At 39.0% G+C, this 106,508-nt stretch overlaps 1 protein-coding gene across 9 annotated transcripts; it reads left to right on the top strand.

The window, feature by feature from the left end:
• Positions 1–48,018: 48,018 nt before the first annotated feature.
• On the top strand, positions 48,019–104,314 carry SPOPL (speckle type BTB/POZ protein like). 9 transcript variants are annotated; one of them, XM_088829163.1, is made up of 13 exons: positions 48,037–48,156; positions 76,830–76,989; positions 80,412–80,548; positions 80,730–80,851; positions 81,126–81,277; positions 83,441–83,568; positions 88,903–89,080; positions 89,161–89,216; positions 90,194–90,316; positions 96,429–96,571; positions 96,661–96,714; positions 97,544–97,597; positions 100,057–100,193. In XM_088829163.1, exons 2-12 carry the CDS (start codon positions 76,986–76,988, stop codon positions 97,557–97,559), a joined length of 1,113 nt encoding a protein of 370 aa, XP_088685289.1. In that variant the 5' UTR covers positions 48,037–48,156; positions 76,830–76,985; the 3' UTR covers positions 97,560–97,597; positions 100,057–100,193. The 9 variants fall into 9 exon arrangements, with proteins under 9 accessions (XP_055253258.1, XP_055253262.1, XP_088685289.1 ...); XM_055397283.2 differs by lacking the exons at positions 76,830–76,989; positions 97,544–97,597 and adding an exon at positions 57,521–57,644 and having other exon boundaries at positions 48,019–48,156; positions 100,057–104,314; XM_055397281.2 differs by lacking the exon at positions 97,544–97,597 and having other exon boundaries at positions 100,057–104,314.
• The last annotated feature ends 2,194 nt before the right edge of the window (positions 104,315–106,508 follow it).

Consider the following 106,508-nt stretch of genomic DNA (forward strand, 5'->3'; position numbering starts at 1 on the left):
GCAACCCACTCCAGTGTTCTTGCCTGGAGAATTCCCGGGACAGCGGAGCCTGGTGGGCTGCCATCTATGGGGTCGCACAGAGTCAGACACGACTGAAGCAACTTAGCAGCAGCAGCAGCAGCTTTCTATGGGGGAAAAATTTGCCTCAGGACAAGAGGATAAATTAGGGCTTCCCAGTGGCTCAGTGGCCTGGGTCAGGAAGATCCCCTGGAGACAGAAAGGCAACTCAATCCAGTATTCTTGCCTGAGAAATCCCATGAACAGAGGGGCCTGGCAGGCTACAGTCCATGGGGTCGCAAAGAGTCGGACACGACTTAGCAACTAAACAAAACAACAAAAGACAATAAATTAAGCTGATTTAAGATTATCCTATTTAATCATTACAGAGACTTATTCTAGAAGTCCTCAGTACCTCCAGTTAGATGTAGTTGTATATTATTCTCTTAGTATGTTATTTATAGTTACCTATTTTACTGTATTGTTATTATACTGTCATTTAAAAACATAAGCAGCACAATATAGTTCATTCTAAACTCCACTTTCTCTCATCACATAATTACATTAGAAAACACTAAGCCTTCTGCTACAATGAGATAATACAATCCCTAGATGTTCAAAGACACATGGCAAACAATGCCTAAAAGGGGAATGTTATCTTACAGTAAAATATGCCTACCTCTGAGGGCTTTGTTTTACCACTGCTAATGTGCTTTTGGAATTCTGACAGAGATGTACCTATAGGAATGCCATTGACTGACAAATCATTACATACAGAAGAGGCAGAGGGGGAAAAATGACACGAAGAATTCAAAACAAGACAGTGAGAGCATTTTGAAATGAATTTTGAAAGGCATATTACATGCAAATTAAAACCTTCTTTTTTGAAAACTGCCATAACTGTTCTCCTTGATTGTAATGAGGCATTTGGTAGAATTAAGTATTTGCTATCTGTAAATCACTTAAAAGATGGAAAAAAGAGATAGGGTTATTGCTGTGTGACATGTTGACCCTGAGGTATAAAGATGTGATTCTGTGAGTTCTCCCAGAACAGGACACAGTTTTACACAAGGGTAGATATGATTATATGTGAACTCAGGGTTTTAGAACTCAGAGATAGAGAGTTCAGAAATTATCCAATACAGATCCTTCTTGTAATACGTTCTCCTGTCATTCATGTGGTTTATACATCTTGTTCAAAGTTAGTAGCAATCCCTGTCATTTCAACTCTGATTCACTCTTGTATTACCACGGTAAGAAGGAAACTTTCACCAGAATATCTGGAAAGGGTTTCAAATTGCTTTGTGCCATCAGGAAGTCCCTGGGGTGAAGAAAGTAGGGGAAAATAATGATGAAAATGTGGGCGGTCCTCTGTCCTTCAAGTACATTGAAAACATTCAAAGAATCTGCGAGTTGTTAGGGACCTAAGAAGTTACCTCTGTATATATTTTCTGCTTTGTTTTTTAAAATAAATGTATGATCAGTGGTAGGACTCCATGCTTCCACTGCATGGGGCCCAGGTTTGATCCCTGGTCAGCAAACTAGGATCCCACAAGCCACAGGGCCTAAATAATAATAATTATGTATGATGACTTTAGACAGCAACTAGTAGAATCTTATTTCCCACAGAAAAAGTCTGTATCATCTCAAACTGATGCCTTGTTTTTATTTCAATAAGTCCCACATTTATCCACATGCTGCTTTCCTATGACTTAATAAAGCTAGTTATTAGAAAAACCTCCCTTGTGTGTATTCACATTCTCTTTTCTGTAACATACAGTTTGTTTGGCTTAACAAAATGCACTCTGAGGATTTCTTTCAAGATCACAATAGGTCCATAAACTTCCCACAAACACTACTAACTTTTCTTCCTGAATCAAAGACACTGTGTAGCAGACTCATTCATCCATGTCAAAAGTAAGTGTCTCTCCTCATCCTGAATCAGCGTCATAATCACCTGCTGTGCAAATTCACAGGCTCCATTCCAAAGTGAATGAATCTAAATCTCTGAAGACCAGAGAATCTACATTTTTAAATAACTCCTACTGATTCTTGCTGTTGTTGCTGTTGTTGAGTCCCTAAATCGTGGCCGACTCTTTGCAACCCCATGGACTGCAGCATGCCAGGCTTCCCTGTCCTTCAGGCCCCCAGAGTTTGCTTAAATACATGTTATTCTGATTCTTAAATACTCTTTAAATCTGAGATCCAATGCCTAAAGGATAGGGATCAAATGCTGATGTGTATTCAACTACCTTTAAACTTACTCTCAGAAAATCTTTTCATTCCACAAGAAAAATAAATAAATAAAGTTATCTGAAAGCTCTTCAGCCCCACAGAGCACTAGATTTACACAGGTGTAGGAATCCAATACTTAGTACTTACCCAGTTTGTTGGGGGTTAATCCTTCAAAGGATCATGGCCTGTATGGAGAATGCACTGAAATAACAAGAGGCAGCTAGCATCAAATCCCAGAAGTCAGGGGTGGGGGCAGCCCTGTGAAATGTTGCCCTCATCTTTTCCCACAAATATGAAAAAGACCCCATATACCTGAAGTTTAATAAGGCAAGCTTGTTTTATAATAAATTTGGATCCTTGAGACTATACAGTCCATGGAATTCTCCAGGCCAGAATACTGGAGTGGGTAGCCTTTCCCTTCTCCAGGGGATCTTCCCAACCCAGGGATTGAACCCAGGTCTCCTGCATTGCAGGCGGATTCTTAACCATCTGAGCCACCAGGGAAGTCCGAATGGTATTGGTGCTGTTAATTAAAAAAAAAACCCACAGAGTTCTCCTAACTCCTTCTATGAGGACACAATGAGAACATGTTGACTGTTGACTATGAACCAGAAAGAGGGCCTCACTGCATGCATGCTCAGTCATGCCAACGGTTTGCGACCCCATGGACTGTAGTCCACCAGGCTCCTCTGTCTATGGGATTTCCCAGGAAAGAATACTGGAGAGGGTTGCCATTTCCTTCTCCAGGGGATCTTCCCAACCCAGGAACAGAACCCTCCTCTCTTGCAACTTCTCCACTGGCAGGCAGATTCTGTACCACTAGGCCACCTGGGAATCCCAAGAGTGACTTCACCAGAATGTAACTATGCTGTAGCTTTGAACTTAGACTTCCAGCCTCTAGAACTATAATAAATAAATATCTGTTATTTTTAAGCTACCCAGTCTGTGGTATTTTATTGTAGCAACCCAAACAAAGACATCTTTTTTTTTTCTGTGTTGCCGTATTTAATATACTCTATAATTTAATTTTTTATTTATTATTTTCCTTCCTCCACTAGGATATAAACTTTATTGAAGCGGTGATTTTGGACTTTTTTTTTTTTCCCCACAGCTGTATTTCCAGTACCTAGAGTAATTCCTGGAACAAAATAGGGTTTCAAATAAATGTTTTCTAAGTGAATCAGTTAATGAATAAAGAAGCCTGCCCGGTTCCACTGCCCTGATAGACCAGGTCACTTAAGTTCACATCCTCTTTCCTCATTTGTAAAGTGTGACTCATGCTCCTTATTAATATTCCTTCCATGTTCTAAAATTAACACCATGATCATAGATCCATAGATATGGCAGGAAGCCCAACGATGCTCTGGGACAGAGTCTCACTATTTGAACACTGTTGTAAAACCAAGCTGTAATGTCTGTTAGAAAGGCACCCAGGGGTCCCCATGACAGACACAGTTTTCAACACAACGTAGTGTCAAGGTGGATCTGATATTGCACTATCCCGTCTCAAAGTCTTCAAAAAAATCTTCTTACTGACTTTGTCCTTGTATCTTTTAGTTACTTTTGGCAACCCTGCCTCCGACCAGCATGATTTTGTAAACACTAGACACTCTATAGAGTTTCAAGAGACAAAATATCTAATTAAAATGAGATTTCTGGTGGGAATAGTTTTCAGAGAACAATGATGTGATGAGACAATATTTAACCAAAAATGTCTGAGACTAGAAGTCAAGAGAACTTAATCCTAAATCTAGTACTGTCACCATCACTGTGACTTCAGCCTTTTATGCCTCAGTTTCCTCATTTGTCAAAGAGGGATTTGCCATTCCTCACAGGGTAATTGTGGAAATTGCAGAAGATAATAAATGTAGAAGTACTTTTTAAGTTTATAAACACTCTATACCTACTTAGTCAAGGCATTGTGCCATCCTTTTAAAGCACTAACAATGTGTTAAGTGCTAAAAATGATGGAGAATTAAATGAGATCTTTGCTCATAAAACTATGAGAAGGAGTCCTACAGGATTAAAATCTACCTAACAGGATATGACATGCACACTGGGGGATACTCCAGGGAGGAGGCTGTTGACAAAGTGGAAAAGTCAGGCATATGCAATTACAATGCTGAATCCAATCATCGTCATGAGTTCAGGGTAGATATTTATGGATCATCATGGGGATTGGGAGGAACCTGACATTCTGGGTGCGTAGTAGGAGAAAATGTTCTTCAGGAAGGAGAAGTTATCAAAGTCACTTCCAAGTCAAGAACTGGATACTTTAGAAATTGTACAACTCATCTATTTAACAGGCCCTCACATTTGCTGCATGCGGAAACTGAGTTCAGTTGCCATGTGACCACAGTAGCTATTCTGAGTGACACACTCAGTAGCAGCACAGCTGTAATCAGGACAGAATGCAATCAGGACCCTTTTCTCGGGCTTCATAAAGACTAACAAAATCTATGTTTTCTTCTTCCAGGGCCCAGCTCAGAAATCAGTGCTGATCAAACAGCGCACACAGCCCCTTTGGCACTGAATTTGACTCAGTAGAGTTTGCATGGAGATGCTGGCAAGCAAGAGATTCATTTTTCTAAGCCATGGACAGTCCCTGGAAGCAAATCTAATCCTAGTACAGTGTTCCAAGAAAAGTGAAATTTCTAGAGATGGGCAGAAGGGAAGATATAAGAATTAATCATAACAAGATCCTTAGAGGGAGAGTCGTATTGGGTTAAACTTTATATGCCCTTGGAGAAGGAAATGGCAACCTACTCCAGTACTCTTGCCTGGAAAATCCCATGGATTGAGAATCCTGATGTAGGCTACAGTCCATGAGGAAGCAAAGAGTCGGACACAACTGAGCAACTTCACTTACACTTTATAGGCCCTATAACAGCTATATAGTTGCCCAAGTAAGTGCCTATAAAAAATTAACTCCATATGTTAATTAATGAGAAGATGAAAGCCTAGTCAGGACAGTCTAAGTATGCATGATTGCATTCATTTGGTTGCAGAATCAAAAAACATTCAGACTTTAAAATCACCGCGACTGGCTCATTACTCTACAGATATACAACTGTTATTTCTGAATGCCATCCATGTGGCACAGCCACCAAATTGAGGCACCAGTCAGAAGAAGCAGCAAATGGGTGCTCTGTGTTCTGCCCAGTCAGATTTGGCCAAGGCCACACAGATAGGTTCTACAAAGGAAGCATTATTGCCATTGTGATTGAAACATAAATCTACTTTTAGGAGACAAATGCCTTACAAACAAAATAATTAAAAACAAAGTGAATTTAAGCCTAGATAAGCAAGAGAAGATTCTTCTTTTTTTAATTTAATTTTTGCTTTTTCCGAGATTTATTGAGATACAATTGACAAATAACTTTATGTAAATTCAAGGTGTGCAATGTGGTGATTTGATATACAGATATATTTTGGGACACAATGTAAACAGTGACAGATTTTATTTTTCTGGGCTCCAAAATCACTGCAGATGGTGACTGCAGCCATGAAATTAAAAGACCCTTGCTCCTTGGAAGAAAAGCTATGACCAACCTAGACAGCATATTAAAAAAAGGAGACATTACTTTGCCAACAAATGTCGCCTGGTTAAAGCTATGGTTTTCCAGTAGTCATGTATGGATTGAGAGTTGGACCATAAAGAAAGCTGAGCACCAAAGAATTGATGCTTTTGAACCATGATGTTGGAGAAGATGCTTGAGAGTCCCTTGGACTTCAAGGAGATCCTATCAGTCAATCCTAAAGGAAATCAGTCCTGAATATTCTTTGGAAGGACTGATGCTGAAGCTGAAGCTCCAATACTTTGGCCACCTGATGCGCAGAACTAACTCATTGGAAAAGACCCTGCTGCTGGGAAAGACTGAAGGCAGGAGGAGAAGGTGACGACAAAGGATGAGATGGTTGGATGGCATCACCAACTCGATAGACATGAGACTGAGCATGTTCCAGGAGTTGATGATGAACAAGGAGGCCTGGTGTGCTGCAGTCCGTGGGATTGCAAAGAGTTGGACACAACTAAGCAACTGAACTAAACTGATATCGTGAAAAGATTATCACAAAAAGTTAGACACATCACATACTTCATATCACATAGTTACCATTTTGTGAGTATATGGGGTGAGAACATATAAGATATATTCTTTTAGCAAATGTCAAGTATATAATTAGTTTTACTTTGTTTTCTGGATCAAATAAGATCAGGTGTACTCTATTTAATATGTTCTAAAATACTTGCTTATGATTATATTAATTTGTGCTCCAAGTGCTTTTCCTTCTGCTTTTTTTTTTTTTATCAGATTCTCCCCAAGCTCAAATATTTTATTTTCCATGGCAATTTCTTCCCCTGGATGTTTGTTTTAAGACTATGTACAATGAGTCCTTCAAAAAGTTGACTCACTGACTGGTGCTTACTGGCTACATCTTATATAGAAAAAATAAGTAATAGATTATCCAGCAAATAACCAAAATATTCTGGGAAATAATACAGACTTAAGGTTTTCCTAGCATGACCTGCAGAGCTTTGGACTTCTACAGATGTGCCTTCCTGGCCATTATGCTATGAAGAGAAAGCTAACCTCACTTTTCTGTGTGCATCTCATATTCTTCAACCTGAGTTATTCTTTCTTTATCTGTTTTATATATTGGAATTCGACATAAGGTTGTTTGTAAAATGGGTTTTATTACATGAAAATAGTTTGATAGTAAGCAATATTTCCCCAGCTACTGATTGACTGTGAATATTTCATTTTGGTTGATCTCGTTGCTTGTTGACAAAGCTACTATTGGAAAGTAGCAGTGATAGAAGTCCTTTGGGTGTAGAAATATTTTTAAATCCTTATCAAAGGTTCACTACAATGAGGCTGCATATTGTTACCCTGCTTATTTAACTTATACCCAGCGTACATCATATGAAATGCCAGGCTAGATGAAGCATAAGCTGGAATCAAGGCTGCCACGAAAAATATCAACAACGTTAGAAATGCAGATGATATTACTCTAACAGCAGAAAGTGAGGAGGAACTGAAGAGCCTCTTGATGAAGGTGAAAGAGGAAAGTGAAAAAACTGGCTTTAAACTCAACATTGAAAAACCTAAGATTATAGAATCCGGTCCCATCACTTCATGGCAAACAGAAGCAGGAAAAGTAGAAACAGTGACAGATTTCATTTTCTTGGAATCCCAAATCACTGCGGACAGTGACTGTAGCCATGAAATTAAAAGACACATGCTTCTTGGAAGGAAAGCCAAGACAAACCTCAGTTCAGTTCAGCTCAGTCATTCAGTCATGTCCAATTTTTGTGACCCCATGGACTGCAGCACGCCAGACCTCCCTGTCCATCACCAACTCCCGGAGCCTACTCAAACTCATGTCCATTGAGTCGGCGATGCCATCCAATTATCTCATCCTCTGTCATCCCCTTCTCCTCCTGCCTTCAGTCTTTCCCAGCAGCAGGGTCTTTTCCAATGAGTCGGTTCTTCCCATCAGGTGCCCAAAGTATTGGAGTTTCAACTTCAGCATCAGTCCTTCCAAAGAACATTCAGGACTGATTTCCTTTAGGATGGACTGTTTTGATCTCCTTGTAGTCCAAGAGACTCTAAAGAGTCCTCTCCAACACCACAGTTCAAAAGCATCAGTTCTTTGGTGCTCAGCTTTTTTATAGTCCAACTTTCACATCCATACATGACTACTGGAAAAACCATAGCTGTGACCAGACAGACCTTTGTTGGTAAAGTAATGTCTCTGCTTTTTAATATGCTATCTAGGTTGGTCATAACTTTTCTTCCAAGGATCAAGGGTCTTTTAATTTCATGGCTGCAGTCATCATCTGCAGTGATTTTGGAGCCCCCAAAAATAAAGTCTCTCACTGTTTCCATTGTTTCCCCATCTATTTACCATGAAGTGGTGGGATGCTATGATCTTAGTTTTTTGAATGTAGTGTTTTAAGCCAACTTTTTCACTCTCCTCTTTCACTTTCATCAAGAGACTCTTTAGTTTTTCTTTGGTTTCTGTCATAAGGGTGGTGTCATCTACATATATAAGGTTATTGATATTTCTCCCGGTGATCTTGATTCCAGCTTGTGCTTCATCCAGCCTGGCATTTCACATGATGTACTCTGCATATAAGTTGAATAAGCACGATGACAAAATATAGCCTTGATGTATTCCTTTCTCGATTTGGAACCAGTCTGTTTTTCCATGTCCAGTTTTAAGTCTTGCTTCTTGACCTACATATAGATTTCTCAGGAGGCAGGTAAGGTGGTCTGGTATTCCCATCTCTTTAAGAATTTTCCACCATTTGTTGTGATCCACATGGCCAAAGTCTTTGGCATAGTCAATAAAGCAAAAGTATATGTTTTTCAGGAACTCTCTTGCTTTTTCAGTGGATGATTCAGTGGATGCTGGCGATTTGATCTCTGATTCCTCTGCCTTTTCTAAATCCAGCTTGAACATCTGGAAGTTCACACTTCACATACTATTGAAGCCTGGCTTGGAAAATTTTGAGCATGACTTTACTAGGGTGTGAGATGAGTGCCACTGTGCAGTAGTTTGAACATTCTTTGGCATTTTCTTTCTTTGGGATTGGACTTTTCCAGTCCTGTGGCCACTGCTGAGTTTTCCAAATTTGCTGGCATATTGAGTGCAGCACTTTCACAGCATCATCTTTTAGGATTTGAAATAGCTCAGCTGGAATTCCATCACCTCTTCTAGCTTTGTTCGCAGTGATGCTTCCTAAAGGCCCCCTTAACTTCACATTCAAGGATGTCTGGCTCTAGGTGAGTGATCACACCATCATGGTTATCTAGGTCATGAAAATATTTTTTGTATAGTTCTGTGTATTCTTACCCCCTCTTCTTAATATCTTCTGCTTCTGTTAGATCCATACCATTTCTGTCCTTTATTGTGCTCATCTTTGCATGAAGTGTTCCCTTGGTATCTGTAATTTTCTTGAAGAGATCTCTAGTCTTTCCCATTCTGTTGTTTTCCTCTCTTCCTTTGCACTGATCACTGGGGAAGGCTTTCTTATCTCTCCTTGCTATTCTTTGGAACTCTGAATTCAAATGGGTATAGCTTTCCTTTTCTCCTAAATCTAAGAAGCATATTAAAAATCAGAGACATCACTTTGCTGAAGAAGTTCCATATAGTCAAAGCTAAGGCTTTTTCAGCAGTCATGTACAGATGTGAGATTCAGACCATAAGGAAGGCTGAACACCAAAGAATTGATGTTTTTGAATGGTGGTGCTGGAGAAGACTCTTGAGAATCTCTTGGACTGCAAGGAAATCAAACCATTCAAACCCATAGGAAATCAATCCTGAATATTCATTGGAAGGACTGATGCTGAAGCTGAAGCTCCAATACTTTAACCACCTGATGCTAAGAGCCGATTTGTTGGAAAAGACCCTGATGCTGGGAAACATTGAGGGTAGCAGAAGGGGGCAACAGAGGACAAGATCGTGAGTGGCATCACCAACACAATGGACATGAGTCTGAGCAAACTCGAGGAGACGGTGAAGGACAGAGAAGCCTGGTGTGCTGCAGTCCATGGGGTAACAAAGAGTCTGACACAACTTATCAACTCAACAACAACAAATGTTCACTGCTGAATAAAACCCATGTACTCCCCATACTTACTGTCCAAAGTATCATTATGCCCAACACTCAATTGAGCTTCAACCTTACCGTTCTAAAATCTAAATAAACATGAGTTTGTTGCTTTGAATATATGAATTAGAAATTATTAGAGAAGTACATTCTCATGTAGTTTGACTCTTTGTATTGGAGTAATTACACACTGCAGCTGGACTCAAGGAATTTTGAATGTAGTAATGAACTGCTGCAAACCTTCCAAGAAATACAAAACCATATGTCTCAGGGACTTGGTTGTAGGCTGAAGCTATAGATAAGGATGTGGAAAGGGAATGGTAATACTTCTAAAGCCAACTGGTTATGAATTGAAATTCACTGCTAATGTAAATGAAGCTGGAATGCATTTTTCCCATGCTATTCAGGGTGGAATTTGTCACAGTAGCAGGAATTTGGATGCTAAACTTTATAATTTGCTTTCTAAAGAAGAGACTGTCCATATTCTTAGAATTTTCATACTAGAAGTTCAAATTTATATATAGCTTATAATATATGGATAGCTACAATCAGAAACCCTTAGAAGCTTAGGTAAGATGAGAAAAAGGTCAAAATATGAGACTGAAAACAATGAAAATTAAAACACAGTAGATGAAGGTAGTAATCTGGAGAAGTTCCATATTTAAGACATCTTTTCTTTTTCCGGAGGAAATCCAAATCCAGGCAAGAAATAAAATGTAAATAAGAAAAGCAGTAACAATTAATCATATCCATTTACCATCTCTAGAAAGGGTGGGACATGTTTATGGAAGCACAGTATTTTTAAACTGAGGCTGGGAAAAGAAGAACCAAAAATAAAGATTCATAAGACTTTCTAAGAAGAGGTGCTATAACTAAGTCACCTGAGGTAGACTCTCACTGAATGAGGATGGTTTGGCAAGTTTTCCTTATAGCCTTTAAGCTACTTTTAGGATTTCAAAAAAGAATAGGGAAAATACACATATATAATCAGTTGATTTTAAATAAAAGAGATTATTCTCAATATACTTAGTGGGCCTGATTCAATCTATCCAAGGGCTTTAGAGCAAATCTGAGGTCTTCTAGAAGGAGAAAAAAATTCTTCCTGAAGACTGCAGCTCCAGCCTGTGTCTGAGACTTCAGGCCTGCCTTTCCTGACAGCCTGCCCTACGGATTCTGGACTTGTCTAACCAGCTTCCATAGTCATTTAAGCTAGTTTCTCTAAATAAATCCCTTAGTGTATTTTTCCTATTGGTTCTGTCTTTCCTGGTTGAACCCTGACTGACATCCTCTCACACACCCTTTCTCAGGCAACTAACAGAGAACATAACGTTGTCGAAAAGAAAGACTCAGTAAAGAAAGAGGAAGACAAGGATCAAGCAAACAGAGAATTTAATTTAAAACAGAGATAAAGGGAATCCCAGAATGATGGTGACTGAACATTTCCAGGGTAACAGCTGTGGATCAGGTTGGATAGGATGTCTAACAACCCTCAGAAAAGCAGAAAAGGATACAGTAGTTGCCCCTTATCCACAGTTTCACTTTCCATGGTTTCAGTACCCGGGATCAACTGAAAATATTAAATGAAAGATTTCAGAAATAAAGTTTTAATCGAGCATCTTTCTGAGTAGTGTAATGAAATCTCAGCCATCCCTTCCAGGACTCAAATCATCCCAATGTCCAGTGCATCCTGCCCATTAATCACTTAGCAGCCATCTCAGTTATCAGAATGACTGTCATGGCATCACAGTGCTTATGTTCAAGTCACCCTTATTTTACATGATGAAGGCCCCAAAGCACAAGAGTGGTGATCCGGATCTACCATAAGAGTGCTTCCTTTAAGAGAAAAAGTAAAAGTTCTCAATAAAGAAAGGAAAAGAAAAATGTATGCTGAGGTTGCTAAGATTTATGGTTAGAATGAGTCTTCTATCCATGAAATTGAGAAGAAGGAAAAAGAAATTTGAGTTAGTTTTGCAAACCCCAAAGTGACAGCCAGTGTGTGATATGTGCTGAGAGAGAGGCTATATTCACAAGCTTTTTACTACTATATAATGTAACAATTGTTTTATTTATTATTGTTGTCAACCTCATTGTGCCTAATTTATAAATTAAACTTTATCATAGGTACATAAGTATAGGAAAAAACATAAAGTATAGTTCACTCCTTCACAACACAGATTTGAACTGCATGATCCATTTACACATGAATATTTTTCCGTAGTAAATCGTACAGAACTACACAATACGAGGTTGATTCAATCTACAGGTTCAGAACCTCTGATACAGAAGAACCAGAGATACCGGGAAACTTCAGAAACAGAGATACCAGTGGATATGGAGGGCAGAGTACAATACTCAGATTATTTACAGCAGCTCTAACCCCTGTGGTTCAAGGGTCAACTGGAAACAGGATTCAATACTATTCAAAGTTCCAGGCATCCACTGAGGGTCTTGGAATGTATCCCCTCAGATAATAGGGGACTACTTGCTATACACATAAGGTGAAAATCAGTAATACATATCAGATTAACAGATTAGTACCTGAGGGGAGGACAAAAGCCGACCTATTTTAAAACAATACCCACAGGAGTTCTGAGTGACAAGACAAAAATGTACACGTTGCCCTGTCTGGCCATTTATCAGTGGAACCACAGAAGTCTGCTGCTCACTGTGAGCATAGGACACAGGAACATCATGAAACTCTTCCAGTGACCTAGATGTGCCTTAATTGTGCTTTTGACTGAAATTATTATCAATTTGGTGTTCTGAAGAAAAATCTAATCTATATTACAAAGGACAAGGTTGAGGGGATAAAAAGATCTGAGCAATGAACGCTTAAAATGAAGGTTTCTGAACCGGATTGAAGAAATGATCTGGGAAGATATCAGGAAGGAAAAGATCTCTAGGAGGAAAAGAAGAACTAAAAGTTGTGTTGATTAAAAAAAAATGTTTTTAGCAGATGGGAAGAAACTAAGTACTACTAAAGTTGTACTGTGGGAAATAAAACTCCAGTGCCAGAGTCACAACTTTGATATCATTCAGCTGTCACAGACTATAAAATAAAATTACATTATTTAGATATCAGCATCATGTTTTCTGCTAAATGGGGTCAAAAGCCGAATTTAAAGCAACTTTAGGTATAAACTGGATTGTTAGGAGAAGGAATGCCTTCTGAAGTTCAGAGGAGTTCCGTAATCTTAAGTAATGGAATTATAAGCAGTGATTTCTATTAGGCTCAGGTAGATACATGAAGTGTCATTCATGTAGCTCATAAGATCCGAAAGTGGATGGACAGGTTATAAATAGTAAGTGCAATGATCTGGGTCAATTAAGTAGTGGCTTCAAGGGCTGCAAAGAGCTTTAAGAGGCCTTTCTTCCACATCAGGATCTGAGGATTCTAGAGAAAGTTGGAGATACAGTGCCTTAATCTTCATAGCGTTTATCTTAAAATAATGAAAATAAACGCACTCACATGTGCATATAGGGATAAATGCCACAGTGTCATAAATTAGGCAGACTGACTCTTCAGCAAGTCAGGTTGTGAAAGCTGGACAGCTACATGTAAATCAGTGAAGTCAGATCACACCCTTACAACCAATAAACTCAAAATGGCTTAAAGACTTGAACATAAGACATGACACTATAAAACTAGAGAACATAGGCAAAATGTTCTCAGACATAAATTATACCAATGGTTTCTTAGGTCAGTCTACCTAGGAAATAGAAACAAAAGCAAAAATAAACAAATGGGATCTAATCAAACTTACAAGTTTTTGCACAGCAAAGGAAGCCATAAACAAAATGAAACAACATACAGACTGGGAGAAAGTATATGCAAACAGTGTTACCAACAGCATTAATTTTGGTGATATTTGATGGTGTTTGTTAATTTCCAAAATATTAAGCAGCTGCTGCTACTGCTGCTAAGTCTTTTCAGTCATGGCCAACCCTGTGCAACCCCATAGACGGCAGCCCCCCAGGCTCCTCCGACCCTGGGATTCTCCAGGCAAGAACACTGGAGTGGGGTGCCATTGCCTTCTCCAATTAAGTAGCTAATACAGGTCAATAACAACAACAACAAAAAAAAAAAACCCAATCAAAAAATGAGCAGAAGACCTAAATAGATAGTTCTCCAAATAAGACATACAGATGGTCAATAGGCACATGAAAAGATGCTCAACATCACTAATTATTAGAGAAATGAAATTTTAAACTATAATGAGGTACTATCTCACACTGGTCAATGTCCATCATTAAAAATTCTACAAATGCTGGAAAGGATGTGGAAAAAAAGGAACCCTGCTATACTGTTGGTGGGAATGTGAACTGATAGAGCCATTATGGCAAACAGTATGGAGGTTCCTCAAAAAACTAAAAATAGAGTTGCCATATGAATCAGCCATCCCACACATGTGCATCGATTCAGTTCAGTCACTCAGTCATGTCCGACTCTTTGTGACCCCATGGACTGCAGCACGCCAGGCTTCCCTGTCCATCGCCAACTCCAGGAGCTCATTCAAACTGTCCATCGAGTCAGTAATGCCATCCAACCATCTCACCCTCTGCTACCCCCTTCTCCTTTTGCCTTCAATCTTTCCCAGCATTAGGGTCTTTTCAAATGAGTCAGTTCTTCACATCAGGTGGTCAAAGTATTGGAGCTTCAGCTTCAGCATCAGTCCTTCCAAAGAATATTCAGGACTGATTTCCTTTAGGGTGGACTAGTTTGATCTCCCTACAGTTCAAGGGACCCTCAAGAGTCTTCTCCAACACCACAGTTCAAAAGCATCAACTCTTCAGTACTCAGTTTTTTTATAGTCCAACTTTCATATCCATACATGACTACTGGAAAAATCATAGCTTTGACTAGACAGTTCTGTGTTGGCAAGGTAATGTCTCTGCTTTTTAATAAACTGCCTAGGTTGGTCATAGCTTTTCTTCCAAGGATCAAGGGTCTTTTAATTTTATGGCTGAAGTCACCATCTGTAGTGATTTTGGAACCCCAAAATACAAAGTCTCTCACTTTCCCCATCTATTTTCCTGGGCAGATATCCAGACAAAACTATAATTTGAAAAGATACATGCACCCCTGTGTTCACAGCATCACTATTTACAATAGCCAAGACATGGAAGCACCCTTAATGAATCGGTAAAGATCATGTGGCAAATATATACAATGGAATATTACTCAACCATAAAAAAGAATGAAATAATGCCATCTGCAGCAACATGGATGCAATTAGAGGTTATCATACTAAGTAAAGTAACTTAGTAGAGAAAGACAAATGCGGTATGATATCACTTACAAGTGGAATCTAAAATATGACAAGAATGAACTTATCTGTGAAACAGAAACAGACTCACAGACAGAGAACAGACTTGTGGTTGTCAAGGGTTTAGTGGGTAGGGGAGTGTTGGATTGGGAGTTTGGGATAAGCAGATGCATACTTTATATATAGAGTGGATAAACAAGGTCCTATTGTATATCACAGGGAACTATATTCAATATCCTGTAATAAACCATAATGAAAAATCACACACACACACACACATATATATATATACGCTCAGTCACTTCAGTTGTGTCTAACTCTTTGTGATCCTATAGACTGTAGTCCACCAGGCACCTCTGTCCATGGGATTTTCCAGTCAGGAATACTAGAATGGATTGCCATGCCCTCCTCCAGGCGATCTTCCTGACCCACGGATCGAACCCAAGTCTCCCGCATCTCCTTCATTGCAGGTAAATTATTTGCCACTGAACCACCAGGTAAGCATATATATAACTGAATCGTTTTGCTGTACACCAGAGACACAACGTTGTAAATCAACTATAATTCAATAAAAAAAACCGGCAGACTGAGACTTAAGGTACATTGGTACCTTAGCAACATACATAACCAGGAAAGGCAGAAATGCTGAGACTGAAAAACAGGGCATAAGGATACCAACTAGTCTTGAGTAGCTAGCTTCTAGAATAGCCAGGAAGTCAAACGCCAAAGGACATGGCAGCCTCAAAGCTGATAATTAAGGGTCCCCATCAGTCAGGCAAAGAATAGCATCCAGAATCCATCTGATGTTGATTATAACTCTCTTCACAGCAAGGCTCTTGCCAGGAGCCAGAGTCCACAGGAAAGAGACTTGGTGCAAGCCAAATAGGGAGTCGGAGTCACAGCCAAGTGAGCTCCAACTCAGGGAGTATATCCAGTCCAGCAAGGAAAGCAGAGCATATTCGTGATCTGAATTAATATAGGGGGGGTAACAGTGGCAAAACAATCCTGCAACAAAATGTATTCCAATCCAAGAGCTTCCTACAGCCATGCCAGTTACAAACTAGCAAGAGTAATTCAAGGTTCTATCTACAGGTGGTGCTAACAAAACTGCTTTAACCTCCTTTCCTGGTTAGGATCTTCTAGGGAACTGGGGTCAGACTAGTCCAGCAAGTGAAGGACATTATTGTCTCCAGCTGAGAAGAACTGGAGAAAATAAAAGTAGAAAAAATGAGATCATTAAGGATAACAGGAACATATCTGTAGCTACATAAAATGAAATGACACTTGAGTCTCATTTCAAAGCTGTTATCTCGGCTGAGAGTCCAAGGAACCCTTGTCAGTAACAAATCAGAGTTTTTAATGAATAGGGCTATAGGAGTTCTATGCTGTATATTTCTAAGAATTCTGCTCTGAGCAGGCCAATGAAAAGAAACTTCTGCACATTTACTCAGACAGATATCTGTTCAGAGTGATAACAGGAATTGTTGTTTTGATCTCAGTAATAGTTTATGAAGCCAACTGGAGAGTCATGGAAAGAATGATCAAAGCAAGGACAAAAATAATCTATACTTTCTTTTTCCCATAGAGCCTGAAAAATCTTTTTTAACCACCTTTCATTATCTTTTGAAACAACTTGTAGGGAAATAAAAGCAGATGTCTGGAGAAGTCATCAAGAAAAAGCCACAAATCAAAGAGATTTCAAGCAGGTATGTTTTAAATGAACTCACTGAAGTTTGGGGGGTTTTTTGTCCATTCCATTCCAGCTGAACCCAGAGTGTTGGTGCCTGAGTGTTCTAGCAATTAGCACTTTTCCAAACCTAAATATCTGTTGTTTTACTTCTCTTTGGTAAGAAAAGACTTAAGAAAGTGGATGAAAGTATGACTTAAGAAACTTTAAAGAGCTTTCTTCTGTAATCCAATTCTTTAGTCCACAGGTAAAGCCACCTGGACCTGTGAAACTTGGAATAATTCCTTGTCTGTCTTTCTGTTATACTTGCAAGGGAAAAGTAAGATATCACTTCTTATGAGAGCTGACTTGATTTACAGCACATTCATGCATTCATTGGCCTTTTTTCTGTTTTCCCTTCTTTCCCAGAGTCATACGGTTTAATAACAAAATTAAAAAGATCTTTTGGTAGTTTGGGTACTTTTTTGTGTTTTCTGTTTAAAAGAACAGATAATTGTTTTCTACATAGCTAGAGGTTTTGGATAAACAGACACTATTTCTGGATCAATAGAACTCCACCCAAAAGAGGTAATTTCTACAACTTTTGATCCTTAATATGGCATTAATACTAAGTCAGCCAATGGTTTTAGGATCAGAAGAGGCCTGAAAAGATCATCTTGCCTTATCCCCTGTGCTCTAATCATCAAGATATAATTATGTCCCTGTCTTCATTTTATGGAGTAAAGTTCAATATCATGCTAGAATTTCTCTGCAACTCAGAAAGCACAAGAATCCAGGCCAACTGCCTCTTGTGGAGGGCCTTGATCTACCACTACCCCATGCTGTTTCTCTCCTGGAACAATGGCTGATTTAAATTATATTATTATAAACCAGGCCATAGACACTAACTTAGTAATTGAGTTCTGTGAAATTTCCAAGCTAGATGATGATGATTCAAGAGTATTTTCACAATAATGACTTTATAATTAAAACAAAAGGTATTGTAGAATACTATAGGCAATAAAATACATTTTTTCTTTTTAATACAGTGGTAAATAACAATAGGAGGCATTATTGGTAATTATTCTGATCCTCATATGAACACATAATTATAGAATTTTTACATATCATAGAGAATATATTCTGGTCTGGAATAAGATTCTAAAGTCAAAAATTGTAACCACTGAAAGAAACAAAAAGACTCCTATACAGAAAGATGTGGTAGAACATGGTGGTACAATATGGTAAAAAATTTGCTGGGATCCCATGTGTCGTTTCATAGATGGCTCTAGAAGGGGATGATTTGAGAGAATAGCACTGAAACATGTATATTATCATATGTGAAACAGATGACCAGTCCAAGTTCAATGCATGAAACAGGGCACTGAAAGCCGGTACACTGGGACAACCCAGAGGGATGGAATGGGGAGGGAGGTGGGAGGGGGGTTTGGGATGGGACACACATGTACACCCGTGGCTGATTCATGTCAACGTATGGCAAAAACCACCGCAATATTGTAAAGTAATTAGCCTCCAATTAATGGCAACCCACTCCAGTGTTCTTGCCTGGAGAATCCTGGGGATGGGGGAGCCTGGTGGGCTTCCGTCTATGGGGTCACACAGAGTCGGACACGACTGAAGTGACTTAGCAGCAGCAGCAGCATAATAAATAAATATTTTTTAAAAGGATATGGGAAACCTAGGATTAAACATTTCCAAATGGGAATGATGAGTTGACACTCTTCTACCCTTGCCCCAAAGAATGCCATCACACACCACCAAGCATAGCTCACTCAAAATCCTGGTTTTCCAAGGAAGAAGAGTACCACACAACAGATACCAAAATGAGGAAGGTGGAGTTTCCAGATAGTCTCAAGCTTGGGGACTTCCTTGGTGGCTCAGATGGTAAAGAATCCGCCTACCGATGCAGGAAACCCGGGTTCTATTCCTGGGTCAGGAAGATCTCCTGGTGATGGCTGACCCCTCCAGTATCTTTGCCTGGAGAATTCCAGGGACAGAGGAGCCTGACAGGCTACAGTCCATGGGGTCATAAAGAGTCAGACATGACTGAGCGACTAACACTTTCACTTTCAAGAAGCTTGTGTGGTGTCTCAAGCCAGTCTTTGGGAAATTCTCATGTCCAGTGAAAAACGAGGATATAGAAAATACAGTTTACTGTTAAAAATGCATCGTGTTTTAAAATGTTTTTAAAGTAAACAGGTATTTCTATGATACAGTTTTAACATGTTTTATAAAACTGAAGATTTGATTCTTGACATTAACAGTGTGAATTAAGACTTCTATCTGGTAAATTCACACTCTTAACTCCATTCTAAAGGAGATCAATCCTCAATCCTGGGTGTTCATTGGAGGGACTGATGCTAAAGCTGAAACTCCAATACTTTGGCCACCTCATGCGACGAGTTGACTCACTGGAAAAGACTCTGATGCTGGGAAAGGTTGGGGGCGGGAGGAGAAGGGGACGACGGAGAATGAGATGGCTGGATGGCATCACCGACTCTCTGGACATGAGTTTGAGTGTACTCCGGGAGTTGGTGATGGACAGGGAGGCCTGGCATGCTGTGATTCATGGGGTCGCGGAGAGTCGGACACGACTGAGCGACTGAACTGAACTGAACTGAACTCCAAGTGCATGTGGCCATGTATATTCTTTTCTTGTTTTAAAATAAAATCTTTTAGTATTTATATTTCTTATAAAAATTATGACAAGACCCACAAATTTATTTTTCAAACACTGTGGTTATGATACTTTTTTAAAAGTTAGGCTAAACTGGTATAAATTCTATATAATTGATGAATTTTTTTATTTTTTAAAAGTAGTATTTTTAAAATTTCATACTTATAGGTATTTCTAGACAAGATGTCCAGATTTACTTGTTTATATAAGTATCATTTTATACATTGCTCTGTCCCTAAAAGAATACAGGGGAGACTAACAACATATAAACTATTTGAATCTACCTTCAGATGATTAGATTAATTCAGGATTATATTGTAGAGAGATTCACTGGTGGTTCAGATGGTAAAGTGTCTGCCCACAATGTGGGAGACCTGGGTTCGATCCCTGTGTCGGGAAGATCCCCTGGAAAAGGAAATAGCAACCCACTCCACTACTCTTGCCTAAAATATTCCATGGATGGAGGAACCTGGTGGGATACAGTCCATGGGGTTACAAAGAATCGGACACAACTGAGCGACTTCACTCAGTCTTAGATGATTAGATTAATTCAGGGTTATATTGTAGAGTAAACAGCTGTATTTGTCAGCATAGGCTAGATTGTACTTTGGTAAAAACAAAAACAAAGACACACACACACAACCCCAAGTCCTAGCAGCTTAAAATCAAAAATTTGTTTTCTTGTTTGATTTAAGTCTGTTTTGAGTCAGGGTAGCTCTTCAAGCAAATATCCTTCACAAGGAGACTCAAGAGATTGAGGTTGCTTCACCATCTTCTAATAGTAATATCATTTTTACTTTTATCAAAATTATCTGAGTGAGGGAATTCTTTAAGTATAACATGATGCTATCATCTGTAACTTTTATTCTAAGCTGTATCTATCTATAAATTCTTTGTTAGGATGGGTTTTTTGTTTTTGTTTTTCATCTATCTTCACAATACATACACTTGCTACATTGCTTTTTAAGTGATACTTAAAAGCGTGCTTACATGATTGTCTTTGTAAAGGCATACATACCCTCATCACTCATCACCCCTGCCAAAAAAAACTAAAGCTGTTTGCATTATTGTGCCTCCTTTTATTTCTCTCCCTTTGGAACAATTCAGTCAAGTGACTTATATAAGCATTTTAAATTAGCATTGATTTTGGCCATCTCAGTTTGATTGTTTTCCCCAAACAATACTATTTGTTTAAAATTATTTCAAAAATGCCCTAAAATGTGAAAGATTTAAAAGAATATGAATGTAAGACGGTATCCTTTTATTCTGAGGCATACTTTTGCATAAAATATTAAGAGTTTATTAAATTCCAGGCATTATGCTAAATCCTAAAACAAAGATAACACACAGAGTCAGGGACAGACCCAAGAACTAGGGGTGTGGATATTCCTGCATGTGCCATTTGACTCTGGTAGGGAGGGTAGGATACTTACAGAGGTGATACGCTTGATGAAGGCCAAGTGAGGTAGAGAGTGAACCATGAGAGATTTAAGGGAAGGACATTCCTGCCAGAGGAGTATTAAGCACAAAGCACAAAAGCCATAAGGTATGAAAAAGTTCAGTTTGTTCAAGAGTCTGAAAGAAGGTCATTCTCCAGATGGAGAGCTGTAGAAGATTAGTTGAGAGGAGCAGGTAAGATGTGACTCATGCAGTCATACTACCCACGGAGTGGAGCTTAGATTTAAATGCGCTGAGAAGTAGCCCGGTGGGGGGGGTGTTTTTAGGGGTGAGTATGATCTCATTCCTATTTGACAAAGCCCACTCTGTCTTGTACAGAGACTAGGGTCCAGGAGAGAGCAGTGGAAGCAGAGACTTGGTAGGAGATTAGGTCTCCAGTCCAGGTGGGAGCTGATGGAGGCTTAGACCATCAATGGAGAAGGAGAGGCACAGACAGAATTCCATAAGTCAATTTCCAAGACACACAATGAATAGGAGAAATATCTGTACTCATATCAAAAAGGGCTGTTTTTCTACAGATCAGTAAGGTGATGGGTAACCTGAAAAATGAACAAAGAATATTAACATGCAGTTTGCATGTTAAAAAAAGAAATAAGGAATTCTAAATACATGCTAAGTTGCTCAACTTCACTCCCAATAAGATAAATGAAAATTAAAATTACACTGAAATACTTGTTTAACTAGAAGACTGGCAAAAAGCAGAGTTTAATAGAACACAAATTTGGGGAAAATATGAAGAAACAGACACATACATTTCTGGTATGAATGTAAGTTAGTATACTTTGTCTAATGGACAATTTGGAGATGTCTGTCAAAATTACAAAGGAACTTGTTTGTAATGCCTAACAATTCTGCTTATTGTAATTTATCCTACAGATAAACCTCTATTCTACACCCTGGTAACAGATGTGGTCAGTGTTTTGTCCATATTTCTCAGAGCTGCAGCCCTTAGTTAATGCTTCTTAGATGTTGGTGTGTATTTACCTTTCTCTCCCCACATCAGGATGGAGTTAATTGGAAGGGATATGTTTTGCTCCTTTCTCAGATTTCCCCATTTTTAACTTCCTATTAGGTTAATCTCCACTTACCAGCTGTGGCACCAACTTAACAGTATACCACAGTTCAGTTCAGTTCAGTCGCTCAGTCGTGTCCGACTCTTTGCGACACCATGAATCACAGCACACCAGGCCTCCCTGTCCACCTGTCCATCACCAACTCCCGGAGTTCACTCAAACTCATGTCCATCGAGTCGGTGATGCCATCCAGCCATCTCATTCTCTGTCATCCCCTTCTCCTCCTGACCCCAATCCCTCCCAGCATCAGAGTCTTTTCCAGTGAGTCAACTCGTCGCATGAGGTGGGCAAAGTATAGAAGTTTCAGCTTTAGCATCAGTCCTTCCAATGAACACCCAGGATTGATCTCCTTTAGAATGGACTCGTTGGATCTCCTTGCAGTTCAAGGGACTCTCAAGAGTCTTCTCCAGCACCACAGTTCAAAAGCATCAATTCTTCGGCACTCAGCTTTCTTCACATTCCAACTCTCACATCCATACGTGACCACGGGAAAAACCATAGACTTGACTAGACGGACCTTGGTTGGCAAAGTAATGTCTCTGCTTTTTAATATGTTATCTGGTTAGTCATAACTTTCCTTCCAAGGAGTAAGCGTCTTTTAATTTCATGGCTGCAATCAGCATCCACAGTGATTTTGGAGCCCCCCAAAATAAAGTCTGACACTGCTTCCACTGTTTCCCCATCTATTTCCCATGAAGTGATGGGACCAGATGCCATGATCTTTGTTTTCTGAATGTTGAGCTTCAAGCCAACCTTTTCACTCTCCTCTTTCACTTTCATCAAGAGGCTTTTGAGTTCCTCTTCACTTTCTGCCATAAGGGTGGTGTCATCTGCATATCTGAGGTTATTGATATTTCTCCTGGCAATCTTGATTCCAGCTTGTGCTTCTTCCAGACCAGCGTTCCTCATGATGTACTCTGCATATAAGTTAAATAAGCAAGGTGACAATATACAGCCTTGACGTACTCCTTTTCCTATTTGGAACCAGTCTGTTGTTCCATGTCCAGTTCTAACTGTTGCTTCCTGACCTGCATACAGGTTTCTCAAGAGGCAGGTCAGGTGGTCTGGTGTTCCCATCTCTTTCAGAATTTTCCACAGTTTATTGTGATCCACACAGTCAAAGGCTTTGCCATAGTCAATGAAGCAGAAATAGATGTTTTTCTGGTACTCTCATGCTTTCTCCATGATCCAGCAGATGTTTGCAATTTGATCTCTGGTTCCTCTTCCTTTTCTAAAACCTGCTTGAACATCTGGGAGTTCACGGTTCACGTATTGCTGAAGCCTGGCTTGGAGAATTTAACAGTATACCACAGGTTGCCTTATTTTCACTGCATCACCTTCCTCTTCCTTTCTGGTCTTCCTAGAACCTCTAAACAAACAACTTACAATCAATGTTGCTTTCTGGAGGAACCCAACTAAGAGTATCCTCAACCTCTTCTCTTGTTAGATTCCTAATGGGGGTATTCCTAGCATTTGGGCAGGGTAAGTCTATGTTACATAGGCCAACCCCTACGTTTGGGGACCTTTAGTATCCCTCTTCCCTAGAAACTAAACATCAATCAATAATGCTCTAGTTACTTAATCAAAAACTTAATCCATGAATTTTTACATTTCCACGTATCTCTTTCTCTTCCTGGGAACAAAGCTTTCCCGGAGCCCTCACAAGCAGTACCAACATCTCTCATGTGCCTCTCACCATTGGACCTAGAGGTGGGCTAGGCATCCTGCTTACTGTTTTATTTACTGCTTCTAGATCATTTATCTTACTCTTCCCCCAAACTCCAGCTTTGAATCTCATTTCTTCCTACCATAACATGTATCCTTTATCATAAGGGTACCCACTGAAGATTTCTTCTCACTCCTTGAAGATTTTATTCCCTGGTTCGTTGTCATTCTATCCAACACTACTCCAACAATGACTGTTGGTGACCATAATATTTACCATGGCCTCTCAGTTTCCTGACCTTCTCTCTTCTCTTTTTCCAGTGTCCTTATCTCTTTCAAAAGAGAACTTCTCACTGCAACATTTATCTACCTCTTTGCATCTGTGCCCCATACAGCCTTCCTTCCTGTTACTACAAATGAACTGCCCCTGCCCCTATCTAGACCAACACATTCTAGTATCCTAACCCCATACTTTTTTACCTACTCAAGGACATCACTCCAGGAAATCTCATCTCTCTGCCTGCATCACCAATTTTTCCCTTTCCACTGTGTTACTACTTTTGGCATTCATGTACACTGCAATTCTGCCCATCAGAAAATGTTAATACACTCACCTCGTGTTTGTCCTACTTTACTGGGTGCTATGTCATAGCTTTCCTTGTGGGTTCTGCCTTATTCACCTGATTTCTAACCAAGAGGGCCCCAGGGTTCAATTTATGGTTTTTTCTCTACACTGCCTATATTAGTGATTTCATCCAGTTTCATGGCTTTTAAATTCCAGTGGAGCTATTTCAAATCTTGAAAGATGATGCTGTGAAAGTACTGAACTCAATATGCCAGCAAATTTGGAAAACTTAGCAGTGGCCACAGGACTGGAAAAGGTCAGTCTTCATTCCAATCCGAAAGAAAGGCAATGCCAAAGAATGCTCAAACTACCGCACAATTGCACTCATCTCACACGCTAGTAAAGTCATGCTCAAAATTCTCCAAGCCAGGCTTCAGCAATATGTGAACCGTGAACTCCCAGATGTTCAAGCAGGTTTTAGAAAAGGCAGAGGCACCAGAGATCAAATTGCCAACATCCGCTGGATCATGGAGAAAGCAAGAGAGTTCCAGAAAAACATCTATTTCTGCTCCATTGACTATGCCAAAGCCTCTGACTGTGTGGATCACAGTAAACTGTGGAACATTCTGAAAGAGATGGGAATCCCAGACCACCTGACCTGCCTCTTGAGAAACCTGTATGCAGGTCAGGAAGCAACAGTCAGAACTGTACATGGAACAACAGACTGGTTCCAAATAGGAAAAGGAGTGCGTCAAGGCTGTATATTGTCACCTTGCTTATTTAACTTATATGCAGAGTACATCATGAGGAACGCTGGGCTGGAAGAAGCACAAGCTGGAATCAAGATTGCTGGGAGAAATATCAATAATCTCAGGTATGCAGATGACACTACCCTTATGGCAGAAAGTGAAGAGGAACTCAAAAGCCTCTTGATGAAAGTGAAAGAGGAGAGTGAAAAGGTTGGCTTGAAGCTCAACATTCAGAAAACAAAGATCATGGCATCTGGTCCCATCGCTTCATGGGAAATAGATGGAAAAACAGTGGAAACAGTGTCAGACTTTATTTTTTTGGGCTCCAAAATCACTGCAGATGCTGATTGCAGCCATGAAATTAAAAGACGCTTGCTCCTTGGAAGGAAAGTTATGATCAACCTTGATAATATATTAAAAAGCAGAGACATTTACTTTGCCAACAAAGGTCCGTCTAGTCAAGGCTATGGTTTTTCCCGTGGTCATGTATGGATGTGAGAGTTGGACTGTGAAGAAAGCTGATCGCCGAAGAATTGATGCTTTTGAACTGTGGTGTTGGAGAAGACTCTTCAGAGTCCCTTGTACCGCAAGGAGATCCAACCAGTCCATTCTAAGGGAGATCGATCCTGGGTGTTCATTGGAAGGACTGATGCTAAAGCTGAAACTGCAATACTTTGGCCACCTCATGCGACGAGTTGACTCACTGGAAAAGACTCTGATGCTGGGAAAGCTTGGGGGCGGGAGGAGAAGGGGACGACCCAGAATGAGATGGCTGCATGGCATCACTGACTCTGTGGACATGAGTTTGAGTGAACTCCGGGAGTTGGTGATGGACAGGAAGGCCTGGCGTGCTGTGATTCATGGGGTCGCGGAGAGTTGGACGCGACTGAGCGACTGAACTGAACTGAACTGAATATCACATACACATGAACAACTCCAGAATTTATTTCTCCAGCCTTCTCCTCTGAATTCCAGACTCACATATCTAAAATTCTACTTGATCTGGATACCTGGATAAATGGTTTTAAATGGAAATGTTCAAACTTCCTCTCTCTTCTTATAGAAACTTTCTCCTTCAGTGGTCTTCACCCACTTGGGAAACACTATACCCATCCTTCCATTTGTTCAGACCATACTCCTGGTATCATTATTTGATTTTTATTTTTCTCTCATGAGCTACATCTACTTTATTAGAATAGATTTCAACCACCACTTTCTCCTCCATTACCAGTGAAGGTGTCTATCAAAATTATAAACATACTTGTCCTTTGACCCAACAATTCTGCTTATTGTAATTTATCCTACATATAAACCTTTATTTAATATCCTGCTATCAGATGTTGTCAGCGTTTTATCCCATTCCTCAGATCTGTAGGACTCAGACAATGCCTGCCAGATGTTGGTGTGTATTTACTTTCTCTCTCTCCCCCTGAAGAGGGACTAATTTGAAGGGATGTGTTTTTCTTCTTTCTCAGATTTCCCCATTTTTAACTGAGGAGGTTAAGCTTCAGTCACCCACTGAGGTACCAGCTTAACAGTGTATCACTGATAGTCCAAACTATCCATTTTTAGAAACTGCAATAGCCTTGTGAGTTTCCTATGTTTATTTCTGCCCCCTTCCCCAGTCTAATTTCAACTAAGAAATCAGAGTGATCTTTAAAGACTTAAGTTAGATCATGTTAGTACTTCAATCAAAATTCTGCAACTCACTGCAGTAAAGGCAAAAGTCCTTACAAAGGCCCATAAGACCACATAGAATCTAATCCCCAGCATTACTCCACATGTTCCCTCTTTGATTAACTTGAATAAAAAACTGGAGAGTGAGGCAAATGCAGATACATTTGGGGGTTGGAACTATTAAGACCTGCTAGCGGGTTGAATGTGGTAAGATTATGGAAAGAGTAATCAAAAATGGTAAATGAATCTTTAGTTTTTGGCCTGAACATATGAACAAATAATTGTGTTACCAACTTTCATAAGAAAGATATGGGAAGAGTAGAATGGGTCTGATATGTGTTTAGGGGTGGGGTTACAATGAATAGATGAGAATCTTGTCATGTGCGTGTTAGGTTTTGGGACCTATTAGACATCAAAATGAAAATTACGCATATGCAGCTGGTTACACAAATTTGCTAAAAGAAAACTAGGTTTGCTTTCATGGAACAAGAGAAAATAAAGTGCTGTGTTGAAAAGGATGCAGTGGTAATCTATTTCTGATATTGCTAAGAGTGAATAAAATTGGGACAAAGGTTGACAATGAGTTAGACACCCAGGTCACTGGTGCCCTTGAAAGACTGTGTCAGTGGAGTTGTGGGATGAATGAAGGAGAGACGTTAAATGGAGGCCAGTTTATACAACTGTTTTGAGAGTGGGAAGGTAAGTTGGTTACCTCATTATAATCATTCTTGAAACATCCTTACTATGATATGTGCTGTGCTTAGTCGCTCAGGAGTGTCCAACTCTTTGTGACCCCACAGACTGTTGTCTACCAGGATCCTTTGTCCATGGGGATTCTCCAGGCAAGAATACTAGAGCGGGTTGCATGCCCTTCTCCAGGGGATCGTCCCAAGCCAGAGATCAAACCCAGGTCTCCCATATTGCAGGCAGATTCTTTACAGTCTGAGTCACCAGGATATAATTAACCATAATTTTCATTCTTGGCCATGCCACTTGTGGGATCTTAATTCCCCAACCAGGGAGTAAACCTGGACCTTCAGCAGTGAAAGCACCAAGTCCTAACTACTGGACTGCCAGGGAATTCCCTAAATTGAATTATTCATATTATTTTTATAAATAAATCAGTGATTTTATTTATATATTCTTGGATGTGCTGGGTCTTCGTTGAGGTGAGCAGGCTTCATTAGTTGTGGCTCACAGGCTTAGTTGCTCTGTGGCATGTGGGATCTCAGTTCCTCGACCAGGGATCAAATCCACGTCCGCTACATTGGAAGTTGGATTCTTAACCACTGGACCACCAGGGAAGTCCCTATTCATCTTATTTTTGAGTTGTAAAACTTCTTTATACAATCTGTATTCAAGTCCCTTACCAGGTATATAATTTGACAATATTTTCTGCCTTTATTTTGGTTGTCTTTTCACTTTATAGATAGCATCCTCTAATAAATGAGTTTTTAATTTTAACAAAGTCAAATGTATTTAGATTTTCTTTGGTTGTTTTGTGTCATCATATCTAAAAATTGCTGCCTAATAAAGCATTAATTAATTAGGTCATTAAGATTCATAATCATGTTTTCTTTCAACAATTTTATTATTATGGCTCTTACATTTTTGTTTTTGATCTATTTTGAGTTAATTTTTGTATATGTTACATGACTATCAATTTTATACTGTTGTGCATACAATTCTTTCCTTAATTTCATTCTGTCTGAGGAATGGCTTGTAACTTTTCTTAGTGTCTGCTACTAATGAATTATTTTAGCTTTTGTATGTCTGAAGTTATCTTTACTTCACCACTTTTGTTGAAAGACATTTTATCAGGACATGTAAGTCCAAACTGACAAGTTTTTTCCTTTCATTACTTTAAAGATGTTCCTCCACTGTGTTTTCAGCTGAAGAATTGATACTTTTGAACTGTGGTGTTGGAGAAGACTCTTGAGAGTCCCTTGGACTGCAAGGAGATCCAACCAGTGCATTCTAGAGGAGATCAATCCTGGGTGTTCACTGGAAGGACTGATGCTGAAACTGAAACCCAATACTTTGGCCACCTCACGCGACGAGTTGACTGAACTGAACTGAATTAAATAAAAACAAACTCATGTCACTCTCACCTTTATTGCTCTGTACATAACATATCTTTTATCTCTGGATACTGTGAGGTTCTTCTTCTTTATCATTTTTTTTTTACAATTTTGTGATGATAGACCTATGTGTATTTACTTCATGCTTCTTGTGATGGAGTTTCATTAAGGCTCTTGAATTTGTGGGATTACAGGTTTTACTGTTTGGAAAGTTTGGGGACATATTTTCCCAGATATTTTTTATCCTTACCTTCTTTTCTCCTATGGGGACTCTAACTACTCATTTATTAGCCTGCTTGAAGTTGCCCCACAACTCACTGATGCTCTTTAATTATTCTGGATTCTTTTTGTGTGTGTGGGTTTCTTTTTGGATTGTTTCCATTGCTATGCCATCAAACTCATTAATCCTGTTGATGTTATTCAGTCACTCAGTCATGTCTGACTCTGCCACCCCATGGACTGCAGCATACCAGGCTCCCCTGTCCTTCACTATCTCCCTGAGTTTGCTCAGATTCATGTCCATTGAGTAGGTGATGCTATCTAACCTTCTCATCCTCTGCCACTCCCTTCTCCTTTTGCCTTCGACCTTTCCCAGCATCAGGGTCTTTTCCAATGAGTCAGCTCTTCTCATCACGTGTCCAAAGTACTGGAGCTTCGACTTCAGCATCAGTCCTTCCAATGAATATTCAGGGTTGATTTCCTCTAGTATTGACTGGTGGTTTGACCTTCATGCTGTCCAAGGGACTCTCAAGAGTCTTCTCCAGCACCACAATTCGAAAGCATTAATTCCTTGGTGCTTGGCCTTCTTTATGGTTCAACTCTTACATCCATACATGACTACTGGGAAAATGGAGTTCTCATTGCTAGAATACTGGAGTGGATTGCCATTCCCTCCTCCAGTGGACCAAGTTGTGTCAGAACTCTTCACTATGACCTGTCCATCTTGGGTTACCCTGCATGGTATGGCTCATAGCTTCATTGAGTTATGCAAGCCCCTTCTCCACGACAAGGCTGTGATCCATGAAAGGGTCACTAATCTTATCTCCTAATATATGTAATTTCCTGTTAATCCCATCTAGTGTATTTTTCATCTTGGATATTGTACTTTTCATCTCTAGAAATACAATTGAGATCTTTTTTTAAATCTCTGCATAACTTTTTGAACATGTATGGTTACATTAATCGTATTAATGTTCTCTGCTAATAATATCATTTGTATCAATTTGTGTCACTTTTGACTTACTGATTATTCTCCTCATTATGGTTGTATTTTCATATCTCTCTGCATGCCTGGTAGTCTTTGGCTGCATGCATACTTTGTGGGGGCTTTCCAGGTGGCACTAGTGTAAAGAACCCACCTGCCAATGCAGAGGATGTAAGAGACACAGGTTCAATCCCTTGGTCAGGAAGATTCCCTGGAGGAGGGCATGGAAACCCACTTCTTGCCTGGAGAATCCCACAGAAGAGGAGCCTGGCGGGGTACGGTCCATAGGGTCACAAAGAGTCAGACACAACTAGGGCAACTCAGCATACATGCACATATTTTCTGGACTTCATTTTGTTGGGTACTGGATGCTTTTGAATTCTCATAGATTTTCTTGAGCTTTGTTCGGGAATGATGATAAGTTACTTGGAAACAGTTTGATCCCTTCAGTTTTTGCTTTTATAGCTTGACCAGTTGGGAGCAGTTCTCAGTATAAGGCTAATTATTTCCCACTAATGAGGCAGGACCTTCTTAAATAATCTACCCAGTGCCTTATGAATTATGAGTTTTTCCATCCTGCTCCTAAGAACTGACAATGGCATAGACTCTCATGCTTCCAGATGATTCTTTGCTGGGTCTCATGTAGTTTCCTCATTGGCATATGCTGATCAGGACTTTGCTGAATATCTGATGAGGGTCCCTCTGCAGACTGCCAGTGTTCCTCTGGTAGCTCTGTCCTCTTAAGTCACTCATCCCATCAACTCTGTCTTCATCTCTCTAGACTCCAGCCTCCATCTCTTCAGTTCAGGGTCCTAATTGCGCTTTACCTCAGTTCTTCCAAATGCCATGGCCTGAAAACTTTCCCAAGTGAATACACTGGGGCAACAGTTGGTCTCCTCTCTCATGTTTCTTTCTTTCAAGAATCTCTGTCATTCATTGCCTGATAGCCAGTGTCATGAAAACCACTGTTTCATGTATTTCATCTGCTTTGGTTTTGTTTTCATTTTTTTGTGTGTGTTTTGTTTTGGTTGTTACAGGTGGGAGGGTAAATTTAGTCCCTATAATTCCATCTTGGCCATACAACTTTTCTTAAGCAGAGGTAGCAAGGAGGAATCTGAAATAATCCATCATCAACATTTTTCCTCCAATATTTATGATGAGAATGGGAAATCTGGCTAGGCCATTTCTATATATTTCTATAGTTTTTGCTTCTCAGATCTCAAAAAATGGATGGGGCAGACACTGATACTTCAAATGATTCCTTCTCCAGAAAGAAGAGATTTCCACTGGGGAATATATTGATTTATAGTATGGTGTGCTAGCCAAAGTTTTGTTCTGGCAGAGTTTGCAGATCCAAATGTGTACACAGGGTAGATAGAAGATGTGAAGCTGTAAGCCAGAAGTAATATGTGATAATCTGGGGCAATGACAGTGAATGTAGAGGTAGGCCTGGTCCAAAGTCATTCAAATTCAATAGTATGATAGCAAATAAGAGGACCCAAACTTTCTGGCCCAGCTTAATGGCACTTTCTAGATCATAACAATTATAAGACAGTTCTTATTAAAATACTTTGTGAAAAAAATCTGTAAGAGCAATATATAATATTTTTAGCAAATGCAAGTCTGTGTGCCTGATGTACAGTAAGGCCAAACGATACCAAAATGTCTGACTTTGGATCAGAGAAAGGTTTATTGCAGGGCCATAGCAAGGAGACTGGTGGCTCATGCCTTGCTGTTGCTTAGACGACTCTCTGCGACCCATTGACTATAACCCACCAGGTTCCTCTGTCCATGGGATTTCCCAGGCAAGAATAGTGGAGTGGGTTACCATTTCTTTCTCCAAGGAATCTTCCAGACCCAGGGATCTCTTGTGTCTCCTTCATTAGCAGGTGGATTCTTTACCACTATGCCATCTGGGAAGCCAGCTGGAAAGTTCCTGCCTTAAAAACCCCAAACTCCCTGAAAGCACTTAGCAAAGCCCTTTTTATAGGAAAGGTGAGGGAGGGATGTGGTTAGTTGTTGCACATTTCTTGGTGTCAGACCCTTTGCCCTTGAGGTCAGGTCATGGCCAGGTAATGAATGATGTTCCTATAAACCTCCACCAAACAAAATATTATTACCTGGTCTGACAAGAGAGTGCAAGTTCCCATGGCTCAACTTCACCCTTTGAGGTCCAAATCCTGGCTACGAGGAGGCAGATCTCAGCTGGAGGCATTTTCAGTACCAGAACCTGCCCAGGTGTCATCACTGAGAGAACCAAGCATCCAGGACTAAGGTTTTTCATTTAAACTGGAGAGGACTATATGTACAGGATCAATAGGAATGCATGTTGCAGCAAATGCCATTCATGTTAATTTCCAGCTCACAACAACTGTTCTTGTTTGAGAATAGCCCCAGCCGCAGAGGGGTACCTGAAGTAATGATGTGCAGCATCCTTGCAGCTTAACCCTGACCTCTGGCCATCTCCCAGGGGTAGACAATAGATCTACACTGTACCAATTTTTGAAACTTGAACAGAGAGATTGAAGCTACCTAAAGCTGTTACCTTAATGGAGTGCATGTGTGCAAAGTCACTTCAGTCGTATTTGACTCTGCACAACCCTATGGACTGTAGCCCACCAGGCTTCTCTGTCCATTGGGTTCTCCAGGCAAGAATACTGGAGTGGGTTGCCATGCCCTCCTCCAGGGGATCTTCCCAACCCAGGGATCGAACCAGAGTCTCTTCACGTCTCCTGCATTGGCAGGTGCTTTGGCACTAGTGCCACCTTAATAGCATTGTCCATATATTCCAGTCACTGAGGCCTCCGTGGACTGGGACCCATGGAGACTGCTGCCATCATTTGGCTGCAGAAGTGAGGATGAGGGAGAGGTTTGTTGTTGCCTCAAGGCCTGGGCCCAGCCAGTGGGACGCCATGGGGAGGGGTCTGGAGCTCTGTGGGACATAGCCCTCAGCCTGACCCTGGGCCCTTAGCTCACTTGCCAGGCCCAGGCCTTAGGGCCTAGAGGACCCAGAGGACCCTAGCGAGAAGGTCCTTTCACTGCAACATATGCTGGGAGGCTGACTATTGGCAGAGTAGGACCTCTAACCTCCCACTAAGGGTCTCGCAATAACAGGCACGAACAACTGTGTGCCCACTCCACCCCATTACAATATTAATTATAGTGATATTATTATTCATGTTGATAAGTCTTTTGAAGAGGGTCCGTAGGTTCCCAGAGAAGATTAACCAGAATGGCGGGGTGGAGAACAAACATAGGTGAGGAAATGAACTTAACTTTGCTGACGCAGCAACCTTTTTCCCAATCTTGGAAACATAAAGCTTAGCAATATATTTATGTTAAGGATCATACATCTCTTCTATCTTCCCAGCAAAACTAGCTCTATTGCTACAACCTGTTTCTCCTGTTTTACAACCTGCTTTGAACAACATTTTCTTAAGCTAATAAGAAAGCTAACTCTCAGAGTTGAGACGGGAAACTGGCTTTAGAAACTTCTTGACAACATAAGCTAGGAGACATAGTTTCAGACACCTGGCATCAATATTTTTAAAATAGTAATTTCTGGGTTTTTATTTTTTGGCTGTTCCTGGTAGCTTGGGAAGCTTATACAATCTTAGTTCCCCAACCAGGAATTGAACCCTGGGCCATGGCTGTGACAATACCAAGTCCTAATGACTGGACTATCAGGGAACTCCCAATAATTTCTGGATTTTAAACAGCTACAGTTTGTTTCCAGTGTCCTAGAAATCCAACGGTGAAGAAGAATATCACATTAGGAACCAATAATATGAAAAATTCTATTGATTATGATCTAGCAGTCACGCTCATAAAATTCTAACTTTGCTGCCACTCAAGGTATATATAAGTATAGACCCAGAATATCTGAGTTATGAGAGAAATATAGGTTCCTACTAATAATAGAGGTCCCTTGCCTTAAAGGACATCAAAAGATATCAGCATATGATAGTCAATAAAGTATTAGTGTGGTTTTTTAATATCTAATAAAAATGACAAAAAGGTATTAATTGTATGTTCTCAAGGCAAGAATACTGAGTGGTTTGCCATTCCCTTCTCCAGTGGACCACATTCTGTCAGACCTCTCCACCATGACCTGCCCGTCTTGGGTGGCCCCACACGGCATGGCTTAGTTTCATTGAGTTAGACAGGGCTGTGGTCCATGTGATCAGATCGACTGGTTTTCTGTGATTATGATTTCAGTGTGTCTGCCCTCTGATGCCCTCTCGAAATACCTACCGTCTTATTTGGGTTTTTCTTACCTTGGTCGCGGGGTATCTCTTCACAGCTGCTCCAGTAAAGCGCAGCCTCTGCACCTTACCTTGAACGAGGGGTATCTCCTCACTGCCGCCCCTCCTGATGTTGAACATGAAGGAGCTCCTCTAGGCCCTCCTGCGCCCGCGCAGCCACCGCCACTTGGATGTGGGGTTGCTCCTCTCGGCTGCCGCCCCTGGCCTCGGGAAGAAGGGAATGGCAAACCACTTCAGTATACTTGCCTTGAGAACCCCGTGAACAGTGTCAAAAGGCAAAATGATAGGATACTGAATGAGGAATTCCCCAGGTCGGTAGGTGCCCAGTATGCTACTGGAGATCAGTGGAGAAATAACTCTAGAAGGAATGAAGGGATGGAGCAAAAGCAAAAACAATACCCAGTTGTGGATGTGACCGATGATAGAAGCAAGGTCCGGTGCTGTAAAGAGCAATATTGCATAGGAACCTGGAATGTTAGGTCCACGACTCAAGGCAAATTGGAAGTGATCAAACAGGAGATGGCAAGAGTGAACGTCGACATTCTAGGAATCAGTGAATTAAAATGGACTGGAATGGGTGAATTTAACTCAGATGACCATTATATCTACTACTGTGGGCAGGAATCCCTTAGAAGAAATGGAGTAGCCATCATGGTCAACAAAAGAGTCTGAAATGCAGTACTTGGATGCAATCTCAAAAACGACAGAATGATCTCCGTTCGTTTCCAAGGCAAACCATTCAATATTACAGTAATCCAAGCCTATGCCCCAACCAGTAACGTTGAAGAAGCCGAAGTTGACGGTTCTATGAAGACCTACAAGACCTTTTAGAACTAACACCCAAAAAAGATGTCCTTTTCATTCTAGGGGACTGGAATGCAAAAGTAGGAAGTCAAGAAACACCTGGAGTAACAGGCAAATTTGGCCTTGGAGCACGGAATGAAGCAGGGCAAAGGCTAATAGAGTGTTGCCAAGAGAATGCACTGGTCAAAGCAAACACCCTCTTCCAACAACACAAGAGAAGACTCTACACATGGACATCACCAGATGGTCAACACCGAAATCAGATTGATTATATTCTTTGCAGCCAAAGATGGAGAAGCTCTATACAGTCAGCAAAAACAAGACCAGGAGCGGACTGTGGCTCAGATCATGAACTCCTTATTGCCAAATGCAGACTTAAATTGAAGAAAGTAGGGAAAACCACTAGGCCATTCAGGTATGACCCGAATCAAATCCCTTATGACTATACAGTGGAAGTGAGAAATAGATTTAAGGGACTAGATCTGATAGATAGAGTGCCTGATGAACTCTGGACGGAGGTTCGTGACATTGTACAGGAGACAGGGACCAAGACCATCCCCATGGGAAAGAAATGCAAAAAAGCAAAATGGCTGTCTGAGGAGGCCTTACAAATAGCTGTGAAAAGAAGAGAAGCAAAAAGCAAAGGAGAAAAGGAAAGATATAAGCATCTGAATGCAGAGTTCCAAAGAATAGCAAGGAGAGATAAGAAAGCCTTCCTCAGCAATCAATGCAAAGAAATAGAGGAAAACAACAGAATAGGAAAGACTAGAGATCTCTTCAAGAAAGTGAGAGATACAAAAGGAACATTTCTTGCAAAGATGGGCTCGATAAAGGACAGAAATGGTATGGACCTAACACAAGCAGAAGATATTAAGAAGAGGTGGCAAGAATACACAGAAGAACTGTACAAAAAAGATCTTCATGACCAAGATAATCACGATGGTGTGATCACTGACCTAGAGCCAGACATCTTGGAATGTGAAGTCAAGTGGGCCTTAGAGAGCATCACTACGAACAAAGCTAGTGGAGGTGATGGAATTCCAGTTATTTCAAATCCTGAAAGATGATGCTGTGAAAGTGCTGCACTCAATATGCCAGCAAATTTGGAAAACTTGGCAGTGGCCACAGGACTGGGAAGAGTCAGTCTTCATTCCAATCCCAAAGAAAGGCAATGCCAAAGAATGCTCAAACTACTGCACAATTGCACTCATCTCACATGCTAGTAAAGTCATACTCAAAATTCTCCAAGCCAGGCTTCAGCAATATGTGAACCATGAACTTCCAGATGTTCAAGCTGGTTTTAGAAAAGGCAGAGGCACCAGAGATCAAATTGCCAACATCTGCTGGATCATGGAGAAAGCAAGAGAGTTCCAGAAAGACATCTATTTCTGCTTCATTGACTATGCCAAAGCCTTTGACTGTGTGGATCTCAACAAACTGTGGAGGATTCTGAAAGAGATGGGAATACCAGACCACCTGACCTGCCTCTTGAGAAACTTGTATACAGGTCAGGAAGCAACAGTTAGAACTGGACATGGAACAATGGACTGGTTCCAAATAGGAAAAGGAGTACGTCAAGGTTGTATATTGTCACCCTGCTTATTTAACTTAGATGCAGAGTACATCATGAGGAATGCTGGGCTGGACGAAGCACAGGCTGGAATCAAGATTGCCGGGAGAAATATCAACAACCTCAGATATGCAGATGACACCACCCTCATGGCAGAAAGTGAAGAGGAACTCAAAAGCCTCTTGATGAAAGTGAAAGAGGAGAGTGAAAAGGTTGTCTTGAAGCTCAACATTCAGAAAATGAAGATCATGGCATCTGGTCCCATCACTTCATGGGAAATAGATGGGGAAACAGTGGAACAGTGTCAGACTTTATTTTGGGGGGCTCCAAAATCACTGTGGATGCTGATTGCAGCCATGAAATTAAAAGACGCTTACTCCTTGGAAGGAAAGTTATGACCAACCCAGATGGCATATTGAAAAGCAGAGACCTTACTTTATCAACCAAGGTTTGTCTAGTCAAGGCTATGATTTTTCCAGTGGTCATGTATGGATGTGAGAGTTGGACTGTGAAGAAAGCTGATAACCAAAGAATTGATGCTTTTGAACTGTGGTGCTGGAGAAGACTCTTGAGAGTCCCTTGGACTGCAAGGAGATCCAACGAGTCCATTCTAAAGGAGATCAGTCTGGGTGTTCATTGGAAGGACTAATGCTAAAGCTGAAGCTCCAATACTTTGGCCACCTCATGCGAAGAGTTGACTCACTGGAAAAGGCTCTGATGCTGGGAGGGATTGGGGGCTGGAGGAGAAGGGGACGACCGAGAATGAGATGGCTGGATGGCATCACCGACTCGATGGACATGAGTTTACGTGAACTCTGGGAGTTGGTGATGGACAGGGAGGCCTGGCGTGCTGTGATTCATGGGGTCGCAAAGAGTCGGACACAACTGAGCGACTGAACTAACTAACTGAACTATTAATTGTATGAAGTAAGTCCACTTAGTGAGGCAGTCCAACTACAGTATTTAGCAGGAAGATGAGTCTCTCCAACATACTTAGTAAGAGACAAATGACTGCTATGACAGTGATCAGTGACAGGGTTCATGGATCTCTAAAATGTTAGAGAGGGTACGTTCCATGACTGAACTGCATTTTTAAAGTCCTTTTCCAAAATCTCTTTGAAAGTCAAAATCTCTTTTTTTTAACAGCCTAAATTAAGTGGTGACTTTATAAAAAGAATAGCAAAATTAAAATTTTCCTAAAATAAAAGAGTAGAAAAACCTACTTTTCCAAGTAGTTTGGGTTAGATTAGTGGTTCTCAACCTAAGGTTTTATGCTTTTTGCTCCACCTTTTCTCCCAGTTCAGTTTGGCAATGTTTAGAAATGTTATGGTTGGCAAAATGGAGGAGGAAGGTGTTACTGGCATCTAGCAGCTAGAGGCAGGAATTCCAACAAACCTTTTACAATGCACAGAGCAGCCTCCTACAACAAGAATTATCCAGTCCCAACCATCAACTGAACCAAGGTTGAGAAATCCAGTGTTACAAGAAGGCTGTGTGATGCTATTAAACTTCAATACAATTTCCAACTAAGAAATACCTTTGTGCTAACTTTCAAAATTACATTTGTTTTGAGGGAAAAAAAGTCTTATTCACCACTTTTAAGTAACTTCTTACATTTATCATTCATAAAATCCTTTCATTAGTCTCATTTGCTCTTCACAGCTCTGATGAAGAAGTCATCTTTTTTCTCTGTTTTACTACCCAGAATCCTGTTGCACAGAAAGAGGCTAAGGTCCTGGAGTGAGGTCACACATGTTCAGCTTCTGGGTGGATAATCTAGTGCCCTTTCTGCTATCCTACAGCTGTCACACTCTTGTTCAGAACAGTATATAAAAAGGAATTTAAAATATTTTAAAGCAGACTGTTGTGCATCTATATGGATATGACTCCAGAAGACAGATGTCATGTGTTTTAAGGATAGAGAATGGGAGAAGGACTGGGCTTGGGCTGGGTATTACCAGCCCAATACCATACATACTGGAAAGCAAGTATGGGAGGTAAGAAGCTAAAAGAACAATGACATCAGGCAAACCAAGTGGAGGAACACAAACAGATCCTTAAGTTAGACCCTGATGCTGGGAAAGAGGGAAGGCAGAAGGAGAAGAGGCGAAAGAGGATGAGATGGTTGGATGGCATCCAATTCAATGGACATGAACTTGGACCAACACCAAGAGAGGGTGAGGGACAGGGAAGCCTGGTGTGCTGCAGTTCATGGGGTTGCAAAGAGTCGGACATGACTTAGTCACGTAACAATAATCTCGCAAGTCTTCCCTGGTGGTCTAATGGTTAAGATTGCACACTTCCACTGCAGGGGGCACGAGTTCAATCTCTGGTGGGAGAACAAGAGTCCTGAAAGGCGCAAGGTACAGCAAAAAATAAGGTAAAATAAAATGACTACTTCTCTGTGAACATCATTCCTTCCCCTCTAAACAAGATAAGACCCTTACAAAAACATAAAATGGACAAATGTGCTGAGTCTAACCAGAAAAAAATAAACCACACTCATTACTTTCAACAGAGGATTTGGTATATCCATTGCACAAATGATGGAAAAACTGAGAAGAATTCAGGGATTAGCAACCACAAGAAACCATTACACTTTTAAACAGGCCAGAGGGAGGAGACAGTATTGCCAGGGCTGATTCAGTGGTAGGCTTGTCCAGCAGAGTTGGAGCCGGAGAGATATCACAGTTGCTGCAGGGGAGGGTGTCTAAGGCAGAAAAAGAGGGGAATAATACACCAGCTTCTCCACTCCTCCTTCCTTCCAGGATCCTGACAATGTCTCCTGTTGAATTTCCAGCAGGAAACCAGTTGACATAGGAGCCTGGGAAATAGTCTGCAAGAGCTGGTTAAGATGTGGAGCAGAGAGGGGAAAGGGCACTGGGTGGATGGGAAGGCAAACAGGTTCAGAATCAGCATATGCCAAAAGAGGGACACCATGAATTAGTGCGCAGCATCACGTGAATATTCCAGGACCTAAATCATGTTTTCCTTCAAGTAAAGGAAAATATATCTTAAGCCTATCCTGGCTCAAACAAATAAATCAGCAAAATAAAAATCAAACTCAGAAAGTCAACTTGACAAATGAAGCGCAATAACATTTTATATAAATATCCAGACTTTTTATGGTTAAGTGATTACAACTGAGAAAAATAAAAAGAAAAGAAAGAAAACAGCTTTAATAGGTGTTCAGAAAGGAAGCTGGGCTTTTTCACACCTGTTTTGCACACAGTAGGCTCCACATTCAAAATAGAAGCAAATTCTTGCTGAGCTCTTGACAACATGAAAATAAAAACATGCATCACCTCTCCTCTCAAAATTGTAGACTGCAGCAGAACACGATTTTTAAAAGGCTAGCCTAATTTTCTTTCTGGGGGAAAAAAATATTAAGAAAAGGAGACTGAAGAAGCAATACTGGTTCACTCTATGCACTGAATATTCATAATTCTATTTTAATAAATATATTGAAATGATAGAGTCACTAGAGTAAAATCCAGAAATCCTGGAAAGTAAAAGTCAAACTTCTAATGTCTATTTCAGCTAAGTAACAGTTAATACTTAGAAGAGATATAATCTGGGGTAATTGCTGGGGACATTTTGGTTTCCTGTATATAAGCTCAATCTGCAATAATGAATAATCAGGAAAACCTGCAGAGAAGTGTAGCAGTAAGGCCATGTGTCACAGAGGCATAAATAGCGCCTCTATAGGAGATGCTCAAAACAAAACACAGAGAAATGTGAGCAGGTACTTGAGCAGAAAAATGCAAAGTGTGATTTCTGGTAGTTATTCTGCTTTGGACACAAGTGGGCTTTGCTGGTCAGTCCTAGCAGACAGGGTAAGACTGAAGCATCTAAACTGTAGTAGGAGCCCTGTCTCATACAGCAGGGTGGGTGATGGGGGTGGGGGAAGGCAGAGAGATGGATGGAGCTGCAGACTTCAAAAAGTCCAGTGCAAAAATATCGTCACTGTCATACCTACAGGGTCAAGCAAACATATGCCATAGTTGAAAGCTGCAGTCTCAGAGGGTGAGGGGGCTTCAAGACAATATCCCAAGGCCCTCAGTGGTGGAAGGAGTGCTGTGAAAGGGAATCTACAGGATGGTGATGCTATGCAATCCAGACCAGCCAGCTATCACTGGGAACAGGGCTTCCCTGGTGGCTCAGCAGTAAAGAATCCGCCTGCCAATGCAGGAGAGGCAGGTTGAGTCCCTGGGTCAGGAAGATCCTCTGGAGAAGGAAAGGGCAACCCACTCCAGTATTCTTGCTGGGAAATCCCACGGACAGAGGAGCCTGGTGGGCTACAGTCCACAGGGTCCCAAAGAGTCAGACACGACTAAACAACAACAACACATGTGAGAAGTATGGGTAAAAAATGAGTGAGCAAGGCAGGGATCAAACAGAGAAACCCAGTTAATAAAAACTGGGGAAGAGAAAGACTTCAGTGATGATGTGATTGGGGGAAAGAGCCCTGAGACGGAGTCAAGTGTGGAAGGGCTTGCCTCCCCATCCTGGTGCCATTTTTTAATCCTTTTAAGGGTTCAGCTTCTCACTACAGGCACAGCGCCCAGGACTCATAAGTTTTTCCAGGTTTTATCAAATTGTTTTGAGAGCTGGAAAAGAAAATGTCTTGGCTCTAAAATACATAGAGAATTGCAAAATGAAATTATTAAATATTTCAAAAGGAAAATTAGATGAATCTCTTTCATTTTGCATAACAAAACATTGTATTTTTCATGTAAGATGTGGCTACATCTTTTCATGTTTGGAGAGAGGCCTCCATATCCAGGATTTATATAGCCCTGAGATGGCTGGATGGCATCACCGACTCGATGGACGTGAGTTTGAGTGAACTCTGGGAGTTGGTGATGGACAGAGAGGCCTGGCGTGCTGTGATTCATGGGGCCGCAAAGAGTCGGACACGACTGAGCGACTGAAGTGAACTGAACTGAACTGAACTGAACTGAAAGTTGGCCCTCTCCAGCCTGGCATAGTTCAGACAGAGAAGGTCAAGGGTGCTAAAACTTCAGCAGGGATGGACAGGCAGGGAAGGGAAGGCAAAAAAACCAAATCACCTAGGCTAGAAATGCAGGGAAGGGGAGGGAGGCTTGCAGGGAGGGTGTCTGGCAGGTACCTTCACAAAGGCTGGGCTTGACTGGGTGCTGGGATGTGCAGGCACAGTGTCCCCAGATATGGATGTCACTGTCTGGTTTCTAATTTTGGAAATGACCATACCAGGATTTCCAATCTGGCAAGCACGCTGGCAGCAAAGGGCTCTGAATAGCAGAGAAAACCATCTGGAGGCAGGCGGTCACTCAGTGTGGTGTAGGGGTATGAATGCAGATTTGGCAACAGCTAGACAGCAGGGCCGGAGAAGGCAATGGCAAGCCACTCCAGTACTATTGCCTAGAAAATCCCATGGATGGAGGAGCCTGGTAGGCTGCAGTCTGTGGGGTCGCTAAGGGTCGGACACGATTGAGCGACTTCACTTTCACTTTTCACTTTCACACATTGGAGAAGGAAATGGCAACCCACTCCAGTGTTCTTGCCTGGAGAATCCCAGGGACAGGGGAGCCTGGTGGGCTGCCGTCTGTGGGGTCACACAGAGTCGGACATGACTGAAGTGACTTAGCAGCAGCAGCAGCAGCAGACAGTAGGGCATAGTTTCTAAAGCAGGGAGGCAGCAGAAGGTAAGACAGAATGGGAGAACTCAATCCATCTGAGGCTGTAGGGCAGGAGGAAGCAGCAAGTCAAGGAACACTGAGGCCCAGAGATTCCAAGGTTCCTGGGTGCACTAGCGTCTGATTGGCCGCTGGGCAGCCCCAGGAACACCGCTGCAGCTCAACCAATGGGCCCCGTGGGACTACTAGGTTGCTGGTCTGGGAGCAGGGCCCAGTTCTACATGCGTCCCCTTGTAGGAGTGCTTAGTCTGAGTGAAACTGAAGCCCATCTGAGATCCCGCTGGAGGCAGGGCCCCTTAATATGTCCAGAGAAAACAGCCATGGGGCTGCCATTTCTCGAGTTAGGGTCAGAAGAAAGTAGAGTGATATGCCCCAATTTTGAAGGAGAAGTTTAGATTCTGAGACCTACCCAGTGGGCGTGGCAGAGGCAGATGTTTAAATAAACTCCTCTAACCAGAAATTGTCCTGATAGGCATTAGGGTGTGTCTCTCTGGGAGGGGACCAAAGACCCTGACCTGGAGACATTGTGATGACTGAGCAGAGATAAAAGAGGAGGAGACTGAGAGGCTGCACCTCTAGAGCCATTGGGGGCTGCTGCAGAGGCTGGTGACCCTGGCTGGAGAGCACAGTGGAGTGTTCCAGGCTTCCCCTGGGACTATCTCCAAGGACCAGAATCAACCGCAACTTCTCAGGTTACCTGGGAAGCTGAGAAGGGGCAAGGTCAGGGCACCAGCAGAGGAGAGAGAGTTTAGCTGGCCATACTGAAGAAGGGAGAGATCATCACGGACTACAAGATCATGGCAGCAGCAACCGCCTGGATCCTGGCACAGTAAAAATATTTCCAGCAACCGTAAGTGACCTTGGATGAGAGCTCTCAGGGTGCGCCTAGAGCGATGCTCTAGGGGCCTTGGATTATCCTGTAGAAGAGATCATTTTTGTTGTTTTCTCACATTACATTGTGAATGGAGGACTTCCAAGTAGGGTAACCAAGATTTTTCCAAGACAATGTATTGTGTAGGTAGAGGTATCGCTGTCTCACTCATTGAGCATTATGGATCCGGAATCTAGGGATTATTGGTGGTTTAAGAACCTCAAAATGTTTCAAACTTGGTTAAATTTAATATTCAGTTAAATTTCTAGAAAATGTAACAGTATGCCAACTAATAAACTGCTGCAACTCAACTTTTACTCTCCACATGGTGATAAAACAACAAAAATCCTTTCTCCTACAGTAGACAGAGTATGCAAAGAACCAAAGCATTAAATACATGAATGTGTCTGAAACAAGGGAACATCTCAAAATATTTGACATATCATAGCTGAGGACATGAAAATAAAAAATGTCAAGGAAGGACTTAAAAGACATAAAAGAACCTGTTCTCAAGAGTTCCGGGGCCTAGTCTCAGTTTTCTTGGAGTGATTTTTAAGTGTAAGTACATTTTTGGGGGGCATCACTACACAAGAGTTGTAAGTATAATGCTAGAGTTCTTAGGTTTTTAGATCCTTAAAAAGTGAATATTATATAATGTAAAAGTACTACAAAACTAGGAATTTATATGAAAAGCCAGCGATAAGAAAGAAATGGAGACAAAGGGGGAAAAAATGAGATTACATGTAATTGACAGGCTATTCAACAAAGGTTTTAGTGTCTTCCTCCAGATAAAAGGCCTAATATCAACAACAGTGAAAGATAATTACCAAAAGGGTTTTTCTTTTCTTTCCACCTAAATTCCAAAAACTAAATGTTAAGTGTCTGATCACAAGTGTTAGTTTGTGAAAAGTAAGACCAGAGTCGGAGAAGGCAATGGCAAGCCACTCCAGTATTCTTGCCTAGAAAATCCCATGGATGGAGGAGCCTGGTAGGCTGCAGTCCATGGGGTCGCTAAGGGTCGGACACGACTGAGCGACTTCACTTTCACTTTTCACTTTCACACATTGGAGAAGGAAATGGCAACCCACTCCAGTGTTCTTGCCTGGAGAATCCCAGGGACGGGGGAGCCTGGTGGGTTTCCGTCTATGGGGTTGCACAGAGTCGGACACGACTGAAGTGACTTAGCAGCAGCAGCAGCAAGACCAGAGTGTTTCCCCTGAAAAAATTTAAGATAGGAGGGGATATGGTTAGCAGAAGACAGCTCACTAGAAGAGAAGCATTTGGTGAACCACATTAGTAGGGTAAGGGTATGAGGCACAATGTCCAGGGGAGTTCAGGGAGCATGTCACTTAGGATTCATGAAGGATACTGTTTGCTAATAAGCACATCGTTACTTCTGTTTTATCTCTAAACAGAACGAAATACTGGATTTATGAATTCTATAGGTTTTGCCAGTTAGAATTGGAAAATGGTAGTACAAAACAGGGTGGTAGTATGGAAGACCCTGGTAAGTCGGTTATGCCATGAAATGGAAAGAACTGTGATGTTTAATTTAGAAAAGAGGTGTAAGATGCCGCAGTCACTAAAACATCAAAGTGGAGAGCATGGATAGCTTTTCAGACAGAGTCTCATTGGGCTGAGTCAAGCAGATTCAAAACCTGGTCCTCCTCTGTGTGCATTAAGCTTAGAGAATGAACAGCTCTTCTGATCTGTGCTAACCGCCAACCTACTATCTGCAATAAGAGTTTCCAAATCAGCCACATCCACTGAGAATCTGACTGGTTTCCTAAAGAAAACTAACAGTGAGCAGCAAAATCAGTTATCATAAAGTTTCTTGGCATCTAAGGTGTTGGATGATCATGACGGCTAATGCCTTAGGCAATGCAAACTTGATACAGGACTGGAAGCTCACTATGCTCTATACCAGTGATAAAAAGTGAAAAGTGAAGTCGCTCAGTCGTGTCCGACTCTTTGCAACCCCAGGGACTGTGGCCCACCAGGCTCCTCCGTCCATGGGATTCTCCAGGCAACAATACTGGAGTGGGTTGACATTTCCTTCTCCAGGGGATCTTCCCGACCCAGGGATCGAACCCAGGTCTCCTGCATTGCAGGCAGAGGCTTTAACCTCTGAGCTACCAGGGAAGCCCTATGATAAAGCTGTTACTTATTTCACAATTTTTAAAAGTCACTTATGGCAGCACTAAACTAAAACCTCTTTTAATAATCTAGTTTTCCAATAGGTATCCAACAAATAGGAAATCAAATCAAGAAAGGAAGTTCTATAGGGGATTGGTAATTAATCTTTCATCTATGATGATCACAGAGTCATCTTTTACTCTGCCAAACTTTTCTTTTTTGTGGGGTGGGCATGCCCCAAGACTTGTGGGATCATAGTTCCCTCCCTCAAGGATGGAACCTAGGCCCTCCACAGTGAGAGCAAGGTGTCCTAACCCCTGGATTATCAGGGAATTCCCAATCACATTTTTATGAGCGTTAGTTACAAGCCATATTCAGTTCAGTTCAGTCGCTCAGTCATGTCAGACTCTTTGCGACCCCATGGACTGAAGCACGCCAGACCTCCTTGTCCATCATCAACTCCCGGACTTTACTCAAACTCATGTCCACTGAGTCAGTGATGCCATCCAACCATCTTATCCTCTGTCGTCCCCTTCTCCTCCTGCCTTTGATTAATCTTTCCCAACATCAGGATCTTTTCAAATAAGTCAGTTCTTCATAACAGGTGGCCAAAGTATTGAAGTTTCAGCTTCAACATCAGTCCTTCCAATGAACACCCAGGACTGATCTGCTTTAGGATGGACTGGTTGTATCTCCTTGCAGTCCATGGGACTCTCAAGAGTCTTCTCCAACACCAGAGGTCAAAAGCATCAATTCTTCAGTGCTCAGATTTCTTTATGGTCCCAATCTCACATCCATACATGACTACTGGAAAAACCTTAGCCTTGACTAGACCGTAACTTTCTTGGCAAAGTAATGTCTCTGCTTTTTAATATGCTGTCTAGGTTGGTCATAACTTTCCTTCCAAGGATTAAGTGTCTTTTAATTTCATGGATGCAGTCACCATCTGCAGTGGTTGTGGAGCCCCTCGAAAAAATAAAGTCAGCCACTGTTTCCCCATCTGTTTGCCATGAAGCGATGGGACCGGATGCCATGATCTTAGTTTTCTGATTGTTGAGCTTCAAGCCAACTTTTCCACTCTCCTCTTTCACTTCAATCAAGCAGCTCTTTAGTTCTTCTTCACTTTCTGCCATAAGGGTGGTGTCATCTCTTACTATTTACTGTTATTTTATCAGGGGATAAATTCACCACATACTGGCAGAAAAAGAATGATATATCCTAATACTGCAAAGAGAGCAAGCCTAGGGGAAAGACTATAATAATACCCTGAGGAGCAATTTGACATCCTGTGGGGGGAAGTATATTGAACCATTCCCCAACTAGAATTCAGTCAAGTATGAGAGCCACCAATACCACTCATTTCTTAACTCACAATTGGAAATCTACTAAAGGATTTAGTGCAGTTCAATTCCTTGAACATATTACATTTATTAGCGCATAGTGGTCAATTAAAGAAAGTGCATGAGTGATAAGAGGTTGACACAGCTAAAAGGCCTGGGCAAAAATTACATGTAATTTGTACTGTTTCTGTCACATAACCATAAAGTTAACACACACCCACAATGAGTACAGCAAATAACAGTATCTGGTTTTGTTCACGTTTGGAGAACATGAAATTCTGCACTAATATTTCCTCTCCCTACAGTCCCCAATACATCAATGCTCATTTTCACTTCTATTTTTTAACTCTGCCTAGGGCAACTTTGAGACCTGATTATGTTGATCTTATCTCCTTTCTGAAAATCTGGCTGAAGCTGTTTGTATTCCACGCACGCTTTTTTTGTGTTAAATACATAAGATTACATTCTCTGAACTCCATGAGGCAGTCACCTCATTAAGACATTTGCTTAGCTACAGCTCTGTTTACCAACGTCCAGTGTCTGGACGCCTCCTGCTCTGCTCTGCTTCTCAAGCACCGTTCAGCCGCCCCTGGGCGGACCCCTCCCTTACTAAGCCTGATAGTTACGGCCCATCTCCGCCAGCGGAAAACGCTTTCACCGTGGCACAACATTTGCCTACCAGACTGTTGTCTTTATCCCTATTAAGAGACTGTATACTGCTGTTTTGTTGTTGCTGTTTTTCCCTTTTGGCCGCGCTGAGTGGCTTGCGGGAACTTGGTTCTCCACCAGGGATGGAACCCGCGCCCCCTGCATTGGAAGCGCAGAGTCTTAACTACTGGTCCGCCAGGGAAGTCTATACTGCTGTTTCTGTTTTAGGAAGTCATATAGTTCTGAGCTCACAGGAAGCGATCGGTACAAATTGTATCTTGGCTTTCCAGCCTGGTACAGCCCTAAGAAAACCGTGCGCAGAAAACAGCAGCCGCCTCTCACACTAACCCTAGGTCAATTAGATAAGCTGTTAGAGGGGATCAGGGAGTTTTGTAGGAAAGTTTTATGCTGCACTGAAGCGGGGGAGCGCCTACCAGGCGAGGCGAGGCCCGGGAGGTGGAGCCCGGCGGGCCGGGAGCCCGGGCCTGGCGCAAGCGGCGCCGGCTACATTCAAACCCCGGCGGCGGATCCGGCCGGGCCGGAAGTGCTCGGCGCAGGCGAGAGGAGGGGGGACGGCCGCGCGAGCCGCCGCCGCGCGCACGCGCCCTCGCGCGCCGGGGCCGGGGCTGGAGTCGCCGCTCGGAAGCCGGGGCCCGCACGGGCCCGGAGCGGGGGCGCTGCGCGGGGGCGGGAGCGGCGGAGGCGGCCGCCCCTGGCGGCGGGTTTGTTTACCCCCGGGAAGAAGTTTAGGAGCGGGAGACCGGGGAGGAGGGCGGGCTGGGGAGGAGGGATGCGGCTCGGCGGAGGCGGCCGCCACAGGGACTCGCCGCCATCACCTCGGCCAGAGAGGAGCCGCCGCCGGGACTGCCCGCCGCTGCCCCTCGCGTCCGGGTAGGTGCCTTCCCCCGCCGCGCCCCGGCCGCAGCCGCGGTCGCCGCTCCCCGCTTCCCTGGGACTCACCTGCAGTGGAACCCACGGCCTCCCCCGCGTCGCGGCACCCCCTCCTCCGCGGCCCAGGACCCCGCTCTGAGGTGCGCCCCCCGGCCCTCCCCGACTCTCGGGTGTTACTTCCCCAGGAGTCGGCCCCTCCCCCACTGACTCCCTGCTTCCTTCCACCGGGGTCCCCCGCCTTCCTCCGCAAGCCTGGCCCCTTGCCTTTCCCAGTCTCCCCGCTTTATAAACTAGACCTCCGGCCCGCCCTTTAATACCTTGTCTATTTTCCCACCCTGAGTCCTGCCTAGAGCGAGGAACAGCCCCCCACCCCCGCGTTCACGTCCATACCTCCTTATCCCCAGAGTATACACTCGAAAGTATCTCCGTTACCCCGTTTCACGATGAATTCTCAGCTCTCCAGCCGGACCACTCGGTGCCTCCACCCTGGTGGCCCTGCTCTCAACCTCCCTACCCCCAGGTACACATTGCTCTCTCATAATTCTCCCTCACCAGGTACATCAAACGGACTCTGCGGTTCAGGGTCCACGACGTTGTGACTTACCATCTTTCTGCTCCCTCTGCCATCCTTTCCCCTCACTCCTCTTGAATCTGTGTATTTGTGTAACTGAATTACAAAAGGGCAAGAGGATGGGCAGGATTTTCTCCTTCAAAGCAGTAGATCGAGTAGAAATAGGATTAACCTTCTGCTTCTCCCAACTTTTGGCATCTTTCTCTGTGAATAGTGTCATTCACAGCCAGACTTCTGAAGCTTCTGGTGCTTTGTATTTGAAAGACTCCTAGGCCTATATTATTTCAATACTCATCTTCCCAGTTTTTCCATAAAACTAATGAACCTCCTGTTTCTTAGACTGGAAATTTAACTAATAAAAAAATTCATACTTTGAAACATTACATCTCTTCTGTCATAGTGGGGAAGGTGGACTATTTCAAATTATCATCCTACTATTCTTGAGATAAATGGTGCCCAGTAGTTAAGAGCTCAGACTGTAACTGAACTGTCAGAATCTAAATCCCTGCCTTTCCATCTACCATATCTGGCCTTGAGCAAGTTATTTAATCTCACTGTGCCTCATATTCTTACAGCTGTAGAATGTGGATAGGAGTGTACTTCATAAAATGGTGGTGGTAATTGCATAACTTAATTCAGGTAAGATACAACAGTGCCTGATAAGAGCTCAGTAAGTGTCCTTTATCATCATCTCTTAGCTTGATTTGGCTATTGGTATGTTAATTTTGAGAGAGGAAGTGGAGGGAAGGAAAGCTGTCTTTTGCTTTTTTTATTTTAACAGCTTTTTTGATGTAGCTATGATTCATATTTTGTTACTGTATAAAGTAGTTCCTTCTGGTGTGAAAAGTACAGTTTAGCTCCTTATTTTCAGGTAAGTTACCAGGCTATATACGTTGTGTCATTTTCAGGTATCTATTTGGAAATTTAAAATTATCTTTGTTTTGGGAGTAACTGAAATTGAATTGTGTAGCATATTTATCATAGGGGAAAATGAGGGTTTTACTGAGGAAAATTGTAGTACTACAATTAAATACTCAAAACTGTTAAGATACTTCATACCTGCTTGTCCTTTGTGTTGAATTGCTAGTAGGGATAGAGCTTTGGCTTCATTCAGAAGACTCATTGCTTTTCTCTTATTGACGGGTTTTATTCACATGACTGTGTCTTAATGTTCCCCAAGTTTTACTCTTTAAAATCCTGACTAATTTTGTCATATTTGCTCGCTTCCTGTGCATTGTTTTCTTGATACTTTTTTTTAAACAACTCACTTTTTTAAAAAGTCCAAATAAGTTCTGTTAACTTAATGTTGTTATAAGTAGTAAAAGTTTGGGATCACAGTTTGCTGTCCTAATTAACACATAAAAACATGTGCATATGGAACTTTCAAATATTTTGCCTGTGTGTAGCTTAAAATCTTTTTTTTTTGTATCACCAATGGAATGTTCTTTAAACTTTGGGTGACACTGCCTCTGCCCCTTATGCTATTCCCTGACCTAGAATAACCTTTGCTCTTTCCCCTGCATATCCACATTCTACCTATCTTCCACCTCTTACTGTTTCCACATAGTTCCTGCCAACATTGGTTTCTATTTCTTGACTTTCCTACTGTCTGTATTCTGCATTTTTGGCTTTAAATAATATAGACTCCCCCAGTTCAAGAAAAATTAATCCGGTAGAATCATGCTTTTAAAGTTTGTAGAAACTTTAAAGGGAGTGAAATGAAATTGACAATTAGCAGCTACTTTGTGCTAAGCACTATTCCTTTGGTTTTGAAAAGAACCATTCTTTCCAAAATATTTAATGAGCACCTGCATCATGCCAGACTTTGGGGAATACACAAGAGCAGCCCTTTTCAGCAGGAGTTCCAGTAAATATCAGGCCCTATTGCTCTAAAGCATCCGAAGGATGTAATAAATTAACTACTCTGCTATGCACCTAGATTGGTGCTAGCTCTGCCCTATACTTGAGAAAGAGAGGACTGAGGAAATAGTCACTTAACTCAGTTTCTATAGGACTTAAGTCCTCTGAGAAAAGTTCTATTAGAGAATCATAATATAGACTTTTTTTTTTGTAATTTATATCTTAATGTATGTGTTTGGGTGAACTCCAGGAGTTGGTGATGGACAGGGAAGCCTGGCTTGCTGTGATTCATGGGGTCGCAAAGAGTCGGACACAACTGAGCGATTGAACTGAACTGATATCTTAATGTGGCACTGACAGACAGTAAGCAAGTAAGAAGATAAAATTATCTTCTAAGAACTCTAGTAAAATGTTAAAGATAATGATAATCACTGATACTTCTAAAACACTGGGCCAGCCGTTCTTTCAAATGATGTGTATATATTAACTTGTTTAAACCTCTCAACAATACCCCTTTGAAGAGCCTTTATTATATCTCCATTTCACAAATAAGGAACCTGAGAATCAGATTACTTCCACAAAATCACGCAGCTAAGTAAGCAGTGGAGCCAGGTCATCTGGTTGTAGTCTATTATCCTTTGTTGCCTCTCAGACCTTCCAGTCTTCCAATTTTTCATTGGTAACTTTAAACAAGATTTTTCACCTTTCTGGGGAAAAAAATTTTTGTAAAATCTCAGCGGTGGGGTTTACCTGTCTTTTGTAATTAATCCTAGGGGTAGTGGGAAGCCATTGGAGAATGTCAAACAGCTGAATAAGTTGTTTAAATTTTTGCTTTAAAACCATCACTTGGCCGCTCTGTTGAGGACAGATTGGAGACAAGCAAGAGTAAAAGCAAGGAGACCAGTTAGGCCAGTGCTTCTCAAACTTATCTGTGGTGAAGGACCTGTTTTGTTTTACGTTATAGTTTGTGTGATACTTTGGTAACGTACAATAAAATGGATATTGTGGCAGTGTCTATCAAATTTCTCTAAAAATTTCTGAGTGCCCTCTGTTGCTATATGTACCTTGTCTCACACCAGTAACAAGAGTTTGTGGATCAGTATGGGTCCACTGATCACGCTTTGAGCAGAATTGAATTCAGCTATTTTTGTAATTTAGGCAAGAGATAATGAAATCTTGGTCCAGACTTGGCAGTGATAAAGTAGCTGAATTTGACAAATATTTGAGAAGTAAAGTTAATAGGATTTGGTGGTGGATTCGATTTGGAAGTCTAGGGAGAGGAGAAGGCTGATTTCCAGGGTTGGTGGCTATTGTGCCTGATATAGGGGAACACTGGGGGAGGGGAGAGCAGTTTTGTGTTAGTTTCTGGTAATAGGGGCCATACTAATTGTAATTCAGTGGGGAATAATCAGTATATAGCTGTTAATGGATGTCTTAATGTGGAAGGTGGGGGATGAGATTGCCTAAGCAGAAAGTACATAGAGAAGATAAAGGGATATGGTCCCTTACAACTCTTCAGTATTTAACGTTGAGAAAAAGAAATGGAGCAAAGGGGACTGAGAAGATATAAGCAGAGATTGAAGATTTTCCGTAGCATCACTGAAGCCAAGGCAATAGACCAAAAAAGGAGGGTGTGGCTAATCTGTGTTGATTGATGCTGAGAAATCAATTAAGTTGGAAATTAGAACACAGGGCTTCCCTGGTGGCTCAGTGGTAGAGAATCCACCTACCAATACGGAGATGCACGTTTGATCCGTGGGTCAGGAAGATCCCCTGGAGAAGGAAATGGTAACCCACTTCAGTACGCTTGCCTGGGAAATCCTATGGACACAGGAGCCTGGCGGGCTACAGTTCATGGGGTCACAAAAGCGTGAGACATGACCTAAGGACTTAAACAGCAACAAAGAGTACACATTGTATTTTATGGGCAAAAAATTTTATGTCTCAGTTATCTGTCCATAAACTATTTTGATTATGAATTTTGTTTTAATCTGCCAAAGCAACAATTACAGATTTAGGGTAAAATGTTTTCTATAACATGAACCATGTCTTCCTTCCTGAGCTCAGAGCCATGTTTCTGTTTATCACTATCTGGGTGTTCTGTAAGCATCTCAAACTCATTCATTCATTCATTTAGAATATATTCAAATAGAATATATTTTTTAAGTACTATTTATCAAGTATTAACTATTATTAGATTTTTTGGAATCCACTTAGACCTCAGAGTCTAGGGGCAATGGATAGTTAAAGGTTGTGTAGTGTGATTAGTGCTATCATGGCAGTTTATTCAGGTTGCCTTGTAAGCAGAGAGAAGGGGCCTTAGAGAAAGCTTTCAAAAGAAAAGTAGACCATTGGGCAGAGCATTTCGGAAGGACAAATGGAGAGATGGAAGGGGTAATGCAGGGGTGGAGGAGTTTATTTTGAAAGCTTGCAAAGGCAAGGGATTGTGGCTGTCATGTATAGGTGGTAGATTAGAGAGTTTGGCCATACCATTCAGAAGTTTGTCTCTTGAACTTGTACATCTTTCTATTTGCTGTTTTGAGTAATGTCATCACTACCTATTTAGCCATCAAACACGGAGATAGCTTCTGAATACCTTCAAAATTTAAAGATTTTCTTTGTTATTGTCCTAGCTGGTGTTCTGTTTTTGCTGGTTAGCTTTATATTTTAAAACCTATATTTATAGAATCATTAAGTAACTTAGAGTATAACTTGAATATTTTGGTTATGTTTTAGTGATTTTTTTTTTTTTTTGGATGGGAGAAATTTTTTTTTTTTTTTTTTTTGGATGGGAGAAATTTTATACATACAACTTTCTCTCAAATTTAGAGAATTAAAATTAAGGCCTTGGTATGGATTGCTAGGAGTTTCCTCCTATCCATCAGGTATGGTCAGTGATCATACTTTGGGTCTCAGTTTAATAATAGCAGTCCCCTGATACCGTAAATGCTATTTTAAATAGTCTAAATGGTCTGAGACTTAAAGTCTTACATCATAGTTCAGTTCAGTTCAGTCGCTCAGTCGTGTCCGACTCTCCGCGACCCCATGAATCACAGCACGCCAGGCCTCCCTGTCCATCACCAACTCCCGGAGTTCACTCAAACTCATGTCCACAGAGTCAGTGATACCATCCAGCCATCTCATTCTCGGTCGTCCCCTTCTCCTCCCGCCCCCAACCTTTCCCAGCATCAGAGTCTTATCCAGTGAGTCAGCTCGTCGCATGAGGTGGCCAAAGTATTGCAGTTTCAGCTTCAACATCTGTCCTTCGAATGAACACCCAGGATTGATCTCTAGAATGGACTGGTTGGATCTCCTTGCGGTACAAGGGACTCTCAAGAGTCTTCTCCAACACCACAGTTCAAAAGCATCAATTCTTCGGCGATCAGCCTTCTTCATAGTTCAACTCTCACATCCATACATGACCACGGGAAAAACCATAGCCTTGACTAGACGGACCTTGGTTGGCAAAGTAATGTCTCTGCTTTTTAATATACTACCAAGGTTGGTCATAACTTTCCTTCCAAGGAGTAAGCGTCTTTTAATTTCATGGCTGCAGTCAGCATCTGCAGTGATTTTGGAGCCCAAAAAAATAAAGTCTGACACTGTGTCCACTGTTTTTCCATCTATTTCCCATGAAGTGATGGGACCAGATGCCATGATCTTTGTTTTCTGAATGTTGAGCTTCAAGCCAACCTTTTCACTCTCCTCTTTCACTTTCATCAAGAGGCCTTTGAGTTCCTCTTTCTGCCATAAGGGTGGTATCATCTGCATATCTGATGTTATTGATATTTCTCCCGGCAGTCTTGATTCCAGCTTGTGCTTCTTCCAGCCCAGCGTTCCTCATGATGTACTCTGCATAGAAGTTAAATAAGCAGGGTGACAATATACAACCTTGATGTACTCCTTTCCTATTTGGAACCAGTCTGTTGTTCCGTGTCCAGTTCTGACTGTTGCTTCCTGACCTGCATACAGGTTTCTCAAGAGGCAGGTCAGGTGGTCTGGTATTCCCATGTCTTTCAGAATGTTCCACAGTTTATTGTGATCCACACAGTCAAAGGCTTTGGCATAGTCAATGAAGCAGAAATAGATGTTTTTCTGGAACTCTCTTGCTTTCTCCATGATGCAGCGGATGTTGGCAATTTCATCTCTGGTGCCTCTGCCTTTTCTAAAACCTGCTTGAATATATGGAAGTTCACGGTTCACATATTGCTAGGCAGTGTAGCATAGAAGTTAAAAGTGCATCCGGTCTGCTTTTTAATAGCTTTCTGACTTTAGGTAGGTTACTTAGCATTTCTGCCTCAGTTTTCTTATCTGTAAAATGGAAAGGTTAACCATATCTACCTTGTAAGAGTCGTTATAAGAACCAAATGAGTTTTATTTACATTTAGAGTAATGCTTTGGAGAAGGCAATGGCACCCCACTCCAGTATTCTTGCCTGGAAAATCCCATGGATGGTGGACCTGGTAGGCTGCAGTCCATGGGGTTACTAAGAGTCAGACACGACTGAGCGACTTCCCTTTCACTTTTCACTTTCATGCATTGGAGAAGGAAATGGCAACCCACTCCAGTGTTCTTGCCTGGAGAATCCCAGGGATGGGGGAGCCTGGTGGGCTTCCGTCTATCGGGTCACACAGAGTCGGACACAACTGAAGCGACTTAGCAGCAGCAGCAGAGTAATGCTTTCCACATAAACTGCTTTGTGTAAATGTTGGTTAATTAAAAACAGTTAAATAAATAAGTTTCTTAATCTAAGAATAAGGAGATGCTTAAAAGGAAGGGGAAAAGGATCTAATAGTTCATTGTTATTTTGTGCACACAATAGAGATTAAAAGTATTTTATTTGTCTTTGAAGGTCTAATATATTAGTAAGATTGCAGTCTTGACGATTTTGATACCTAAATTCATAGAAGTAATACCACTGTATAAAGGTTCAGTGAAATCCACTTTCCTTTCTGTTATGACATATTTAATCAGAATATTGATGTGCTGTGACGGATGTCTTAAAAATAACCTGTTACATACTTGTGATTCCTGTCAACCTCATAAGGAATTCATTCAGAAATATTTTTAAGAGTTTCAGTATTAAAGAACTGTATTTAAGACATCTGGCTTCTGCACTGTGAAATATATAGAGGAAAAGTTTTTATATATGAGGCAGTTTTTATTTATTTTAAAAGTTTTAATATGTACATGATTTTGTTTTTTCACCTTTTTTTTTTTTTTTTGGCCATACCAGGTGGCATGTGGTTCCTAGTTCCCGGACCAGGGATCAAACCCGTGCCCCCGCCCCCACCCCCAGCATTGGAAGCACAGTGCAGAGGTAACTCTGCACTGCCAGAGAAGTTTCTGTTGCTTCTTTTTTTTTAGGTTTATTTATTTATTTCTTTTTGGCTGCACTGGGTCTTCCTTCTTGAGCCGAGGCTTTCTCTCGTCGAGGGGGCTACACTTGTTTGCAGTGTACGGGCTTCTCACTGCAGTGGCTTTTCTTGTTGGGGAGCACAGGCTCTAGGTGCACGGGATTCAGTGGTTGCAGCACTTGGGGTTTTCCTGGACCGGGGATCAAATTCGTGTCCTGTGCATTGGCAGGTGGGATCTCATCGACTGGACCACCAGGGAAGTTCCTTGTTGCTTCATTTGAGATTTCAAATCTAGTCGTTTACCCTGATATAAAAATAAGCCCTTCCTTTGAGCTTCTTGATATTTCCCCTTTTCCCACTGTTGCCTTGTTTTTATTTCTTTTTGTTTTACACTCACATCATTCATTTATTCCATAAATTGACCAACTGTTAAATGCTGGGTTCTGTATTTCAGTAATAAATTGGAAATAGCCCTTGGCCTGGAAGACTCACTATTTGGGATTTATTAATACTGTTTAGTCATTGAGTGCATAGACACAGAACTGAAGACTTGATATATCTGCTCTTTCTGTTTCAGTCCTCATAACTTCCTGCTAGGATAGGTCATTACTTTTCAAATGTTGCCATTAAGTAAATGGCAGAGAAGAGTGCCCTTTTAGGTGGTGAAGATCTGAGTGTGGTCAAAGTAATGTGTAGAGGGAGAGCTTTGGTGTTAAAATTCTTTTCAGATTAGTGTCTTCTCCTAAAAAGATTTGACTGTTGCATTCTATTACCCTAATATAGCCTTCTTTGTTTTAATGTAAAAATGGTTTAGCATGAGGGAGGATTTTTTTTTAAGTGTTCTATCCCAGTTTTTTCATGGAGGAGACGTGGCACTGGGAATCAGATTGTGTTATAAATGTTCAGGCATCAAAGTTGCTTATTTAATTTTTTTTTATCCTCTTTATATATTCCATATATATGTGTTAATATACTGTATCGGTATATTAACCAATACAAAAAAAAAAACAAAGTTGCTTATTTATTATATATTGATTTGCTTTTCCAATTTTAGGTAGACTTTTATTGAACTGTAACATACATTCATGGACATGCACATAACATCGTACAGCAACAGCTTGTGTATGGCTTCTTAAATCAATTTTTATGTGATCCGTCCGTATAGTGTATAGGGTGGTAGCTTCTTCATTCTCATTCTATTGTATTCCATCCTGTTGTATGACTATGTATGTATAAATACTGTAATTTATCCCTTCTACTGTTGATGAACATCTCGTTGGTTTCCAGTTTTGAGTCACAATGCCTAATGCCCCTGTAGAATATTCTTGTACGTATCTTTTGCTGCACATGTGCACATAATTGCCATAGTAGAATTTTTGGACCATATGTGCTTTTGTTTCATTTCAGTTTATATTACCCAGTGTTTCCAAAGTGTCTTTTCAGTAGTGAATGAGAGTTCTATTTGTCCCACACACTCTGCAACATTTGCTTGATATTGTTTGATTTATTTAGCTGTTTTGGTGGGTGTAAAGTGGTATGGCTAGTTTTTCAAAATATACATGATTCCTTTCTTCAGGCATACTCACATACCCCTCCTGTGTGCACACCAAAGGAAAATGGAGACTTGTATATTTTCATAAAACTCATCAAATGATTCTGGTTGCCTTGTCAGTTGGTAAGATGCAGAATGTAAAACAAATGTAAGTATGATTTAAGGAAAATAATGCTGTCATGAAAATTGCAGCTTCACTGTATAGTTTACTGACTTTCTGATAAATGGTGCATTTCTGCCTAGCTGTTGCTAAACATGGGAAAGGTTTTAAGATTTTGCAAGCTGTCAAAAAGTTCTGTAGGCCCTTTTATTCAGTTCGTCTGTAGGATTGCCCTAAAGCTCTAATTATGCAATGCTGAAATGCACTTGTTTTTGACTGTCTACCCAGATTGTAGGTTGTGTTCATGCATTATTTTGTGAGGTTTTGCTACCCCTTAAGTAAAGGAAGTGCGGTCTACACAGCCAAGCTTACTCAATTTTCAGAACTTGAAAGTTGAGCAAATTTTGCCAAATGCCCACAGCTTGCTATGTTGTTTTAGACTTAATTTTCTGTTATATGTGAAATTTTTCTTGTGTCACAGAAGACAGTATTTTACTAGTATTTTTTTAATTATCAGATTGTATAGCAAATACCAAGAATGTGACAAATATTTTTACCTGTGTATCTTTTTGAGGCTTCAGTTCAGTTCAGTCGCTCAGTCGTGTCCGACTCTGCGACCCCATGAATCACAGCACGCCAAGCCTCCCTGTCCATCACCAACTCCCAGAGTTCACTCAAACTCATGTCCATCGAGTCGGTGATGCCATCTAGCCATTTCATTCTCTGTCGTCCCCTTCTCCTCCCGCCCCCAATCCCTCCCAGCATCAGAGTCTTTTCCAGTGAGTCAACTCTTCGCATGAGGTGGCCAAATTATTGGAGTTTCAGCTTTAGCATCAGTCCTCCCAATGAACACCCAGGACTGATCTCCTTTAGAATGGACTGGTTGGATCTCCTTGCAGTCCAAGGGACTCTCAAGAGTCTTCTCCAGCACCACAGTTCAAAAGCATCAGTTCTTCGGTGATCAGCTTTCTTCACAGTCCAACTCTCACATCCATACATGACCACTGGAAAAACCATAGCCTTGACTAGACGGACCTTTGTTGGCAAAGTAATGTCTCTGCTTTTTAATATACTGTCTAGGTTGGTCATAACTTTCTTTCCAAGGAGTAAGCGTGTTTTAATTTCATGGCTGCAATCAGCATCCACAGTGATTTTGTAGCCCCCCAAAATAAAGTCTGACACCGTTTCCACTGTTCCTCATCTATTTCCCATGAAGTGATGGGACCAGATGCCATGATCTTCGTTTTCTGAATGTTGAGCTTCAAGCCAACTTTTTCACTCTCCTCTTTCACTTTCATCAGGAGGCTCTTTAGTTCTTCTTTCTGCCATAAGGGTGGTGTCATCTACATATCTGAGGTTATTGATATTTCTCCCAGCAATCTTGATTCCAGCTTGTGCTTCTTCCAGACCAGCGTTCCTCATGATGTACTCTGCATAGAAGTTAAATAAGCAGGGTGACAATATACAACCTTGACGTACTCCTTTCCTGTTTGGAACCAGTCTGTTGTTCCATGTCCAGTTCTAACTGTTGCTTCCTGACCTGCATACAGGTTTCTCAAGAGGCAGGTCAGGTGGTCTGGTATTCCCATGTCGTTCAGAATGTTCCACAGTTTATTGTGATCCACACAGTCAAAGGCTTTGGCATAGTCAATGAAGCAGAAATAGATATTCTTCTGGAACTCTCTTGCTTTCTCCATGATCCAATGGATGTTGGCAATTTGATCTCTGGTGCCTCTGCCTTTTCTAAAACCTGCTTGAACATCTGGGAGTTCACGGTTCACATATTGCTGAAGCCTGGCTTGGAGAATTTTGATCATGACTTTACTAGCATATGAGATGAGTGCAATTGTGCAGTAGTTTGAGCATTCTTTGGCATTGCCTTTCTTTGGGATTGGAATGAAGACTGACCTTTTACAGTACTGTGGCCATGGCCTAGTTTTCCAGATTTGCTGGCATATTGAGTGCAGCACTTTCACAGCATCATCTTTCAGGATTTGAAATAGCTCAACTGGAATTCCATCACCTCCACTAGTTTTGTTCGTAGTGATGCTTTCTAAGGCCCACTTGACTTCACATTCCAAGATGTCTGGCCCTAGGTGAGCTTAGGGTGTGGTAAGTCTCTTCTCATTTCCCAGTGAATATAGATCATGTTAGAATCATATGTAGGGAAGCACCATTCCTGTAACTTTTGGAAATCATAATTAGTTGTTGATTTCTTCTGTTAAAACACTCATAGAGATTCATAACTGCAGATGAACTCATAGTTTTCCCTTTTTAACATTGTCTTATGCATTTGTAGAGCTAGTATTTTAATATCTGACCTTACTTCTTAACTGCTACAGCATACTGTTCCTGGGTAGTGCAGCTCTTGGATTAATACTGGTGCTCTACATATTCTTGAGTAGCTACTGATTTGCTAGTCATAAGAATCTTGAAATTATTAGCTTATCGTCAGAAGAGCTGAGATGGCATTCATGTAGTTAGTGTTCTCTTGAGGTATGCTGCTGCTGCTAAGTCGCTTCGGTCGTGTCCAACTCTGTTCAACCCCATAGATGTCAGCCCACCAGGCTCCCCCATCCCTGGGATTCTCCAGACAAGAACACTGGAGTGGGTTGCCATTTCCTTCTCCAATGCATGAAAGTGAAAAGTGAAAGTGAAGTCGCTCAGTTGTGTCCGACTCTTAGCGACCCCATGGACTGCAGCCTACAAGGCTTCTCTATCCATGGGATTTGCCAGGCAAGAGTACTGGAGTGGGTTGCCATTGCCTTCTCCCTCTTGATGTATAAGAACATCTATTTTGCAAAGCATTTCCTTGAGAGGTCAGAACTGGTAGGTAGATGGCAATAGCCTCCTTTTATTTAGTCTATGTTGACCATGTGTTATGTCATTTCAAAAACACTGAATTAAAACCCAGGGTCTCTTAACACATTGTTCTTCATGGATCAGCTTCATTTCTTTCTCTTTCAACTTCTTTCTCTTTGTCCGCCCACCTCCCTTTTTTTTTCCATCTTTTTTTCCTCTGTAAACTAAGCAGCTATGTGAAATGTTTTCCTTTAAGGAGGATTAAGCCATTTTAATGTTATAGACATGCAGGGTATAAAGATATAGACAATTTCTTTCCCCTAGATTTATATAATTTAAGAGTTCCCCAAAGTTGTAGTTCCTCATATCTTTCTCAAGGATGATGGTTTTTCCTAATTTTGTCTAGGTAAGTACTTGTTTATGTCTTCTGTCCCAGCATCTTGTCTGACTTAACATTTGTAATGTTTAATTTTTAATGAAATATTGTTGTTAACGACTGCTTTAAAATAAGCCTTAGTAGTTTGGTAGAATTTTTATTTCCAGCTGCTGCCATGGTGTGGTCTAGTGATAGGTAAGAGACGTGTAATAGGTCTGTCTTAACAGGTGGTAAAATTTTAAGTACTCTTCTCTTTCCCAAACCCATCTCAAGATACATTATAACCAGAGACAGTACCAGGGTGGGGCGCTCCATGATTAGAAGTGGGCTGGGACATTAATGATAAGGAGCAACTAATTCCTCTTGGTCTCAGGTGATGGTAAGAGATCTGATGCCTCTGCCTTCATCTCTTTGGGTACCAGCCTGTTGTTCCATGTTCATGCAGCTTGCAAGATTCATGAAATCAGAATGATGGCAGCAAGTGGTATCAGTGGAAAATTGTAGGTTATGTAAGCATAAGTCGTGATTGAGTGGTCCTAGCATAGCTCAGGACGTAAGCAGCAGTTTTTAGTAGAGCTTTGTGTGGTGGTGGAGGTTCTGTGACCCCCACATTCCATTATTGGCAGCCTTGGTCACGTGCATCTGTTGAGCACTGAAAATGAGTCTAGTACAACTGAGGAGCTGAATTTCTAGTTTAAATATTTTGTTATTTGGTAAGACTTTCATTTTGCAATATTTTGTTATTTGGTAAGACTTTTTATTAGCGGTTCTACTTGATCTGCTTTAGCTAGGTATTTGCCTCTCTGACCTTATCTGTTTCTTCAGTGCCTGGCTGATTTAGGTTCTTAATGAATGTTTGCTAAGTAAATGCTTGATGAATGTGAAATTGTTCCAGTGACCTGGAATTCTAGAACAAAGAACATTGCTTAGACACTTTTTAAAAAGTGACTTGAAAACTAGTAAAAGTAAACTATGTTTTGTTTTTGGCCATGCCACTTGGTTTACAAAATTTTAGTTCTCCCACTAGGAATTGAACCCTGGCCATCAGCAGTGAAAGCACAAGAGTCTTAACCACTGGTTCACCAGGCAATTGCCATGTTTTTTACTGTAATTAAATGAGAAGAAGGAGAACTTTGAAGGAAAATAACTTATGATTTTTAAAAAATAATACTTTGTGGAGGCTAAACCTTTAATCAAATGTTTACTCATATTTTCCTAAAATAAAAGGATGAGAAGATTAGGAAAAGGGAGAGGGAAGGGAGAAAATATAGCTTTTATTATGGATGAATGTTTTCGGACTCAGATAAATCTGAACAATGCCTAGGGTTAATGTAGGTGGATCCAGAATTGACAACTAACTGTGCAGAAACCACTGTAAGTATTTTATAGACCTTTTCTCTTTACACTCATTATACTCTTTCTGAGTGAGAAATTATTCCCTTTCTGAGGATGAGAAAGGTAAGTGCTAGAATGAGAAAGTAACTTGTTCAAGAGTTATGAAACCAAAAAAAGGTTTTTTTTTAAATTTGCATTATGTCATGTACAGATCTTTTCCTGTGTGTCCATTTTCATGAGTTTTGACAGGTATATTCACCTATGTAACAATAGCCCAATCAAGATATAGGATCATTTCCATTACTCCAGAAAATTCACTTGAAGATTATGCAATTTCTAAGAGACACTTTGGGCATCAGTTTATCTTTGTACAGCTACACCTCCACATTACTTGCGTTAAAAGGGAGGTGGAAGCTGTTAGAGATAAGCAGTGTTAAAGCAGCAACATTTATCAATGCTCATGTAATAGCTGATGAAGAGCCAAATGATAAAGGTTTAAAAAGCAAAAACAGAACCTCAAAAACATATTCAGGCAAATTTAACTGTTCTTCATAGTTCATGAAATTATTACTGTTTTGTAAACTAGTTCTATTTTTTAATTTTATATTAGTACTCATACACATTGAACCAATTTATTTAGTGCTTTCTGTGTACCAGGCACTATATTAGGTGTAGTCTATACAGTCCCATTCAATATAGCAGTCATTTGAGATATTACCATTTATTATTCCCAATTTATAAACAAGAAAATTGAGACCCAGAGAACTTACACAGCTGCAGGATTTGTACCCAAGTCTAAAATCAGAAACCAGATTCTTAACCCTGATGGTGTTCTGTGGATCATTCTATAATACTAAATGCTACCTGGTACTTTGATTTTTAGGAGGCAACAAATTATGTGCTGTCTAGTAAATATGTAATACTTTTCCAGTAGTTGACTTCAAATCTAGTCAGTATGTCTTTGCTTAGTATATGCCATGTTATAAAATAGGCAGTAGTTATGTAAAGTTGAAAATAGAATCATCTCAAGGAGTTCTCCATGTTTGATGAATTGAAAAACCATAGTATTTCCAATTAAGAATCCTGGATTCAATTTCGGAGTTACCTTTTAGTCTTTTGGGTTTTGTTTGTTGTTGTTTTTTAACTCTGTGACCTTAGATCATATTACTTCTGTTTTTCAGTTTCTCTGTAGAAGTAGCCACTTCATTTAGTTGTTTAAAGGATCAAATGAGATTATATATGTAAGAGTAAAATTCCAAACTGTGAAGTAAAATCTTATGGATTACTAATAACTACATTTGATTAATTCTGTATGCACGGCATTGGTTATGAAAGTGCTTGAGTAGTAGCTGAGGAATTATTCATTTTGCTGAAGAAAATGGTATGCGATTAAACTTTTTAGTTAGTAAATGTTTTACAGAAGTGGCAATTAAGGTGTACAGAATAAAACACTGTTGGTGCTTAAAGAAGAAATATGGTTAATTTATCTATTGTTTGTTCATTGAGATAGTTTCTCTCGAGTTTGAGAAAAAAGTGTTGTTATAATTTATAAATTAGAGCCCTGATAAAGGTTTTACCTGATGGGACTTGTGAGATGTAGTTCATATTATGTCTTCCTTCCTTGTTTCCACAGACCTTAGCTCAGTGTAGAGCACAAGTCAGTAATTGGGGAGGGGCTGAGAGAAATAGACTATAAAGGAACAAATGAATGAGTAAAAACAAAAAAAATAATAGGGTAGTGGTCTTGCAGCTTGCCATACTGAGTCGTCTCTGGACTGCTAGTTTTGCCCTTTTTTGGTTCACCACAGTTTATATATCACCATAATTTGAAATCTTACTTCATGAAGTTTATTGAACATAGTTATGAAGTGCCATGCTAAGCATTTAAATAAGGCTGATTTTCTAAAATCCCGTTACTGTCTTTATAAGATTTCTGGAAATAGCTCCTTTTAAAAAGTGAAATTATGTGCTTCATATATTTTTAAGGGAATATGGCCGTTAATACAGATCTATCTAGGCTTATAATTTTCTTATTGTGCCTTATATCTAAGTTATTTACATAATAAGAAAACAAATGAGCTTGTAGCAACTAGCATGACATACAAATCTACTTGTTTTTAAATGATGATTTTTTTTTAATGGTTGCCAAAGAGCCACAGTGTCCTTAATATGTAATGCTACAGGAAAAGCAGTCAGGTTTTGAAGTGATTGGTAGTTTATTTTTTCTCTAAGAAGGTCATTGATTGCACTGTGAGGAGATCATGTAGTGATCCCAAGTACCTCTTAGTCTACAGTGTATGAGTCTTCCTGTATAAGCTTATGATAAAACTGGATCAGATTTAGTGATTCTTGCCCTGAATGCTTTGTTTAGCCAAAAGCTCAGTGCTGTGCAAGAGCGTGTGTGATCTGAAGCCAAAAAGGACTAGGGGTAGAATCCAGATCTCTCAACACAGACTCTAGGGCTTTTTTCCATTTTTCCTTTATTAAGATAAGCTATAGTGTGTCTGTGTCGAGAAATGGTAAATGATTTTTACTTTTAATCCTTTTTTTTTTAATATGTTAAATCAACAGAAATAGAGTGATTTTTGTGGGATTACAGTGTATGCACACAGGGGTTCCTCTCTGTTTTTTGGTTTTTTTTAAGGAGAACCTTGGTGTTGAATCATAAGCAGAGGTTTTTAATTGCTGCTTGTGTACAAACCTTCCCCAGCAAGTATTAATGACTTATAGGATTTATCAAATAGAGAAAGAGTTGGTCTTAAAATGTTTATTTTGTTTGTTCTAATTAAGTTTCCATATATGTATAATTAAAATTTCTTCCTTACTATTGGTGTTAGAGGATGTTCTAGATTTCAAAAGAGATGCCATAACCCTGGAATAAAACCCTGGGACAAAGAAGTTGAAAACTAGCCTAGTCTCTCAGGATAATACCTAGGTAGAATATTGAGTCTGCCTGTAGACTGAAGTCTGTGAAGACTGAGTCGTAAGTGGAAGACAGATGGATTGCTGCAGCAGTGGTGATGGGATGAATGTCTTATTGGTGTTAATGGCTTTCTGGTCTAATCCTCACACTAGAACTGTGGTCCTCAGTGTGAAATTCCTAGGTGAGCAGCATCAGCACCACCTGAGACTTTTTAGAAAAGTTTTTAGAAACTTTTTAGTAAACTCTGGGGCCTGACCCAGACCCACTAAATCATTAACCCTGGGATTGGGGCTCAATATTGTTCTTTAACAAGCCTTCCAGGTGATTCTTATGCACAATTAAATTTGCGAATCACTGCCGCAGAGAAATATAAAGCTGTGAGTCTACCATTTGTAATTGTATAAGAGGCTGGAAGTACTTATTTGGACCATATCAAGTTACAGATAGTCTGCTTTTGATTTACAGAAACTTCAAATTACCAAATTCTAAAGAAAAGTCACCTTTTATTTTGGGCAGAGAGTTCAGACTAAACAACTGCTTCACTTAGGCCTCTATTAATAGCCAAAATAGGAAAAAGCTAAAGGCCCAGGTAAAGTAGACTATGGAGAAGGCAATGGCAAGCCACTCCAGTACTCTTGCCTAGAAAATCCCATGGATGGAGGAGCCTGGTAGGCTGCAGTCCGTGGGGTCGCTAAGGGTCAGACACCACTGAGCGACTTTACTTTCACTTTTCACTTTCACACATTGGAGAAGGAAATGGCAACCCACTCCAGTGTTCTTGCCTGGAGAACCCCAGGGAAGGGGGAGCCTGGTGCGCTTCTGTCTGTGGGGTCACACAGAGTCGGACACGACTGAAGTGACTTAGCAGCAGCAGCAGCAGCAAAGTAGACTATGGGGCTTTCCTGGTAGTTCGGATGGTAAAGAATCTGCCTGCAATGCAGGAGACCTGGGGTTTGATCCTTGGGTCGAGAAGATCCCCTGGAGAAGGAAATGGCTGCCCACTCCAGTGTTCTTGCCTGGAAAACTGCACAGACAGAGCCTGGCAGGCTACAGTCCATGGGGTCACAAAAATCAGACATGACTGAGCAACTAACACAACAATAACAAATAGACTATACAGTGAAAGGAAGTGTCTGCTCAAGCCCTGTGGTGGGGAAGGCGGGGGGTGAGGCCCTGTGTACTCTCAGCATCATCAGCTGTAACTCCTCGATGCCAATACCCTCCTCCCGCTCTCCCCAGCTCTTTCCTCTTATATAGGAGTATATGTAATCAGGAGGAAAGAATGGTCTTTCCACCCTTAGCCAACTTTTATTTTTTTTCTCTCGAGGGCTCAGAATATTTCCATTGCTGTATCCTTTATCACCCCCCGTTCCAGTTCCCCAAAGACTTTTACCAATACCTGTGTCTAGGTGTGATGCCACTGAGTCTAATCACTCTCCTGAGAGTCACAGCTGTTTCTGTTTCAAAGAGAAGCCTTTCTCTCCATGTTATATACACTTCAGTGAACTTTAGTAAACTTGAAATAAACTGGTAAGTGACTATAGCTACAAGATGGCTATTCTCTTTTTGCATCTAGGGTTGACTTAGCTATTCCATTAATTCCTCAGACCATTTAATTAGTCCCTTCCTTCCTTTTAAAAAATAAACTCTAGGCCTTGCATTGGAGAAGTGAAGAGAAAAACCTTCACAGAGATCATAGTTTAGGTAAAAACAAAACTGTGCACATAAATCTCAGTCATAAAAGACAATAAATGAACGGGGGTGTGTGATGGAGGTGGTAGGTATATTTAATGTGAGCTATGTTGGAGAAGACTCTTGAGAGTCCCTTGGACTGCAAGGAACCATTCTAAAGGAGATCAAGTCCATTCTAAAGGAGATCAGTCCTGGGTGTTCATTGGAAGGACTGATGCTAAAGCTGAAACTCCAATACTTTGGCTACCTCATGCGAAGAGTTGACTCACTGGAAAAGACTCTGATGCTGGGAGGGATTGGCGGCAGGAGGAGAAGGGGCGACAGAGAATGAGATGGCTGGATGGCATCACCGACTCGATGGACATGAGTTTGAGTGAACTCTGGGAGTTAGTGATGGACAGGGAGACCTGGCGTGCTGTGATTCATGGGGTTGCAAAGAGTCAGACACGACTGAGCGACTGGACTGACTGACTATGGCAAAATGTGGTCCACTGGAGAACTGAATGGCAAACCACTTCAGTGTTCTTCCCTTGAGAACCCCATGAACAGTATGAAAAGGCAGAAAGTTAGGACACTGAAAGAGGAACTCCCCAGGTCAGTAAGTGCCCGATATGCTGCTGGAGATCAGTTGAGAAATAACTCCAGAAAGAATGAAGGGATGGAGCCAAAGCAAAAAGAACACCCAGTTGTGGATATGACTGGTAATGGAAGCAAGGTCCGATGCTGTAAGGAGCAGTATTGCATAGGAACCTGGAATGTTAGGTCCATGAACCAAGGCATATTGGAAATGGTCAAACAGGAGATGGCAAGAGTGAATGTTGACATTCTAGGAATAAAAGTGAACTAAAATGGACTGGAATGGGTGAATTTAACTCAGATGACCATTATACCTACTTCTGTGGGCAGGAATCCCTTAGAAGAAATGGAGTAGTCATCATAGTCAACAAAAGGGTCCACAATGCAGTACTTGGATGCAGTCTCAAAAATGACAGAATGATCTCTGTTTGTTTCCAAGGCAAACCATTCAATATCACGGTAATCCAAGTCTATGCCCTGACCAGCAACGCTGAAGAAACTGAACGGTTCTATGAAGACCTACAAGACCTTTTAGAGCAAAAAAGATGTCCTTTTCATTATAGGGGACTGGAATGCAAAAGTAGGAAGTCAAGAAACACCTGGAGTACCAGGCAAATTTGGCCTTGGAGTACAGAGTGAAGCAGGGCAAAGGCGAATAGAGTTCTGCCAAGAGAACGCACTGGTCGTAACAAACACCCTCTTCTAACAACCTGAGAGAAGACTCATCACATGGACATCACCAGATGGTCAACACTGAAATCAGATTGATAATATTCTTTGCAGCCAAAGATGGAAAAGCTCTCTACAGTCAGCAAAAAAAAGACCAGGAGCTGACTATGGCTCGGATCATGAACTCCTTATTGCCAAATTCAGACTGAAATTGAAGAAAGTGGAGAAAAGCAGTAGACCATTCAGGTATGACCTAAATCAAATCCCTTATGACTATACAGTGGAAGTGAGAAATAGATTTAAGGGACTAGATCTGATAGACAGAGTGCCTGATTAACTATGGATGGAGGTTCATCATCACTGTATCCTGTAAGAAAAAGAAATGCAAAAAAACAAAATGGCTGGCTGAGAAGGCCTGACAAATAGCTGTGAAAAGAAGAAAAGCCAGAAGCAAAGGAGAAAAGGAAAGATATACCCATCTAAATGCAGAGTTCCAAAGAATAGCAAGGAGGGATAAGAAAGCCTTCCTCAGCGATCAATGCAAAGAAATAGAGGAAAACAACAGAATGGGAAACACTAGAGATCTCTTCAAGAAAATTAGACCAAGGGAACATTTCATGCAAAGATGGGCTCAGTAAAGGACAGAAATGGTATGGACCTAACAGAAGCAGAAGATACTAAGAAGAGGTGGCAGGAATACTCAGAAGACCTGTACAAAAAAGATCTTCACAACCCAGATAATCATGATGGTGTGATCACTCACCTAGAGCCAGACATCCTGGAATATGAAATCAAGTGGGCCTTAGGAAGCATCAGTACGAACAAAGCAAGTGGAGGCGATGGAATTCCAGTTGAGCTATTTCAAATCCTGAAAGATGATGCTGTGAAAGTGCTGCACTCAATATGCCAGCAAATCTGGAAAACTAGGCCATGGCCACAGTACTGTAAAAGGTCAGTTTTCATTCCACTCCCAAAGAAAAGCAATGCCAAAGAATGCTCAAACTACTGCACAGTTGCACTCATCTCACATGCTAGTAAAGTAATGCTCAAAATTCTCCAGACTAGGCTTCAGCAATACATGAACCATAAAATTCCAGATGTTCGAGCAGGTTTTAGAAAAGGCAGAGGCACCAGAGATCAAATTGCCAACATCCGCTGGATCATGGAGAAAGCAAGAGAGTTCCAGAAAAACATCTATTTCTGCTTTATTGACTATGCCAAAGCCTTTGACTGTGTGGATCCCCACAAACTGGAAAATTCTTAAAGAGATGGGAATACCAGACTGCCTTACCTGCCTCCTGAGAAATCTGTATGCAGGTCAGGAAACAACAGTTAGAACTGGACATGGAACAGCAGACTGGTTCCAAATAGGAAAAGGAATACGTCAAGGTTGTATATTGTCAGCCTGCTTATTCAACTTATATGCAGAGTACATCATGTGAAATGCCATGCTGGATGAAGCACAAGCTGCAATGAAGATTGCCAGGAGAAATATCAATAACCTCATGTATGCAGATGACACCACCCTTGGGTAGAAAGTGAAGAAGAACTAAAGAACCTGTTGATGCAAGTGAAAGAGGAGAGGCAAAAAGTTGGCTTAAAGCTCAACATTCAAAAAACTAAGATCATGGCATCCAGTCCCAGCACTTCATGGCAAATAGATGGGCAAACACTGGCAGACTTAATTTTTTGGGCTCCAGAATCACTACAGATGGTGACTGCATCCATGAAATTAAAAGACTATTGGAAGAAAAGTTATGACCAACGTAGACAGCATATTAAAAAACAGAAACATTACTTTGCCAACAAAGGTCCATCTAGTCAAAGCTATGGTTTTTCCAGTAGTCATATATGGATGTGAGAGTTGGACCATAAAGAAAGCTAAGCACTTAAGAATTGGTGCTTCTGAACTGTGGTGTTGGAGAAGACTCTTGAGAGTCCCTTGGACTGCAGGAAGATCCAGCCAGTCCATCCTAAAGGAAATCAGTCCTGAATATTCATCTGAAGGATTGATGTTGAAGCTGAAACTCCAAGTTTGGCCACCTGGTGTGAAGAGCTGACTCATTTGAAAAGACCCTGATGCTGGGAAAGATTGAAGGCAGGAGGAGAAGGGGATGACAGAGGATGAGATGGTTGGATGGCATCACCTACTCAATGAACATGAATTTGAGTAAACCCCGGGAGTTGGTGATGGACAGGGAGGCCTGGCGTGCTGCAGTCCATGGGGTCACAAAGAGTGGTACACGACTGAGCGACTGAACTGAACTGACTATGGCCAACCAATTTCAGTTTTCTAAATGGGCATATCATGTTAAATACCACCCCCCTCCAGCTTATAATACTTCTTAAAAGTAAATGTCATGATTATATTGAGGTTCATTTTACATTAAGAGTAAAAAGAATAGGAAGCTACGTTCCCACTCCCAGTTATACTTCCCACTGTAACCTGCTTTTAGTCTAGGCAGTGTTCCCTACCTCCTGCTCTTCAGTCTCTCAATTATTATTCATTGTTAATTTTACATCATCAAGGTGTTTGCATTTTTTTTTATAACTAATTTCTCTTACTTTATTTACAGGCAAGTTCTAAAACTTTTAAACCCAAATATTTATAATGTGATAATATAAATATTTACTATAGGACAAAGTTGAATGGCCTCACAGAATGAAATGAAATCCTGTGTACACTGGAAAATTTTCTAAATATCAAATTCTAGTGGATTCTCCTATTTTTTTTTTTTTTTCAGTTTCTTTCTCTTCTAAGACCTATTCAATTCTATTGTCTTTTCAGTCTCATGGTTTTTTTCTTTAGATTTCTTTTTTGTTTGGTTAGCGCTGTGGTCTTCAAAAGAAGCATCCACATAAAGAGATTTCACAAGATCATTTTAGGGGGTGTCAGAATATATTAATAATTAAATTATTTTATTTTATCTGATTATTTTTAATTCTATATGCTTTGTACTTAAATAAATTAGTATAATAATATGTTAATTTATAAATAGGCATGTGTGCTGAGAGCATATGGTTTTTTTTTTAACTCATCAAGTCATGTCATACAAAAGTGTTTGGAGTTCATTGAGTAATTTTCAAAATAGAATGGCAAACTTCAAGTATTTGCTGTCTGAAGATGTGCTTTATTCAGCTTGCAAATGAGGGCTACACTCCACTGCAGTGGCTTCTCTTGTCCCAGAGCAAATGGGCTCAGTGGTTGCAGTTTGCAGGCCCTAGAGCATAGGCTTAGTAGTTATGGCACACAGGCTTTTGCCACGCATCATGTGGAATCCTTTCACACCAGGGATCAAACCTAATTCCCCTGCTTTGACAGATGGATTCTTAACCACTGGACCACCAGGGAAGCCCTATTTCTGTTTTTATCCCCTTGAGGAGCACCTGTTGGGCTCCTGTTGGAATATTGGGTCTCTTTTATCTGATCTCCAGCTTCCTAACTTCTCTAATTTCCTATATTCTTTGCGTTTTTAGTTTGTTCAAAAGTAGTCTTTATCAAGAGTTGTTTCTGTCAACTGTAACATTTTATTATTTTGCCCATTGAATTTATTTTATCATTTACATTTTTAATAAACAAGAATTATTGTTTTCTGACCATTTTTTCAAAGACTCTTATTCTTGTTTTATTCAATTGTACCATTCTGTCTCCTAAATTGTCTGCATTTCTGCCATGGCTATTTTGATTTGTTGTACATTTTTGGACTGTTTCCCAAATGTCTGTTGTGATTTTTCTCCTTTAGTTTCTCTGCTAATCTTTTCCTATCTAATTGATTTTTCTGCTAATTTGTCCCTATTTATCTACCTTGAACTTCTCAAAACTTCTGATATACCAATATCATCCTTATTTTCAAGTCCTGTTATGACTTCATTGTTTTGTAAACATTTGTTTTCATCTCATTGGAATGTTGGGAAATAAAAGAGACAGGTAAGTGTGCTCACTTCACTGCCTTGAACTGTGCACTGTTTTCAGAGTTCCATTTTGGCTATAGTATGTGATCCAGATGTCTAGAAATTAGAAAGTTGATAAGAAGGCCATTTGTCTATCATATGAATTTGGAGGAGAGTTTGAATCACCTTTGCTTTGTCTTTTCATTTCTTTGGTTTTGTGTGTTTGTGTGTTTTCTGTTAGTAACATGCTGGAAAGGTTCTCTTTAAGAATTTAGTATAAGCTTAGGCTTGAATCCAGGCAGCCAGGCAGGCATTGCCAAATTTTAGCATTATAATCCTGGACAAATTACGTAAACCTTTTTGTACTCTACTTTACTCACCCGTAACATTGGCGGAAGCAGTGATTACCCTCCTCATAGAGTTATTTTAGGAGTCAAATTAGACAAATTCTTCAGCCTGGCATATATCAAGAGAAAGCCTTTACAAAATATTTATTCTTGATATTATTAGATTGCTTCTATTCAGGAAAAAGTTACACATTTTAGATAGCCCTTTCTACAAAGTTGGCTATGAAGTGGATTATTATAAAATAAATTTTCACAGTGATTGTCTGTAATACTGAAAATGCATTTGCAGAGAAAACTTCCTCTGATCCATGAGTTAACCCTCTTAGTAAGCACCTACTGGAATAATAGTAGGATCTTTACATGATTAGGCTCATAGGGAGCTAATAATTAAACACTCAACTAATTGTATCATTTTTCTGTGTGTATACTTCTATAAGTATATACTTCTATACTTCCTTGGAGAAGGAAATGGCAACCCACTCCAGTGTTCTTGCCTGGAGAATCCCAGGGACGGGGGAGCCTGGTGGACTTCCGTCTGTGGGGGTCACACAGAGTCGGACACGACTGAAGTGACTTAGCAGTAGCAGCATACTTCTGTAAAGGTATAATAAAAATGTATATTCTTCTGGTCTTCTTGACTGTGTTCATAACTCCACTTCCTTCCCCACTCCCAAACTCTTAAGTTGTCCAAAAACCCAGCTTCTTATTGTGACTTAAATGAATCCCCTTTAACATTGACTTACCTGTTTTGTAAACTACAAACCTTGATAGCATCCATAATTCCTCAAAACCTTATCATTTATACATCTGCTCTTCTGACTTCTTAAATCTTAAGTTAGTTTTGCCTGATTAAAGCTTACAATGGATTTATACAGCATGTTTGACTTTTTTGGCTTAACTTTAGAAGATTCATGAGATTCATTCAGGCTGCATGATGTAATAGATCATTCTCATTGCTGTATATTTCACTATATAAATGTACCACAGTTTATCCATTCTATTACTTATGAACATTTGGGTAGTTTTCAGCTTTTGGCAGTCACAAATGCTTTATTGCTTTGTCTGTATTTATATCTAGGGCCAATCTATAAACTGCCTTGTACACATATTTTGAAGAACATGTGAGTGTATGCTTTTAGCGGTGTACGTAGGAGTGGAATTGAAATTGATGGGTTTCAGGTATCTAGTTATTTAGCTTTAATAGATATTGCGGTTTTCCAGAGTAACCACCAAGTAAAAATAGGACTATTTATGATTTTTTCTTTCACATTGTATGTCAGTTTTAGAAAGCGATGTTCTTCAGGTGATTTTCTCATTTTATTTAAATTATCAACTAAGTTGGTAGTTAAGTTGGTGTAACATTTTCAGGATATCTTCATTATCTTTCAGAGCATTATTTTTAGTGTTATAAATTTGGTTCTGTCTCTTCTGATTGTTGGTCTAACTAAAGCTATCAATGTTATTATTTTTTTCTAAGAGCCAGCTTTCGGCTTTGTATTTTTTTTTCACTTGTACATTTTTTCCCAAGTCACTGGATCCTGTTCATACCTCTGTTATTCCTTCTACATTCTTTGGGTTTTTACTTACTTTTTTGTAGCTTTTTAGATAGAAGCTTGTCATTGATTTTCAGCCTGCCTTTTCTGATATGTGCACAAAAGGTATAAATTTCCTGATTATTACAGCTAAACATCTTAAAAAAGTTTGGACATTTCTTATCTTTAATATTCAGTTCAAACTGTTTTATAATTCTCATTGTGATTTCTTTCTTCACCCATAAATTTAGTAAGGTTTATTTAATTTTTGGAGATGTAGGTATTTTCTAGTTATCTTTGCCTTATTGATTTTTAACTTAATCCCACTGCAATAAAGGTTTATACTCTGAATGATTTCAGTGACCGGTATTTGCAAGACTTTCTTTATCCTGCAGTAATATGATCAGTTTCCTATGCTATTGAAAGTAAATTTCATTCTTTTGCTGTTGGGTATTATGTCTTGCTCCTTGCCTCTTGCCTTTTTCCATCCCTTCCACCCTTCATATATACGTATAAATATATGAACATATGAATACATATATATATGTTTACATGTGTATATATGTCATTAAGATTGTTCTTTCAGAAGCGAATTAAAGTCTCCCACTGTGATTATTTTTAAATCAATCATACTGCATACAGACAATTAAGAATTGTTTTCAGGATTGACCTTTTTTCACATTTTATTTTCCTCTTTATGTCTCCTAATGCTTCTTGCTTTAAAATCTCTTTTAGCTGATCCTAATATAGCTGTACCTGATGTAAGTTATACATTTTCTCATTCTTTTAAACCTAGATCTTCTTATACACTTATACAGGCACAACATTTATTGCATTTTGCTTTATTGTGTTTCACAGATAATGTGGGTTTTTTTTTTAATTTTGGTTTTGTTGTTTTTACAAATTGAGGGTTCATGGCAACCTGGTTTTGACAGATGATGGTTAGCATTTTTAGCAAGAAAATATTTTAAATTAATGTATGGACTTTTTTTTTAACAGAATACTACTGCACACTTAGTAAGCTACAGTGTAGTATAAACATAACTTAGATGCACTGGGAAAGAAAAAAGTTCCTGTCAGTCACTTGTGTTATTCACTTTATTGCAGTGGTCTAGAACCCTCAGTATCTATGAGGGATGCCTACATTGAAGTCTTCTCCAAACAGCAAATACAGTTGACTCCTGAACAAAATGGAGATCGGGGGACCAACCTCCTAAGCAATTGAAAATTCTCGTGTAACTTTATAGTCAGCCCTCCATATCTAATTCCTCCATATCTATGGTTCTGAATCTGAGGCAAAGCCTGGATTCTTACTATACATTATGGCTAGACTCAGCAAATATTCTTAGAAAAAAAGTATCTGTAGACTTGTCAGCATGGCTTCCGATTGTTCCCTCTTCTCTGGAATCTTGGGACCCTCTGTACTGATTGCTTGAACAGCTCTTGAATGCTTCTAAATAGATAGTTACTTTATTTTTATCCAGGTTTTTCTGCTACACAGCAAAACTTAGTTCTCTTGTCAGCTATTTCGTTATACTCAGAGGTAGAAGACCCCATGATAGCCTCTAAGTACTTTTTGTGTACATTAATTATCTTGCGTTATTACCAGTCTTAACCACCACTGCCTAAATTATCTTCAGCTGTCACCTGTGAAGTTTTCCTTGCTATGTGTCTGTTCTAGTAATCACATGGTGCTAAGTGTAAGTACTTTATATATTTATATATGTATATACAGACTTTCATGTTATCCACTCACCAACCATTGGGAAATTAGGTACTATAATATTTTAATAGGTAAAAGAAATAACCAGTATCTGTAAGATTACAGAATTCATAACAAAGCAGTGATTCACATCGGTCTTAGTATAGAACTCTTGCTATTAAAAGCTCTGCTATATAGTTTGTGTTCTTCTATAATTTGTTTGCCTCTTTAGAACCCAGCTCAGGGATCACATCCTCCTGTCCTGAAGGTGCTCCATTATTACTCTGTACCTTCTTCTATCATATTACCATATTGAAAGTACTCGCACATTAACCCATCTCTCCTACTGTATTTATAGTCTTCTCTAAAACAAGGACTGCTTGTTTTTCATCTTTGTAGTACTTCCAAGTTCAACAACTAATTCCATTAGTCTGGAAGCTTAATAGCTAACACACTTAGGAATACTACACAGTTGTTGAGAATGACTCTGAGAGTTTTTAAAAATAATCTAAATAAACTAAAGTACTTTATTCTCTAATAGTGGCTAATTTAGTCTCCATAGTTATAGAAGAGACTAATTTCATGTGACATGCTTTTTGATGAGTGCTCTAATGTGCTGGTGTGGAACTGAATCCTTAATATCTTGAGGTATGCCTATGTATGCTCGTTAAAGTGAGGTCCTTTTAAGGTATATTCTTACCTTTTCCCATAGTTGTTAACACTTGTCCCAAGATAAATTTCTAGGCTGACTGACCAAAAAAATTTCTCTTGATGCTAGCTATAAAATTATCCTAGAAAAGATTTGTCAGTAACGTTTATATGCTTCCCTGTAGTTTTCCTGGCTGTATGAATTGATAGTTTGAAAGAATCTTGGACTATACTGTAGTGACAAATGGTATGGGTTTTTTTTTTATACTTTACTGATTACAAATGAATTACAAATTATAAATTCAACTCCCCCCCCCGACCCCTCTTTTAGCTATTCTCCTGCAAATTGCTTCTTCATCTTTTCCTTAATTTTGTTGAGATAATTGTTAGTTGACAACCATCTACTTGGTTCTCGTGGACATCAAGTAACACATAGGCGTTTTTATACTTTTAAAATTAGTAGCTTATTATTAGCATCATTTCCTTTCCTTTTTGCCAGAAATTTTACCGTAAAAACATGAGAAGGGAGGTTATTAAAATGTTACATATATTCCCACAAGAAATGTATGAGAGTGCCTATCCTTAAACTCTTACTACCATTTTTTTTTTATTATTACGATAATGCTGGGTTAAAACATGGCTTCTTAATTTAGTTTTAATTTATACTATTATAATTATGAGTGAAGTTCTTTTTCTGTGAATTAATTTGTATTCTTTACTTTTTTCTTTCTAATTTTTAGGAAATCATTAAATATTAGGGAAATTACCCCCTTTGTGTGCTCTATGCATTGCAAATACTTTTGTTGGTTTGTTGATTTCAAGATTGGTCATGGTGACTTATTAGCTTGCTTCAGAATCACTGGCAAAAGTATTGACTAGGATCGGGCAATTTTCACATGGGTAAGTCAATAATCATTGCCCTTTTGGTACATTTATTAACTGTGAGTTTTCTTAGCAATATCCAGCTCATATTTCTGCTCCTGTTTCTACCTTCAGCCCAGTAGATGACAGTGGTAATTTTACTAGAATGGGGCTAGCCAGGAAAATCAGAGCTTTGCTGCTGAAGTGGACTTGATCAGGGGCCAGGACGGGGTGGGAAGACCATGGCTTTGTCAACTAAAAGTAGCAAACTTGGTTTGAAAGAAAGGGGACAGCCTGCAGCTTTGCAAGTTCAGTTCAGTTCAGTCCCTCAGTCGTGTCCGACTCTTTGCGACCCCATGAATCACAGCACGCCAGGCCTCCCTGTCCATCACCAACTTTCGGAGTTCACTTAAACCCACCTCCATCGAGTGGGTGATGCCATCCAGCCATCTCATTTTCTGTCGTCCCCTTCTCTTTCCTGCCCCCAATCCCTCCCAGCATCAGACTCTTTTCCAGTGAGTCAACTCGTCGCATGAGGTGGCCAAAGTATTGGAGTTTCAGCTTTCCCAGGCCAAAAAAGAAAGGATGAAAAATCAAACAGGTATCAGCAGCAACTACACGATATGGTAGAGGTAGATAGATACTTCAGTGAAGTCCTAGCAAGTTACTAAGAAGAAAACAGCCATGCATAGAAAAATAAATCATAATGCAGAGTTGCCGCAGTCCAGCTTTCAGCCAAGTATTATGAGATGTGCAAAGAAACGGGAAACCATGATACATATTCAGGGAAAAAAGCAGAAACCAGACATAAAACAACATGTTGTACAATTCTATTTACGTGGAATTTCTAGATAACATATAGGGAGCACATTAGTGGTTCCCTAAATTTGGGGGTGGGAATGACTTTTGGGGATACTGGAAGTACTCTAAAACTATATGAATGCGCAGCTATATAAACTCACTAAAAATCATTGATCTGTACATTTAAAATGAGTGAATTTTGTGATATGTAAATTATACTGCAATAAAACTGTTTAAATGTGGAAGGGGAACCAACACCTTTAAAACAACACTATTCTTATTAGTGATCTCAGCTCCCTGTTATGACTGTCAGTCTGCTGTTCTGTTTTCAAACGTAAATAACCAGTTGTAGTTTATAAAAGTAATTGAAGACAACAACTGGAGGTACTTCATTAAGAGAAGTACCTAGTTTTTATGTAGAAGTGAATAATTGTTAAAGTGAACAATACTCTTAAAATTGTGTATTCACTTTTCTTTGAGGCACTCTTTACTAACTCCAACCACTTATCTCCTCTCTTCTTGCTTCATTAAGGAACATCTTCACCTTCACTCTTCTTCACCTCTCCTTTAATGGTTGTTGTGACTTACAAGTGCTCCTCATAGAACATTCCCAGTGTTATCATCCTGATTTTCTTGTCTGGCTACTTTACTAGTTCCCTAGTTTATTACATTGTGCTGCAAGTACGTGATAACAATAGGAACTGTTCCATATGTGAGGAACCTACATAAATAACATTTGGGTCAGCATATTAGTATAGATGCCATTATTAAAAGGGGAAATAATTTAATCATAAAGGAATAAAAACCTGACATAGTGTAGAATCTTCCTGCTACAGCCCATTTCTCCTTCAGTTCAGTTCAGTCGCTCAATCGTTTCCAACTCTTTGCAACCTCATGAATCACAGCACGCCAGTCCTCCCTGTCCATCACCAACTCCCAGAGTTCACTCAAACTCATGTCTATCAAATTGGCAATGCCATCCAGCCATCTCATTCTCTGTCGTCCCCGTCTCCTCCTGCCCCCAATCCCTCCCAGCATCAGAGTCTTTTCCAGTGAGTCAACTCTTCGCATGAGGTGGCCATAGTATTGGAGTTTCAGCTTTAGCATCAGTCCTTCCAATGAACACCCAGGACTGATCTCCTTTAGAATGGACTGGTTGGATCTCTTTGCAGTCCAAGGGACTCTCAAGAGTCTTCTCCAGCACCACAGTTCAAAAGCATCAATTCTTCGGCCATCAGCTTTCTTCACAGTCCAACTCTCACATCCATACATGACCACTGGAAAAACCATAGCCTTGACTAGACGGACCTTTGTTGGCAAAGTAATGTCTCTGCTTTTTAATATACTATCTAGGTTGGTCATAACTTGGAAGGCTACTCCTTCCAAGGAGTAAGCGTCTTTTAATTTCATGGCTGCAGTCAGCATCCGCAGTGATTTTGTAGCCCCAAAAAATAAAGTCTGACCACTGTTTCCCTTGTTTCCCCATCTGTTTCCCATGAAGTGATGGGACCAGATGCCATGATCTTAGTTTTCTGAAAGTTGAGCTTCAATCCAACTTTTAACTCTCCTCTTTCACTTTCATCAAGAGGCTTTTTCGTTCCTCTTCACTTTCTCCTTAGAACTCTGTAATTAATCCTGTTTTCTATGTGTATTTAACAATGAGAAGAAGAATGGGGCCATCTTGATTCTTGTTCCTTTAATGGAACATGATACTTACTCAGAGCAAATATTTTCTTCTGCATTTTGAATGAAATCCTTCCCTTTTTCCCTTTAGTAGTTTCTTCTTATAGGACTCATATGGTTTTCTTTGCTCATTATTTATTCTTAAATGAAACAGAGTTCTCCAGACTTAAATCTTTGTACTAGAATGTAATCTTGAAACAATCCATACCCGTGAAAGTACAATAATTATGTATATCTTTTGGATTTTGCTTCTTTTATAGACTTTTCCAAATTGGAAAGCATCATCTAGTTACTAATGTCCTGGCCAGGTTATGATGTTGAATTGTGTGTCCAAATGGATATAGTTTGTTCAAGAACAGCTAACTGGGAAGAAATTTTATGATACAGTAGATATTATCTGGTAGGAAACACTGATGTAGACAGTCTTATCAGAGAACCTGTGTGTCTGAGATAGAGGTAGAGTTCTGTGAAATATAATTCTTCAGCATTGCCTGTTAGGTCACATTCTTTGTTTATATCTGATCAAAGCTTTGGGCTCTGACAGATGAGTAAGTGATATTTGTAGTTTCCAGGGCTGTTCTAACTTTCTAACCCTTTTGACTTTTACATATATGGCAATAGAAAGGTGAAGGAAAGTGAATCAGATATTCATTGCTGTCAGTAAGTTCCCATGTGGTTTTTATGTTTCAGTTCAGTTTATGTTTATGATCTTGCTATTACAGTATTTTTGATTTGTGATAATTTAAGTATACCTTTGTAAAATAGCTTCTGTAAGTATTAACTTTATTTAGATTCAAGTATTACATGGCATAAAGACTTATTTATTTATGAAAAAATTATTTTTCATTAATTGAAATCGTCACATTTCCTTATAATGTAATTTGAGAAAGTAATTGTTTTATGACTGTTTAAATACTTCTTCCCTCTTGATTCAGTTAAACTTAGTGATTATTAAATGAAACTTCTTTTCTTTGCAGTAAAGTACTCACCTGTGTGGGATATCTCATACATCTTAGAAGACTGCAATAAAGTGGCAATGTCTCGGGAACCCACCCCACCTCTCTCTGGAGATATGTCTATCGGTCCTATAGCAGAAAGCTGGTGTTATACACAGGTACATGCTATTTAAAAATGCCTTACTTTATGCTAGATATTGTATACTATTTTGAGAATATTATGAAGCACCTTAGCATTGTTATTAGAAGTGTTAGGAAATGAGTCATAGGATGTTCAACATGTGACAAGTCAAGAATGTAAAAGTCATCATTGTAAAAGTCCTTTTCTGAATGTTCCAGGTTAAAGTAGTTAAATTTTCCTACATGTGGACCATTAATAACTTCAGTTTTTGTCGAGAAGAAATGGGTGAAGTGTTAAAAAGTTCAACATTCTCTTCTAGCCCCAGTGACAAAATGAAATGGTAAGATTTTGGGGTTTTTCGGATATTTGTTTTTGATGTAATCATTAGCACTTTATAGTTTCATTGTTACTGTTTCTAAATGGATATTTATCAGACTTTATATTTGATTTATAATAAGTTCCTAGTAGTATAGAGAATTATAAAGAACTGTGAGAATATTAACAGGAGATCTGTTGTATTATTTAGATTGTTTAACAGATGATTTCAGTATTGTGTCTTTCTTGAATGTTTAAACTGTTATCTTCCTCCATGTGAGCCTGTTGTTTTATTTTAGGTGCCTGAGAGTAAATCCAAAGGGATTAGATGATGAAAGTAAAGACTACTTGTCCTTATATTTGCTTTTAGTCAGCTGTCCAAAAAGTGAAGTTCGTGCAAAATTCAAATTTTCCCTTCTGAATGCTAAAAGGGAAGAAACAAAAGCAATGGGTAAGTGATTTCCAAACTGACTGGAAGACGTCTTTATGTAACTGTGTACATGTACTGTGAGTTTTGCACCTTTACCTAAACAAACTTAGGATTTTTTTTCCTAAAATCTGCTTAACCAAAAACATTTCATTTTGGCTGATAATCTTAAATGCTAGGGTAAAATTACAGTTGTTTTACTAAGTCTTCATAAGACATGTAAAATTAGTTTTAAATCATATTAAAATTTAAATTTTTCATGTCCTAAAATGACATTCATTTTTCACTTATAAAAATAGCTGCTGTTAGGACAAGGTACCTGGTTCATTGCCTGGCATATATAATAGGTGTTCAGAAAGCATTTCTTTTTCTTCCTTGCCATTTTTGCCACATAATAAAATCCAAAGGTCAATGTAAAAGATGTTTCAATGCCCTGATATTTTGTCACTGTAACTTTTTTTGAGCAGTGGACTAAACAGTGACTGAAAGGAAATGGTTTTTCTTAGTCTTCAGTTCAGTCGCTCAGTCGTGTCCGACTCTTTGTGACCCCAGCACGCCAGGCCTCCCTGTCCATCACCAACTCCTGGAGTTCACTCAAACTCATGTCCATCCAGTCAGTGATGCCATCCAGCCATCTCATTCTCTGTCGTCCCCGTCTCCTCCCACCCCCAATCCTTCCTAGCATCAGACTCTAAATTCAGTTCAAGCCTCTGAATTATAGCCAGCTGAAAATGTAGCCTGACACTTCATAGTAAAAGATTATTGTAGAAAATGTACAGTGTGTATAGTAGGAAAATATATTGTGCATTAAATTTTAAGTGATTTCTAGAAGTGATTAACAAAATCAAGTAACATCATTACAAAAAACTCTCCAAAACACATTTTAAATAATACATCTTCTTGTTGAAGTAATGCATAGTTTCACATGTATTTTTTCATAATTCTGACATGTAAGATAAGATAATGTCTTAGTTCAGGCTGCTGTAACAAAGTAGCATAAGCCTGGGTGGCCTATAAGCAACAGACATTTATTTCTTACAAATCTAGAGGCTGAGAATCTAAGATCAGAGTTCTAGCATGGTCAGATTCTAGTGAAGACTCTACTTACAGACCTACCAACGTTGCATTGTGTCTTCACATGGTGGAAAGGACTAGGGAGCTTGTGGGGTCTCTTATAAGAGCACACTAGTCCCATTCACGAGGATCTCTACCCTCACAATCTCATCTAATCCCAGTCATTGGCCTCTTAATACCATCACACTATAGGTAGGGTTTCAACATAAAACTTTCAATGGTATACATTTAGTCCATGAAATGGAGTATGTCAATTAGATATATTACTAGTTTTCTACTTCAGCTTGTATAGAAATAGTGAATACTTTCTATAAAGGACCTTGTTTATTTCATAATATATAGTTATTAACCAGTATATAGAAGGACAGGGAGGCCTGGCGTGCTGTGATTCATGGGGTCGCAGAGAGTCGGACACGACTGAGCAACTAAACAACTGAACTGAGAAGGCATAAGAAACATTTACTTTAGATGTTTATTAAATATTTTACCGATCACACTAAAACCATCTTGTGGACCTTGATGAAAATTGTTTTTAGAGGTAATGGGATTATGTTTAAAGACCTAAGAAATGATAGAGGTCTTTTTTTTTTTTTTTTTAGCTTTTTTCTCCAGTTAATGGATTTTTCTCTAGTTCCATAAAACTTATATCAGTGGGATGATTGTCCCAGGAATGCTTGTACAATGCTCTGGTGATTTAGAGCATCCTTTTTTTAAAGGAAGAAGCAAGAAATCAATATTTCTAATCTGGTTCTGATATTAGATAATGAATACTATGCCTTTGCCAATGTGTTTTGATCCTACTTTATTATTAAAGGGCTTAGATTGTTTGAAAGATCTCTTACTTCTCCTTGAGATTTGATCTGCCTGTTCTTCTACTTAGATATCTAGGAATCTGGAAGTGAGCTCATTGATAATAGCCAGAACTTGTGGTAGTGCTGTGAAATGATCTGGTTCTGTCTAGTGTAACTCTTACTGACATTTTACTTATGAAAACACTTTTATGATGGATGTATTGGTCAAGTCCTATTTTTGCACATTCATTTAATTGTTATTATTAGCAGAATGTTTCTTGAATACTTGTTTTATTTAAACTTATATTGTGTTTTCCACCAGAAAGCCAAAGAGCATATCGATTTGTACAAGGGAAGGACTGGGGTTTTAAAAAATTCATTCGAAGAGATTTTTTGCTTGATGAAGCTAATGGTCTTTTACCAGATGACAAGCTTACATTATTTTGTGAGGTGGGTACATTTTTTTATTCAGGGAACTCAGTGTTTGGTTATATTTAGTAGTAAAGCAAAACTATGCACTAGAACAATATTGATTGCACTTTTTAACTAACTAACTGGTAATTAACTAACTAATTAACTGGTATGATTGGTAAGGTTTTATATAAATATTCTAACAGTAAAAGCTGACAGGTTCTTAGAAATCAGTATAGTAGCCAACCTGAAAAAAGTCCTATCGTTAGCTATAAATTGTTTATATAGTTATCACATACTTTCCTCGTACAAAGACTCTGGATGTGTATGACTTTATACGAAAATTTCTAAATATCTTCTTCATTCTGAATAATTCTAAGTGGTCAGCATTTTTTGTCATATTCAGATTGATGATATTAAATATAGTGGCTTATCAGTTTGAATCCATACTTGCATGGTAGTGAAAGTGCCTGAGAAAAGATTGGGAAGCTTTTTGTTCATTCACAAACAATGGCATCTCAAAATTTTTAAGCTACACCTTTGTTGACAAATGTATGATATAATCATATGCATGAAATGCCATCTTTTGAAAGTTGCTAGCATTGCCCCTTCCAATAATTTACACTTATGATTTGTCTTAATTTGAGGCTTGAACTAGCTTCTGTCATTGTTATTACATAGCTTTATCTATATGAATTGTTGAAATGATAGGGTAACCTCAACATTAAATATATTTCAGTAGGTTATTGTAGACAGATGAGTGTCTTAAAAGCACAATAACTTACTTAACTGCTACTGAATTAACTTGACGCTTCTTATAGAAAATGTGTAAAATTTCTTGGCAGGATTACAAACTAATTATATGTCATTATGCTGTGTCAGATGAATAATTGAAATATGGCCCCAGAGACTACATAGTGCAAATAGAATGCATCTTATTTTCACTTAGACAAGTTAAATGAAGTATAAGATGAATTTGTTATGAATACTATTATTTGGTTGATAATGCACATAGCACAAGTATCTTGAGCAGAGCTTATCATTAAATAATTTGATAAAAATATACACTAAAGCATTTGTTGCCAATAGAAAGATATTCTAAGTAGTATTCTAAATAATTATAGGGTGTGTTAAGCATTCTTAATGTAGAATATTTTCAGAATTTTTGTAGTTATCCTAAATTTCAACATATTCATTTATTTTAATCACATAATCATAGAATTTAAAGGACATTAAAGGCTATGGAATCCAATTAAGGGGAAAAAAATCTACCTACTGCAGCTAAAAGTCTTTTTGTGAATTTTAAGAACATGTTTCTGTTTTTAGAATTGAAATATTGTTTACTAAAGTATGCTTCCCTAAGTATATTTTATTGGAACCTAGACAACTAAAAAATTCAGAATGAAGGCTGAAACTAAGATTTATTTTGATACTTGAAGTATATTTTTTTATCCAAATGCTAAATTTTACATGCTAGTCACCTCCTAAAAATAGAACCCACCAGTGACATACATTTTAAGTTGATCACATTTCGTGTTAGGTACTATAACACATACCTTTACTGATACAGACATTTCATACCTTGGGCACTGTATTTAACATAGGTGGGCTTTGAACAAACTTTCCTCATGCCCTCCACCATTCCTTCCATACCTCTCATTGATGCCCTTCCTTCTACAGCATCTCCAGCACTGCTTGCAGAAGAGGAGGAAGCATTGCACTGCCCTACCTAAAGAACTGCCTCCTCCCCCTCCCCTGCAAGTGGTGCTGTAGACAGGTAAGGCAGTTTGGTGCTACCCTTTTGTGCAAGACATAAGTAATCTTGCAAGTCCTATGAATCAAGTAGCCAGAGCTAGAAATTTCTGTCAATGTAAGCATTTCTTTCTGCCTCTTCTTTTCCAAAGTGATGCAGAAAACATGAATTGAAGACTAAGTAGGAAAAATAGAAAATTGGTTAGATTAATTTATCTTTTGGAATCCAAAAAGTTTTAAATAGTCTCAATCTATAGACCCATGCTAGTCTGTGGTAAACAGAAGACACTATATACAGATAGATAATATAGGTAGTGAATTTTTCATAAAATTAATTCATTTAGAACTTTTTTCCTCCTATTTTTCTGTTACTAAGTTATCCTTTCTGTTTTAATATACTTTTGGTAATGGATGGGAGTTGTATTTTATTCCCTAAAAATGACAGAATGGAAAATTGACAACCATATTTCTATCACCCAGTTTCTAGAAAAGGATACCTATATTTGAAAGCCAGAAAGTCTAAGACCCACTATTCAGGAAAATGGTATGAAATTGGACTACTTGGAAGTTTCTCATTTTGGAGCCAGTGCGAGGGATGGTTCAATGGTAGATTAGAGCATCAAGATTTGTAGTACAATGCACCTTTGTAAATTCCTAGTTAGTCTTTACAATTTGTTTAGAGAATCGAGAGAGTTCTAAAAATAGGAACCAGTAGTCACCTTAATTCCACACTAGGGGATACCCAGATTTCTAGGGCAGTCATAGCTGATTAGAGCCTGCACATGTTCATCTTTAGTCTGAATTATATCGTCAGAGTTAAGCCAAAAGCAAATTTGAAAAAGAGCTGTCAAGTGGGTTTGAAGTATTACTTTGTAGCATCTGTCAGTTTTGAGTATTGTGCATTTGTCATTTTATTTTGGAAGAACAACCACTTCAGAAAAGAATCTCAGCCTTTCTTCTGAATTTTTTTTTACTCTTAAGTTCCATTCATAAGAATGTTCATTACCTATATTTGAATATGTACTAGAAAAAGCTAAAATTTTACCAATTTCTTGATTATAGGTATTAGAAAAAATAATCGTCACAACTCATTGCATAACAGTTTAAATTAGATCATTAATTTCTGCTCTGTAGTCCCTTGAATACTCTTCAGAGTATATGAAATGTTAATTCTGCCTTATTTAAAATTGTGGCTGCTATGATAATTATATGTAGATGTGTATGCCAATAATGTAAATTCTTCTGAATTATGATTATATATAGTCATATAACATCAGTATCTATGAAATATCTTTTTTTAATCTTTTTTTCTTCTGTCACCTGATTTTTGTGAAACTTTCACATTAAATATATTGTTTTGAGTTAGGATAATTAAACAATAAATAGAACTTAAAAATTCCTTCCTAAATTTAAATATGATCACATTCTTATGACTCCACTACATCCTACGTACTTTACACAAGTAATTGAACTATTCAATTAACTCTAGCTTTTGCTCACTAGAAGTTACAAGAGCAGTGCTGATATGAACAAGTAAATAGTGTCTTTCTGACCCTTGACTAAACCCTGAATAGTGATACCAGTATTTTTTATTTAAGTATCATTAAGTTCTAATGTATGATATAACAGCAATCAGGTAAGAATTACTGAAGATTTTCCGTTTTGTAATCTGTAAAATTTTAGAAACAATTTGAATAATTAAAAGTTAATAGAAGAATTTTTATTGGAGGACTTATTTATGTGCATAATCTTAGCTCCTGTATTTGAAAAATTTCTTACAAGATTGTTGCAATAAATCCCTTCAGAGCCATAACTGCATTAAAGTATTAATACTGCTGCTGCTGCTAAGTCACTTCAGTCGTGTCCGACTGTGTGCGACTCCATAGATGGCAGCCCACCAATCTCCGCCACCCCTGGGTTCTCCAGTCAAGAACACTGGAGTGGGTTGCCATTTCCTTCTCCAGTGCATGAAAGTGAAAAGTGAAAGTGAAATCGCTCAGTCCTGTCCGACTCTTAGCAACCACATGGACTGCAGCCTACCAGGCTCCTCCATCCATGGGATTTTCCAAGCAAGAGTTCAGGAGTGGGTTGCCATTGCCTTCTCCGACTGTATAGTGTGAAGAACGCTAAAAAAGGGAATCTGGGAATGTAAGTCTAGTCTTCTCTGATACTGACTAGCAGTCGATTTAGGACACTTCAGTTATCTTCTCTGGATCTCACTTTTTCAAATTTTTTAATAAAATAAGGTGATTGGATTAGATGATTTTTATGGTATGTGATTTCAAAAGATTAATAAAATCAGAAAAACAAATGTTAATGAGAATATCCTCAGAAAATAAAGCTTTTCTTTAGAAGTGTCTGTTCATTTGTATGAAATAGATGTTATTACATCTAGCTGAGTAAGGACTAATGAGACTTAACACTCTCAAGCATTTATATTGGACTATTAGTATACTTTCTTAGCATGTTAGTTATTTGGTCCATGTTATCCATTTCCAGTGTACAATTTCTACGTAGTTTATTTGTCCATATACATACCTACTTTTAATTAAAACCTTATGAAATACGGCTTTAGATTAACAGTCCTCTATTGCTACATAACAAACAGCCACAAAACTTAGCAGCTTAAAACATAAGTAACCAAAACAGCATTTTTTGTGAAAGATGATTCATTTACTCTGAAACATTTGCTTTACTAGTTGAGGGTAGTATTTTCTTCTACTTATTAAATATAATATGAAATTTCTAGTAATATTAATAGTATATTCCTTTTCTTAAAGTTTGTGCCCAACTTAGTGGTGTTTTAAGATTTCATTCAAAATATAGTCATCTTTAATGAGAAATAATTTAATCCATATTATGTTGGGCTCCATGTAAAAGCAATGTTTTAATCATACCAACTTTTATTTATTGATTATTTCATAGGTAAATTAAAGGTCTTCGAATCGAACTAAGTTATATTGTTCTTACTATTTTTTTAAATGAAAGATTTCCATGAACATTAATAATTACATTGTTTTGTGAGAATTCTTATACTTTAAAATTTAAATCAATATTACTGGATATTTAAATCATTGTTACTAGCATTGAAACATGGAGGGACAACACTTAAAATGCTGCCCAAATTGCATATTATAGTCTGTAGTTTTAAACAACATTTTAAAATATTCTAAAATGCCGTAAGTGTTATGCTGTGTTTATTATATGTTTAATAAACTTTAAATGTTGATAGTTCTGTAATGCAAGATAATCAAAAAGAAAATTAAATTTCTTTCTCCTCACAAGAGTATTTTCTCCTATTTCTATTTGGAATCATAGTATAACCTTTTTTTGTTGTTGAGAAATAGTTTTTGTGAATAAGCATTCTCAGGAATCAGTAAGCCATTTATTTACGTAAAATGTCACTTAAAATTATCTAGTTCGTTTCAGTTTTTATTTTTTGTGTATCGTTTCTCTCCTTTAATTTGTGGCTTTAAATTAAGTTCCTAAATGTTAGCATTTTTGATAAGGAGTACATTGAATTTTCTACATGATTTTAATAAGTTTAGGTTGAAACTTAGTAACTTACTACTGATATTAATTTATGAAAGTACTTTTTCTTGCTGTCCCTCTTTTTATTAGGTGAGTGTGGTCCAAGATTCAGTAAATATATCAGGACATACTAATACAAATACGTTAAAGGTGCCTGAATGCCGACTAGCAGAAGATTTAGGTAATCTCTGGGAAAACACAAGATTTACAGATTGCAGTTTTTTTGTGAGAGGACAAGAATTTAAAGCTCATAAATCTGTTCTTGCAGGTACTTTCTCCTTTTGAGTAATATATTACATTTCTTTCATAAAATTTTACATTAAATAATGATGCTTAATCTTGTTACAGCTCGATCCCCAGTTTTTAATGCCATGTTTGAACATGAAATGGAAGAAAGCAAAAAGGTAAACCTTGTTTAAAGGGCTCACCTCTAATTTATATACATATAGAATATTGGAATGTATATTTTAAAAGTAACAGTGCATATTCTTATTTTTATGATTTTAGAAAGAAATAAGAGGATGAGGTGAAATGGATTCTATAGTAGAAAAATAGATGTAGCTTAATGTGGGCTAACATTCCAAATAACAGCTATTGCTATTGTGGGGTGTCACAATAGCAAAATAAGTGGGTAGTTGTTATCAAAAAGGATAGCTATATGAAAGGACTGTTCTGATCCATACCTATTTGAGAGTTCTCCAGTTAAGGTGTATATTCCTTCTTTCCAGACTTTTGAGTTGATTTTAGAATTTGCTTTCTAGAACAGAAACAATTCCTACATTCTTTTTACCACTATAATAAGAATATGTGTATTATATTTAATAAAGGACATAAATTATGTTATTATTAGTCTACTTGAACTGTAATACTACCCATTTGGTTTTCCCAGATATTTCTCTTTTATCTGCCATTTTGGAATGTAGTCCGACTAAAGACCGGAGATTGATTTTTGCTGGTTGTATTACATGTGAGCCTTATTGCTCCAACTGGGCAACTCCTTCCTAAATTTATTTACATGGCTCAGCTTTCTCCTCCATGCAGAACTAGAGGAACAAAAAATGTTAATAGCCATCTTCCTTTAAGGTAGAGGTCAGAAACTGAATAAAGATATTATTTAGTTTGGCCTTACAGATTTGTTTTTATTTGTATTTGACTTTTTAACTGAGAAACTGGGGTTTCTATTTCTACATGGTAGTGCTGGACTTGGTATACTTCTTCTTAGAACTGCCTGCTTAACTTTTAAAATACACTTTTCATGAATATTTGAGTTGTACATTGCTTAAGTGCAAATTTGGGGCTTTTAAACTATTGTAAGTTTTGCTCTGGCTCATTGTCTGTGTACTTTTTTGAAATACAACATTTTTTGTGTTTTCAATACCAGAATCGAGTGGAAATAAACGATGTAGACCCTGAGGTTTTTAAAGAAATGATGAGATTCATTTACACAGGGAAAGCGCCAAACCTTGACAAAATGGCTGACAACTTGTTGGCAGCTGCAGACAAAGTAAGTAATTAGGTCTTAAAGAGCTGAAAAATGTCCTCAAGCTTGACGTATCTAGAAAGCTATCATCAAATGAGAACCCTCAATAACATGAAGTATTGAATTAATTTATACTATTTGTGGATGCTTCGAGAGTATTATGAAATAACACAGTGGGATAATATGGAAATGAAAAAATGTTAAATCAGTAAGACATAAAAATATCTTGAGCTAATTTAGAGTATATGGAACAAATGGAATGTTAACTTCAGACTCAGTAGTTTTGAGTGTATCTTTATTCTATTTTATGAGAACACACACACAGTAGTGTATATAATTTTTTGCAATTTTGAGATAGTCTTAAGATACAGTGCATGACATTCATCTATAAAAAGGAAGAAAATATTGTGTATTTTTTCAAATTTAATCCTGTATTCATAGATTTATTTTTTAATACAAGGATATAGAGAAGAAAAAATCTTACTTTGTAATGTTCTTTTACAGTGCTTATTACTTGAAGATAGGAAAACAGTGTAAAAGTGGCAGGAGATTTCAAAGTCAGTAGTTCTCAATCCTGAAAATGCTAAAGCCCATTGGGTGCTTTCTCCAAAAGTACTAATATCCAGCTACTTCTGTCCATGTATATGTCTGTATGTGTATGCATGAATCTGTATAGTGATAATTATACTCATTTTCAAAAATATTACCATTGGAAGAAACTGGGACAAGTGTATATGGAATCTTATTTCTTATAGCTTATTCAAATCTGTAACTGTCTCAGAATTTAAATGTAGAAATGCCATTATAATGGAATGAAAAATACAAAACACTTAGACCTGAGTCTGACAAAAGATGTTCAAGACCTGTATGCTGAATATTATAATATCCTGATGATAGAAATTGAGGTACACTTCAGTAAATGGAGAGAAAGTCTTGTTAATGGACTGGAAATTTAGACATTGTTAAAATTTCACTTCTTTTTTGATTAGTAGAACCAGCACATCAGTATCAAAATCCTAACCTGCCTTTCCAGGGATGAGGGGTACAAATTGACAAGCTGTTTTAAAAACGTATACGCAAGTGCAGGGACCTAGAATAATAATCAGATTTGAAAAAGATGATTGATAAAATGGAGAACTCATAAAGCTTTAGTATTTAAGACACCGTTGTATTGGTGGCAAGATAGACAAATAACTCATTGAAACAGACAGTACAGAAATAGACTATCACATGTATGACTATATAATTTTTGATGAAAGTGCAAGGATAGTTGATTGGAGAAACGATACTCTTTTCAGTACATGGTGCTGTAGGAATTGGTAGTCTGTACCCAAAAAGATAGTCACGATAATGTGGTCACACACCTAGAGGCAGACATCTTGGAATGTGAAGTCAAGTGGGCCTTAGAAAGCATCACTACGAACAAAGCTAGTGGAGGTGATGGAATTCCAGTTGAGCTATTTCAAATCTTGAAAGATGATGCTATGAAAGTGCTGCACTCAATATGCCAGCAAATTTGGAAAACTCAGCAGTAGCCACAGGACTGGAAAAGGTCAGTCTTCATTCGAATCCCAAAGAAAGGCAATGCCAAAGAATGCTCAAACTACCGCACAATTGCACTCATCTCACACGCTAGTAAAGTCATGCTCAAAATTCTCCAAGCCAGGCTTCAGCAATATATGAACTGTGAACTCCCAGATGTTCAAGCAGGTTTTAGAAAAGGCAGAAGCACCAGAGATCAAATTGCAAACATCTGCTGGATCATGGAGAAAGCAAGAGAATTCCAAAAAAACATCTATTTCTGCTTTATAGACTATGCCAAAGCCTTTGACTGTGTGGATCACAATAAACTGTGCAACATTCTGAAAGAGATGGGAATACCAGACCACCTGACCTGCCTCTTGAGAAACCTGTATGCAGGTCAGGAAGCAACAGTCAGAACTGTACATGGAACAGACTGGTTCCAAATGGGAAAAGGAGTACGTCAAGGCTATATATTGTCACCTTGCTTATTTAACTTATATGCAGAGCCCACCATGATGATCGCTGGTCTGGAAGAATCACAAGCTGGAATCAAGATTGCTGGGAGAAATATCAATAACTTCAGATATGCAGATGACACTACCCTTATGGCAGAAAGTGAAGAGGAACTCAAAAGCCTCTTGATGAAAGTGAAAGAGGAGAGTGAAAAGGTTGGCTTGAAGCTCAACATTCAGAAAACGAAGATCATGGCATCTGGTCCCATCACTTCATGGGAAATAGATGGGGAAACAATGGAAACAGTGTCAGACTTTATTTTTTTGGGCTCCAAAATCACTGCAGGTGCTGATTGCAGCCATGAAATTAAAAGAAGCTTACTGCTTGGAAGGAAAGTTATGACAACCGTGATAGTATATTAAAAAGCAGAGCCATTACTTTGCCAACCAAGGTCCGTCTAGTCAAGGCTATGGTTTTTCCCATGGTCATGTATGGATGTGAGAGTTGGACTGTGAAGAAAGCTGATCGCCAAAGAATTGATGCTTTTGAACTGTGGTGTTGGAGAAGACTCTTGAGAGTCCCTTGGACTGCAAGGAGATCCAGCCAGTCCATTCTAAAGGAGATCAATCCTGGGTGTTCATTGGAAGGACTGATGCTAAAGCTGAAACTGCAATACTTTGGGCACCTCATGCGACGAGTTGACTCACTGGAAAAGACTCTGATGCTGGGAAAGGTTGGGGGCGGTAGGAGAAGGGGACGACAGAGAATGAGATGGCTGGATGGCATCACTGACTCTGTGGACATGAGTTTGAGTGAACTCCGGGAGTTGGTGATGGACAGGGAGGCCTGGTGTGCTGTGATTCATGGGGTTGCGGAGAGTTGGACACGACTGAGCGATTGAACTGAACTGAACTGAACCCAAAAAGGTGAACTGTGGTTGAACTCTTGAAAAAACTGAATTCTGTATGTGTAATTCACATCATATACAAAAAATAACACAGAATAGATTATAAACCCAAAAAAATCTTTAACTTCTACAACAAAATATAGGAGAACGTCTTCATAGTCTAGGCAAAGACTTCTTGGGTATGACACCAAAAATACATAAGAGGAAAAATGATAAATTGATCTTCAATGAAATTTAAAACTTCTTCAGAAGACACAGGTTTATAAAAAGACTAGCCACAGACTGGAAGAACATATTTGCAAAGAATAACTGATGAACAACTTTTATCCAGAATATATATGATAAAGGACTTTCATATTCAGACTATATAAAGAACTCTCAAAACAATTATAAGTTATTCCTAAAAATAATAATAGTTGAATAGACACATCTTAAAATAATGTCCATTCAGTATATCAAAAGATGCTCAACCTCGTTAGGATGGTATAAGTTAAGACCACCATGAGATATGTTTATGACTATTATAACAGCTAAAATTATTAAAACCATACCAAGTATGGTCAAGGATGTGAACTCTCATATACTGCTTATGAGAGTGGAAAATGATATAACCACTTTGAAAGACCGTTTGGCAATTTTTTTAAAGTTTTAACACTTAACCATATTATCCAGTGTGTTTATTTATAGGTTTATACTCAAGGGAAAAGACAGCATATGCCCGTTTAATGACTTATATGAATGTTTGTAGCAGCTTTATTTGTAACGGCTAAAAACTGGAAACACCCAAATGTTCATCAACAGATCAATGGGATACCACTGAGCAGTAAAAAGCATAGAAATATTGATACACAGACAATAGCATGCATGAATCTTAATTATAATGACTTGGAAGCCAGATAAAAACAAGTGCAAATTGTATGATTTCTTTTATAGAAGACTTCAGAAAATGTGAATTCTAGCAGTAAAAAACATATCAGAGGTCTTGCCTGGGGTGGAGTAAGAAAGGAGAATTACAAAGAGGTAGAAGGAAATTTGGGGGATAATGACTATGCTCACTCTTGATTTAATGATGGTTATGTGGCTGTATCACTGACCTTGAGCCAGACATCTTGGAATGTGAAGTCAAGTGGGCCTTAGAAAGCATCACTACGAACAAAGCTAGTGGAGGTGATGGAATTCCAGTTGAGCTATTTCAAATCCTGAAAGATGATGCTGTGAAAGTGCTGCCCTCAATATGCCAGCAAATTATGGAAAACTCAGCAGTGGCCACAGGACTGGAAAAGGTCATTCTTCATTCCAATCCCAAAGAAAGGCAATGCCAAAGAATGCTCAAACTACCGCACAATTGCACTCATCTCACACGCTAGTAAAGTCATGCTCAAAATTCTCCAAGCCAGGCTTCAGCAGTATGTGAACCGTGAACTCCCAGATGTTCAAGCAGGTTTTAGAAGAGACAGAGGCACCAGAGATCAAATTGCCAACATCCGCTGGATCATGGAGAAAGCAAGAGTTCCAGAAAAACATCTATTTCTGCTTCATTGACTATACCAAAACCTTTGACTATGTGGATCACAATAAACTGTGGGAAATTCTGAAAGAGATGGGAATACCAGACCACCTGACCTGCCTCTTGAGAAACCTGTATGCAGGTCAGGAAGCAACGATCAGAACTATACATGAAACAACAGACTGGTTCCAAATAGGAAAAGAAGTACGTCAAGGCTGTATATTGTCACCTTGCTTATTTAACTTATATGCAGAGTACATCATGAGGAATGCTGGTCTGGAAGAAGCACAAGCTGGAATCAAGATTGCTGGGAGAAGTATCAATAACCTCAGATATGCAGATGACACTACCCTTATGGCAGAAAGTGAAGAGGAACTCAAAAGCCTCTTGATGAAAGTGAAAGAGGAGAGTGAAAAGGTTGTCTTGAAGCTCAACATTCAGAAAACTAAAATCATGGCATCTGGTCCCATCACTTCATGGGAAATAGATGGGGAAACAATGGAAACAGTGTCAGACTTTATTTTTCTGGGCGCCAAAATCACTGCAGATGCTGATTGCAGCCATGAAATTAAAAGACGCTTGCTCCTTGGAAGGAAAGTTATGACCAACCTAGATAGTGTATTAAAAAGCAGAGCCATTACTTTGCCAACCAAGGTCCGTCTAGTCAAGGCTATGGTTTTTCCCGTGGTCATGTATGGATGTGAGAGTTGGACTGTGAAGAAAGCCGATCGCCGAAGAATTGATGCTTTTGAACTATGGTGCTGGGGAAGACTCTTGAGAGTCCCTTGGACCGCAAGGAGATCCAACCTGTTCATTCTAAAGGAGATCAATCCTGGGTGTTCATTGGAAGGACTGATGCTAAAGCTGAAACTGCAATACTTTGGCCACCTCATGTGACGAGTTGACTCACTGGAAAAGACTGATGCTGGGAAGGATTGGGGGCAGGAGAAGGGGACGACAGAGAATGAGATGGCTGTATGGCATCACCAACTCAATGGACATAAGTTTGAGTGAACTCCGGGAGTTGGTGATGGACAGGGAGGCCTGGCGTGCTGTGATTCATGGGGTCGCAGAGTCGAACACGACTGAGCAACTGAACTGAACTGATGTGGCTGTATAAACTTCAAATATGTGCATTTTATTGTATGTCAGTTATACCTCAGTAAAGCTGCAAGTATGTTCTCTTCACATGTATGTCAAATATAAGTTATGGTTATGAGTATTAAGCCTTATAATTTTTCTTTAGGATTAAGTAGTGACAGTATGCAGTGTCCTGACTGGTGTTTAAAGTAGTAAAAAAGAGAAATATACTCATTAAGAGTATTAAGTAATAAGGGTATTTTTGTTTGTTTTTTGAGTACTAAGAGGTTTTTAAAGAAACCTGTTTTAAAAGTACACTATACCTTGCATGTGTGCTCAGTCACTCAGTCGTATCCCTTTGGACTTCAGCCCTCCAGGCTGCTCCATCCACGGGATTCTCCAGTCAAGAATATTGGAGTGGGTTGACATTTCATCGTCTGTCTTGAACTTAGATAGAAATTTTCTTAAGATAGAAATTTTTTGAGAAAAATTTATCTTGAATGTAGTAATTCATACTTTCTTTATATTTAAAATAAAAACTTTTAAAGTACCCTCAGTTCGATGTGTAATGTGCTTTAACTTCATTTTCTAAGTTATAAATATCATGTATTTAAAACTTGGTAGTTTGAATAAATGTTTAATGTTGTGTTTTCCTTTCTGAATAGTATGCACTGGAACGGCTGAAGGTCATGTGTGAAGAAGCTTTGTGTAGTAACCTCTCAGTAGAAAATGTTGCTGATACCCTTGTCCTTGCAGATTTGCACAGTGCAGAACAATTGAAAGCACAAGCCATAGACTTTATTAATAGGTAAGCTGTGCTTGTATTTCAGTGGACATGACACCTTCAACGGTTTTTCACCTGACTTTTTCTTAAGTGTGTTTAAATCTTCAATGCAGGTGCAGTGTACTTCGACAACTTGGGTGTAAAGATGGGAAAAACTGGAACAGCAAGTAAGATGACATCAGTTTCTGACTTAAAGTTGATCTGCATACATGAAATTAAGTGTTTGTTGCATAGCCTTTTGTTCATCTACAATAAGTATGAATCCAGATATTAGTGACATGAAACAAACTGCCAGTTTAAAAAAATAATAATTTAACCATGTAGTGGATTCTTGAGGCTATGCTCCCTTGTAGATCAGCTTGTAATATGAACTGGGATGGACACTGTCTTTTCTTAACCATATATGTTCACATTAGCATGTAGTTCAGTCCAGGTATTTCAGTGACTACTAGAGACCCTGTGCCTGCCCCTTCAGAAAGCATTTCTAAAAATGTGGGAAATATTTATTTTATCCTATGAGGAAATGTACGCTCCAGATTTACCTGGAAAGTCTTGACATTTGAATGCCACTGCTTCTTAGGGGAGCCAGGTACCTTGCATCTCATCTGCATTAGGTTATTACCTAGCCTTCCAGAAATGGTAGCAATTTGATCTTTCCCCTGGTAAGACCGTAAGGAGCAGGGTAGTCGTGACGTCTTTCTAAGCCTGAATCTTCAGAATGACATATCCATGAGAATTTATTATTCCCTTTTTTTTCCCCCTTCTTCACTCATTTTAGAGTGACCTTTTTACTCTTTGCAGTTACTCAGAATCAAAAGGAGAGTCAGTAGGTTGAAGAATTTTCATCTGCTTTTGATTAGTTTTTGCCTATATACCATTAAACTCTGTTCTTGGAAATTATCAAAAATTGATGTAAGAAATTAAAAACGGATTGTGTCAAAGACAAGAAAATGAATGTTTGACTTACAATTCCCTTGCTTTCATCTGTTTTGATAGATTTGAAGTTGGTTAACTGAATTCTTAATAGTTCGTGAATTCTGTTTTCTGAAGGTAAAAATGAGTGAATACTTTTAAAATGCTATGTGTTCCTAGAAAAAAAATCAAATGATAAGTTTGTGATGCTTCGTACTTTGCCACATTCAATCTCTGATTTTAGTCTATTAAAACATTTAATATTGTCAAAAAATATAAGCTTATCCTGTATCCCATGTAGAAACTATGGTGTACATAGAGACTGTCAATAGATACTTTTTGAATTAAATCAATGAAAATATCAGGTATATTAACAATCTGTGTGATTCTAAACACCTAGTTGAAATTATAAACGTGAAAGTACACTGGTAATTTGATGTCAGGCAGATTTTTTAATTGTTATTAGCTAATGTTTAGTTCAGCATACTAACTGCATAGACTCAGTTGTGAGTCAAGCACTATGCTAAGGGGCTGCATAGAAAAACAAGTATGAGGAAAAATCCTTGTTCTTAAGAAATTTATCTAATGACAGAAACACATTCATGCATATTTCATTATAATATGGTAAGTAATGTCATAAAGAAGGGTATGTGCAGGACTCAACTAAGGCTGGAGGTTTAGATGTAAAGATGACTGCGCTTTGTCTTAAAATCTGAGTAGGAATAGCAGAACTGAGGAGGAAATAAAAGGTACTGCAGACAGCATCGCTTGAATCCAAGTACAGATGCATGAAGCAATAATAGATCATCCATTTGACAGATATTTACGAATACAACATATATTTTTCATGCATTCATGGAGTTTGTGGTTTAGCAGGAGATATATAGGAACTAAACAAAGTAGTTGAAATAAATTGTAATAATAGATAAGGCAGAGCATACCCATCTGAGCATATGGCAAAGGAACCTGACTTAAGTGTCAGAGAAAGTCCTTTTGAAGAATTGTTATATAAAGACCTGAAGTGTTAGTAGGAGTTACCTCGGTGAAGAAGAGGGAAGAGGTGGAAAGGTATGTCCCCCCCCCCAAATAAAAGATACAGGTGTACAATGGTTTGAAGATAAGAAAGAACAATATGAGGGTGAGGAGTATGAGAAGCTGGAGAAAAAAGGCAAAGATCAGATCATGAAAGGCCATCTGAATAACATTAGGGCTTTCAGACATTATTCAAAGAGGATGGTCATACAGTAAAAGAGTTTAACCTAGAGTAGGATGTGATCAGGTGTTTGTGTTAGCAGTCTCTCCACATGCTTGAGGGTGGGGAGGTTGAGGTGGTGGTGGTAATTAAGGAAGCATGGTTATGTATAGGTAGGCCAGTTAGAAAGGTATTGAAGGTAGTTCAGGCCAGAGATGAAGGTAAAAATTTGACTTGATTAGTGATAGTGAGGCTAGAAGGAAATGAAAGGATGTAATATTTTGAATGGACAGTCTGTAATATTTGGGTATTATTTGGATGATAGGTAGGTAAAAAGGAGAGAAGACAGGAGACAAGCAAGGATAACTTGATTTGCTGCTTGAGTAATTGTGTTAACTCAGAGCATGTTGTACATCCTTTAACAATAAACAGTTCAGTATTGTTGTTGTTATTTTTATTATTATTCAAAGTGCCAAAGCATGGAATGGGAAGTAGAAAGCTAGGGGGAAGAACTAGGAAACTTTGTTTCTCATTTCTCTTTCTAAAGAACCTGTGTACTGGCATTGGAGAACAGCAGAAGACCTTTTTAAGGTGTTTATTACTGAGGTGGCATGGAAGCTGGTTTGAGAAGAGCATGATAGGAGAGTAGAATACAAATTAGGAGACTGTTCCAATAATTCAAGCATGAGATGTTGTGGGCCTTACTTAACTAGGGATTCAGGATACCTTTGGGAATTAAAATAGGGCTTTAATGATTGATTGGAAAGGATGGCATCTAGGGTGACTCCCAGTTTTCTGACTTGAATCACTGGGTGATGGTGGAAGCATTAGCTTATTGGAAATGAAAGAGGAAGAATTTGGGGATCAAGAGAGACATGTTGAGTTCTTATCCTCATTCTGAAATTTATGGCTTTCAAGGCACGTCCAAGTAAAGAGAGCAGGCGATTGAGGACAGACCTTGTGGGGAGGCCTAGGACTTAGCAAATTACTGTTTGTCATTGTTGAGTATGATAGTTAAAATTGTGAAAGTGGCTGAGATAAGATGCACAGTGAATACTAAAAAGGAGTAGAGGGCAAAACTTGGAATTCTAGAGAGAAAACCTGTGTGTAAGAGCCAGAGAAAGGAGCTCTTGAAAGAGTGAGTGTAGAAATGGTAACAATGGGAGTAGAGCTCTGCAGACCAGTGTCATACACTTCAGGAGAGTAGAATTTGCAGAAAAATTGAACAGTTTCAGTTAACAACAGAAAATACCAATAAGGTAAAGATGATATTTTAATGAATTCAAGTGGTGTGAATACATAGGGAGACAGAATTTTGAACTCTGTAAATTTAAAAAAATTGACAGTGCATCAGTGCATTTTGAAAAGTACTCCTTAGTAAACATCTCTTACTTTTATTTTTCAGCCAAGCAGCGGACATAATGGAAACATCCGGGTGGAAGTCCATGATCCAGTCTCACCCACATTTGGTAGCAGAAGCCTTCCGAGCACTAGCATCTGCACAGTGTCCACAGTTTGGTATTCCACGAAAACGGCTAAAACAGTCTTGAAACCTTCCATGAACTGTAGAAAAACGGAATTGACTTTTACTCCTCCAGGTCCAGAAGGATTCTAATACACAAACCATAAGCAAGAGTTGTTTCTGTTGTCTTGTCCACAGAACAGAAGCTGAAAAAGCATATTGCTTGCATTTCAGGTGGATAATTTATGGTTTATTCTTCAGCTTTAAATTAGACTGATTATACTCTAATTCACTTCAAGGCCTTAAATTATCTTCAGTGACTTATCTTGTTCATAAAATACTTTAATTTTTTTATTGTGCCTTGTCATTGTGACCAAGGCTATGCAGGATTGCACTAGCTCCATAATGCAGTAATATTGATAACTGAAGATAGTAAGTTTCAAAAGGACTTCCATTAGTTTGAGAAAGGCAGGTGAATTTTGTAGGGTTTGTCCTGTACTAAAAGTTTAAAACTAGGTTTTCCTTTAAAAAAGCACTTGTGTTGGAGATGACTGGTATTGTTTCTAGTCTAAGTTCTATAAATACAGGAGAACCTGCTTACCTTCAAGGTAAGTTATGGCAATACACTGCTTCAGTTCTATAATTTATTTTTCATTTCAGGGGGCAAATATGCAATGAGTTGGCCCAAATTTTTAGTGAAATCTGTGATGTTTGTATGTTAACTGTCCAACAAATTGAGAGAAGCATAACAAACCTTTACTTGTGTTTCTTTGTGAGTTTATCCAAGTTTACAATGATTGAGAACTGATTGAGGATAAGATTTCAATAAGAAGAAAGCATGTTTAGTGCTGAATTAATTTTTTTTTAATTTATAGTGACCTACATTTACATGAAGAATTCTATATGTTAAAAATAAGGATGACCAAATGTAAATTTAATGACTGGGCCAATTAAGAAGATATATATGCACTTTTAATGTGTAACTTTTATATGCTAAATGGTACTTTTTTTTTTCTTTTGAGGGAATTGATGTGGTATAATTAATTGTCTTAACTTTTGAAAGAATTTTTAAGAAAGATCGAGGCAACTGGGATGTTTGTGATAATTCCCAATTATAGTTACATTGGTTTGACGTTCAGATATTCATTATTGAATTTACTACTGTTTTATCACACTTTGGAGAAGGCACCTGAACAGTAAATAAACCCTAGACAGTCTGCCCTCCTTCTGAAAACAATGAACTGTTGTTATTTGAAGACCAAAGGAGAGGACCCTTAGAAATATGTCAGGCTACACTCTGAAACCTTTTTTCCTCCCTAGGTTTCTCCTGTCTGTCTCAGTTACTGTACCAACATTATGGATGATAATTGAAATAATGCGTAATGTGAACGGGATAAACTGTCTATAAACTGCTTTTCACAGGCCAGTTCTTTATTGTAAATTAATTTTAGCTTTAAACACATACATATCTTCAGTTTGTTCACAGCAGAGGTCTGTTCTAGTGCATTGTCGTGGCAAAGCAGGAGTGATCAGTGTCAAGCGCTGCATGGGACTTCCTCTAACAGTGGTAGTATGCTTCTTAGGCAAGATTTGTGTTTGACCACAAGGGGAAAAGTGTGTCACTGGAAAAAAGAATGCATATATCTATATATTTACCTATGTAACTATTCTCCAGATTAAAATTTGTATAATTTGTTTATTTAGTTTTTGAAGTTAGGGCAAAAGGAAAAAAAATGAAGCTAAAATTTTAAAATATTATTTTTGTTATCTATTAGGTATTTACTGAATCCTAATATACCAAGAATGATTCATATTTACATTGAACAAACACTGTCAAATAATCATTTGTTATCCACATCAAACTGAAGTTTGAAAAGATGGTGTTTTCAGATTATCTTCATTTCTTCTTTTGTAGTTTGAGTCTTTGTTGTATTAAATTTAATATTGAAAGACTACCTTGGGATAGAAGAAGGATTCTTATATATGAGTGGACTCTGTCCTATGTAAGAGTATCATAGGGAGTAGAAAACTATGTAAGAGTATTATAAGGAGCAGAAATTCACTTCTTAACTAAACCATAAGATTGAGCCTTTTAAATTTACAGTGTGCAGCTTAAAAAAAAAAACACATACATATACACTTTAAGGATTTGAGATTTTGCCAGGGTCTTAGAAGAAAAAAATTCTGCTCTCAGGCCCTAGAATTGTGTTGTCATATATTAAAAAAAAAAAAAATACTGGTGTATGCATTTATATCAAATGACCACAGGTGCATTGTGAATTAATTCACTGCTTGAATCTACATTTCTAACCATAGTGACTTCAGTGGTAACATCTATAATGTACATTTCAGCTTACCCTTACTTTAGTGTTTATTGCAAATCTGAAGGGTTTTATTATAAAGATTTTTTTTTTAGTTTGGTAACACATTTTGTACCAAAAATGTCAAACACTGTGCTGTAAGGATATCCACGTTTTTAGAAATGTCCACTTTTCAGATAATATAATGCCTACCATTATATTAACAGAATCACATGGTAGTTGATTTATTTTTTTTATTTATTATGTATATTTTTGGTATTGTGGGTTCTTGAGGCAATGTTAAACTGTTAATGTATTCTGAAATGAGTGTTCTAATAGCCTTTGTTTTTTTTTTAAATCTATACACATGGTTTTCGGTAGACACAGATTTCGTCCAAAGCAGTGTTACTTTTTGAACTAAATCCTGCTCCTGTTTCCCTTTCGTCACCGAAACAGCTCTTTCTTAGAAAAGTAGTTACTGGTCTTAAACATTGCATATTATAAAAGTAACCATTGGAGAACTGTTCTTTAGATTGAGATACAGAAACACTATATTTGTGCCTTTTTCATTTTTTAATTTTAGGGTGTATTGATATTTGGAGCACAAATATGAAGGTGCCATCACATATGGCCTGCCATTGTTACCTCCTTGAATACTCATGTGTCATTGTCTTGAAATAGTAATTGGAGATCCTTGCATGTATTATGTGGTCATTAGGCATGTGTGTGTGCGTGTGTATGTGTGTATATGTATATTTGCTTGGATTTGTGTGTGGTATGTTCAAAAGTGAATTTCTGAAAATAGGACTCAGTTAAATGTTGAAAGTTTAGGTTAGTTGAAATGTATTCCATTTAAATGTGCTTTATTTGGGGGGACAATTGAGGAAATTGTAATTCTGAAAAATGTGACCAATGTACTGCATGATGAAATGTGAAAACAGTGCCTTTTTAGGACATCAGTTTTGAAATTGAGTTTAAAAATATTAACGAAGATCTCTTAAAAATTTTTCATGAACATTATTGTTTTATTTTTAAACTAAATTTAAGTTAGAGCTTAAATTGCGAAACATTTAATTAGCTGATTTATTTACCCATTTAAGTTTTGTGCATAAATTCAAAATCTAAGCAGAATCTTTGTATGCTTCCTCGTGTTAATTAAAATAGAACACTAGGGACTTCAGTAAGTTGTTTTGTTTAAGTCCAACTCAGCAAGCTTTTCTCAAAGCCAAGTCTACTTAAAGAGGTGAATTATTCGGAGTTGGGTGTTCATGCTCTTTGATGGGTAAAATGAAAATATTCAGTGTATTCTTGCAAAACAAAGTGGGTGGGTGGGTTTTAGTGTTTTCAGATTATGAAGACAGCACTTTCAGCACACGTAAGAGTATTTTGCAAACCTCTTTTATACAGATTATGAGCTCTACTTTGTTTAAGTGTTAAAATGGAATGATGTAAATTTTAGGTCCAGTTGAACAAATATTGAGTGCCTACCATGCAAGATTTCCTCTTCACTAAGAATGAAATCACCACACCGTGTCTTCTGTTTGCAGTATGTGGACTTTACGTTTGAAAAAGAATTTTTATATTTAAATCTTTTTCTGTTGTTAGAGTTTATCATTGTATACTGTAACCCAATTAATTTTTGCCTTCAGTTTTTTAGAATGAAGATATAACTTGAGTCCCATTTTTGAAAATAAAAGTCTGCTGAAATTATTTAAAAATTAGTTCTGGGGGGAATTGATTTTCAAGATTCAAATGTATAAAGACACATTGAACTTTTCAGCCTCATTTTTAATCAGCTGATGTCAATGATGAGATACATACTTTTTGTATCTTGTTGCTGAAAATATTTTTTGCATTTCAGCACGTTGAGTTAAAATAAAGTTGTTACTACTTATTCAGAATTATGTGGTTTATTTTGTGTTTATTTGAAAAGTATGAATAATTCGTTTTCAGATTACTGTGATGCTTTACAAGAAGAGCTATGTGTTTGATGTGGTAACCTTTAGAATTATGCATAGTAATTGTTTTTTCTACATAGGGAGGCTAGTGTGTTTTTTTTGGAACCTACTAAAGACCTGTTCCTTGATCAGGGGGTGTTGCATATATATGTACTTGCTTCCCTAGTGGCTCAGATGGTAAAGAATCTGCCTTCAATGCAGGAGATCAGGTTCAGTCCCTGGGTAGGGAAGATACCCTGGAGAAGGGAATGGCAACCCACTCCAGTATTCTTGCCTAGAGAATTCCATGGACAGAAGAGCCTGGTGGGCTACAGTCCATGGGGTCACAAAGAGTCAGACACAACTGAGCGACTTTCACTTTTCACCACCTTTCTTGAGTGACTTAATGCTCATATTATGTAATTTAAAGTAGCACTTAAATATTTCCTTTCCTGGTCCTCCTACCCGTTTTTAATTCCATCTAATTATATGCTGCTGTCAAAAAGAACAACTTTCGGACAGCATATTACTGGACCAACTTGGTAACAGCAACATAATCAGTGCTTCAGAATTATGGCCGAGAACTTCCTTAGCTATCCAGTGGTTAAGACTTTGCTTTCCAATACAGGGGGCGTGGCTTCTATCCCCAGTGAGGAAACTAGGATCCCATATGCCACAAAATGTGGCCAAAAATTTACATACAAATATACACACATTTATGGCCAAAGTGACAGAAATGTACAGTGAAAAGTCTATATACTCGGCACACACATATACACACACTGAATTATCCTTAATAAAAGGGCTGAAACACTTAAATATTACCTATACAGCTACAGTAAGATAGGACAAGTAGTCATATTGTAAACTTTGAACTATATATGACCTTCTCCCTTATTTTGCAGCAGCTGAGTGACCTTCTCCCTTATTCTGCTTTACTTTAGAACACTTCAATGTTGTGTTTTCCTCATTCTATCACTTCATTAGTTTCTAAGAGAAGTCAATACTGGCATTTGCTTTGATCGCTATTTTTAGATAGAAGACATTAATAGACACATTTACGTTATTGCTACCTTCTTACATTCTGTGCTGAGGTTCGCATGCATCTGCAGTGGATAGTGGCAAAGGAGCTTGTCATCCCTGTTATGAGTACTTCATTTCCCTTTCTCCCTCCATCTCTTGCCCTCTGTCCTTAATTCCCATTTTTAAAGAATTCAGGTATAGTTCTGTCCAGTCTGTAACATCAGAGCCAGACGATTCCTCTGGTATCTCGTCTTACCTTTTGTCCAAATTCAGACCTGGCCTTAATGGGTAAGTGCAAAGAAAAAAATTGCGGGATTTAGGAATAGCAACTGCAGCATGCACACACGCACGAAAGCAACCAGTCATGAAGACTGATACTACCGACACAGCAGGTTTTTAAAATGTGTACGTTATAAATGCCCAAAGTATGTGGGGGTCGTTTGAAAGTTTTGCAAGCATAAGAAAAATTGAAAGTGGCATGCAATTGAAAAAACGTAGGAGCCTGGGTTTCCCAGGTGGCTCAGGTAAAGAATCTGCCTGCCAATGCAGGAAATGTGGGTTCCATCTCTGGGTTGGGAAGATCCCCTGGTGTAGGAATTGGCAACCGGCTCCAGTATTCTTGCCTGGAGAATTTCATGGACAGAGGAGCCTGGTGGGCTCCTTGGGGTCACAAAGGGTCGGACACTACTGAGCAGGCACACAGGCACAAACTGACTTTCTAAAGGACTAGGTAGTAATATTTTATGCACTGGCCATGCCACTGTAATGTGAAAGTAGCCATAGACTGTAAACACAAGGTGACTGTTCCATTAGAACTATACAAAAGCTGGCAGTGGACTGGATTTTACTTCGGTGCTACAGTTTGCTGATTTCAGAGATTTGAGAAGAGCAGAGGAGTTCTGGAATAGCAGAAGTGAAGGAAAACCCTGATGGCCCACTTGAAATTGGTGCAGCCATGACTTTACAGAGGAAGAGTTTGCATAACTGGTTCAAAAATAACGAATAGAAGGAGTGATTAATGTTTCTAACAAAAGTAGTGTAAGCAATAAATTTAAAATTTAAAATGTGTTTCTTAGGCAGTACTTTTTAAGTGAAAAAAAATTTGGATAAGACTTCTTAGCTGTTTAGTAATTCA

This window comes from Moschus berezovskii, chromosome 2, assembly GCF_049115385.1.
Source record: "Moschus berezovskii isolate FMDL1 chromosome 2, NW_MosBer_1.0, whole genome shotgun sequence".
Classification (NCBI taxonomy): Eukaryota; Metazoa; Chordata; class Mammalia; order Artiodactyla; family Moschidae; genus Moschus; species Moschus berezovskii.

What these genes read in the sequence shown, in the direction of transcription:
- SPOPL (XM_055397281.2), top strand. An exon ending in CCCAGTGACAAAATGAAATG is followed by an intron (nt 80,852 to 81,125) that starts GTAAGATTTTGG and finishes GTTTTATTTTAG; the next exon opens with GTGCCTGAGAGTAAATCCAA. An exon ending in GGAAGAAACAAAAGCAATGG is followed by an intron (nt 81,278 to 83,440) that starts GTAAGTGATTTC and finishes GTTTTCCACCAG; the next exon opens with AAAGCCAAAGAGCATATCGA.